The 140,087-nt window shown below is 40.9% G+C and overlaps 14 protein-coding genes and 1 long non-coding RNA gene across 21 annotated transcripts in view; 5 read left to right on the forward strand and 10 right to left on the reverse strand.

The window, feature by feature from the left end:
* Positions 1 to 3,730: 3,730 nt before the first annotated feature.
* vps25 (vacuolar protein sorting 25 homolog) lies at positions 3,731 to 8,262 on the reverse strand. The gene is made up of 6 exons (XM_066665347.1): positions 8,169 to 8,262; positions 6,579 to 6,724; positions 6,058 to 6,111; positions 5,884 to 5,972; positions 5,387 to 5,462; positions 3,731 to 5,050 (listed from the first exon to the last, which is right to left on the reverse strand). The coding sequence occupies exons 1-6, from the start codon at positions 8,213 to 8,215 to the stop codon at positions 4,938 to 4,940; spliced, it is 525 nt and encodes a 174-aa protein (XP_066521444.1). The 5' UTR covers positions 8,216 to 8,262; the 3' UTR covers positions 3,731 to 4,937.
* A 1,056-nt stretch (positions 8,263 to 9,318) lies between these two features.
* pagr1 (PAXIP1 associated glutamate-rich protein 1) lies at positions 9,319 to 13,332 on the forward strand. The gene is made up of 5 exons (XM_066665917.1): positions 9,319 to 9,524; positions 10,248 to 10,412; positions 11,084 to 11,411; positions 11,613 to 11,701; positions 11,967 to 13,332. Exons 2-5 carry the CDS (start codon positions 10,256 to 10,258, stop codon positions 12,215 to 12,217), a joined length of 825 nt encoding a protein of 274 aa, XP_066522014.1. The 5' UTR covers positions 9,319 to 9,524; positions 10,248 to 10,255; the 3' UTR covers positions 12,218 to 13,332.
* Positions 13,333 to 13,374: 42 nt separating this feature from the next.
* tlcd3bb (TLC domain containing 3Bb) lies at positions 13,375 to 25,656 on the reverse strand. Of its 2 annotated transcripts, none has more exons than XM_066665915.1 (7): positions 25,581 to 25,656; positions 22,952 to 23,162; positions 22,314 to 22,397; positions 20,429 to 20,651; positions 19,823 to 19,918; positions 16,902 to 17,011; positions 13,375 to 16,391 (listed from the first exon to the last, which is right to left on the reverse strand). In XM_066665915.1, exons 2-7 carry the CDS (start codon positions 23,074 to 23,076, stop codon positions 16,124 to 16,126), a joined length of 906 nt encoding a protein of 301 aa, XP_066522012.1. In that variant the 5' UTR covers positions 23,077 to 23,162; positions 25,581 to 25,656; the 3' UTR covers positions 13,375 to 16,123. The 2 variants fall into 2 exon arrangements, with proteins under 2 accessions (XP_066522012.1, XP_066522011.1); XM_066665914.1 differs by having other exon boundaries at positions 13,376 to 16,391; positions 25,338 to 25,649.
* Positions 25,657 to 28,180: 2,524 nt separating this feature from the next.
* On the reverse strand, positions 28,181 to 37,747 carry mazb (MYC-associated zinc finger protein b (purine-binding transcription factor)). Of its 2 annotated transcripts, none has more exons than XM_066666629.1 (7): positions 37,098 to 37,747; positions 36,298 to 36,427; positions 35,556 to 35,974; positions 35,194 to 35,435; positions 34,829 to 34,892; positions 34,137 to 34,308; positions 28,181 to 33,209 (listed from the first exon to the last, which is right to left on the reverse strand). In XM_066666629.1, the coding sequence occupies exons 1-7, from the start codon at positions 37,128 to 37,130 to the stop codon at positions 32,863 to 32,865; spliced, it is 1,407 nt and encodes a 468-aa protein (XP_066522726.1). In that variant the 5' UTR covers positions 37,131 to 37,747; the 3' UTR covers positions 28,181 to 32,862. The 2 variants fall into 2 exon arrangements, with proteins under 2 accessions (XP_066522726.1, XP_066522725.1); XM_066666628.1 differs by having other exon boundaries at positions 35,194 to 35,438.
* Positions 37,748 to 39,942: 2,195 nt separating this feature from the next.
* Positions 39,943 to 70,395, reverse strand: taok2b (TAO kinase 2b). Its single transcript, XM_066666627.1, has 19 exons — positions 70,002 to 70,395; positions 67,037 to 67,177; positions 65,574 to 65,645; positions 65,299 to 65,400; positions 64,604 to 64,649; positions 62,962 to 63,058; positions 61,509 to 61,622; positions 60,873 to 60,964; positions 60,227 to 60,320; positions 59,574 to 59,655; positions 58,177 to 58,344; positions 56,536 to 56,742; positions 54,651 to 55,019; positions 54,098 to 54,226; positions 53,697 to 53,900; positions 53,023 to 53,262; positions 46,245 to 46,457; positions 43,785 to 43,967; positions 39,943 to 43,661 (listed from the first exon to the last, which is right to left on the reverse strand). The coding sequence occupies exons 2-19, from the start codon at positions 67,166 to 67,168 to the stop codon at positions 42,834 to 42,836; spliced, it is 3,372 nt and encodes a 1,123-aa protein (XP_066522724.1). The 5' UTR covers positions 67,169 to 67,177; positions 70,002 to 70,395; the 3' UTR covers positions 39,943 to 42,833.
* On the reverse strand, positions 51,382 to 53,004 carry LOC136690783 (serine/threonine-protein kinase TAO2-like). The gene has a single exon (XM_066662764.1). It carries the CDS (start codon positions 53,002 to 53,004, stop codon positions 51,382 to 51,384), a length of 1,623 nt encoding a protein of 540 aa, XP_066518861.1.
* A 10,260-nt stretch (positions 70,396 to 80,655) lies between the features above and the next one.
* On the reverse strand, positions 80,656 to 90,097 carry LOC136692275 (uncharacterized). Its single transcript, XR_010801932.1, has 3 exons — positions 89,902 to 90,097; positions 81,556 to 81,687; positions 80,656 to 80,941 (listed from the first exon to the last, which is right to left on the reverse strand). It is a non-coding gene; the product is annotated as an uncharacterized lncRNA (long non-coding RNA).
* cabp5a (calcium binding protein 5a) lies at positions 81,716 to 85,358 on the forward strand. The gene is made up of 7 exons (XM_066662766.1): positions 81,716 to 81,721; positions 81,782 to 81,812; positions 82,257 to 82,400; positions 82,855 to 82,964; positions 83,395 to 83,542; positions 84,881 to 84,924; positions 85,051 to 85,358. Exons 1-6 carry the CDS (start codon positions 81,716 to 81,718, stop codon positions 84,907 to 84,909), a joined length of 468 nt encoding a protein of 155 aa, XP_066518863.1. The 3' UTR covers positions 84,910 to 84,924; positions 85,051 to 85,358.
* Positions 90,098 to 90,293: 196 nt separating the features above from the next.
* On the forward strand, positions 90,294 to 95,176 carry nif3l1 (NIF3 NGG1 interacting factor 3-like 1 (S. cerevisiae)). 3 transcript variants are annotated; one of them, XM_066666088.1, is made up of 7 exons: positions 90,294 to 90,344; positions 91,318 to 91,935; positions 92,470 to 92,626; positions 93,120 to 93,243; positions 93,365 to 93,503; positions 94,039 to 94,122; positions 94,771 to 95,176. In XM_066666088.1, exons 2-7 carry the CDS (start codon positions 91,332 to 91,334, stop codon positions 94,953 to 94,955), a joined length of 1,293 nt encoding a protein of 430 aa, XP_066522185.1. In that variant the 5' UTR covers positions 90,294 to 90,344; positions 91,318 to 91,331; the 3' UTR covers positions 94,956 to 95,176. The 3 variants fall into 3 exon arrangements, with proteins under 3 accessions (XP_066522185.1, XP_066522187.1, XP_066522186.1); XM_066666090.1 differs by having other exon boundaries at positions 90,316 to 90,344; positions 91,466 to 91,935; XM_066666089.1 differs by lacking the exon at positions 90,294 to 90,344 and having other exon boundaries at positions 91,327 to 91,465; positions 91,551 to 91,935.
* gdpd3b (glycerophosphodiester phosphodiesterase domain containing 3b) lies at positions 95,174 to 110,512 on the reverse strand. The gene is made up of 12 exons (XM_066666091.1): positions 110,398 to 110,512; positions 108,711 to 108,880; positions 100,128 to 100,195; positions 99,913 to 99,955; positions 98,875 to 99,010; positions 98,710 to 98,755; positions 97,839 to 97,957; positions 97,663 to 97,752; positions 96,644 to 96,777; positions 96,308 to 96,367; positions 96,103 to 96,154; positions 95,174 to 95,912 (listed from the first exon to the last, which is right to left on the reverse strand). The coding sequence occupies exons 1-12, from the start codon at positions 110,470 to 110,472 to the stop codon at positions 95,778 to 95,780; spliced, it is 1,128 nt and encodes a 375-aa protein (XP_066522188.1). The 5' UTR covers positions 110,473 to 110,512; the 3' UTR covers positions 95,174 to 95,777.
* On the forward strand, positions 110,487 to 112,500 carry tbx6 (T-box transcription factor 6). Its single transcript, XM_066663954.1, has 2 exons — positions 110,487 to 110,584; positions 110,708 to 112,500. Exons 1-2 carry the CDS (start codon positions 110,487 to 110,489, stop codon positions 112,278 to 112,280), a joined length of 1,671 nt encoding a protein of 556 aa, XP_066520051.1. The 3' UTR covers positions 112,281 to 112,500.
* Positions 112,501 to 113,898: 1,398 nt separating this feature from the next.
* prodh2 (proline dehydrogenase 2) lies at positions 113,899 to 119,771 on the reverse strand. 3 transcript variants are annotated; one of them, XM_066665625.1, is made up of 11 exons: positions 119,715 to 119,771; positions 119,155 to 119,539; positions 118,622 to 118,812; positions 118,301 to 118,427; positions 117,767 to 117,838; positions 117,588 to 117,668; positions 116,971 to 117,114; positions 116,535 to 116,701; positions 116,340 to 116,450; positions 115,368 to 115,456; positions 113,899 to 114,916 (listed from the first exon to the last, which is right to left on the reverse strand). In XM_066665625.1, the coding sequence occupies exons 2-11, from the start codon at positions 119,392 to 119,394 to the stop codon at positions 114,735 to 114,737; spliced, it is 1,404 nt and encodes a 467-aa protein (XP_066521722.1). In that variant the 5' UTR covers positions 119,395 to 119,539; positions 119,715 to 119,771; the 3' UTR covers positions 113,899 to 114,734. The 3 variants fall into 3 exon arrangements, with proteins under 3 accessions (XP_066521722.1, XP_066521723.1, XP_066521721.1); XM_066665626.1 differs by having other exon boundaries at positions 118,622 to 118,737; positions 119,640 to 119,738; XM_066665624.1 differs by having other exon boundaries at positions 119,640 to 119,738.
* A 2,333-nt stretch (positions 119,772 to 122,104) lies between these two features.
* LOC136690679 (uncharacterized) lies at positions 122,105 to 123,097 on the forward strand. The gene is made up of 2 exons (XM_066662620.1): positions 122,105 to 122,466; positions 122,672 to 123,097. Exons 1-2 carry the CDS (start codon positions 122,251 to 122,253, stop codon positions 123,068 to 123,070), a joined length of 615 nt encoding a protein of 204 aa, XP_066518717.1. The 5' UTR covers positions 122,105 to 122,250; the 3' UTR covers positions 123,071 to 123,097.
* Positions 123,098 to 123,714: 617 nt separating this feature from the next.
* eif3c (eukaryotic translation initiation factor 3, subunit C) lies at positions 123,715 to 133,090 on the reverse strand. The gene is made up of 23 exons (XM_066665546.1): positions 132,926 to 133,090; positions 131,685 to 131,802; positions 131,528 to 131,593; positions 131,256 to 131,445; positions 130,777 to 130,902; positions 130,642 to 130,693; positions 130,381 to 130,496; positions 130,132 to 130,262; positions 129,653 to 129,916; positions 129,287 to 129,428; positions 129,053 to 129,178; positions 128,849 to 128,942; positions 128,531 to 128,718; positions 128,176 to 128,400; positions 127,678 to 127,869; positions 127,215 to 127,386; positions 126,744 to 126,903; positions 126,533 to 126,598; positions 126,341 to 126,428; positions 126,077 to 126,242; positions 125,612 to 125,653; positions 124,850 to 124,897; positions 123,715 to 124,038 (listed from the first exon to the last, which is right to left on the reverse strand). Exons 2-23 carry the CDS (start codon positions 131,783 to 131,785, stop codon positions 123,962 to 123,964), a joined length of 2,832 nt encoding a protein of 943 aa, XP_066521643.1. The 5' UTR covers positions 131,786 to 131,802; positions 132,926 to 133,090; the 3' UTR covers positions 123,715 to 123,961.
* A 981-nt stretch (positions 133,091 to 134,071) lies between these two features.
* The window catches only part of ppp4cb (protein phosphatase 4, catalytic subunit b), a 7,557-nt gene continuing 1,541 nt past the window's right edge, over positions 134,072 to 140,087 (reverse strand). The window contains exons 2-9 of the mRNA XM_066664548.1: positions 139,855 to 140,073; positions 138,738 to 138,789; positions 138,238 to 138,288; positions 137,892 to 137,993; positions 137,353 to 137,526; positions 136,887 to 137,013; positions 135,567 to 135,756; positions 134,072 to 135,007 (exon numbers count right to left, since the gene is read on the reverse strand). Of these exons, the coding sequence (XP_066520645.1) occupies positions 134,878 to 135,007; positions 135,567 to 135,756; positions 136,887 to 137,013; positions 137,353 to 137,526; positions 137,892 to 137,993; positions 138,238 to 138,288; positions 138,738 to 138,789; positions 139,855 to 139,952 (924 nt within the window). The 5' untranslated portion in view covers positions 139,953 to 140,073 and the 3' untranslated portion in view covers positions 134,072 to 134,877. The remainder of the gene's footprint in view (positions 135,008 to 135,566; positions 135,757 to 136,886; positions 137,014 to 137,352; positions 137,527 to 137,891; positions 137,994 to 138,237; positions 138,289 to 138,737; positions 138,790 to 139,854; positions 140,074 to 140,087) is intronic.

The raw sequence follows: 140,087 nt of genomic DNA on the forward strand, positions 1-140,087 counted from the left end.
TAGGCAACTGAAGAAGATGCTAATGGTTTGGGGGTTTTATGAGTGCCACCGTATATTTATACTGGACTGCAACCTTACAATCTTCGCAGATGAATGCTACAACATTTGACAGAGTTTGGCTTTTACTTTTGGAAATGTTAAACAGTATTTGTTAAACAGTTAACAAATAGAAGTTGACCTCCATTATGTATTATTTACATTTTGGTTGACCTCTTCTGCACTGGAGAATAAAAAAATAATATTTTATATTCATCAGCTAGTTCAAATTTATCTGCCAGTTAGATTAGGAATGACAAGATTTGCCATCACCGTGAAGTGATTCAGGCATCTGTTAACTGGCCGTCTGGTTTCCAGTCATGAAGTAGCTGTGATGTGACGCAATGGTTGTGTTTCCACACGTAACCCAAACAATCACACCTCATATATTCAGCCTTTAACATGAGCTGGCAGCCTGTAAACCCTGTAAACTCATCTGGCAGAAAGAATCACTTTTCTACACCAGTATTAGGGTTTCTTTGTTTGTGTGCTAGTTTGCAAAAATACTAAATCTTAATTTTACCAGATCTCTGAAGCTGTTCGTCATTTTGTATTCGGCATGTCCAAACAAGGCCCTGTGTCAGAGCTGCTTTTCCTTAGAAATACATTAATATTACACAGAAATCACCACAAAATCTCATAGAAATATGTTTCAGAAAATATGTTTTTAATGTACACTTATCAAGACCAAGACAAAGCCAAGTACAAATATTATCAAGTCTGAGACATGTTAATTTAATGATTTCCATGTCAAAATCACAATTAAGTACAAACCAATTAATTTTACAGGAGATGTTTATGAGGAGAATTAACATAATATTAATTTAATTAATTAGGAAAGTGAAAATCAGAGGATCAAAAGCTACAGACAAATGCAACTCCTAACAACATTTGTGTTTGCACAAAGACATACGCATCAGATAAAGAGTTACTGGAGATAAAACCAAGCTCCGCTCTTGCTTTAGATCTTTATATTCATATATTGGATATTATTCATTATATTTATATTCATCATTCCACTGTGATAACTACTCAGCCATGTGGATCTGAAAGGATGTGGTGGGGCAAAGGAGCCCAAGCTCAGAAAAGGAATTAGACTCAAAAGTAAAAGAAAGCTGCTGGTTTTCTCAAAGCAATTGACAGACCTCAGCATCACTTAACGTGTTCGGGAAAATCTCAGTAGAAGCAGAAAATGTCAGTTCAATCCCAAGAGCCGGCAGGTCATGACTGAGGTGCAAGGCCTTGAGCAAGGCACCTAAGCCCCAATGGTTCCCTGGTCGCTATGGCTAAGGCTGCCCACCGAGCATGTGTGCTCACTGCCCCTGAGCGTTCACAAGGGTGTGAGTAAATGTGTGTTTCACTGCACGGATTGGGTTAAATGCAAAGAAGAAATGTCTCTGTGTGCAGCACAGTGGCCAATAAAGTGATTCTAAATGCAGCTTCCACAGTACAGTATTGTACTATATTTAGTTATTGATGTTTGTGTGTAGTTTTTCCTGCTTTTTCACCTGACACAGAATAACTTGTACTTTCAGTGGAAATTAGATTAATGAAGGGTGGTTTCTGACTCTTGCAGAGTACTGCACTTCTGTATGAAGGCAAGCTCTCATTCCATTTCACAGTAGATAATGTACAGGAACTCCAACGACAAACACAGTTAGGCCGTTTTCCACAGAGAGAATGCTTACGCTAATGACAGATAATGGAGAAACATGCACAGACATATCTTACATTCTTTTTTACCAGCTTTGACCTCCTTTAAAGGCTTTTTCCTCACATATGATCTTTTAACATGCTTAGGGCTGTCAATATAAGGGACTTATTGTAGCTGATGTGCAGCTGCTCCAGGGCATCCCATTTCATTTCATGCTTTTCTACAGAGTGTGTGCCGAAACAGCTCGCAACAACTCACTACTCAAAAAACAAACCCTGGAATGACTAACTGCACCCCCGCAGAGCCTGGGTACAACTATTTAGGCCGTTTCTCACGTTGGACTCAAGATAAAGTAAATTTAGGGAAGGGAAAATGCCACAAGTGCAGTGTCGTGCTCCCTGAGAAAAGGAGTCCAATGAAAATACAAATACGTTTAATATAAATGGGGTTATATAAGGGTGGGTGCTCTATTTGTCTTTCTACTGCTAGTTTTTCCCAGGCATCCCCGTGGCTCAAACATGGAAATATGCCTCATTACACCCAAGCGCATTCTGGTTAGACTCTAAACTCAGCAATGAGAGATGAATGACGAGTCATGAGGTGGTTAAAGAGAAAGGGAACAATGTAACTGAATGACAACATCATTCATACCCCTCACCCCCACTTTCGTTTTCTATAACCACTTCGTCCTCTTCAGTGGTCGCAAATCCGCAGCCAGTTTACATGGCACTGCACTTTACAGCCAGCAGAGGGCGCGATATTGTTCTGAAATCTGAGCTTATTAGCAAAAATGGTAATAGCATGTTTTATTTGGCTTTCTAAGTGATAGAATAAACTGACACATCCTTAAAAGAGAACAGCTGCTTCTCATTAGTTTTAAAGCAAAATAAGTGTCTATTTGTTCAACTGAAAAAAAATGGAAAATAACACATGGTATGTGTTTTATGTTTTATTTTAAATTCAGAAAAATAGAAAACGTTCACAAAAGTGCTGTATTAAAATGTGTTCCCTTTACAGGATGTGTTCATTTTATTTAGAAAATCCTCCACAAAAGTCCTTTGACAGGGAATGCCAAAGTTTTGCCATTTTAACACAGATGAAAAATATTGAAAGCGGGCATGTGACTTTCTCTTAACTTTTGCCAAACCAGTAAAGGCTGTGTATGAAACCTCCTGAGTGCTGTGGACTGAGGTGAAGACGAAGAGTCCAGTGTTTTTATGAAACGCTGTCTGCTGAGGTTCCTCCATTTGGCCGATTTATGCAGGCAGTGTAAATGTGTCCTCCTCAAATTCACGTTTCCCATAATCCTGTATGTCGGCAAGGAAAACAGCACTAGGAGCAATGTAGCTTTTTAGTTACTACATATAGCTCCATTTTGTGGAGAAACTCCTAAACAAGTGGTGCCACCTTGCGTAGAACTGTAAGCTAACTGTGAGAGAGTATGTGAGAGAGTGAGTGTTTAGCCAACTCCTTCATTTACTTCAACTTTAAGAACTTCCTCAAACACTACGTCATTTCAGTAACTCTGATGACAGATGAGCTACATTAACATCATCATGCTGTCGGCAATGTGGTGTCATGTTTTCATTTGTTAAATTGAAAAGACTGCCACTGTATCCATGCTGCCAAAACAAACCAAGATCATATCAGTCATCACTGCATGTTTCTCTTTCACCTACCAGGAAGTTATTTCAGCTTCATTCACGCAGGTGTTTCTATCCTTCAGACAGCAGCTAGACCCATATGTATCAGATCTGGGCTCTGGGGCAGTCAGTCCACAGCTCTGGAAAACAACAGCTTTGTCTTGTGTGTAGATCAACATTTACTGAATGTGAACTATTATTGTTTATAAATCTAACAACATATATCTGTATAAAGCCAGCAAAGCATCATTCTCACTTAAATGGTAATGTTGTATTTTTACTGTATATCAAAACACCCTTGTGATTAAATATCAATTCTATTAAATATTAATTTAATTATATTAAATATTAATAAAAGAAGAAAAAAACACCACATATATTTACATTTTTAATCGTGATACAGTTGTAATTAGCACACTAGCTTGGAGATGTACACTCTGTGGGTCCTAATTAATAAAATCCATAATCCTTTATATCTACTCTATTAAAATAACTCCGGAGCAGTTCCAAGATTTGAACAGATAGAAATAAAACCTCTCTCATTTATTTGTACAGTATTACACTGGTATAAAAGGTGGTGGGAGACAGACAGAGACAGAAGAGTAACTTAATGCTACAGAGAAGATTCAGCAAACTGTTGTCATGATCCACACTGTTTCCGCGAGGACACTAGGCTCGCCTTCAGGAGTCTTTCGCCAGGAAGTATTAGGAGATTCCTGAAAAGAAGTCTTTTGAGTTGTTTTACAGGGTAGCAGACGGAGGAGACGTTCAAGTAGAATCCGCTGGGATTACAGCACTAAAGGAATCAAAGTCCAACCTTATGGACAACAAAGAACGGCTCCAAGGTTGAGAAATTTTTCATAACATTTTTCTGATATGTGCCAGTGCTCCACAGACTTCTCAGTCATTTTCATGATGTCCTTAGACTCTAATTATGTTTCAGGTTTTGGTAAATTTACTGAAGAAACTGGAGTGTCAGGTGTGAAAGCACAGATTCGGAACGGAACAACAATTTGTACACACAATAACTGTAAATGCAAAGAATTCAAATAATATTCAGCCTAAAAAGGAAAGTACGATGATTAAATTATGAATAAAAGATTTTATTATTTACCTAAACTCCATTTTCTGCAGCTGATGTTTTGGGTTGACTACTGTGAGATGATATTCCCTCAACTTAGAACTATCTACTGACTCATATTAACACTGCTTTTCAGTCACTGACCATTTCTAAACAGCCTCTTTTAAAAAATCTTTTCTTTTTATTTCGAAGAACAAGGAAAAACCAAACTGATTCTCCCTGGTAATCGATCATAGTGTACAGATGCAAAAGATACAGATTCGTTTGAAAGTTTCTGGAGTATTCCTTTAAATAATGGAGTGGTATGACTAATGATTTTCAAGACACAGCTTAGGGCTGGAGATTCCTCATTGGAAATCCTCAATGTATCTCCAGTACTAAACTTAACCTGTATCATGAATATCACCCCCTAAAGCCCATCTGAGACTTAAACCCAGCAGATCATAAAGAAACAAGACACAGACTGGGCTTTAAAGGAGCCCGGCATCCCAACTCCCCAAAGTCTGAATCTGAAAACAACAATTCAGAAGAACTTGACTCCTTTTCCGTCCTCCATCGTGATGATTTCTGCTTTTCCGTCAGTCTGCAGAGCCTGCAGAGAGCGCAGCAGCATCCACTCCTCAAGCCCATGGAACTCTGGGAAAGGTCAAGATAAATTGTAATTTAGTAAAGTGGTGCTTAAAGGAGTAATCAGCAATTTTATGCAGGGATTCTTCTCCATGTTACAAAAATGCTGCTCTACTGACACCTAGTGGTACGCATTTATCAAAGATTCAGGCGAAACTTATTTTAAACATGGTCTCAATGTGGGGGTCCCGCTCTGTGAAACATAATCTGTATCATTCAGGGACTACAAAACAATCTGATTTTCCAGCACTAGCGCACACACACACCCACTACCTTAAGCTGGAAAGACTATATCTGTACATCTTAGAAAGTTAAGTATCTTGTTAGAGAAACAGGTGCAAGTACCTTCACTTTCTGTGTCATCGCCGTTACAAAGTTCATAGAGTGTAAAGACTGAATTGACCATGCCGTTTTTAGAGACCTGAGAAAGAAGAACAGATCAACACTGTGTAAAATACAACACACTGCGGTTAAAAAGTCCATTCAAACCTAAAAAGAGCTTCAGAGAGTCACAGCTTCCATAGAATACAATTTCATTAATTTAACCCTTGATTTAGCCTTTTTTTAATGTATTTCTACTGTGAATTACAATATTTTATTACATCATATTAATAATAATAAAAGTCATTAATTATACTTCCACTATTAGGCCTTAATAAATGATTCATTCATTATCTGTAACCCTTATCCAGTTCAGGGTCGCGGTGGGTCCAGAGACTACCTGGAATCATTGGGCGCAAGGCGGGAATACACCCTGGAGGGGGCGCCAGTCCTTCACAGAGCAACACACACACATTCACTCACACTCCAGTGAAAAATAACCATGGAGATGGAAGACTCACCCACTGATAAATAAGCTTGCCCCACTCTTCCGGTCTTCTCCACATGATTAAACAGCGTGTTTTGTTTTTGTCCATCCATTCCAGGTTCCCTGTGATCAAGACCAACATGTGTCACCATTCCAGTGTGACTGCATCCAACTAGTCAAACAAATGCATTAAATCAACTATACGTACCCTTTTTTCTCAGCTCCTCAAAGACAACTTGTATGGCCTCGACCGAGAGCTTTCCTGAGGAGCAAGAGGTCAGGGCAAACGACCAGAAACGATGCATTAAACATACAAGAACATCCAGCCTGAAAACTTGGAGTAAAAGGGTTTGGAACAACAAACTGTCCATTTTTAAAAACTGCATTTCAACATCGTCAGCCCTCTTCATCCCAGTTTCTGACCACAGAGATGTTATTGTTCAGATTGTATTGGTGTAATGGAGCACGCTCAGCACAGACATGATACAGAGAGTGAGTCAGTGTGTGTGTGTGTGTGTGTGTGAGTATATCAGACACAGTGGTGTTTTGTTTCTGGGGTTTGTACACAGAGAGTTGTCTACTACCTAAAACTACTAACACAAACTGATCATCAACAGTTAAACAACAGTCTGTAACTGTAAACCAACAGAACAGAGCTACAGCTGAGCTATGGAAGCTATAATCCATATGTTCACCTTTTGTCATCATGGCTGGGTTTTTAAAGGATACTCTCGACCTTCTTGTTGTTAAACACAGGGCTTTCTTGAGCCTCTAGCACATCCACTGTGTAAAGTTTGTGATGGCGGAAGTAGGACAAAACAAGCGAGCACCATGCTGTCAGCTGCTTCTGTCTCGTATCAACATTGGGCTGTAATCTAAAAAAGAAAATACACAAACAATTTGTTACAATTTTAAAAGGAATTCTGCACAGGAACTTAAGCCTTTCCCTCTGAGAACTCATAAACGGTTCTTAAATCTCAAGGAGAGGGTAATTACACACTGACCACAGTCCAATGTTGTGAAGAACCCCTGCTTTATACAAGTTGTTGGAAGGTTCCTGTGAGAACTTGATGGCATTCAGCCACATAAACATTAGTGACGACTGGTGCTACAGTTCGTGATACAATTAGTTCTGAATCACAAACATCACTCCAACTCATCCGAAAGGGATGTGCCATCTCTCCAGAGAAAACAGATGCATGGCTGCACAACCCAGTGCTGCGGGGCTTTATACTGCGCTAGCCAGGGTTTAGAACTGAGCATGTGATCATACATTTGTATTTGTCTGTTTGTGTTATAACACAATGTATCTAATACTCTGTTTCTTATTTCTGTGCAGTCTGCCCGCTAGATTTCAGTACAGTAAAATTAAAACTTACCTTATTAATAGAATAAAAAAATAATGAATAACTGAAATATTATAAACACCCACTCCAGTAAAAATCAAGTGTTTAATCTTGGTAGACTCTGTGTGATTGGTGTAGTTTATTCACTAGAAGTTGTATCATGAGTGAATAAGTTGTCCGAGCATTTCTGTTTTGAAAAGACTCGGAAACACAGATTTGGACAGAAAGGGTTTCTGACATCACACACCTAAGGAACCAATCACGTCAACTTTTGGGCCGGGGCTTTCCAGGTAAGCTCCTACTACGGGTCAGCGGCAGAGGGTGGGTGTAGACAGAGGCAGGAAATAACTGAATGAATGCAAAGGTGGAGAGTTGCATTTAAGCAACACTTATGGCAGTGGGTTTTTCTTTTTGAATAAAATCCAAAACCTCGCATTCTGGTAAACACTGAAAGGGTTTAGGGGCTTAGTCGACGAACAGAGTGGGACTTTATTTAACTTTTTCACGTTGTTTATCTGAACAGCTGTAACAGAAAAGCTGTTGAAGCTTAATACTTCCTTAGCGCTGAAGCTACATGAACAGACTAAGGATGAATCTCAAATGTCTCCTTACTACCTATGTAGTGCACATGTTGAGCGACAACATTTTAGCTCATACAAATAAATCTCTCACATTATGTCTTGTAGAGAATTGTGGCCAGGCTCCATCATCCCAAAATGGCTCTGGTAGAAATAAAATGCGCTGACCTGGACTATATGCATTGAGTTTAAGAGCCCTTAGTTGTGCCCTAGATAGGGGGTAAGAAGCCATTTTGGACACACACAGAGAGAAGCTGTCTAGTTGCTTCACTCGCTCTCAAACCTAATAAACCCTGCGCTACGAGAGCAACACGGCAACTTTAATACTACAGCTGGTACCTGTGTTGTTGAGCTCATCTGTGCGGAGATAATGAGGCTGAATTATCTTTACTTACGTGAAGAATGGAGGGAAATTGTACTGCCAGGGCCACTCAAAACTCATCTCCAACACCGCCGCTACAGCCTGGCATACAGCTATTGGCGAATGGGGGACACGACTGCCAAAGTAAAAGTCTCTTTAATAAATTAGTAAATATAAATTAAATAAATAATACATTTCCCACAGCTTGAAAAGCCCTTCTCGTGGTTTGTTATTTTGCATAATTTAATTTTATCCTGAAGGTATTTCACCAGCAGTACTCCATAACCAGACAATAACTATTTTTATCTAAATTCTTATCCGAAAAGCAGGGATACAAGTCTGTTCATGGGTTCTCAATATTTTTTTAATAACTAAAACTTTTATGAGAACCTATTGGTCAGCTAAGCTATCCAGGCATCACAGATTAGTAGAACATCTTTATGTAAATATGTTTAACCCATCCTTGTCCCATCATTAACCCATAGACAAAACTTGCTTGAAATATGGGCCACCCGTGTGATGCTGGGCTTCCAGTGTTTATCTAGTGTTAAAGTTATGCCAACTAAATGCTTGCCACTACTATTGCACAATAGCAATATTGATTTTTAACATTTTATTCCTGTAATAAATAGGTTATTACATGAAATGGTTGTTAAATTCAGAATGTTATAAAACACAACGAGTCCTTAAATTCACAGATTTCCTATTATTATGTCATCATCAACACTGCGATTAAAAACCTAAGTGAAATGTAAAGGTCATTGCTGATGGTGAGGAGGTAATAAAATACAGGATTTGTGTTGTATTATGACAATTCCATTCAGTGACTCTGTAAATAAAGTTTACAGTCCACACGTTTCACTACAACCGTCCATTTATCAGAAAAGCATTCAACCACCATTTATTTTGTTAATAATTATTTATGGTATTTGATAATGAATGAATGAATGAATGAATGAATGAAAATGTCAGTGGATACTCTCTTTAAAGTATTCAGAGGTCTGGTTAGATTCACCAACACTGGAAAAATCTCACTCTGTAATTTTCCGTTTAAAATGCAATCTTTCGCACTAAACATATCTCAGTCATTTTGTTTACAGCTTAAATATTTATTAATATACAACTATGTTGAAAAGGAATATAGTTCCTCTGTAAAAGTCCTCAAACTGAGAGTCCTCCAAACCCTCAGAGGCGCTGTGTTTTGGGGCCAGTCTCGATGACTGTAAGCGGCGGGAGTCCTGAGATAAACATTGAGCGCCGTGTTTCAGATTTAACCATGTTAAATCGGATTGCCTCTGATTTTGCTCTGTTATAAAGCCTTATATTATCTGGGTTTGCCCTTTAACAAGAAAGTGACCAAGTGTTTGAAGAGGTTCTTTATGTAAACTCGGTACTGTATGGACTTTTATTCTATCCTGCTCTAGTGTTTATATTCACTGGCCTGTAAAGTAACGATAAATGGTCATTAATGTTACTGTAACATTACAACGTTACAAACTGTTATTTAGTTACTTCGATTTATCTTAAGTTTTATGCATTGCATGAAGTAGTAGTCTTGATATTTTTTATATTCGTCAGCATATATTTATTGGATTTTTCCCTTCCACCTTAAATGTTGCATGATTTAAGGTGGACCGGACAATTTCAATAAGAAAGTCTATTTTTGCAGCCTATGTTCATCTAACTTTAAGCTGACGTTGTGGTTGTTTTACAGATGTTGGTCTCCTAAAGGACATACTTGGGTTAATGCAGTTTACTAAAACTATTTTAATGATAAATTAAACATTAGGGATAAAATACATTATTTTAAATGATTTAAAGAACCCAATATTTGTCTTGTATTTGTATAATCTTATATGCTATTAACAATTGTTATTACCTTTTTCATGCCCACCTCTCTCTATCCCTTAGATATGTAAATGAACTCTCTTCTAATTGGTTGTCTTCTGTTTGAAACAATCTATAACCTCAGTGTGAACAGGTTGGCAAGACTTATGTAGATAATTTGCTATGACAGGCCATCTCAGTCTCGCTGTGACAACAGTTTTCATTCCATTCTGCAGTAAAGTAGTGTGACATTAAGTGTGTTTAATTGTGTTTTGGTGTCTCGTAGCCGTCCTGATGCAGGTGGTGGAGGAAACAGAGTCCTCCCTCTCAGACAGAGTGGAGCTGATGGCCGTAAGAGAGGAGGACAAGACGAAGGGAGAAGAGAAGGAGAAAGAAGAAGCAGAAGGAGCAGATAAAAAGGCGCTGGAGACCTTAAACGATGAGGGAAAATGTATGGAATGTGTATATTTGATTTACCTCTGACTAATGATAAGAAAAAGGATAGTATACATTTTTTTAGTGATAGTATTGAAAATTATTTTGACTCTAAACATGGACTGGACTCAAATCTCAAAGAATGTTACCCAAACAGTGGAAAGATAACATACAAGTCACCATCATCTTAATGTGTAATTACATCCCAATTACAGACAGTAATCCCACCTTACTAGGCACGTTAGTCCAGTCAGATTTAGTTTGAAGGTGGATTTAAAAGCACTTGTTGAACTTGTGTACCTAATATTGTCCGGAGGGCTATTTCAGAGCTGTATACTACGTTGAATACACAAATATGAGAGGAGAAATTTGACCCCTTTCAATTAAACAAACAATAGGTAGTATGTTTACCTTAAAGTTACAGCTTTAAAATCATTGTGAAGATCCACTGATGTATAATATGGAGAATAGAGCCTCTGTCATTGCTACTTTGGGCTCAGCACTGCAGAAAGTGCACTATATAACTTTAGGAGGAGGGTAGGACACCATTGTATTACAAAGAGACTTAAACTCTGCAACTATAGGAGGCCCCAGGAGTAAAATAAATAACATTTTAAAAAGCCCAGAAAACAAAATCGTACCTAGTGTTGATTTAGGGAATACATTCTGGAGTCTCTTTCTCTTAAGGTGAGGAGAAAGGCACAGCGCTCACAGTAGAGGAGCAGAAAGAAGGAGAGAAAGCAGAAGAAGAAATTAACGGAGGAGTGCAGGCAGAACGGGAAGAGGAGGAGGATTGGGAAATTCCTTACAGTGATGAGGAGATGGAGAACTCTAATAACTGGATGCCTCCGCCAGAGGAAATCAAACGACTGTATGAGCTTCTGGCTAAAGGAGAGATCTTGGAGCTGAAGTGGGTTCCTCTGCCTCGAAGACCCCCAACACCTCCTCGTACTCCTTCTCCCGAGAGGGACGGAGAGGAGTCTCAGGAGGACAAACAGGAGGAGAACCAGCACAAGTGAGTGTCCCACATTTTGTTCTTTGGGAGCTGATGTTCCACTCAGAAGGAGTCGCGTGTTATAAAATTACCTGCAGGATTATTGGATTATATCTACAATGTTCCTCGTATTTTTTTTTAATATTTCAGTTGTTTCTTTTTTATTGTTGTTGTTTTTTTAAAGACATCAGTCACTTGGATGATTGGATTTTTGTTTTTTAGACCTCTCACACCGACCGAGTTTGATTTCGATGAGGAGCAAACCATGGCGACTCCCAAGAATGCCTTCCTGAGCAGACGAAGAACACCAGGTACAACCTTCACCCATTAGCTTGGTCTCCACTAGTCGTACAGGGTTACTGAGCTTGAAGAGGGTAAACAAGGGTCACAAGCGAGACTCTACCACATCATTTTAAACTGCTGTTCAACACACTTGGAGGAGAACACTAACTGCTTTATCTAATACACACCTGCATTTGTTACCATTGTGTTGAGTGGCGCAGAGAGAGATAGAGAGAGGGAGAGAAAGCTAACACTGAGTTGCACCACATTCATGTATTTCTCTCTCTCTCTCAGGCTCATCTGCTCGTTCCTCAGTGAAGCGTGAGGCCCGGCTGGATAAAGTTCTCTCCGACATGAAGCGGCACCGGAAGATCGAGGAGCACATCCTGAGGACGGGGCGCGACCTTTTCAAAAGCGACAAACCGGCCACGAGGCCGTTGCCGCAGGAACGTTTATCGCCCAACAGCCAGCGAGAGCGAGAGAAAGAGCGCGAGAGAGACAGTGATCCCAGCACAGTGTTCTCCCCCCGGCAGAGGAGATACTGAGAAACAGACTGTTCAGGGCAGGCCCTTGTCTTTTTTAGGAGGGTTTATTTTTGCCTGTGGTGTAATTTAATTTTTAACATTACCTTGATGTTCATTTGGTTTCCCTTTGTTGTTTTTATAAGCATGTACAAAAAGTGCGGTGTGTGTGTGGATGTGAAAATGAATGTGTTATTGTGAAACGTGTGAGAGAGAGAGATGTTTTTAACTTGAATAAATGTGTTGTCTAGATGAGTGCCTGTTGTACTTCAGTAGTCTGACGATACACCAGTGGCCGTAATTAGAGTTATATCAGGTCAGATAAAAATGACCAGCATGGGACGTTGTTTATATTTGGATATTAAAAATTGGTCAGTGTTTTAAACTAATATGTGATGCTGTAAATATTGCACTCCAGAAGAGCTGTGTTCGGGCGACACAGGGTCACTACCTTAAAATAATTTCTTGCATTTATAAACCTACAGTAATAAAGGCTACATTTCGCTGTAAAGCTAATGTACATCTACTCCCAATTTCTAAGACTTACTAGTCTCTGTGTTCCATCCCAGTGCATTCAAAATATTGTTTTCCTGCTAAGAGCAAGGTTCTGGTACCTGCTCATCATTTTGACTTCAAGCCCAACAGTTGTAAAGTTACTTTAACATTCACTCTTGGCTGACACATATGTTCGGCAGTGCCTGCACTGTGCTTTAAACTCTATAAAGCAATAAATGACATGGGACACGCTAGAGCAGCTACCCATGAGCCTAAACTCGCCATGCCCATTGTCTGCCATTGGCTAGGGGTTGCATAAAGCTTTTTTCCAGCGTTGACTTATGGGATATGCAATACCTTTGAGATGAAGTGGAGTGTAGTTTGGGATAAAAACAACAATCATCCAACATCTGTCCCCAACTTCATTATTTAATTTTATGTGTACAGTGCAGTGTACAGCTGCTGGCTATGAGCTTGTGTAGCCTCCATGCTCAAGACATTTTCATGTCTGTGATTTCCTTCCGAGTGGAATGTACTATCTAATGAAATAAAGGAACTGTAAACTTCATTCCATACTTACACTACACTCGTAGCTCAACTTTGTGCACACGGACCACACCAAAAACCGCTTGAGTTAGGACAGGTGAGCTCTGAGAAGGTTGGGGAGGAGTTCTGGGCGGCTTCGCTGAGAGCGCTGAAGCCGGGCTTTTCCCTATCATTCTGCAGGAGACGGAGGTCATGGAAGAGAGAGGTGGTGGGATGTGAAGGTCATTTCTGGAAACTGAAGGGAGAGGGGAGGGTTTATACGGCGTGGAAGGAGTAGTAAAGGAGATTCAGGTGTGAAAATAGTGAAAATACACCCCTCGGACACAGGACAAGAGGGTATATATTCTCTATATTTGCAACTTCACACTTGGGAAGAACAGATAGGACAGATACAGAAAACATTCAGAGACAAATAAAACTGAGAAAAAGAAATGTCACTATAAATACAAAGTTTTGAATGTTTTTCTTTCAGTCTGTGGCATCTGCACATTCATTTTTTAAACTGGGACATTAAATGATATTAATGTCAACGGACTTAATGGGGTTTTACTCTGCATTTGGCAACCGCATGCTATTAGCACATAGATCAGATCAAAAGTGGATTCAAATTTCAGAGTAAACTGAGCACTTCCACTAAAGTATGTAGTTTATTCCATTGACATTCCCAAAGTATAACTAAAAACACTGAAACATTGCAAGCAGGTCAGGTATATTATATAAATATCTATATTCATTTGGGGAATCATATCCATTCATATACAGGATTACAAACCTCAACATAAAAAAAGCAGTTTCATAACCAGTATGATAACTCTTCCACTCTTCCAGAGCGGTTTATGCCACAAACAAACAAAAGTCTTGGGACTGAACAGACACAATGCAATACGAAAATAAACAAGTATGTTAAAGGAATAAACAACAAATAACAACAATCAGAACAATAAATAATGGTTGGAATTTGTAAGTGACAAAAACAATAAATAAGAAAACAATGAAGTTGTTTTATGTACTCTCTCTCTCTCTCTCACACACACACACACAAAATATTCTTGTCTAGCAAAAAACTAAATAAAAATAAAAGAAATAACCTAAAGTTATCCACAATTCCAAAGAAGGTGATAAGGCAGCTTAATATTATTTATTTCTTTTAACCTATAAATCAGGGTTGCCTCTGGGTTTATGTCTCAGTTTACACAAGTATTACATTTATTATTTCTGTATACAGGAGATAATGCTGGCCAAGATAAACTCAAACGCGCTACTTTAATGTCACACATCTGATTTTAAAGCAGCACTTCAGAGCTAAATCTTTCCTTTAATATTTAGGTTATGCTTTGATTACTAAGCTTTAGCCAGGCCTTCTATTCACACTGCACTATCATCTACAGGATAAATACATTCCATCCCCTGCGCTGCCTCTTCTCTCAGACAGACAGGGTTCAGATACGCTGGCTTCTTCTTTTAATGAAGAGTTCTATCTTTGACCTGCCTCTTTTTATTATTTTTTGTCTTTAACTCTACTTGAATATGTTGCAAGGCTCAGTGTTCTTGTCCAGTTTTTACAATTTTGAAAACACTGAATCTTGCTATTTGTCAGAACAAAACTTTGCGTCTCACACTGTGTCTTTACAGGTTTTTTAAACATTTAATGTGTTTTGAAAATGACAGCTGATGAAAACAAAGCCAAAAATTCATGAAACAAAAACTAAAATTGAATTAATTCATTGCTGGGTCCAGATCCTATCCAGAATCATTGGGAATAAAGCAGAAACACACACTCTACATGGCGCCAGTCCATCACAGGACATCACCCACTCACCCAGTCATTCACAGACTCACACCTGTGGACTATTTCACACAGCCAATCCACCTACCAATTTGTCTGCAAGGAAACCTACACAGACATGTGGAGGACACACTTAACTCCTCACAGACACGATCAAACCCAGGACCCTGGAGCTGTGTGGCATTGACACCTTACATTTTAACAACATTAGAATGATATTATTGACAGTGAAATGTGTTCAGTTGTAGGTCAGGAATATCGTTTCCTTCTCTGACTGGAGATACAAAGTTTTGTTAGGACAGCAGCGTGATAAGAACGGCTTTGGTTTTATTGCCTTTAGTTTTTTTTTAACTGTGAAGGAGAGAGCATGGACCAAAATGCACATTTTGTACATAGGCTTGGGTTTCTCGGTGTAAATGGCATGTTTGTGTTGACTCTAAATGAGAATAAGGGACACGTCCTCTACAGAGAACAGTTTAAATGATTGATTTATGTTGAATTAACAACAGGAAAACAAATCTATTACTTCACATGTTTAGGATGTGTTCATTTGTTTTCACTTGGAAACTCAACCAGGCAGGCCATTTGACCAGAGAAATTCAGACCTTTAAGATTTTAATATTTTAATATTTAAGATTTTAATCAGGATTATAAAATTGTTAATTTCCATCAAGCTTTGTTTTTTTTTTTTGTTTTTTTTTGTTATTATTGTTTTTTGCAGGCAACACTGACATGCCTATATAGTCAACAAGGCGACCCCGTTAGTGCCTTATAATGCATAATAATGATGCATATTGCCTCTGTTTGCTCAAACATGTGCGGCTGACACAGGCTTGGCCGTTGTGCAAACACTACCATGAATTTTATTTTTTATATCAAGTCTTTTTTGCCGGAGCAGCAAAGGTCTTTTTTGCCCTCGTTGGTCTATTGAAGCAGTCCTTGATGCAGTACACAAGCCTCAGAGCTAAACATAGTACTGTTCTGTACTGTAATATAGTACAATAGTGCAACTACTCCCTTATAGTTTCTGTGCCCCGGTGTCACTTCACTTGACCCAATTCATCTAGTACACTCCCAGCCATCTCCCACTTCTCCTGCTTTTCTTAGTGGCTTGAAGGAGTGGACATGTCCAGAGAGGTCATCCGACTGCTGAAGCCATTGGCCGGCTGAGGGGAGGGGGCAGGATTAGGACAGGAAGAGGTGGGCTTTTCAGAGAGTCGGAAGTGTGAGGAGCGGCCGGTAAACAGGCGCAAAGCTCCTCTGCAAATCAGAGAGAACCAATAGAGCTGAGGAGCCATGAGGAGAAGAGCCCCCACGTTACACTGCCACGGAACCGCCAGCGGAACCACGTAGAACGGGATGGAGGCATATCTGAACAAGGGGGAAAGAAATAAAGTGGTTTTGAACGAGCCAACGGGTAGAAAACGAGAAGTGTGTACACTGCCAGCAGACAGTTTGGAAATTCATTTATTAGAATAAGTTAACATTAGTTATTCTCATAAAAGAAATATATTTATAACTTAATTCTTGTTCTTCTTCAGCTTTTATGGCATTTTGACATATCTCCAGCACTGTTCTGGATAATAGATTTATATTGATTTTTTAAAGTTGCCCAGGACAACAAATATATTACAACAAATTATACAAATAAATTATTATGTACACTTCTCTCTAGAAATTGGTTTAATTTTATTGAAAACACTGAATTCTGCTGTATGTGGAACTGCTGTATGTTATATATGACAGATTTCTCACTTTGGAAATAGCAAGAGAGAGAGAGAAAAAGAAAGAAAGAGCATGCGTGTGCAAGACAGAGAGAGAGAGAGAGAGAGAGAGAGAGAGAGAGAGAGATAGGTAGAGGAGGGATGTGAAGAGCCATACCTGCCATAAACATAGTAGAGGTAGGGGAAGAGAAGGACTCGACAGATGAAGAAAGTGATCAGCATGAGAGCCCCATTCACTTTGTGAAGAAGCGTGTGCTGCTGCTTGTACTGAGAGAGAGTGCAAGTGAAAGGGTAAACACAAAGAGGCAATCCAACTCTAAAGAAGATTCAAATGAAAATCATGGGGGGAGTGAGGCAGAGAGAAAGAAAAATGTAGGAGGGAGGCTAATGAAAGAAGAGGAAAAGAATAACTAGTGTGTCATCAGTTAAATATTTGGCTTATGTCAAAGGAGCAAATACAAAATAATAATAAAACAATTCCAAATACAGAACTTAATGTAAAGTAACTTTAAAATAACAGCAGGTGATTGACATCCAAGCAGTGAGGGGCACTGTCAGTAACAGAATGTGATAAATATAAAAAAAATGGGGGAAAATGGTTGGGAATTGAGTCACAGTTCGTAGTAAAACCTACTTTTCTCTTCCTAGAGCAACCACTGTGGCCAGGCCAGAGGTCATTAGGTACAGGGCCTTTGGCTACCTTTTGGGAATACCTCTGGTACTTGGAAGCGGCATCTTAAACACTGAACTCTTTTATTACTGCTATTAAAACACTCAGCATCAGCATATCATTCTACTGTATTCACATATTTCTATCCGCTTCTTTTTTTCTGAGGCCAGGTCTTCAGGTTTGACAGCTACCATAACAAGGCTTAGTAATCCACTGGATGACAGAAATCACTGCACATGTTACTCACAGACAAAGTACCACACTCTGACTGCCTTTTCTCCTCGGGAATCAGGCCGAGTGATCTTATGGTCAAATGGACTTTTGTAAGATGTAGCTATAATGTGCCATATTCAAAATCAATAGCAACAACAGTATAATAATATTGCATGCACTGGCATGCATTAACAGTGCCAGTGGGGCTAGGTATAGCCTTAGTCACCAGGGAGGCCAGTGTGGATTTATGGTTGGTGATGGTAAAGGGTAAGGTGAGACTGTAAAACTGAATTGGAGCAGGGAGGGTCTGGAACGCCAGACTTCACTGTAGAGCCTTCTGGATTTGTCGTGGGCGAAACACTGACGAGGGGAGGTGTCTACCTGATGACCCCTGTGAAGACCTAGTGATGCAGTGGGTGGTTTGGGTTCTTATGGGCTGGGCTCAATGAGTAACCTTAGATGTTAAGGGTAGCAAGTTGCTAATCGGATCAGAAATGGCCACTGCGACCTTAGTGTTGAGGTGTAGGATTCAACAGGAATTGTGTAGCTGCAGGTAGGAAGAGAGTGTGGTGGGCCCTATGTGAAGCTCTTATGGATTGGCATAGGATATTTTACATCTTGTGTATGATTATAATAAAAGAAATAGTGAAATAATTATTCAAAGAAAATAAACATACCTGGTAGGAGCGATGTTTTATATATTTCTTCTCTATTCTCTATATTCATCTCTATTTTATTCTACTCTATTTATTCCTACGTTATTATAATTTAGTTCATGTTTCTCTTGTAGAAGGGACAAGAAGATTTCACTACGAAAAACAATAAAGATCATATAATTAAGTACAAAATGAGTGGCTCAAATAACCACTTAACCACTGAATAACTTCTAGAAGTGCAGAGGATCTCCTGATGTATTTCTGAAGCACAGTAGCCAGTGTAGTTGTCAAACAGCTCAGTATAGTCCATATACCTGAATTAATCTATAAATAACTAAAGTATGTATTATTTGCCATACCGACGACACAGCACATCGATCTTACAGAAAGTCCTCTGCATGCTCTTGAGAATCAGGACACACACACACACACACACACACATTCAGCCATGCTACGTACAGGAAACGTTCTTGGCCATGTGCCCTGCTACTCAGAGCCCCGCAATGATGGAGAGGGGAGCTATAAAAGAGGATATTGTATCTAGTGTTAAAGCTCGTCTAAATTCAGGAGGCTATATTCAGCAGCGAGAGGCTCAGGGAGGGTGGCTGGGAAAATCGTAACGCCCCGAGGGACATGCATAAAGACTCTTGTGAGAAATGTCATTTACTCAATGGTCTGTTTACCTTAAATGTAGTCGATCAGCCGAGACATATTTAGCGCTCAAATTTGCTTCTTTACGCTGCACAGCATGGTTAATCTCCATAGAAAATAGGATGTCATGCGGCAACTACATATGAGCCTAAGGTTACAATGCCCAATGCCAAGCAACAGCCAGAGGGGAATAAAACCCTCAGTAATGGACTGTGGGCCAGTGCAACTGTGTTCTTTGGAGTGATGGAGCTCTGGGATGATCTGGAGAGAACTAATCTTCAACATCAGTATCTGACCTCAGAAATACTTGTGGCCAAACCGGCCTTGCTGCCATGCTCCTATATCAGGGTAAAGCCTTCCTGGGAAGAGTAGACGCTGTTACTGCAGCGAAAAGGGTAAAAATCCCCATAAATCCCCTTCAGTTCAGAAAAAACCCTGGAAGAGCTGATGACATACTGTCATATGTTCATTCTCTGGTTGGCAGGTAAGTTTTCTTAACTGCAAATACTGATGTGCTAATGTCTTTTGCAGCATTCTTACTCCACCATCAAACATCCTTCCGTTGTGACAATCCGTGCTCAGTAGCCCTACATCAGTGCTTCAGTCTGGGGAGTGTGCAGTGTATTTCAAGTCAGGACTTGCATATTGACATGCGTTCTATTTTCTCTTGGCCTTGGGCCTACAGAGACTGCCTAAGATTTCCATGCAGAGTCAGCAGCTGCTAACAGCAGCACGTCCCTCATGGCCAGCCATAAAAGGTCCAATGTAATCACTGCACGGTAAATACTGCATGCATCATTGTTTAAGATGAAGTGAGAGTGATGAATCAGTATGAACATACCACAGGGGTGGGGTGAAATACACTCATCTGATCAATAATGGATGTACCTGGATGAGGATTTTGCCCAGGCAGACGGAGGGAGTGCTGAGTTCAGCCAGGAACATGACGCCCTGGAAGTAATCGCCCTTCCCCTGCCTCCAGAACTGTGAGAGAAAGAACAGACATTGAAGGCATGCAGTATGATTTTATCCCATTTTACTGGGATGAATTTTATTGCCCTGGTACATTTTTGTTAAAACTCATTTGGCTTGACTTTTACACTCCAGAGTCAGCAGTGCATAATAACTTTATTATTCCTCTCTCTATTCCTCCGCTGAAAGGTCTCACAGCTGAAAAGCGGTACACCCCTCTGAGGCTACTTCCCCCCTCATGCTGCCCCTTCATACGTTTCGGAACAGGTTTATTTTCAGAAGCCACGCTTTTGATTCCGGGTATTTAAATGAGTGGCCGATGTGATGTCAGGTGTAACAGTGCCTCTGGCCACAACATACACACCAAACACACAGTAAACCTGTTTCTGTAATTAGAGCTACAAATTCAAATGCAAATGTTTCTCTTTGCCTAGTCATGAGAAAGGAGAACCTGAAGACCAAGCTGGATGAATTTCTTTCTTCCGAACTAAACCACAGAAACATGCCAGTGTGAGCAGTTACCACAGAGACGGGAAAGCACACGGTGACCATGACGACGTGGTGTAGGACCATGAGGAATTCGCGGTGGAGATAACTCCTCAGCACCACGCTTCTCGACTTGGGCCAATTGTCGATCTCGTGACCTTTGACTTGAAGCTTATGCCAGTAGCACAGAAACATGGCGTAGATATCGTACACGAAATAGGGCACAGCAAACAGGATGTACGAACTGGTCAACCAGTGCCTGAGAGAGAGAGAGAGAGAGAGAGAGAGAGAGAACATCCATCATCTGTAACTGCTTATCCTCACAGACGGTCACCCAGAGCGGGAATTGAACCCACAACCTCCAGGTCCCTGGAGCTGTGTGACTGCAACTCTATCTGCTGCGCCACTGTGCCGCCCCAGAGAGAGAACAGATAATTAATAAATTAAATACTACATTTTAAAATAGAATAAACACTAAGGAAACTGGGAAACATATTGATTCCATAGGAAGAAAAGAAAATAGATGATAAAAAACAAAAACTGATAAAGTAAAATTAATATTTAAAAATAAAATAAGTTTAATATGGTTTAATATCATTTATTTATTTTATTTTATAACAATATATGCTACCAGCATATGACACAAAAAAGTCGTCACAACATCAAACCAAAACCAAAATCACACTTAAAGGATTCATTTATTTTGCTGACCACATCATCGACAACTGGTGTCTTTTTCTGATCCACTGAAACATGTGATTCTCATGTGGACTTCCGTTTGTTTTTCTCAGTAGAAGTAAATTATCATATCATGCACAACTCTGGGAATGTCTATGGATGTTAACTCTATACCGCAGTGTTTGGGATCTGTAAAACTGTGTCAAATCTGTTAAAATACAGTTACATCAAGAGACATTGGCATTGACTTAACCTTCCCTACACTTACATCACTGTGGGGTGCATTAAAAATTCATGATGTCTTTAGGAAATCTTAATTATCCCACTGAGATCGTTAAATATGTCTTAAGGACTAGTAATGAGAGCTTGTAAGCAAATGTATGGGATCCACTGGTCAAATGTACATGTACAATTTAATAAACAATTACTGGTTATTTGCTAAATGTAACATATTGGAAAAAATAAAACAAAATCTGTGGTCTGTGCAGAATATTTTATATATTTTTTACCATAATGTTGAAGCCCAAATAATAGAATGTACGCAATGCTATTTGTAGCTGATGTGTCGACTTATTTTGACCTAAAAAAATCAACTTAAACATATAATTTAACAATGCGGGTCAAACTTTTGTACATGACTTTACAAAGTCTCCCCTACAAAGTGTGTCACACCCTGGCACTTTCTTGTTTATTTTCCCCTTCCATGTGGCTCTGTCTGTTTGTTGTTATTCCTATCTCCGCCCTCGTTTCACTCTAGCTCCACCTTTGTTCCGCCTCCTTGTCATTGTCTTCGTTATCTGTGTCAGGTGTCTCTTGTTAAGTTTGTGTATTTAAGTCCTCTTCCCTCACTTCCTGGTATCGGTCATTGTGTTTGTGTTTGTGTTATGTTTCATTGTGTTTTCGTCCTCGTTCTTGCCCATCTCTCTTGCTCCTTTCATGCCCCATTCGTGTTTACCTTCAAGTTCGTTTGTTGTTATATTAGTGTTTGTTTTTCGTTTCTCTTTTCTCGTTCCTCGGTCGGTCTCCTGCCTGTTTCCTATGTTTCTAAGTAATGTTATTTCGTGTTTATCGTCAAGTTCGTTTGTTGTGTTATATATATATTAAACTGTCTGTGTTGTAGCGAGTGTGTCCGCCTCCCGTAATTCCACTCATCACGCCCCCGTGACAAAGTGCTTAAAAGGCTGCACCAAATCTTAAGATTTCACAAAGACATACTTAACACAAGTTAAAAAGATGGGCTTACTGATCCTCGATGATGTCATCACAGGACGTCGAAATGATGTAACCTGCTGAAGAAGCCATGACAGCTTGGATGGATGACACCAGCCTGGTGGACATACGATACATAAGTCAATAACCACACTTCACTGAGCCAATATTCATATTGCTCTCTGTGATCGAATGCTACTAAATACCTTCATGAAATTAGTGCTTTAATCCTTATGAGATTAAAATAATACAGAATAAAATAAACAAAGAACCGTTCAGACAATTATGTCGGATGGTTAGTTCTGGATCACAAACAACAATCTGGCTCATCCCAAATGTAACTGATGTTGAGTTCTCCATCACACCAGAGGACACAGCTGCACTGCTCTACAGCCCAGGGCTTAGGAGGCTTTACTACCCCTCTAGCTGACTCTGTGCATTGCTGGCATTGAGTATGGTGATCTCAGGTTCATGTGAAGCTGCTCTAGAGTGCCTCTTTCATTCCACAATATTTTATGACAATCATACACGCTGTGTGTCCACAAACGATGGACCTTGAAGTAGATGAATTCATCACATCTAAGGGGTATCTATAAAACCTTTGGACGTATAGTGTACATCCAAATGCACACAAAAAAACACCCTGCCCTTTCCGCAAGATTTTTTTTTTACCTTGCAGACACAGTGACAGCGTCTCCCTCGCTCCATCTCCAGCCCGGTAGCTGTTTGAGACACTGCTTGGACAGGAGGAAAAGTCCAGGGAAAAACACAGATCCAGCAACCAGGATGAACAGCATGGTCCCAGGAGACTGAGCCTTGCTTGACACTGTGTTTCGCAAAGAGCTCAAACTCTTCGAGAGCTGCAGACTTTCCCCCTCAGTCTCTGTAAGAGGATTATTCATAATAAATTCATTAGCAGTGCATTGACACACGGGGTGGAGCTACACACTCACATTTTGACATCACATTTGATTTACAGTACTGCATTCACAATTGATATTTTCACAAAAGCATAATGGAGGCCGGAAGAATGAGTGAGATGTTCACTGCTGTTGAAATCTCACAAATTGTAGTTTTTCAGCACTGATTAAACTTTATTTTTTGTTCTAACAGGAATTTTAAAAATGTCCATTCTCCATAATGCACATTGTCACATGTTTGCTTTTAAATATTACAATGTTCTGATGAATTAAGCTAGTACTAATAACACCTAAATTGTATGTTCAGGTCCAATGAAATTTTTTATTGAGGTCAACTCGAATTTTTACAATTACTTTTTAAATAACACTACAAAATACTACAAAAACTAGATTGAAAAATATGTGTCTTTGCAAATCAGCCACGGTATCAAGTTAGAACTAACATAAATAAATGTCTTTGTTACATTTATTACCTTTAATATAACTGTAAAAACACTCCGGCTTAGGGTTCATTACTCTGCTCCTCAGCTAGAACTGATCTGATGAAGTGCAGTGTTTTGTGTGAAAACCTAGCCATTATGAATGCCTCATATGGTGCCATATGTGGCACTGTCACAAGCAAAATAAGACATGCCCCAGTTAGACCCCATTTTCTCTGTAGTAGTATGATGAAGATAATAGTGACAATAAATGTTTTTTTTATACAAAGCAATTAGTTATTTCAGAGCATCAGCAACCTTCTTTAAAAGTTCATTTATTAAAACTGATTTCTGATTCAGCAGTCTTGCCTGCAAAACAACACTGAGAATACACAATAATACCAAATCAGCAAAAAATAAAACCTGCATTAAAATGATTAGAAAATGCCATATTTAAGATGATTCCATGTAGAGGACGTATTAACTTACTTTTCAATGAGCAAATCACTAAAATAAAATGTCATTTGGCCAGGGATATCCAAACTTTTGCATATGACCGCATGAATCAGTCTTAAAGGCACAGTAACATAAACAATTTGTTTCATTATAATGATATTCGCAGGTTGAGTGAACGTAGAGTAAAAGTTCATGTGGAAAACAGATATAAAATGCCACATCTGAAACTTAGGAGAGAAAATATAAAGAAATCACAAACCAAATGTAAGCTATGAGCCCTTTAAATCTCCTGAGTGCGCTGCTGAATGGGCACAGAGGATGAATGGAGTTTGATGGGACACAGGCCCCACATCTGGCCAAAAATAACGACATTTAGAGCGGTCCAAAGCCTTCTGGCGGCTAAAACACAGCCGTGAGATATCAGTGAGACTTTAATGAGAAAATATGTGAGCTCTGAAATACAAAACTGAGAGAAAAGCAGGTGGTAGTGGAGCAGTGCAATACCAGAAATGCGCAATGCGCTATTCGGCTCTGAGAGAGGAGAAGCCGAGCAAAATATCACACAAAAATGTCGACATAATAGTAAATAATACAGATATGAACTCGAAACGAACATTCGTCCATTCATGTTTCTCCTTGATGCATTAATGAATATATTGAAAGGCGCCGGGTAAAGAGGCTGAAATCGGCTTTCTATTCAAATTGTCCATTCCACCTTAAACCGTGCAGCAGAAACCATTGACTCTTGGTCTAAATACAATTTGACGTTACATATACATTCTGACCTTCTTAAGGAAACAGGCTTGTGCAGATTTTCAGGCAGTTACTTTTTATTTGCTGACTTACGCTATTTAAAACATTAAAAATATCTTCACAAAAGTTGAGGGCAGTATTAGCTATATTTCCGGTTAGATACATACCTATATATTATTTTTTTCTCCAGTATGTTAAATTAAGCACATAATGGACCGACTAAGTCCTTAAATGTATTTAAGGGAGTGAAAATGAAATAAGCTTGTAGTTAAAGTTACTTCTTGTGAAACGCCAATATATATATATATATATATATATATATATATATATATATATATATATATATATATATATATTTGAAATTAACAACTGAACCATTTAAGGTGGAACGGAAAACGGCAGATCAGCAGACTTCAGCTTTACATACTAGTGCCTTTAAGAGGGTATGAATATGCTCGCTGCAAGGCTGTCTAAGATAACTCTGTGACAAAACCAATAAAGCTGACATACGCGATGCGGAGAGGTCAGTTAGCGGCCTGAAGAAGCTCGCGTCCGGGCAAAGGAGAGCAGCAGAGCCCGGTGAACCCGGTTAACAGACATGGTGAGGACCGTCTCGTTTAAAATGCTGCTGATGCTCTTCTCTCCCTCTCCGGTGTTTTTTATCCAAATGTCGCCACTACAAGCTCTGTTTTCACTCCTTCTCTATGTTATTTTTCATTCTTTAAATTAATTTCTGGGGAACTCCGCTAAAACCTTTTCCGTCTCTGCGGCCAGCAGTTCAAACTCGGTTTTTGTTGCCCCTTTAGCGTTGTTTTTCTTCTCCTCCCGTTTTCCGACAAGACCCGCCCTCTTGCATTATGATTGGCTCATTATCACATTTGAGTTCAGCAAGTAGCCAATAACAGGGCAGATGCGCCGGAAAACGGGTGAGAAAAAATATAACGGTCGCGCTACACTGGTTTTTGAAACCGTTATTTTATCCCAAACATATTTGAGCAAGTCCCGCCTTTCTGCTCTGGGATTGGTTTGCTTTTCACCCTCGCAGACAGCAATTAGCCAATCATATTCCATAATGGACCGAAAACTAGTGGAACGCTCCACTGTCGCTATTTTAATTTATACATTAATTCCATAAGAATAATCAAAATATTTTGTGAAAGTTTAATCTAAAAAGCTAGACATAGGGAATGACATGTGGTATAAAATTAGAACATTAACTACATACAAAACAGACCCTTACAATTTATGTAATGAATGATTAGGGATATTGACGTATTAAAGCTGTCACCGTTTTGATGTGAAATGGTTAATGTATAGAAACCTGTCAAAATTCTTTACAATGATGGTGATAGGTGCCAGAAGTGAAAAATACAGTCATTTTATTTACTATGCACAATGACATTTAATTCAATGTTAGAAAAATATTCTGATTATGCCAACTATGCTAACATGTTTGATTGTTTGAATTGCAAGTTGCAAGACCTTGTATATCACAGATCTAAAACTTAAACATAAATGGACCTCAAATGGGAAAAATTAATAAAAAAAAATATGGCTTTTAAATTGTTTCTTTTATTCTTCATGTTATTATTTATTTAAACAATGTGCTGTGATGTGACAAACTTCGCAATAAAATGGAAATACAACTGGGATTAGAGATTATCATCTGATGGAGGATAGGATTTAATGGCACTTAATCTGACTATGTTTATTCAGAAATACATGAAAAGGGCAGCGTAGATGATGGGAGAGTAAAGCTCTGTTAGGGCAGTGGATCTGTGTGATTTTCCAATTAATTTATTCACCAGTTGATCTGCTGAAATAATCTTTCTCTTTTGTACAGAAACACATACAAATATATTGTATATTGTAATGTAAATATGTAAATATTGTATTGTAAATTTCATGCATTGATCAATATTTAAAAAAAATTAATAAATAATAATAATAATAAAAAGAAAAAAAAAAAAGGAAGAAGAAATTGGGATGCACGGTGGCATCGCAGTCGCATAGTTCCAGAGTCCTGGAAGTTGTGGGTTTGAGTCCCGCTCCAGGTGACTGTGTGAGGAGTGTGGTGTGTTCTCCCTGTGTCTGCGTGGGTTTCCTCCAGGTAACTGTCTGTGCGGAGTGTGGTGTGTTCTCCCTGTGTCTGCGTGGGTTTCCTCCGGGTGACTGTCTGTGAGGAGTGTCATGTGTTCTCCCTGTGTCTGCATGGGTTTCCTCCAAGTGACTGTCTGTGAGGAGTGTGGTGTGTGGTGTGTTCTCCTTGTGTCTGCGTGGGTTTCCTCCGGGTGACTGTCTGTGAAGAGTGTGTTATGTTCTCTCTGTGTCTGTGTGGGTTTCCTCCAGGTGCTCCGGTTTCCTCCAACTCTCCAAACACCAGGTGGTAGGTGGAGTGGCGACTCAAAAGTGTGAGCGTTTGTCGCCCTGTGAAGGACAAGGGTCCCCTTCCTGTTCCTGTGTTCCTGCCTTGTGCCCAGTGATTCTGTGTAGGCTCTGGACCCACTGCCACCCTGAACTTACAATTAATGAATGAATGAACGATGACATTAAGGACTGGAATCTGGGTGGTCAGTCTATTGTTCTGAGAAACACCAGCAGAATACAAGTGGCAGAATCCTGTCACTGAGGCCAGCTGAAGATATCAGACTCTGAGTCTAACTTTTGGGGTGGAGCATCAGGTCTGGAGCAAGTCATCTTGCACTTAGGCAAATTGCATTTTTTCACTGGAATCTCTGAACACTTGGATATTATCCTGTAGCCATTTCTAGTATCTTCATATTCATTGTCTGATCAATGTGACTTCACTGGATATCAAATCAATGCAGGGTAGTTTCTATGGACGCTTTTGAGTCTCCAATCCACCTAACAACATGTGTTTTTGGAGCGTGGGAGGAAACCGAAGCACCCGGAGGAAACCTACTCAGACACGGGGAAAACACACCACAGTCCTCACAGTCTCCCGGAGGAAACCCACGCTGACACAGGGAGAACACACCACACTCCTCACAGACAATCATCCGGAGGAAACCCACGCAGACACAGGGAGAACACACCACACTCCTCACAGACATTCACCCGGAGGAAACCCACGCAGACACAGGGAGAACACACCACACTCCTCACAGAGAGTCACCCGGAGGAAACCCACGCAGACACAGGGAGAACACACCACACTCCTCACAGACAGTCACCCGGAGCGGGACTCAAACCCACAACCTCCAGGACCTGGAGCTGTGTTGTATCCAAATATTTCAAACACAATTACAAAGAAAAAAATAATAGTTCACACAAGTCACTATAATTACTTTGTTTTTAATACTCAAAATTACAAAATAATAACATGATCTACACAATCTACAAAATAATAACATAATATTCATGATCATGGAAAGCATCAACTTTTTTTACTCTACAATTGCTAATAGACATGCATACTGCTGAGAAATATAAAAATATAAATATAAATACATCCCATTAATATTTTTTCTTTTACTGGATCCAAGACTAAGATTTAAAATACCATGTTTTAGCGTTTTACGAATTACAATGTGGTAAAGTGGTACAATAAGGCATTGAGATGCAGTGCCAGAACTGTACTGATTCCTATCGAAGAGGTATTATTTCAGCTTAGTGTGAAATAAACAAAAAATAAAATAAAATAAAATAAAAATAAAAAAACCCCAAAGATGATTTAAAACTTAAAAACCAAAATTCTTCTAAATACAAACCAAAAAAATATCTCCAATTAGAAAAATTAAGTTAGTGTATAACCAGATAACATACAGTACCAACATTAAACTGATCAAACAAATCACTCCAGTACAAATCCAGTTTTTTCCTCTTCCCCCTGAATTTCCTTCTTTCTTTTTTATTTTTTTTTATCTCAGCAGAAGGGGTTAAACATTAATTTGTGGACATTAAGGTCAATATCCTTTGACTAAGCCCTTCTTTAAAACACTTGATTCACACATTCACAACAGAAACAAAAAACGATTAAAAAACAGTCATGGGCAAACGTTTTTTTAGTCCTCTTGGAAGCAGTAACAACAGTTGCATTCATCTGTTTTTTTTTCAGGAGAAAGAAGAAGAAAAATATTATAGATAGTTCAGTTCATCTAGTTGCATTCCCTATTTACCGTATTAATGCAGAGTCCGACTGGACCAGTGTATTTATTGTGTATTTATTTTTTCTAAGTCTCCATTTGTCAAGACTTGAAGACCGATAGAAAGAGGAAACAAAACTAAAAATAAAGAAAGGATTAAAACCAGGTGAACGTATTTTAAGGTGCCTGATGATCCTGAATATGACTACTGTTTTTAGACGTTTTACCCAGCTTCCAAGGCCAGAAAGTTATGCTATTCTTATGTGCTGCAACAAGGGGGTGCTATTTCAGGAATAATGCACACATAAAACATCTTTACACAGAGCGATTTCCCCCACCAAAAATTAGGGTTATTATAATTCTGAATTTTCCCATTAGCTTCTGTTTTTAGATGTGAAGTAACTTATGGAACTGGTCCGTAATTCACTCACTCACATACATCCTCTCATGCCCGTTTAGGAACTGCACCACAAGGGGTGCTATTCAGTGCATCGCATCAACAACCCGTTGTATTTTTTTGTCTCGTTTTTAGATGCAAACCACCTCATGGAACTGGCTTGTAATTAACTGACTCACTTTCAGTTAGTGAAACTGTCCACACTCGTTCATGTTTACGACCTGCACCATAGGAGAGAGCTCTTCAGTGATATATAAAGACCTGTGTGTCCTTGTTTTATTTTGGATTTTGTTATTTTAATTTAGTTTCACTTTTAAGAGTGCAAACCTAAGCCTGAAATGTAAGCAGACCTTTTTTACACCAGATTCATCAAAATCCTACTTAATCAAATCAAATGAATACCTTCTCACTACTTGGTAATCCTTTTAAATAAAAATGTAAAGACTAAGTGTCTTATTTTACTAACCGTTTTGAAAAATGATAATAGAACGTCCTTCACCATCAGTGTTTGTTTTTGTTGCAATGAATGAGTTTGTAGCAAAAGAACACTCATAAGGTATTAATTTTTATTTACTTTTCTATGGCTTGTTATGTCTTTGCGTTTGTGTACTTGCATGAGACTTGTTCCTGGCCTAACTTTCTAGACAGTTTTCAAAATAATCAGTCCATAGTACATTATAAACACACACACAATATTCTCTCACTTTCCCAGTGCAGCACTCAGACTCTTCCTCAGCAGTGTGTGTGTGTGTGTGTGTGTTCCATTTCAGGAGGAAATGATTTATCGAAGAAATCATTACACCCAATCTCCACACCTTCACAGTCACCTCCCCTTATCCCTGCTTCAATAAGTCCACCTTTCTCTACCATTCAGCATTCATCTTGTCTTCTTTACTCTTTATTGGGGATGCTCCAATAAAGTGCTTCTGAGCCAATAATGACAGCCAAAGATTAACACCTTACTGTTTTCAGTAATAAAGTTTAAACAGACAAAAACTCTCAAAATTATTTTCTCATGGCCATGACACAGCCATGTCAGACATGACAAATATTTTAAATAGTGGTGTCAAAGTTAACATGCCGCTTCTCTGTTGTAATGGAAGCCAAATAAACACTGGGTAATCAATCTGGTGCATATATACCAGAACCAGATGAGGTGCAGTTTGCCAATCACATGTTGGTCTGGGAAGATGTTCCCAGGAGGAAAGTTTGATGTATGTGCTGTTTTCTTGGGGCCTGTTAGAAAAGTAAATCCAAAAGTCTGTGTTCTACAAGGAAACTGCTCCATGTGGAGATGTTCTGCCCGAACAATCACAAGTTCCTGAATTTCTGTAATAAATAAATCCATTTAGATGAAGCTTATTTTGTCCACTCATTTCTATAACTGAAGTAATTATTTTATTAATTATCGGTTGTTTTTCTCAGCTTTAATTCCAAAATCAACATATGAATAATAATAATAATAATCACATTCCTGTTTTAGGGAAAATAATACATTGGATGTTAAATCTTTGTGCACCTCTATTATATGCTTCTTTATGATGGAAGTATTTTGAGGAGGGTGGTGAGTGTCTGGAAGGTCAAACGAATGGGGAAAGTGAAATTATAAACTACAGTAGAGTCACAATCACAGTATCATTAAGAGTCCTGCAGCAAGAAAAGCCAGTGAGATTTTGATAGAGAGAGAGAGAGAGAGAGAGAGAGAGAGAGAGAGAGAGAATGACAGAGAAAAGGAACCAGCCAGTGCGAACTTGGCATTTTATTTCCTTTAGGGATCTAAAATTATTAAATTATTAAGTCTCCAACTGCCGTAATGTCAATCTCGTGGCCTTTTATTTCACCTGTGTCTCAGTTCAGGTACCACATCTGTACTTCACACACTGTGGCCTTCGTTGTCTAGAGCCTAGATTGTGGCATGGTGGTTTTTGCCGTGAATGGAAGTGAAAAATTAAAGCCCAGTGTCTTAACTTTAAACAGTGTCTGTGTTAAAAGACACCTTACAGTATTTAAAACTGAATGAACTCAATCACAATTCTTCATATCACATATACACTGGAAAATGAAAACTGGAACTTCTGTACAATACTACACCTCTTTTGCACTGGTTCCAAAAGCTTGTCTGCAATGGGTCCTCAGTAACACTGGAAAAACAGAGCAGTCCACACAGGCTGCTTGTACATATTAACATAAGCATTACTGGTTTGAACACAGCTTACACTTTATCACTGTCCGAACAAAACTCTGCATCTCCAAAAGAGTAACTCTACTGGAGAACGAAAAATCTTCCATATTTATGATCAAATTTAGTGACATTTAGTTCCAAGTCATCTGGACTATGTCTATTGATCCTTTCAGCATTAAAATCTGACACAGTGTAAAGGCCAAGTGGAGTTTTTCAACTCGTGTAAACACTTTAAAAACTGATTTTTAACGATGATGATGTGCAGTCCGTATTTCTCAGCTGTTTGACTGAAACAGGCTTGGATTAAAATACGCAGCTCCACTTAGAACGTAACTTCATTATTTGGCGCTATTCTACACATTCCTGGCAATTCCAGGTTGTTATCCGGGTTTTAACAGACACTAAAGTTTTCCGGTGTGAATGCACCAAAGTCACTAGAGTCCACTGCTGAAGTACCTGGTTTGAGACACAGGGATTTTCCACTCTCCTCCTTCTGGACTTTCTGCCCTGCCTTGCCTTGGCATTGTTTAAGAAAAACATCCTCAAGATGCATCTCTGCCGACGTGTGTAATATTTAGGCGCCTAATGTGTTTTACTGAGGTGAGACTTATTTTGCTACAGTAGCTGTGTACTTGGTGTATGATGGCTCTGTTCACAGTATTTGCTCTAGTAGTGTGATTTCATATGTGGGAGCGAGGGTTACAGCACATAGCATTTTTATAAACACGCCCTATGTATTAATAAGTGTATACACGTAATGCATACATCTCTAGCTTAGTGCATGTGTGGCTGTGTGGATGTGTTTGATTGTACACTGCCCGCCACAAGTTTGAGAACTCCAAGGTTTATGGTACCAGTGGGTTGTTTTTTGTGGGACTGCGTTAACCTTAACAAGGCCTGGATAATGGCATTTCGTTTTCCAAACACCTGCAAATCTAAAGGGTCATTTGAAACAAGCCTTGTCGTACTCTAGAATCATTCCTGAAGCTTATGCGTTTTACCTCCAAGGAAACTTTAAAATACTAATTTGCTACCCCACTCTTCAATCAGAGGAAGACTTTGATAAACGTTTAGCTAAATACAGCCCAACATTACCACACAGCTGTGTGATGACCTGTGATGGACTGGCGCCCTGTCCAGGGTGTGTTCCTGCCTTGTGCCCAATCATCCCACCGGGACCTTGATCTGTATGAAGCGCTTACCGAAAATGAAAGAATGAACTACCGCATAGCTGCTGTGCTCCACATGAAAATAACAGTGAAAAGGAAAAGCTTTAAATGACAGTGAGGTGTCCTTAAACTTCTGACGGACAGTGAATGTGTGTGTTTGTGTTTTAGGAATCTGCGGTTACTAGCTCTGAGGCTGCTGTGCGATGCAGGAGCAGTCGGTGACCAGCAGGTCCACCACAGCGTTCCCGCTGACGAACACGGTGGGAGCAGTGGTCATGCTGCTCAGGGTCACGGTTCCCACCGCTGCTGCATCGCCGCTGCTGCTGACTGGTGCCGGCTCGCTCAGAGGTGGATTGTGGGTACCCATGTGGCCCTGCAGCTGTGTGGGTGTTTTACAGTGGACGCCACAGAGCTGACAGACCAGAACTCCTCCGGGTCCGGTAGAGCCGAACCCACCTCCGCTCTCTTTCCACTCCTGACCATGATGCTTCTGAGCATGGATCCGCAGATATGTCAGTGTGGTGAAGCCTGAAAATGAGCAGAAGCAAAATGAATGCTCTTAAAGAATGCAAATTGTCGCTGATGTGAAGCATCGTGTTTATGACACACTTAATGGCGCCCCCTAATGGGATGTACAGAGCCTGCTAAAAATGACTGAACATGTGAATTACACAATGGACAGTGTGGATTCTAAGCGATTTATCCAGACTACATATACATTTGTAAGCAAATATTTAAACAAATGGTAAACACTTTAGGATCAACTGTTTGTGATTAAGTCTTTATATGTGACTCTACTTTACAGTCAGTTGTTTTAGATTCCTCATCTGGAAAATGGCACTAAATCTAGGTTCAGAACAATCAGTACCAAAAAACAACAACAAACTGCAAACAAGCGATAAAACCATGCAGCACTTGATGAGAGAAAGATGAGAGATGAGGTAGTTGGTAAAATCCTGTTAATATTCTGAATAATTAAAGAGGGCATATGCAAAAACCTAATGAAGTTCCAACATATACTTAATAAGCTATAGCAAATAATTATAATAAAATAATAATATAAAGATTGATGTAACATTCAATAAATGAATATGAATAATTAAATAAATATTTGATAGATGAATTGATAGATACAGACACATGGACAAGACAGCTTTCAATAATGCTTTATTTGAAAAAAAATATATGCAAAAACAGCCTACTGCCAAAATATATATTCTAATCAAAAGGAAAATGATGAGTATGTATTTGAGAGTGAGTTACAAGAAAGTTCTGAGGTGCTTTGCAACAAAAAACTAAAAAGTACTATAAAAACCATAAGTTAAATCACCAACTAAGCTTTATTTTTTACCCCAAATGTGCTGAAAGGCCAGAGAAGTCAAACAGCCTGCCAAAGAGAAGAGGTTCTGAAAATACAAGTCGAGTAAGAAAAAGAAAGGAATTCGCGAGACTCACTTCTGTTACACAGGTGGCAGACGTGATGCTGTGATTGGTTGTGCACCCTCATGTGATCAGTGATGTAAGCAGCAGACAGCAGTTTGCCACAGATGTGACATGGCACTTTCTCCTCGTGTCGGATCATGTGAGCACGCAGACGGTCTTTCGTGGCAAAGCTCGACTCGCACGTCTGAGAGGAACAACAAAATCAACCCTAACAAACCCAGTGAAGTAACACAGATTTACACATCAACCAGCAAGTCTTACATGGCAGTGATAATGTCCTGAAGCAGAGCAGAGATATTGAGAACTGGGCCTTGAATGTAATGTCTGGGGGGGTTGAAAATTGCATGAATCCTCAGTTTAGCCAAGTAAGCTTCAACTATAATGTGTTCAAAAATAATAGATCTGAGTGCCTTTCCTAATGACTCAGAACTGTTCTCAGAACTGGGCTTATTTTAATTATCTAACTCATAAATCTCACAACTGTCAGGTGTACTCTGTAAAGATTTAATGAGTCAAATGTCCGTTTTGTATTTGAATATATATATAGGCAGTCATACTCAGTAAGAGAGTCCATTCAAGACCCCAGTTTGAATACCTCTTTGCTAGGCAGACCACATTAAATTGTAATTCAATACACCCGTAATAGCATAGTAACATTTCTAAATGCAGAGTAAAATCATATCACAGTATTGAAAACACAGTACCGGGCATTTAAAAGGCCGTTCCGAAGAATGTACTTGTCTGACATGGCTGTTGAGGTGGTCAGGGCTAGAAAAGAAAAAAGAAAAAAACAGCAATGTTAGTAAAAGATTCAGGACCACGCTGAATATCACAGGGGTGCTAAACTCTTTTGGTTATTACCATCACAGGTCATTACTATAGAACATTTGTACAATATTTCATTTTTCTGAGAAAAGAAAAAAATAAAGAGCAAAAATTTGAACAGAAATTTTACAGAAAACAAAGTAAAGATTTTATTCTAAAATAAACCTACACTGTTGACAAATAAACAATAAATATGTGCATTTATATTTGCATATAATTGTGTGTGTGTGTGTGCGTTTCTGACCGAGAGAAGGCCTTGGCGCAGTGCGGGCAGATGTACGGTTTCTCCACTCCTCCCTGGTGGGAGCGAACATGGTGGCTCATGCGGTCTTTCCTCTTGAAGCGCTGCTGGCAAATGGGGCAGGAGAAGGGCTTCTCATCCGAGTGAGAGAGCCGGTGGCGGTTCAAGTGATAAACATCTCTGAAAGCCTTTCCACACGTTTCACACGCATGGTTCTTACGCACAGGGTTCGGGTTCACTGGCCTCTGCTGAAGTGATTGTGAGAATTATTATTTCAACCTGTATTCATAATTTGTAAGAGCTTAATAAAAATAAAATACAACCCATCACCAACTGAACCAATACTGGGATTTAAAAACACCAACCTGGACCGGCTCCGGTGCTGCCATGACGACGACAGCGGTGGCGGGAGGCAGGGCCGTGACGGTGGAGGGCACGCTGACGGCGGTCGGCTCGTTGTTGTCGTGAGTAAGCAGAGGCTGTGTAAGCGTCTGTGTGAGCTGCTGTGTGAGCTGCTGCGTGAGCTGCTGTTGGAGCTGCTCTGGAGCCGGCTGCAGGTTTGAGGCCTGGGGTTCAGGCATGCTCAGCTGGAGGAGAGATAGAGGAACAGTGGGACGCTCCACCACCTCTTTAGCACCGCCCTCCTGGTGCTGCGAGGAGCCACTCTTCATGCGAATGCCAGTGTGGACGGACTGGTGGCGTCGCAGGTTGTAGCTATTCTTAAACTGTTTGCTGCAGATTGAGCAAATGTGAGCTGCACGTGCCGGACGAGGGGCTGGCTTCACTGGAGAGAGAGAGAGAGCGAGAGAGAGAGAGAGAGAGAGAGAGAGCGATAAAGGAAAGTTGTTATATGAAATGGTTAAGAATATGCAGCCTCAGACATAATTTAACAATTTTTCCAAATAAAACTTTGGCCTAAAGTCAGCAAGCTTCTCTACAACAAACAATCTCATATAAAACCAATCTGAATGACTTTTTACATCAAGAAGAGTTTCTAAGTGTCCCCTTACAATCCTACCCTAATAACAATGTCTTTACATTAGGGCGATACAGTATTTTGTCAGTATTGTGAAGCCGTAATCTCTACTCATTCCTCCTCTCCCTTACCAGGTACAGGGTCCTCGTTGAGAGCTGCCGTGTCCACGGTGGATGGTGGAGGCAGGGGGTCGGTGGTTGGACTCTGGGGAAGCAGCTCGGACTGCAGACCGCCGTCCACTTGGGTCTGAGAAGCCGTGGTCTAAGGAGAATAAATAAATCAGAAACCTTTTACATTTTTAAACTTTTGACACCAGGTAACAAGCACAGACCTCCGTATTTCAACCGTTTAGAAATGTAAAAAAGTAGTTACAATGTCATAAGGAATTAGTACACAGGTGTCACAGAGAGTTGGAATAATCTGATCTTTTACGGAAGATTTACTACGGTCTGTTTAAGCCAGGAAGCAAAAAATCATGCACCTCATTTTTTTCCGTAAACAGAACATATGAAATAGATTTCCTGCAGATGAAGGTGAAACACTTTACATGGATATAATATATTTTACCACATACAGTATGTGGTTATAAAGAAGTGGGATAGATAGGTAAACACACATACACACACATAAATACACAAAAACTAGTTTTATGCATCGCGGGGCCATTACATAGACTTTCATTCATTTTAGGGAGAACTTCCCTAAACGTATCTGTACGTATTACTAAATAATAAAACATAACCCTGGCAGTCACCTTAAATGTAACCTTAAAATATGCCTTACATCTTACAATTTAATATTTTACTCTTCATAGGCCCTAGATTTAGGTCCCACATATATATATATATCCTGGTATCCTGGTACAGACAGACAGACAGACAGACAGACACACACACACACACACAAACCATTTGTGGAAGTGGGACCTCACCTGGAAGAGAAAGTTGCTCCAAGTAGCATCCATTTTGTCCTGAGGAGTGCAGAGGGATAACAACTAGAAACTAAACCTGAACCTAGAATCTACTTGGTGTCATCTATATAAGCACCTACAGCCTGCATTGGCTTTAAAAACGAATATTACCGCGGATTACAGCACTTTCCTGCGACCTACAAGCATTAAAATCAGTGTCACTAAATGAGAGGGCTTATTCCCAGTTTAAAATCAGTGTTATAGTCAAATTCAAGCGGAGAAAAACAAATAAGGATAAAACAATAACATTACTGTATGTTTTAATAAGACTCACGCAGTCAATAATGTCATTTCTACTCGTCTGACTCATGCATTATTTAAAATAAAAACCACGGCATTATGGTTATTTTTGTTTACATTAGAGTAACCGGGAGTGTGGAAGAGCTGAAAGATGAGTCTCCATAAACCTCTGTTGGTTTGTAATATTGTTTCCCACCAACAGGCCGCGCGGGTGTTTGGTCGAAGCCTCGGTGTCGAGTTCACGCCGTGGCCGAGGCACACTCAGCCTGAGCCCGCCTCCACTCGCACGATGTCATCTTTCTTTTTTTTTATCGCCCTCGCTCACTCTCTCTCTCTCTTCTCTTTTACTCCCTTACTCTCTCTCCCTCTCCCTCCCTCCCCGGCTCTCGCTTTCTTCCTTTTCTTTTTTAATTCCTCTTTCTTCTCCCCCTCCTCTCCGTTTTCTCTCTCACAGCTATCTGTCCCAGTTGCTCTTAAAGGGATTGGCGGCTCTGGAGAGGAAACACAAACACACACACACTATTAAACACACGCGTGTTTGTTTTCATGCATTGAAGGGACTTTACATAGGTTTCTATTTCGTGGCGTCTAATACATTATTTATGTAATTTACCATCTGTTATTTACCTTTCATGTGTGTGTGTGTGTGTGAGAGAGAGAGATTGCGATCTCAGATGTTGGTGTTGCTTTCTTCGTAAGGACTTGCTTTGACTGTATTTACTGTAATGCAGTAGCATACTAGAGACATTCCAAGTTGGACAAGCTGTTTTATTGTTTGGTGATATAAAATCACACTTAACCGTACTGGCCAAGTAAGCAATTTCATCATTAGTTCCATTTTACTTGCTCTGTGATTAAAAAAATTAGTCTTTTGAACACTGCTGCTATTGCTGAGGTTACTCAAGACGTTTATGGACATTTTCCGATGAAAGTTTCCACTGCCTCTGAAGGTCATTTAGCAGTAAAAACAATATGATTGGCCTACCACTATTTAACAGCTGAGAGCTAAAACTATCAACACGGCAACACACAGAACTGACGTCACACATGTGCATATTGATTACTGTGTTTTTTCTGGTTAGCAAAATATTTATTTCCATACGTTGGGATCCTGTTATGAGAATAACCGAACCAAAAGTAATCTTAAAAGTACTTAAAATCCAGCTTTCAGAATATTTAATACTTGTCACCCCTACATCACAATGTCATAAATACAAGTGCAAACAAACACGCGCTGTCTGTTCATTGTGTGCGCCGACAGAAACTGAACATGGAAAAGCAGCATCTCTCTACTTCTTACTACTTCCTGTGGAATTTTGGAAAACAACTCGCTGTCCTGCAACTTAAACGACCAAAAGAAAGTGTGATCGAGAGATAAGAAAGAAAGTAGAGAATAATGACCTGTAAAGAAAAAGTAACGCGTTGGCATCGTCCAACGGTCGTGCCTTAAAGGGATCGTCACTAATGACGCAAAGGATTGTGTTTACAGATGTGAGGGAAAACAGCACAGGACAGAGTTGAGGGAACAAACAAAGCGCTATTACTTTAGGAACAAGGAGTTAGATACAGACTCAGGCCACAATATTAGCTTTAACTAGGGATGTGTGTTGTAATTTTACCCACTCTTACCCCTACAGTGCTGTTCCAGTATCTAGACTAAGATTTACTTGTTTAAAAACTGGTCCTTTCTGATTATATATGTTGAAGGTGTACTATGTAAGTTAAGTTTAATACAACAGGAACCACAAATCTTCATTGCTGCTTGGAATCGGAAAGTTTTAACAGCTGTATAATTGTTGCAATTGAATTCCAAGATATCATTTCTGTCAACAAATAATAGAGGAGCAAGAAGCTAAAATTTAAATTAAGAGCTAATTTCAAGTAAGAATGTACAGATGTGGAAAAATTAAATTATAATAAAAATATAACTTGTAGCTACCCTCAAGGCAACTCCAAACTGATTTGAAATGCTTGCTTTTCAGCTTCCAATTTAATTCCTAGGTATATAATCCTTCCCAGCCCAAATGTCCTGTCTTCATGTTAAGGAAGTGTTACCCCTTCTATTTTTCCATTTAATGCTGATTTTAAGAATTATACCACACTGGCTATGTTCGGTTTATTAGATATAGCTCCGTGGCTAAGCTATAGCATCAGTAATGGTTGGCAACACAGGGATTCCCAGTAATTTTATGATGTTTTTGATACTATAATGAAACATTCATTAACGTGATTATTTTCTCTCCACTTAATTTAAATGTCTCTGAAAACAGATGTATTTTAAGTTTGGATGTATTAATCTGTGTCATAAATATTTTAATGTTTTATCCTGTGAATCAATAGCAACAACAAACGTTTCCAGAAATTGATTATAAAGCTTTATTATTATATACTGCTCTCTCAGTACAAATAAGTACATAAATAATAATACACAAATAAGTAGGCTAACTGTAAATTCTAGATTGAATGCCTTTTTGATAAAGGTAATTTAAGAACCAGTTGAAGTGAAATAACCACACACAGTAAGTTAAATGTTAATATCAATTTATTACATTTTAATTAACTTCTCATTTTTGTTCAACACATGTTCAGATGTCTCTCTTCTGGAACAAGCTGGAAGCAGCTTGTATGTTTAAAGTACTAAAAACGTCCTCTCTGGAAAACTTCAGCTTCTACCAAACAGCCACATTCACAATCGGCCTGCGAGCTCTCAGGACGGATTTTGCTTTCATCTGTTGAGATGCTTCGGCCTGAAACAAACAAGGAGAGCCTCCTTTACCACCATGACATGAATCCGGCCGTTAAACATTTAGCCCTTGCCTTGACTATTCCTGAGCATAGACTGTTGAAATTGCTCAGGGACCGGTCTCTCAGGATGTAAAAAAAAAAAAATCCATTTCTGTGGCACAACTTCATCGGCTCTCTCCACAATTAGACCCAACACTCAAGATACATAATGAGTTCCGCATGCACTGTTTTTTTTACTTTAAACCAAGCATAAAGAAGCAGGTTATACAGAGTCATCAGAGCTGGTGTTCCTCACTGTTTGTTTTTCTGTTTGTCTGAGTTCATCGTGGGTAAATTGACCCACTGTTGGATCTCTGAATCTCAGACCAAATGCAGTCTTCTTGGTGACGACCCTTAGATTTAGAAATCCGCATGTATCCCCATATGCCTTTTGGTCAAACAAATGCTCCTGCCACCTTTCTTCCATTCTTTCCTTATCATTTCCATCTTGCCAAAGCAGAGAATGTAACAGGGAAGTCCAGCAGACTTATTGACAACCCATCCTTAAAGAAATTTTTAGCACTTTCAGTCTTTTGTCTCATCTTAAACCATACACCAAGCTGATTACTGTTTAACCTGTTTGATTCCTCTCTTCACTCAAGATTTCCCTAATCATTGTGATTGCAATCCAATGCAACTACAACACTTGTGTTATTTATTGTAATTTTTACGTGAAATCATCTTGAGAACTAGACATTCTCTTCACTTATGACTGTTTAAAAAAAAGTGGCAATATTCTCAGATTGTGTACCATTCGGGCGGGCAACACACACTCGCACGCACACAACCTATTAACAATTATTAATAATCAAATATTAATAACCATTAATTTCCATAACACACACCTGAACCTGACAAAAGTAACACTTTTTTTGCAGTTAAAATTATTCCATTTACAACAAAAATTGTCTCATTTTTGTATATGGAATAAAAAAAGCACAATGTAACAACAAATCAGGAACTAAGAGTCGCACTCTAGTGGTGCAACCACTGTTTAACTCACCTACCTCTAAATGTTAGGCATATTCCATTCACATTTTGTTATATCAAAGTTATGATATTAATTACTATAGAAAACTGTGGACACAATGCTTTAACACTTCAGATACTATATACAATAAAATCTTCCAATTGGTGGGATGCTAGATGTCTATGATTTTTGGACAGGTACAGTAGCTTTACGTTTCCAATGTGACTGGGTAACATATGAATACAAATGTATTTTGTACATTAATCTCATGCACTGGAGCAACTCCCACAGACACCAACGTTATTGTAAAGTCTGACGACAGCTGTTTTGTGGTGTGTTTATTTTTTAGTCCTTTTTTTGTTCTTTTGTTTGAAGCACACACACACACACACACACACACACACACACACACACACACACACACAAACACACACACGTAATGTGCAAGTGTTTAAGGACAGTCAATAGATTAACCTTAGAAACATTCTGTGTTCGAGTACGTGTTTGTAAGTCTTCCCATAGAGATCTACGCAGCACAGCATCCCTTTAAGACGCCTTAAAGGCAGTGGTGATGTTCCAAGCCAGTCAAGTTTTCTGTTGGTTTTTTTTTGTGTGTGTTTTTAAACACCTTTACAAAAAAGGTTAAAAAAGAAACATCTACAACGACAAAAGACAAAATAAAAACCATCAACGATCAAGATGTGCTCTCTTTTTTTCTGCCCTCTCTTACTAATAGTTTTCTTGAAACACCTCAAGAGTTTAAAAAGGCGAGTCGACCCCAAGCCTAGCTCCTGATCTCCTGAGGGTCTCAAGGCCTTTGCACACCGAACGCACTGCGAAAGGTGTCCATGTTTCTCACACTAAAACTCTGATTGTTTAGGAGCATCACATTCAAAAGGTTTTGAGAACACGCCCTGAAAGGAACCTCAAGCGTAACAGATGTCTTTAAGTGATCAAGAGTCTTTTTCTGATATCTTGTACATCCCTTTGAAGAGCCGAGAACTTTCACACACATTCGAATGTATCCTAGTTGCAGTATGTTTTTCATTGTATTTACGTGTATTTCAAGCTGTTGTCAGCACAGCACAAGCCGTCTCGCAAAAACGCAAACAATGAAAACGATACATTATTTACTCAAAAAAACACCTAGGCCGTCCCATGCTAAAAGCACTGTGATAAGTCACGTGAAATCTCGTCATCTGTGAAATTTCCCTTAATACAAGGCCAACAAATTTAAAAAATGAGCATAGCAATCATCAGATGTGTGTGCAGGAAGTTTTAAATAAATCGCATCAAGGGAATTGACGTCACCAGTGATAGCTAGCGAAAAATGCAACAAATTAATATGCATTTTTTGGCGCACAGAAAAATCCTTAGTTATGTGAGCTGGGTGAATTTAAGTCTTCTGTGTAAGTTCACAAATACATGGAAGAAAGTGAGAAGTCGCATCGTTTTGGTATGCAAGACATCTTCAGTAATTAATCCCCCGTGATGTTCCCAGGCTTATTACATTGTACGAAATAATATTCAGCAAACTGACCCTTGGGTTAAAGGCGCGAGAAAGAGAACCCCGACTCGGTGTTGGCTCCTAGCTCTTTAAGGATCTTTGCCGTAAATATTTGTAAAAATTTATTGAGGTTCTGAACCAATCGCAGGGCTAGAGATGCAGAGATAGAGACATAGCGTCCGGTGTGTGAAAGGCCTTAGGAGTAGGAGAGCTGAGATCCATTGGAGATATGAGAGGTCACGGAGGTGCTTCGGCTCAGGACCCCATCTCCGCTGCCCGAGGCCCCGGGGCCACCCCCGGAGGCCGTCCTGCGGAGGGGCTGGGGGCTGTTCCGCAGGGCCATGAGGCTGGGGCCTCGTACCACCAGCCCTCCTCCTCCTCCTACTCCTCCTCCTCCTCCGTACATCCCCTGAGAGGAAGTAGAGGAGGAGGAGGAGGCCTGGCCAGAGGAGGAAGAGGAGGAGAGGGAGATAGAGGGAGGTGCCGGAGGAGGAGGAGGGAGGAGAGCAAGGGACTGGGATGAGGAGCGAGAGGGAAGGTGGTGGGGGAAAGCGTGAGGGTGGGCTACACCCCCCCAGTCCCTCTCTTTCTCCGGTTCCCTCTCTCGATCCCTCTCTCGCTCGCGGTACAGCTGGGGCGTACTCTGGTGGTGGTAGTGCTGAGGGAGGTGGTGACGGTGATGGTGGTGATGCGAGGACGAGGAAGAGGAGGACGACGAGGAGCGGGACGAATGGTGGACTGACGAGGACGCAGAGGATGATTCGGCTCGGCTGGGACCCCGGCGTGAGTGTGGGTGTGGAGCCCCGCCCCCATGGCTCCAGTGGCTGGAGGAGCGAGGCGTCTGGCTGGACGGGTAACCCTGCTTCGGGTAAGCCTCGGATGGGATCCCGGTTAAAGCCAGGCTGCTGAAGCCCAGTCGCAGGCTCTCAGAGTCGAAGGCCTCGATTTCGCTTGCCTGGCGCTCCAGCAGAGATCGGATCCTCTCGGAACGCTCATTCTGCAGGGACAGCATCTCCTCCTCGATCTGCAGAGACACAGGAGTAAGGAATTGTATTAAAATCAACTTTTTAATAGTTATAGATTGCTGTATAAATAAATGTCATATCTGATCACAGTTTGAAATCCACAGCAAGCAACCAATGCTTACCCTCTGCTCCAGAAGTGCCCTGCGGATGGAGACTCTCTGCTCCAGGTCCTTGACCTCCCTCTCGTGCTGTGTGTCAGTGTGGATCTTGATCTTACTCTGATAAGCATTCAACAGCTCTAACTCCTGCTGTAGCTGCATCCTCAGAGCCTGATACTCTGCCTCCTGAGTCTCATCCAATCGCAGCTGGAGAAACAGAGCACAGAAGGTCAGTGTGGCTCAGGTTCTGGGGTCAAGGTTGGCACCGTTACCCGACCTATACTGTTTTTAACATGCCACTCATGGACACGATCTCTTGTTGCATCCAAAGGTTGCAGCCCAGTTAGTTTTTGAGGACAGGAGATTGTCAAAAACAGAATCAAAACCGAGGACGGGACATGCCAGGGATGATCAGGGCAGCATCAGGGGCTCAACAGATCTCTGAAGTTGTCATTCTGCACCGGGTGTCATGACCATAGCAGGAATTCTGGATCTGAGCTGGATTTCTCTAGCTGTGTCACAAACAGCCCTTTTCACTAGATGGGGATTCCACCATTTTGCAGTGATGCCCATAAACATTACACAATTTTAAGTGCACTTATATAATCCCAGAGTGCACTGCAATGAGTAGTGAACAAGCGATGTACCCTAGTGTAGAGGGGATACCCTTAAACATTGTATTGTCTACAGAGGGCAAAAGAGAGCAGCAACAGCAACCGCTCCACATATTTGTTACAAATTAATGTAGTGGATTTATTTAATAAATAATAATAAAGATTTTCAAAGGCTTTGATAGCAGGTAGTGCAGCACAGTGTCACAGCTCTAGGGTCCTGGAGGTTGTGGGTTCTACTCCTGCTTCGGGTGACAGTTTGTTAGGAGTGTGATGAGTTCTCCCTGTGTCTGGGAGGGTTTCCTCCGGGTGACTGTCTGTGAGGAGTGTGGTGTGTTCTCCCTGTGTCTGCGTGGGTTTCCTCCGAGTGACTGTCTGTGAGGAGTGTGGTGTGTTCTCCCTGTGTCTGCGTGGGTTTCCTCCGAGTGACTGTCTGTGAGGAGTGTGGTGTGTTCTCCGTGTCTGCGTCGGTTTCCTCCGGGTGCTCCGGTTTCCTCCCACGCTCCAAAAACACACGATGGTAGGTGGATTGGAGAGTCAAAATTGTCCGTAGGTGTGAGTGAATGTGTGAGTGTGTGTCGCTCTGTGAAGGACTGGCACCCCCTCCAGGGTGTGTTCCTGCCACTGGTTCTGGGTAGTTTCCAGACCCAATGCGACCCTGAAGCGGATAAGCGCTTACAGATAATGAATGAATGAATGAATGAAAGCCTTTAATATAAGTATATACACTGAGTTTAGAAATTTTTTTTTCACTTTACTGTCCACAGAGATTTATAGTGTTGAATCTCCTATGGCACAGTAATGTACAAACCCACATCATTCACTACCCACCGAATCCAGTTCTCTGAAACTACATGACACGTTTAATAAGTTCACTGTAAAGTGTGAAGTAAAGCATATATGTAATGTATTACATTTTTATTGTTCTATATGTTCACCCTTAACTTCTATACTTTTGTTAGATCTAGCAGTTAGCTTTTCACTTCCTTGGAAAAAGACATTTCATCTGGACTGGAAAATTGATCATTTATCTCTATCATTAGAAGAGTCCTTTCCACAGATGTTTCTTCAGATTTGGGAACAGGTAAAACTCCCTCGGGCTGAATGTGGACTGTAGGGTGGAGACTAATGTCCTGTAGTCCACAGTCTCACACACGGCGCCAGGCTCGAGTTTCCTCAACACACTTGGGTTACTCAAAACTGTTTAGTTTTCGTAGCAACTGCCACAAAACGAATGACTGAACGCGTAACATCTTATAACCATTATAAAATTACCTTAAGGACTAGTAGATTATTATATCCATATCCAGAATATGATTGCATGCCTGTTATAGAGAGCAATATGGAGAACAGTGAGTATGGGGCCATTCCAAACAGCTTCTGTGACAGAAGTGAATGTAATAATTATTAATAATTTCCATCGAATCACAGACATCACAATTGGAAGCTAACACTGCTGTGCACTGAACTGACATAAAGCGACTTGAAACCTTCCCCAAAATCCCCCCACACGTGGTGTGAAGTTATTTCAGTGCGCACATTAGATTTATTGATGAAATTCATATTGGAACCCCTTAATGACCTTGTAATTCAGAGCGGTTACATTCAGTGAATGTCGGACCAAGTAAAAGGTTTAAACCACTATGTTGACCATTCACGTCCGTTATATAGATTTCCAGCACAGATCCAGAGCTCCTTATATGGGCACGACACTCACTGCGACATGACAAGTGTGGGACTGAAAAGCCGCTCGTTCTCTTGGCTTTTGATGGCATGCCACTGAAAACGGTGCAGAGTGAGGGGGGCGTGGCTCAGGTCAGAGGGGTGAGGATGAGGGTGGAAATTGTGATGGACATGTCCTTGCCTTACTCACAGCCTGTGTGGACAGCATGTCATTGATGGAGTGGTCATACTGCTCGGCCAGAATGGCCAGCTTCCGAGTCTGCTCGTCCTTCAGCCGCTTCAGCACAGCCTTGTGGTCGGACTTGGGCGTGTTCTCCAGCAGGTGGTTCCTCAGGGCCTTGTACTGACGCGTCTGGATCTTACACGTGTCCTGGAACTGACGCTTGATCTGCAGCTCTTTGGACTGGGAATATACAAGTAAAACTTCAGGAAAAGTTTGGGAAAGGAGGGGGAGTGGGAACGGAATAACAGAGGTTACCCATCTTGGTCGTGGGGGTGTAGTTGGTTATGAACCTTCTCCGTCTAGAGTGCAAAAGTTTGGGCACTCTTGGTTCATGCCTATCGAAAAATAAATGAACATCTGCTGTATAAAGAAAATAATTCTGCACATTTTAACACACAACTACTATTTACTTACTGAATTTAACATGCTAGAAAAAATAAGAAATCTGAGCTGAACAAAATTTAAGGCTATATGCATCTTTAAATAAAACAAAAATGAGATGGTTCTGGTAAAATAAACATGTCTTTACTGAGCCTGGCACATCATTTTAGACTGTAAAATACTTCCATTTTTTTTCTAAGCTTATTCTTAAGAGGAGGGGTTTTCTTTTTCAATCAAGATGACCATTTGATATTGCGCTTTATAAATGTGCAGGAAAATGCACTGAGAAATGTAGTTGTGTGACCACACAGTCCACAGCTCAAGTACATTTTCACTTACCTTTCAGACACTCTCTGGAGATTAAAACCTTCTGAAACAATGCAAATCTGAATAAAATCCACATCAGGTTTTATAAACTTATTTTCCTTTGTGTGTGTTTTTATCAATTTACATTTTATCTAAACCTTTTGTTGATATTTATGTTAAAATGAGGACTTGAAGGGTATTGAGCTTAAATTGAAGGGTATTGAGCTTAAACATTCAGAGCTGTGAATACAAAGTTCAGATTCATATGTTGAAAATGAAGATTTGTAATTAATGAAGTCAAAGATGAAACGCCTGGGCAACTCAGGACAACCTGGGACACGCTGCCAGAGTGGTCAGGCTTAACCATTTTAACATGAAATTCACGTTCTCCTACGAATAGTGGCCTGAGTACATACTCCCAAGTAGGGCTGTTGCATATCGAATCGTTTGCAAAAATATCGTCATCATTTTAAAAATGATATAAAACCTATTCTGACTTATGTAATGACATCTTGAAGTTACTCATAATATGGTGTATGTTCTTTACGAGTCGTTTAGGCACAGTGAAGTATGGGGGAAAGTGGTTTTGAGGCAGAGGAATTTGATTTTTTTTTTTTAAAAAAAAGGGAGTGACTTCAGTCATAAGGTGGTGGTGTGATTACAAAACAACAGATGTAAAATAAACCATGGTGTTGTGTACAAATACTTTATTTAATATAATTAATAGTAATATAAGGTTTATTTAATTGCAGTAGTGTGTTTTTGAAAATAAATTTTTTTTTCAGTTGTTTTTTTTCATATTACCAAGAATATCGTTATCGCCAAAAAACCCTGAAATATTGTTATATGATTTTATGGCAATATCGCCCACCCCTACACCCAAGGTTCATCAATGTACAAGGGGTCGGCTCGGGCCCCAGCCCCGTACACAGTAAGCTCTGATGCACCGTACTCTTAAAGTAGCATTAACTGATTCAGCAGCTCTGGGCGATCAGACCAGACAGACTCGCCTTCGCTCCCCTCACACACACTACCGGGCTGTACATGATTCAACACTAATCCCCACTGTCTCATCATTTCTCAATTTACAGTAGCAGGGTTTTGGAATAGCAAAATATTAAATTAAATATCAATAATTTTTTTAAATAAATACAGCCATAACCTTATGCCATGTTTCTATGTTCAATGTCCATTACATCAGCACCGCTGACCAGGTGCAATCTGTAGTTGTACCTTTACAGACTGTAGTCTACATGTTGCTCTGCATACTTTGCTTGCCCTTTTTCTCCCTGCTCTTCAATGGTCAGGACCCCCACTCCGGGGGCAAATAAAGTATAGATAAAATCAGATGGACTACAGTCTGCAACTGTGTGGTCAGTGGAGCTGAGAAAATGGACAGTGAATGTGGTGTTAATGTTATGGCTGATAGAATGAATAAATAAATATAAAAACAGGCCAAGACGGAACAATGGGTAAAAGTAAAAAAGTGAAGATGGCAAAAACACAAAAGACAAACGCAAATCAAAACAAACTGAAAGACATTGAGGTCAACAAAAAAAATTTATTTCCGATATGTATGACAAAAAGAAATTAACTCTTTATATGTGCATACAGTAACCATCCACTCATTCACACTCAGTGAAGATGAAATGCACACAAAATAACATTGAAATACAGGAGTGCAGGACTGAACAAATATATTTCTCTGATAGTTTCACAGAACTCTCTCTCTCTCTCTCACACACACACACGTGTAAACATGCACAAATAATACACAAAAGGTGACACCATTCAAACAGACTACATTCAGCAGTAAAGAACTCGTGTTGCGTTCAAAATTAATGCCTCTCGAATAGCTTAGTTAGAATTAGTTTTTCTAGGTGAAGCCAACTGTATTTCCGATGAGTTTTGATGTTTAAAATTAAGACGCTGCGAGAGTTCATTCAAAAAGGCCACTTTGCAATGACAAACCAATTCCCTTAAAAAGAGAAAAAAAAATCTAAAACATAAATAAAACATAATAAAACAAACACTTTGGTTCTGCTGTGACACTAAGTTGGGGGCCAGTCCCAAGCAGCTTTTATCTGCAAATAAACGCCATTTTAAAAACAGTGCAAGCTATACTTAAAAAAAAAACAAAAAAAAAACAAAAAAAACAACAATAAGAAATCCAGTAATAAAGCTCTTCATTTTTCTGCAATAATCACATTCTATGGCTATAGAAATCTTTGGTTCTGGATTCTCACCACCGTGATTCCTCCAGAGGATTGTCGATAGACAACAGCCCTGACTGCCTTGATTCCGGCCTCAAAGGCCAGGCAATGCTGCTTAAAACATAACTAAAGAACTAAAATACTTTCAATTTGATAAACGCAGTTTCTTATTTCTGTTGTTCCACAGTGAAAACGCTAAGCTAACACCTCTTAATATAAATCTTCATATAAAAGGTATGTTTACATGGTAAATCGTTAAATAACGTCATTGCCAAAGAAGCACAATAACACGAAATTTCTGAGATCATCCTCTGCTTCAGTATATCACCCATTACTCAAGTCAATGTATTTTCCTCATGCCTCCGATTCTTACTTTCTCCGTGGTCCACAGTCATTAAAAAGAGCCTAAATCGCTCATTCTGTATTCCATAAGTTGTTTGCCCATGCACGAGAAAGCTCTGTCAGAAGCCACCTTTCTGGTTTCTTAGAGTAGTACTCAAAAATAACAAAGCGTGACTCACAACTTAAGACGGAAAAGGGTTAAAAGCCACAAAGATGGGCAAGCAGTGTGGCTCACAAGGCTTCCTCAGTAATCCCTGTAACCTCAGTAATCAAAAGGCACTATCACTACCACAAAGCAGTGCTAATTACATCCGCAACATAACTCCACATCAACAAATTCACACTCTGCAAAACTCATTGGTTGAGACGTAAACAATGGTCAGACACAAGTCACGTTTTATATTTACTATAAACACACCCGTGGTCCTTTATATGTCATGGTAATAATGGTAAGACAGAGCCAAACCTGAGACTACACTGAGACATTAAACAACATCTCGGGAATTCAGAGGATGACGTCTGGTTCCATCCACCACCACTTAAATCGATTTGGACTCAAGTTTCTGCAGAACTGAGCATTCCACACTAAACCAAACCCACACTGCGTGAATTTGTTTACATCTTAACCATTAATTTAAGAATTTTTGTTTGAAAAAACTCCCCGATCATACCCTGCCATTAAACACCAGCCTATTGCTTCCTAATATCAAGTGTTTTTGTTCAGAATGGAACCGATTGCCTTTGGTTTTGCCTCGTTTTAAATTATAACAGAGCCCAAGGCCAAATTCGCTTTGAAATGACTGCAGCTTATTTCCTTCTTCCAAAAAGAGCCACACAGATGTCTTTAGGCCAAAAACATCTCTTTTTCTAGGTGGAAATTATTGCACTTCAGTACAAACTACATCTGTAGTGTTTCCGGGGGCTGCATAGTGTAAATAGCTGGACAATACAGTACATTTTTTTTCCACAGTGGGCGCTGCAAACAAACTCAACGGTTGAACTGCATTTTAACCAACGAATGCAGTCACAGCTGTATATTCAGATTTAAGGCAACCTTCTCCGAGGGCCCTTCTGAAAGGAACCCTGCTATACTAGCATTCTCTGAAATCATAAGACTTCAGCAAGCACACACACACAAAATGATTGCACAAACATGGTCATGAAATAATAACAGTAAAGACATAAGTCTTAGAAATTAAGGGGGGAAAAAAATAAAAAATAAACTCAATGGTGAAAAATAAGACTTTTACAAAAAGCACAATCTTCATGAATACTTCATATTCACTGGATGAGAGACAGTGAATATTTAAAAATGGAGAGAGAGGGAATAAAGCTGGGGTGTGAGTGGAACGTGGAGTTAAAGGAACTCTAGGTAAGACTGCAGCTGTATAAGCCACTTTTAAAACACTGTCCTACCCTCCTTTAAAATATACTTAGTGCAGATTCTGCAGTGCTGAGCCCAGAGTAGCAACAGAGACTCTTTTCATTCATCACAATGATTTTGAAGCTGTCATTTTACAGTAAAAATACCACCTAGTGTTGCTTTAACTCAGAATGTGACGTCTTTGTCTTTTGGTACTGGGATGGGTAAAAAGAATTTTCCCAGGGAGTGTAGAGAGGAAAAAAAATAAATAAATAAATAAAATAAAAATAAAAAGAACAAAAGATGTATGGACAATACATAAATGAACAATCACACTCACAGACAAGAAATACTCTGGCAATTTGTTTTTCATTCTTTTCACCACAGAAGTGGGAAAGAGTAAAAATATAGTTGTTAATGTCATATCACTCACCCCTATTTATTTACCCCCCCCCCCAATATCTCCAGCTCCCCATAACCCCACCCCCCTTATTCCCATCTATCTCCAAGGCACCATCTTCCCCCTTAAGCTCCTTCCTGATGCTGTCCGCCTTAGCCCACTCTCCCACCTTCCTTCCTCCCTGTACATTCTCTCTCTTGCCTCCCTCTTCCTTCGCTCCCTCTCTCTCCTCTCCCTCATCCTCCGTTTCTGCTCCCTCACTCTTCGGGGCAGGAGTCGAGGCAGTTTGCTCCGTTTCTCCTCACGAAGGAGCCCGAAGGCCCTGAGCTTGCTCAGATAGTGCGGAGGAAGCTCTTTTAACACTCGACTAGCCAGGCTAAGCACCACCGAGTTGGCGAGATCAGCCAGGACTCCAATGGGACGCCGGACAAACCGTCTTGCCCAGAGCAGGCATCGAGCCAGGATGGCTGATCCAGAGCTCCGGGGTTGATATTCAGCCCGGAGGCTTTTAATAGGAACCGGGATCTTGGAGCTGCGTCCACCCCAGTTGCGTCCAGCTTTGGGGAACATATCGTACAGACTGCGCTCTGTAAGACCACCCAGCAGCGACTGGCAAAGTGCAAAAAGGGGCTTGGGCAGCCTAAAGAGTAGTCGCACCCACAAACGGCGGAGCTTTCGCGGAGAATCCTGGAGGAAGACGCGTGCCGGACGCACCACCAGCACCACCACCAAGTAGAGGGAGAGGAACAGTGAAGGCGAACTAAGAAAGAAAGCAGAAATAAGGGCCACTGGAACATAATACAGGCCTAAGCTCAGCGCCAAACCCAGGCTAAACAGACCTGAAGCATAGAGTGTGAGCGATAAGTACGTGGCCAAAGAAAGCGAGCAGAGGGAACGCAAGAAGAGGTAAGAGAAGAACAGAGCCAAGAAGGCCAGCTCTGCCGAGAGGAGTATTGAAGCAAGGGAAGGAAGCGGTGGAGAGCGTCGGAGGGAGAGGAGGAAGACAGTGAGGGAGAGAAGCGTGGGCAAGGACGGCTGAGCTGCAGCAGAGAGCGATAGAACGAAGCAGATGGTGTGGGAGAAGAGAGAAGGGAGAGAAGGCTGAGAAGATGGAGAAGGTGGCGTGCGAATGGGAGGAGGCTCGAGTTCTTCCAAAGTGTCGGGGAAGTAAAATTCAGACAGCTCGTCGACGTCACGCTCCTGAGGGCGTCGATCAAGTAGAGGGGAGGAGATCTGCTCTGATGGACAGCCGTCGGCCACGCCCCTTCCTTCCTCATTCTCGTCCTCAGTTTCTATCTCTGTCTGGCTGCCTGAATCATCCTCCTCGTCCCATTGTACTCCATCTACTCCATCCACCTCTCTACGATCCTCTACACCATCATCACTCGCTTTACCTCCCTCTTCCTGCCATTCCTTACTCTCTACCTTCTCAATAAACTCATCCACATCTTCCTCTTTACTGCTTTCTAGTGCTGTCACTTCTGCCACTATATTCCTGCTCTGCTCAGGTAAAGGCAGTATATGGCTTTCTTCATTTGCTACAGTTTCAAGACCTTCAGCCAAGACCAAGTTGCTTTTCTCACTTCCGTCAGCTTCGTCACTCCTCTCCTCCTCCACAGACTCTTCATACATCGTTCTTTCATCCCCGTCCCTCCCTGTCCCATCTGCCACATCCTCTGCCCCTTCCGGTTCAGGACCCGCCCCCACCCCCGTGGGCTCCATGTCAACACTCTCACTCACTCTCAGGCTCTTGGGCTGCTGGCGGACCTCCATGGCGTGCTTCTGGCGGAGCTCCTGCTCGCGCCGCTTGTTGTACTCCATCTGATTTGTGAGCTCGCTCTGGTGCTGAGTGCGGATCAGGTCTGCCCGAGTGCGCTGCACAAGCCCCAGCTGCCGGAACTCCAGCTCCTGCGTGGACTCATGGTGTCGCAGCAGCATCGCGCACTCCAGGTCCTTCAGCGTCTGCTTCTTGTTCAGTTCCTGCGAAAAGTGAGAGAGAAAATTAAGTGGCGCTGCCATTGCAAATCTGCACAGTACAAACTTTTCTGTTGTAAACTCACAGATGTAACTGAAGTTATCCTGAGTGTAAAGTCTCCCAAACAACCCATGTGACATGTGTTGACGGCGTAGAGAACAAATTTCACACAGCAAAAATAAATAATGCTTCCTTGCCAGGGAAAATTAATCAGCCCCATTGTGCCGATTTGTTATGAATATGGGGGTGGGTTTTTAAAGATGGCATAGGCTAGTTTGCAGAAGGTTTGAACTGTTCAGCACCAACAAATGTTTTTACTAACAAATGTGTTGACTAACACTGCTGTTGCAAGGTGACCAGCTGACGTGCAGGAAGATAGATCTTCAGGAGGTGAATGTGGGCGTGTGTGTGTGTGTGCACTTGTGTGTCGAGGCTCTACCTCTCTGAGCAGGTCTTGCTCCAGGTTGTGTCGAGACAATAGCATCTTCCTCTTGTACTGACGGCACTGCAGCTCGTAATACTGCCTCTGGCGCCTCAGCAGACCTGCCTCTTCCTCAGCCTGGTGCTGCTGCAGACACTCCTTTTGCTGCACCAGCCACTCCTGCTTCTCACGCTTTGGCGTCGATTGGTTCTCATTCAGCTCCTGTAAGCAGGTGAGCAGAGATTTGATTTCATGCGGTGGCTTCTTTTAAACATGACTGGAACAAAACCTCTGACACATCCAGCTTACTGGGTGTCTCCACAGTCAGCGAGAGTGAGGAGAAGCATGTCAAAAAATAATAAAATGTATGATGGACGTGCACTGAGAATCCTGTATGTACGCAAGTGTATGAGGAGTACCTCCTTCAGCTGCTCTTTGCGCTGCCTGTACTGGCGCTTTTGAGAATCCAAAAGAGTGGTCAGCTCCTTCTTCTGCTGGCCTAGGATGTGCTGCTGGAACTTCTTCTCCTCGGTTACAGCAGATTTGACCTGCAGTTGGAGAGTGAGGAGTGAGGAGGTTTGCCTGTACAGGTTTATCCACAAGACTAGCGTGTGTGTTCATGTACTAGTCTCAGGTGATAGGAAAACTCATTCATTTTTAGTTCATGTCCTTGTCTGCACTTTGTGTACCCTTGTTTGTTTATTGTGTGCAATGATTTTGGAGCCATAATGCAAATAATTATTTGCAATCTTGGACATAAAAGTGAATCAAAATTTTACTCTTATTCTGTATTTATTTTTAATAACATCTTGATCTCCTTTGATTATTAATGTTCTCTAATGTTTATGTTCCATCATTACTTAATGTTTCTATTATGTCCATCCTAACTTATTCTTACAACTTAATAACAAATGCTGTCCAAAGTCTACTCCAAACAAACCAACAAATAAATGCGTTCTCCGGTGAGTTCACCTCTTTATCCTGTACGGCCTGGTGCTTCTTGCTGAGCTTGTCAATCTCGCTGCCGAAGTTGTTTCTCTGAGTCTCGAGTTCCTTGTCCAGTCGAAGCTGGTGTTCATCCATCTCAGCCTTCAGCTTGTTCTCCAGAGCCATCAGCTGTTTCTGGTGTTGTCTCCTCATCCGTTTGTATCCCGACATCTGCTCCCGCAGTGCCGAGCCCTGCTCATGCTCCTGGATTTGACGAGTAACCAGCGAAGCTGTTCGTATAGTTGCGAAGTGGTCCCTGCCTCGACGCCGGCGTCCTCCGCCTCCTCCGGACGGGCCCTGCTGCTGCGAGTCCACCTCCGGCTGGTACGGGTCATCGTAGATGTTGTCATGGCTCTGGGGTGTGGACAAAGGAACAGAAGAAGTGTGATGGGAAATTAGGATATATCTGGATTTGATGTGGGAATCTCAAAGCGCCATGCAATTTATGTGCCACACCCTCAACTTTAAATTAGTTTCTAACACATTTAAGTTGTTATTGTTTAATCGATCTATATAAAGTCTCACCATGGAAAATGAACAAGTACCGCAGCTTGAGTCAAAAGTCCAAAAAATTTTAAAGTAAATTTAAAAAAAAAAAAAAAAAAAGATAAAAGGTGGTGGTAACCTCTAGGGAGGCTACATTCAAACACAGGGGACCAGGGCAGCCTTGCCCTTGAGAAGAAATGCTGAAAGCACAATCATGAACGCACAAAAAACTTTTTTTTTTTTAAGTTTTTAAGTTTGCTATACATTGAGATGCAATGCTCTATCGACTGAACAAACCCAGTTCATATCCTGCCTCTGGCAAGTTGATGCTTGTTGTTCAGATGAGTGGTACCCACCGGTGACACCTAGCACTGAATGTCTCTGCCGCTTTTGTAAGTATTACAGTGTTTGTTATGGTAAATAAGCAAAATCCGAGAACAATATCTGATCATCATTTTCCTCCTCCAAGCTACACCTAAACTTTGTTATAACATTTCTGACAGAGGGTGAGTTTATTTAAGACAAAGGGATAAATGGAGGCTGAATACATATTCAAACATTAATGACATTGAGGCAGGAGCCTTCAATAGAGGAACACAACGCACATAAATTATCATCTCTCTCTCTGCTAACGGATGTACTTCTTTTAGACAAAACGTGCACAATTGTGTGCTCTCTGTTCTAACACACCTGATTCAACTCGTCTGGCAATTACGCAACATCTGAAGAGCTGAGTTGGGCGAGTTGGAGCACTGCATACTGCACACAGTATTTCATACGAAGCTGTGAAATCTCACACAAAGGCCTTTTCTCCCATATGGAATTCACAGCATGAACTGTTAAAGGACTTATGCTCTTTCTGTAATTGTCTGAAAACCATTCAAAGTCCACTTCAACGTATGTGCTTTTTCCCTAAAGATTTAGCTATAGATAAAAGATGTCACATACCGGTCCAGTGCCTTGAAACAAGTGAGGGATGAGGTGTTTAAATATTTCTAAATTCAGTCTTATTTTTTTGGTATCTATTTAAACAGGGAAATTAACCACAGAAATCGTTTAATATAGAAGATAAATTTGAAGCCAATTTGACACCACCAGGTTAAAAGCTAATAAGTTACAACGAGAGGAAATCAGAGCAGATCAGTTTAACTCAACAGGCTGTTACTGTGGTGGGGTTCAAACAATCATTAAGACAAAAGGAGACACCAATAAATTACATGAAATTCTCAGAAATAAGAATAAGTATTTATGAGAATTTCATATAAATTTTTATAGCTCTATATAATTTTAGCTCTAAATATGACACTCTTATGGATGCCTTCTGAATTACAAACTTGGTTCCTTCAGATATATTTTCCCCTCCTCTCCACCTCGGAATACTGACCAAGGGTTTGTGCAGTACAGAGCTGTTGGAGGTGACCGTGTGCTCCCCCTCCTGCATCATGGCCATCTCCCCGCTGTCGTCCGAACCGTCGGCCAGGCTGTTGACAGAGGAGCTCTGAGAGCTGGCGCTGATGGACATGGAGGGCAGAGAATGGGAACTTTCCATGCTGTTCACGGTCCCTGTCCTCAGCATGTACTGCTCCACATCCTGCAGATGACAATATAACCAAACAGGAACATGATGAAAGTTCAACATAAACCACTGCAGCAAATCTGAGACATTTCCCCATTGGAAAAAGAGAAAAAAAAATAAAATTACATACACAACACAGTGCACTAGTTCTATACCACTACAGAGATTTAAGCTAGAGGGGGGGGGGTGCATTCAGACGCGTTCAGTTCTTTACTCCAAGGTATAGCTTAACAACTTAGCTTGAAACTGGAAAAATGAATGCAATGTGACTTCCAGTCATGGTTTTAATGTCACAGCACATACGAACTTGTTTGCTTTTGATTGGACCAACTCATTCACAGGCAGTTTGTCTATGTTCAGCTACAATTCTCCTCTAACAACCTCAGAGAACATTGTCATATATTATAATGCTATAATTAAACCTGCAGCTAAATTAAAAAATAAAATGCACATTCAATTTGTGATATCAATTGATTCCCCTTCAGTCCTACCCCATGAGAAATGACATATAGGGCTGGACAATACGGCCAAAATTTATTTCACAATATATTTTTTAATTTCGGTCGATACCATATAATTCCAATATCAATATAAACAGCATAAAATCAACTGAAAAACTTCCAAGAACAAACAAGTAACGACATCACCATCAAACATAAACCTCTTGTCTTTGTCAATGTTAATATTTTTAAACATAAAATTGAGGGCAGTGAACTGGGCAGTGCCCTCTAATGACTCTCAGACAGTGACAGATGCTGTAAACAATGTGTATTGCAATATTGAAAACGTGTTTAAAAACCATATTGTTATTGAAATATTTTATATTGCGATATATATTAATATTAAATTATTGCCTAGCCCTACTTACATCTGGGGATAAGCGACCCATTTCAACCAACGCACTGTTGCAAAGCATTAGTTCTGGTGACGAGTTTGGCAAGGAAGCAGTGAAGTGCAAATATATATGAGAGAATCAAGCACTAAATGTTGTAAACATCAGCTCAACAATACCTGAGATGTATGCTTCAGCATATGCAACACACACAGAGCCATTTTAAATAAATTCAATTGTTTAGGTGAGTGTTCAGAGAAGTACATTACTGGCAAAATATTCTACTTTTTGTGATACCGTGATGTAAATGTGGGAAAATGTGCCTCATGAACAGCTGAGAAAACCCAAACACATCACGCAGTAATGGACCTCAGTATCTTTAACTAAATCAAACTACATCAACTCCTATCATCTATGGTGAAGGCAGCAACATCTTAAACCACACCAGCTCATCCCATCCTTTGCCCAATTATGTTTTCTCTGCTCTAACAAATAACTGGCTAAGCAACTAGTTCATCTGGGTCTGTTAAGCATGTGTGACCCAGACCAGCAAGACTAATTGTAAATTATGAACAAAACTCTGGTACTTATAGGCTGCAGACCACAGAAGTACCTACCTCCTCCTCCTCCGCTCCCTCAGCAGCGGGGCCATTGTGCGTTTCCTGGAAGAGGATCTTCTTCATTTTTCGGTACTGCAGGTTGTCTAGCTCTCGCACAGCATCTTTAGTCCGAGCGATCAGATCCATCACCACAGTCTGCGGGCGCTCCCGACACAGGAAATGATGCTGAAATGACGGGGGAATAAGAGTGAGAGGAGGGGGTTAAAGAGAGAAACAGAATAAGCACATTCCAAATAGACTAGAGAAGTCATGCTTTCATTCTGCATTCAACGTTATGCTTACATTACTAATAACACATCTAAGCTGAAAACTTCTACGGGAATAATTAAAGAGATACTTAAAACAGTAAACAACAAAGACATTGAAACAAACGATATATTTTATTGTAAAAATGCTTTCGTTTGAATGTCCCTGGTAACCTTTGAATTTTAGTACATTCGAGGTGTCAGAGGGTGCAATCGGCAATAAATATATTATTGCTTTATGTTTAATATTTGACTTCTGCACAGCATCAACTATGCAATAGTTAACTCATTATTAAGAACTAATAACTCTTTCTAAATAATGAATTCTACCTGTAAGTCTAGAAGCCCTCAGAGTGTGTGTCCACAGTAATTTACAATTGACAGTAGTTTTCCTGAACGTACAAAAGTCAACATCATGTGCCGAAGGGCTTTCGGCATAAGTGTGTTTTAAAAGGACAGGTTCGTTCTTCCACCAATGGCCCATTGTCATCAATAATGTTTTAAAAGACACAGTAGACAGGGGTTAAGAAAAAAACACGTCATATTAAAATTAATAGAATATCCAAATCATTTTACTTAAACAGCATCTCGTATTTTCCTATACATGCTCTATAGAGGCTGTGGAGAAGTGCCAATAGTCTCATTATTATTCACACTGCCCACTGCGGCCCCTGCCACTTCACACACAACCAAAGGAGTGTATTTTCCCTGAATGTGCTGTACTTGAAGTGGTACTGATACCATGTCTAACAGGGAAAATGATCATAAAAAGAGCAGCGGAGATGGAGAGGTTTGAGCTGTAAAATGAATCATATACTTCGCAAAAGTCATATTATTTTATTTTTTTAAAAAACCATAAGTTCCTCTTAAAAATTAAACATTTAGAAACATTCTTTAAAACCTAAACAAAATCTCCTAAAAAGAATAATAATAATAAAATAAAAATGTGGACATGGTAATATCTGACACCATTTATTTTATATACAGCTCTTAAGGTGTTTCTGTAATTTTCCTTTGAATTTAAGGTTTTTCCTCTATCTATTCTAGGAGAGAAAATTACACAAATGAAACTGTGGACTGGTTCTACCACAAAAGACATTAATGTGGAGCTGAAAACAACAACAACTTTGATGTAGAAAAGAAGTTCACCTTCAGCAGCACATCAGAGGTAGGTCTGTCCTGGGCAATCTTCTGCAGACAGGAGTCCACGAAGTTACGGAAATAATCCGACCTGAGAAACAGCACAGACTTGTGAGCATTACAGGAAGAGGAAAGGGCACTAAAATGTGAAGGTAATCAAAGCTATCAGTTATAGAGTCATTGAGGATTCAGTAGGACCAAGAGGAAGAAAGCAGTAAAACAGGAAAGAGAGACACAGTATGTGTCCAAATGTTTATACAGAGTGAGTTCAGCTGCAATTCAGAAAAAAGTGCACCAACTGTGGACACAGAGTTCTCTCACAGAGAGAGAGAGAATTATGCACAGACACCTCATATAATCTCCACAGAAAGGCCTGAAATCAAATGGGATGCCGCTTAAAGTTCCCATTTTACATGCCAAGTGCTGGCTAGTGGGCAATCAAGACTTCATTTCAGAAGAACTGCTGGAGGAGCAAGTGTCCACACACTTTTGCTCAGGGATGGTTTAATATCTCCCACTCTTGTTCCTATAACCTAGGGATTCTTATTAGTGACCCGATACTCTTTTTTTTTTGTTTTGTTTTGACAATACTGTGCATGAACAACATTTATAACTACGCGAGAACATATGTAAATATGTGGTTGTTAGAAGACATGTCTCACCAGTGATTAGACTGCAGGATAGGGCTTTCGTTCTGTGCGATGTGGTATAAGGCACTCATAGCATTCATGTTAAACAAGGGAGGCTTTCTCTCAGCTGTGTGCAAGAGGTATATAGAAGAGAGAGAGAGAGAGAAATTTGTTAAGCCACATCAAACTTAACCTCTTTTTTTTCCCAACTCAAAAGAGAGCCCTGCTGAAAAGACCCATCTCCACCCTCATTTGCCTTATTCCTGCACACCATTTGAACTATTGTTTGTCAGCTGCTTGTTCTCATGTTCAAGGAAAATGTCCTCATTTTGGAATACACTGTACTCATACTGAAAACGTGCACAAACAAAGGTGAAAAGGGTGCCCTGTCATTTCAGCAAAATCACTCATAACGCAGTCTCTACTGGTGCAGCACAACATGGAAAACACAGTCATTAATCATGATCAATAGATAACTAAATAGAAACATGTTACATGAGAGCTGGAGGACATTTACAAACACAAATACTTCTTTGGCCATTTCTATAAGGCTTCCACTTTGTGTGTGCAACAAAAAAATAATATACATTTTTAAAAACACAATAACAGAAAAGTAGATAAATTCCTAATAAATTTGAACAACTATTTTTTAACAACCCGTTCCTAGGCAAGTGCTCACCCAGCTCTATACAGGTGATGCCGAGTGACCAGACGTCCACCTTCCCATCATACTGGCCCTCGTCCATGGCCAAAATCACCTCTGGAGCCATCCTACAACAAAATTAATTCATAACATTATCAGGCTGATTGGAACTGGGTGACATGATCACATGAACTATGTTGTAAGAATGCTCAGTCAGTTATAAAATCTGCTATTTACCAAAAACATATCATTTCAGTTATCCTGACATTATCTCAGAAGACATTTCCTCAATTTATGCCACTGTCAGCCATGTTTAATAAGCTGGATTAAACAGGACTATAGCTAAGGACATCGTGTGAGCTCTTAGGGCAGGTACTGTGGACACTCAGAGCTTGAAAAATAAATCTATTATTTATTCAAGTATTTGTCACAAATACTTAAAATGCCATGGTTGCACATGATCAATATCCAATAAAACTTTCCACTCCATTTGAAATAGTCTTTTCCCCCTTTTACATGTTTACAATGAAGACTGCCAAGTGTTCCCTTTAAATATTCACTTGCATCCGGTACAAAGGTTTCTGCAGCATTTGTTAAAATTCTTATTTGCAACTCACTACAACTGCAATCTTAAAGTGGTTTATATCAGACAAACAAGCTTGAGTGACTTACCAGTAAGGTGTGCCTACAAACGAGTTGGCAGGGGAAACAATGGAGGCAGAGCCAAAGTCTCCAAGTTTGACCTGGCCTGGCTCCGTCAGCAAGATATTGCCAGCCTTCACGTCCCTGTGAGAACACACAACTGTGAAAACTCTCAAAGACAATCCCACGCTCTTTAGGTAGCATTAGTCTCAGTTAAGATGCATCTACATTTAATTATTGCTAAATATGAATCTAAAACAAAGAAATGATTTACATTTTAGGGCCTAAGTGTTTGATGTATTGGTTAATTAATAACTAATAATTAATTAATAATTAATTAATTAAGCTCAGTATCATTAAGCTGATACTGAGCTCTCTCTTTGTACCACATGGGTGAAAATTACTCCAATAATTATTGGCTTGTTGTATAGAGTAGCAGACAAACATCTTTTCCTAAAGACTGCCCATCAGACAGCCACAATTTGTTCTTAATTCAGAAGAAAAAAATATTTTGAAGATGGACATCATATCACAGTTTGTGTAGTTAATAAGAATCTACAGAGCTGGTAAGAACAACCCCCATCCTGTTATACCAGCATTTCTACTATAATGCCTCTTTCACAACTCCTGAGAATTTCTAGAGAAACTCTGGAGTATCGGGTCTGGAGATGTGCCAGAGTGGTCGTTTACAAATACATTTCACAGCAGGAGATTTTCTGTGTCAGGTGCGCTCTCGCAACAGGAAACAAAAGCTTTAGGCGTGGAGCAGCACTCGAGAATTTCCCATGTCATTTTACCCCATTTTATTAGTCTGCCCAGAGTCTTTACCAGGACACAAGGAGGATAAAGTTCAGGTAATGTCAGGGACGAATGGTCACGTTCACATATACAGTGCCTCATCAAGGTTTCTGGGTTACCGTGTATGTGTGAGAGGGGCATAAGACCTGCCACAACTAAGACCTGAAAGTGGACTGAAATGAATAAAGCACATCTTGGCTAAAATGTTAGATGTAAATTTTGGCCATATAAAGTATTACCCCTTGATCTTACTGGTTCTCCTACACTCAGGAACAAAAGATCCTAAGTAAATGAAAAGAGATCATTTTTAATCCAAGCTCGAAGAACATTTCCATCACTGCTCTGGGTGTATTTTGTGTTTATTTATTAAATTAATTATTTATTAATAAAATTTATTTAAAAAATGTTTTCCCCTACACAGTGCAAAAACCCAAATGATTTGGCTCCATAAAGTGGGTTCCTCATATGGGGCAGTCATATTGAAATAGGGTTTTTTTTTTGCCCCCCCCCCCCCTTAATACACCCAGTCCATTTGATGCAAATATAACCTAGTGGTCAGAGAATCATTTGAAATCATTTGAACCAAGAAAGATTTGGCTCCTATAAAATCCATTTCCATAAGATTACATTCAGTAATACATAGGCTCTATTATTAGTACATGAGCTGGAGAGACTGAGTCTGTACCGGTGAATCATGTTGTGAGAGTGGAGGTACACCAGGCCCTGCAGTGCCCCATGGATGATCGCAGCAATTTCCACTTCCTGCAGCGGCTTCTTGTGCACTGAGGGAAAAGAGGAAGAACACACAAAAGGACAAGTTCCCATTTTTAGCAGGTTGGCTGTAACAGCACTGTAACAACAACGTAAGATACGAATCTTGTATAACCTGGCTGCTGGACATGGAGAAATGTAGAATGTATAGGTTTATAAAACACCATTACATAAAGCAGCTAGAGACCAAGCCGTTTATTTCCTTATTAAGAAAGTTCAAATGATCACTACACTCTCTACACACTAGGCAATACACTTCCCCCTCTATATAGAAATGTTCAGAAGTGTTCACAGGGTTGCTCATAGGAACAAGGGTCTGAAAACTTTAATATCTCTAAAAGCTACTAAGAGTTTTATTTACTTATTTATTTATTACATGAAACTTATGAAAACCCTTGATGATACACAGATTTCCAGTAGATGCGAGTGTGTATTTTACACATTAATGGTAGAAACAGACAGACGAAGTCCACTGGACTTTGTGCAGGGTACACAAAATGCTATAATTGTGTTTAAAATAATAAACAAGCAAACAAACAAACTTTTGCGTCAAACCTACACTGCAGGCAAAGCATCGACCCGAACTCTACACTGTAGCCTAGGGCACAGCCTCATGCACACCTCTCCAGAAATCTAACTAAGCGTTACTTTGACGCAGACCACAACGACTGTGATTAGTTAGTAGTGAGATGGACATTGTTTATGTTGAACCAAAGAACTTCTCTCACTATGTAAGTGCTGCTGTGTTCAGTCTCTGTGTGGAGCAGAGATTGCCTCAGACATGGTGACATGATGTGTATAACGTGGAGAATAACGTGCCGGATTGTGGGGATGTGCTCTGTCCCAAACAGCACCGTACTCTCTAAATAGTGCATTTTAAAGATAAAAAAAAAATGTACTTCTACAACACCACACTGTTGTGTACCTCATAGTGTCGAGGAAGATATTTTAGATTCAGCCCTTGTGGTGTTGGGGGTGTAATTGAAGAGCGACACAGACACCAATGCAGAAGTATAAATTCTCACAACGGTGTATACAGCATAGGCTCTGTATCGAATCAAGGCGGAAGTAAAAATGGGGCTTTAAGAGTAACAGACCTTAACAGTACCAGCGTTAAGTAAAGCATTTGATGAATTACTGTGCTTTGCAGCACAGGTCCAACAGCACATCAGCTTCATTTACCCAAATTATTTGCAATAACCAATTGGATTTCAAAAACATTTGGTGCCCATCTGGGGCCATGTCCGTTACAATGGTAATAGTGAGCAGGTAAATTATGAGGCAAATGTTCAGTATCTATCTTGGTAGTGCAAAAGAAAACGTTTCATCCATTTAATCTTTCATATATAAACATTTGCATTGATATTTTAAATGAAAGTTAAGTGTTGACAATTAACTTAGGAGACAGTCTCCGACTCCTACATTCAGATCCGAGTTCTCTGTAGAAGGAAACCACACTCAAAGCAGTCCAAAAATGTTCAGAGGTACAGGTTTTTTCCAGCACCAGAATACATTAATGTTTTCTACAAGAAAAAGCTTTTTGGTCACACACTCACCTTCTAGCAGATCTGAGGCTGAACCCAAACAATACTCCATAACCAGCTGAGGAATAGAGAGACAAGCCCATTAGAATTAGGGATGCCTAAGAACTAAGATGCAACTTGAGTACAGTCATACAGTTTTGTTTAACCTTCATAATAGAGCTAAATTATATTAAAGACCACAAAATAAAGATATTATATATATGGTACTGCAAAAGGTACACTAATATTTACATTGAATTTTAATAAACTATTCCTAAGTTATGCTATATATGACTTTGGCAACACAAAACATGAGCTACAAGATGTATGTTTTTTTCCTTTCCTTTAAAAGTTAACATTATGGAAAGACATGGTTTTGATTTCCTCAGCGACAACGCACTGTATTTGTGGGCAGCATCATGGGGCTTCGAATTAAGAGTTGCAGAACATGTGGTCATTTCCTTCGCAAAGACTTTGATGCTCTTAAATTTCCATAATGATTCATACTGAGACTCAAATGTAAGATACCAAACACTAGTATCAGTCACAGTGGACTTAAGCCTGTAGAATTTTCCTATCAGCACATGCTAGGAACAATGGGGAGAAACGTGTTGTGAAAAGAGCACACGGTAGAAGAGCCTCAGTAATAAAAAGGAAAACAGTGCTACTGGGTCAGTACATTCTTTGCTTAAAACAGCACAATTTAAGCCTCTCCCACACACACTCACCCATGCTGTGTGCTCTCTCAAGTAGCAGCCTCTGTACTCCACAGTGTTGGGGTGCCGCAGCTTCTGTAGGAACTTCACCTCTTTGATAATATCCTGCCACTTCTGCAGCAGGAACAAGAGAACAATGCAAACGGGTCACATGTCTATCCAGCATCAAGCTTTTGGCATGCTCAAGGGCCTGAAGGCCCCAGCATTCACTTTAGCACTTCACTCTTTCTGCAAGCACGCCTAGCTGCACTGCCACAATGCCTTTAAATGCCTCTCAAATTTTTCACCTCATTAGACTGCTTGCCACTGTAGGACATCTTCTTAATGGCCACCACCTCATTGGTGCGGATATCATGGGCCTGCAAAAAGAAAAGGAAAACGTACTGTTAGGGTAGATGATTGGGGGGGTTCGATTCTACATTAAATTTAAACTAAGCTAACAGGGACATTGTTGGTGTTCTTTAAGCACAGGTCGTACCAAAAATAAAGGTTATGGTAGGGCTGGGCAATCAATTGAAAAGTTTTAATCAACATAATCTTGTCTATATAGATTATATAAATTATTATTATTTTTTTTTTACTACGTCTGCACTGTGTTTTCATGTACTGTCCTTTTAAAACCACAATACCACGCTGTAGTCAAGTGATTCTGCCAAATGGATTCATGCCACATGGAGGAGAACCTAAACGCAGAGGCCGACCGAGCAGCTCATACCAAAGAAAACACAGTGCCTGTGGTTTGGACGTGTTTTACTTTGACTACAATTAAGACGACACTGAACAAAAATAAGTCAAATGTAAACACAGAGGAAAATCTGTTTCAGCCAAAGCACAATCACACCCCAAATATAAACAGTGCTCAGAAAAAAAAAAAAAAGAGGAACAAGCTCCCAGCGACATTAGAGAAATATCCCAGATTTACAGCACAAGCCTCATCACTGAACTGTGAGGGTCATAAATACAAACACAAAATAATCGTCCAATAATTGTAATCATGATAAAACGTACGATTTATTTAATTTTCCTGACCTATACCTAAACATGCCAGTCATCCCCCATGAGTCATCCCCCATATCCAAACAAACAAAATAAGAAAGTTTCACTGTACAAACACCTGTCACAATCAAAGTTTAGCTGACAATGAATAATTATATAGTAATTATTATGGGTTGAAAGAATTTTTTTTTTATTTCAACCAGAAAATAAGGTACATAACAAAAACCCCTGAAGACAGTCAAATTAGCTGAATATATATCTTCATCATGCAGACAATAGTGAGAACCTATTCTAATAAATTCGGGGATTGCTAAAATGCTCAAATAAACAAACATTAATTAATCATCGCCGTCTAAAGGTTTCATTACACCAGACATGTCAGTACGTATCTATGGGTATTTGCCCCACACAACGAAAAAAACAGCAGCTCCATCCTGCATATGCACCTAAAGATATCAATACTCAAACAGTGAGTTTATTTAATCCCCCTGGCAGGGATCAATTCACAGCTCCAGCAAGAAAACCAAGCCACATCAACACAAATCACTGGGCAAGACTCTAAACATTGCATTCCCCTATTTCTGCAACATGATTAAAATTGTTGTGGATAAAAGTGTCTGCCAATACATTCCTGCCCTGCAGAGCATTTCCAAAAGCACCATTTCCAGTAGAAAAGCGCTTTTTATTCAGATGCGAGGATAGAAAATGTTTTAATGTTATCTATAAACACCACTTTATTGCTGGCCAAACTTACAAAGTAGACGGCTCCGAAGCTGCCATGGCCGATCTCGCGCAGGTCAGTGAAGAGTTTCTCCGGATCCTCCCTGAAGAAGAGCTCAGCCACCTCTGGATCCTTCAAACTCCCTGCCCGCACACTCGACGGCATGGCCAGCGCCTTCACACACACACACACAAAAATGCACAATAAAAATACTCAAAAGGGAAGGACTATTGTTAGACAGCCATGCATAACTGTATAGTACAGAGCTCAGAACGACAGTCAAACAAAACCTCTCTCCTACCTGATTCAGACACTTGTTTCAGAGAACAAGCTGTTCCCTTAAAGGGGAGTTCCACCATTTTTTCTACATTTCTCCATGATTCAATAGGGTGAGATGTAAACAAATCATTCTGAGCTTTCTGATGTACTTGCTGATATGGATTTCTTTAATGTGGTGGTGAGAATAACCAGATGTCTATTTTATTTACCATTCAAAACCACTGAACATATATAAGGCTTTGAGTTGTTAAATGGAATAGTTATAATGCTGAAAGTGTTGTTTAAAAAAATCATCCTGCATCTGCTTTTCTGACATGCATCATCATTTCCAGCATTTTATGAAATATATTTTAGGCTAAAACCTCTCAAAACTCTTCAAGCTGTAATAAAACAGTGTCCTACGCTTCAGGCAATGCATTTATTTTAATAGCTTTATCTGAAGAGCTTTTAGAGGCATTAAACTCTTCAGACGTCTGGTTCCTTTCACCACCACTGTGAACACTTCTGACATTTCACATCAAACCACTCTGAATGACCCTGTTTACATCATAACCTTTTCTCTCTGCAGAATTTTGAAAACTTGGTGTGATTCCCCTTTAATGAAGAAATGACAGAAAAAGCACTAAAGACCATCCATGCCCATTTTAAATATACCATATAACTACAGAACGAGCTGCAGAATCTAGATGTAGCACCGATTTCTGCTTTGCTAATAAAATAAAAAGGCACCAGGCCTATATTCCTACTACAAATTATGAATAATTGATTCCTACAACCAATAATAGAAACTCCAGTCATCCACATCAAACAAGACACTGCCTAATACACATGAGGATGTCAGCATGTGCACAACATCGAACTCAGCATCAGGCTTGAGAAATTTCACAATCAAAGTGATGCTGGGGCGATTCGGTAACAGAACACTTCTGCTGTCCATTAGATCTGGCAAAAAGGGACCTAGTAATTCTGCTGGCAGCTCTTACTGAGCCAGAACTGCATAATTTCAAATTTCTTTTTCACTGCAGGTAGAGACCTCATCAATGGTCCAACTAATTGTACAGGGACCCAGAATAGCACAGGTGCATTGTACAATACTGAAATTGTGGCTTATGCATGCTTGCATTGTACTAAAAATGTAGGAATGCATGATGACATCAGAATCATATGGGTATCAGTGGCGTAAAGTTATTGGTTTTGATGTGTCTAGATTTGGTCAACATTATAAATCTGATGTATGAGAAAGGCAACACAGAAATGCTCTATATACTATTTTCATTCACCAATCCTTTTTTCCATCCAAGTTATTCTAATCAGGGTCGTGGTGGATCTGGAGCCTAGCCATAATCATTATTAGCAAAACAGGACCACCCACTGGACTGGGCATGAGTCCATTGCAGACACACCCACTCGCACAGACCTGTGGGCAATTTTGCTAAATTCCAACATGTGTTTTTGGACTGTGGGAGTAAATTGGAGCACCTGGAGGAAATCAACGCAGACACAGAAAAAACACATCAAAACTCCTCCTTGACAGTAAGACCTGAAGATAAACCCCAGCACCCTAGAGCTGTGCAGCAGCCACACTACCATCAGCACAGCCGTGATATCTCAGTGTATATATTTCACTCCAGAAAAGCAGTAGTTTAATGCAATACACAACTTAAACACCAAAATGTCAACATTTATTTCATTACATTTTTATCCAGCAACAAATAATAACTGGGTTTCTCTGTAATCCATGAGCTATGTGCACCAAAAAACATCTGCACCTAGCCAGCAATTCCCCTTTCACTTTATGCCCACAGACATTTAACCAAATTACAAGTAACTAACTTGGGTACATGTGCAGCAAAGAAACATCTGCAAAAAGCAAACTAAAGCATGTTTAATCAAATGACGTGTATTTTTTTAACCAAGGATGATACTTGATGAAAATTACAGAACCAAAAGCTCTCTGAAAAGAAATGAAAGATGACAGATGTCAGTGCTTGATGAATCAATAAATCTGCAAGCTGAAGAAAAATGTTATCCATGATTTACCAAGCGATCCCTTGTCTTATACAGAACATATAAACATAATTTCAGAGTAATGCACAGAAGATTATAAAGCACATAACATTCAGAAAGAAAAGGGAAGCAATACCAGTATATGGAAGCGACTTAAATAACAAATGTGTCAATATCTTAACTTTTTAGCCAAGAAAAAAGCTAGTTAAGTAGTTTTAATTAAAATGTTTCTTTAAGCTCGTTTTATAAAAATGAGGCCAGCTGCTCATTTTCACACATAACTAACACAAATCGTGCACTTAAAGCATAAATTATCTTTAAGCATAAATTTCAAAAAGATAGTCCCTCCAAGTAAAGTCGTTAAAAATTCAGAATACTAGTTTTTTCTATAAATATTGGCCTAGGTCTCGGAAAAAAAAAATCTTAGTTGAGCTGAATTATTTTTTAATTATACATTCCACCTTAAATTGTGCGGAAGACACGTTCTGGTGCCTCGGGCGCTAAATTATAGCTGCAGCACCATTTAAGGTGGAACTGATGTTTCGAAAAAAGAGGCAATTTCAACATCGTCGCCTTGCAAAAAAAGAAACATAGGGCACCCAACCTTTCAACGCCATAAGCACTTAAGCCCCAGGAAAAGGAACGGATGGCTTTTAAAATGGTTCTTAGTGCTTTTAACGTTTGAAAGGCGATGTATATATTTATTTTATACCGTGGTTTATATGCTCCACCGTAGCTAGCTAATGCTAGCTAACGCTCCGGCCTGGAGAGCACAACTGGGTCCGTTCTTCCTTTTCTCCGTTTTCACGCAGCAAAAACGACACTCATGTCAACATGAATCCATGGACTGTCGTCTCGTTACGCCGTTCGTGGCCAAGATAAATGTTGACAGCTGATTGCTCTGGTGTTCTTTCGCACTTAAAACAGCGCTGGTCACCGTCAGCTGTTCATCAATGGAAAAAACGTCTGAACCGATTCAGAGAGCCGCTACAGCTCCCATTCTTAACATTTATGCTCATTACGTCGGTGTCACTGGTTTAATTCGCTTCGATCTGACACCAACATCTCCATTTCTGCTTTCTCTCTCTCTCAGTCCGCTTTTTTGTGTGTGATGGCGGAGCGGGGCGGGAGGGACAGAAAGCGGAGATCCGAATGTATCAGCGGCTCTGAGTCGGTTCTTTTGAATAGGCGCATTTTAATGAGTCATGTAGAACCGATTCATCTGTGATAGGTTTAAATCCTAGGGCACACAGTATATGAAGGAAAGAGTATTTTCTGAAAAAAAAAATGCAGTGTTTGCCCAGATAAACTTTAATCTTTAAGGATTCTTTAATGTGGATATGTTGTTGCAAAATGTTTCCTATGTTATTCCTAATGAACTAGGGTCAGCAAGTTTAACACCGCCCCCACCCCAACCAGTGGGAAACCACCTTGGCATCTGCGAGGCAGTTGGGGGTTTAGTGCCCTGCACAATGTCTCTTCAGCCATGGATGTTAAAGTGCACTGTCATGAATGCTGGCTGTTGCTTCGCACCTCTCACTCACATTTAGGGTGTCTGCAGAGATACCCTTCACACCAGTTGAGGGGATTAACCCGGCAACCTCCTAGTCCCAAGTCTGCTTCACCAAACATTAGACCAGTTTTCCAAGTGATCGCTAGAATATTGACATAGTTCTTGTAAGCAAGTTTGCCCATTCACTGGCCATTTTAGCAACCCCTCTAGGCAGTTATTTCAAATCATACTGTAATACAAGATAAAATGACTTTAAAAAATAGCAATATTTTGCTCTAATAGCATTTTTCTTCAAGTTATTTAGCTCTCAAGCATGCACATCTCTGCAAAAAGGGAACAGTGTAGGGGGCATTTCCCATGGATGATTACCAGCAAACTGGCTGGCTGTGTAATTAAAACTTCCTGTGACACAGTGGTCATGTTTTCAGATTTATATAGCCAATGGATGGTCTCTTGTATTATAACATCTCAGATATTTTAAGGACCACATATGGTATCCCAGGTCATTGGTAGGGTGTTAATAAAAGGCTGTCAGAGTGCCCTAGTTAGAGTGTTACTAGGTGGTTGCTATTGTTTGTAGCGTTTGCCAGAGAGTGGCTTTAGAGGTAGTTGCTTTTAGTGTTCCAGGTGGTTCCTAGGATATCAATCTTAAAGGCTATGTAAACAAAAATATTTTCTAGAATATGTTTGTAGAAATGGTCATATACAACTAATTATAGCTGTTTTTGCCACATATAATTTATGTAGTTGATGGTATGGAGTCTATAATTGAATGCCTTTGTATATTCAGGCGGTAAAATAAAGATGACTGATTTTTAGTAATTGTGGCCCAAAGATTAAATGATTCATTGAATCTAGCGTTTGATTAATTGAACTATAGACTCGAAGGAATCGGTTCGTAATGTAAATCAATCTCCTCTTCTCTTTGGTTCTCAGCGGGAGAACAGCGCTGTAACAGCGGCATCGCCCCCTGCAGGCTGCGGGAGGGCACACCTTTCCTGAGCTTTCACTGTTTTCCATGTAATAAATCCTCTGAGATGGAAATTACATTAATGTGTGAAATCTTAATATCCATATGTGCTGTTAACATGTCACACCAATCTGCAATAACTATTTACACCATTACATTGATTTTTACTGAACCACTGGATAGAAGAGACAATTAAGTTGTCTTAGTTCTTGTTTTAAACTTGTAGAAAGAACAAGGATACGAATTTGCAATTTTGAAAGTTTTGCAGCTGTGTGTGCAGCTGTGTAATATTTAAAAACTCATTTTATCAACTTAAGAACTTTAAATCTTAAATGCCTATTACTTTTATGGCTTTAAATCATAATTCATTAATGGAACTGTCTTGTCCCTCACTCACTCACTCATTTACACACTCACTCTCTCACTCTTCAAGATTCATACTCACCAGTCTCTCAGTCACTCTGCAACTTAATCATATACTCAATCACTCACATACACACATTAAATCACTGCTCCACAAGGGAGTGCAAATGAGTCCCTTGAATTAATTACATTTTGTGTCCTTTCTTGTTCAAATTGTGTTCAAAATGCTCAATTGTATATGTACATATTAAAATAATACATTTAAGCCAATATTTGACTGTTAGCATACAATCACATATTCATAAACAATGACTCACGTGTCTGTCTTTAATCCCAGTCTGTTCCTATATTGACGATAAAATTCTATTGGTTTTGGCTCAATCACTATTTTCTGGCCAAAAGAACAGCAGCATAACACCAGCTCACCCATTATATCCTCCTCTGTAATCAGAGGGTATATGTCTAAAAGAGAAAGAACTTTAAAAAATGATTCAGTCATCAGAGTATCCAAGTCGTCCTTCAAGGGTTTTATGTTTACTCTCACCTTTCAGAAAACGTTTGAGACCATACCATATAAAAAAAGTGTGGAACGAAATCTAAAAATAAATAGAGTAATGGGAGGTTAGGAGTGGGAGCCCTCCTTATTGCAGATGTATCAGTTCACTGCTTTTTATTATGTTCTAATAAAAGAAATATCCAGAAACCTGTGTCGTATTCAATAGTGGAAATATCAGGACATGAAACCTCAGTGTGAAATAATTATTACGATTTATTATTGATCAATGATATGGTCATGGTTTCATCTGTTTAGAAGCTTTACAGTGATCTCTGATCTAGACTGTGGGGGTGGGCTAGGGATTTGTTTGGGGGGGGGGCGCTAGGGTTTACAGTCCGAGCAGGGATCATCCCAGCTGTCATTCACCTGCTAACCTCTTTCATTACTTTCCCCAAAACACGGTTTACTTCCATAGATCCATGGATGTCTCCTGCCCTGCCCCTCCTCCAGTCTGTTATGTTTGCCCACTTAACCCCCTCCACACCTGCCCTCCCCCTACTACCCCCAGCCCAGTCCTCCGTCCTTTACATAACCTTTTTGGCATCATCACCAGAACAGCAACAACAAAAAAATAATATCAAAATCTGTATTAAGTTCTTCTTGGCCAAAGCTGAGGATTATGTCTCTTACGCAAACAGATTTGTGGCTTTAACATAAGGGCGGAGTCATGCGTTTACGTAAGGCAGCGATGGGTATCGGGTTAAAGGGTGCCGACACTGGCACGGAAGGTCAGGATAGAGGACGATGGAGGATGGAGGGATTTGGCAGTGAGTGGTGATGATAATGTTATCAGCACACCAGTGGCATCATGATATTTAGCCCCCGAGCACTAATCCGTTTAGCACAGACGCCCAGTAACAGGGTTTATAGTGGAGTGATCAGCATAGCAGCATCTAACAAATGACTGCCCTCACTTTCTCACAAATTTCTCACAAATGTTTCAAGCAGCATTAAATTATTGCTTAAATAAATAAGAATTTATGAGGCTCTCAGTGTGGACTCATCATCATCACGAGTGCTCCAGGGATGCCACAGCCATCTGTAACTGTCCAACCTAGCATAAGTGTCTTCAATCTGTGTCCTGGTGGGTAGGGAACTGGGCGTGTAACCGGAAGGTTGTCGGTTTATGACTGAAGTGCCCTTGAGCAAGGCACCTAACCCACAGCTGCTCCCCGGGCGCCGTGGCTAGGGCTGCCCACCACTCTGGGCATGTATGCTTACTGCCCCCTAGTGTTCACTAGTGCGTGTGTGTAAATGTGTTTCACTGCACGGAATGGGTTAAATGGGGAGAACAATTTCCTCTGTGTGCAGCACAGTGGCCAATAAAGCGATTCTGATTCTAATTAAAGAATTGTGTGTTTTAATGTGTGTTTATTGGCTGTGGCAGGTTTACAGCATACACAAATGCGTGTGTAATGTTTACATAAGGAGAGGTTGAATAATGAGCCAGCGTCTGTCTTGTTTGTGTTAATCCCAGACGCTTGGGGATATATAGAAACAATGGAATTACGGTATAATCCCATTGTGCCTACTCCACTGACCCACGCTAAAGTAAATCGCTCTGTCTGTGGATCACGTGGAGGGTTCATTATTTTTTTTGAATTATTACATCCCAAAGTAGCTGGAAAAATCTGCCCATCAGTGGAAGGTTTACCTAACAGCGTGTGATTTAACAGGAAAGCACAGGCAGCAGCGGCAACAGTGGACTGAGCCGAAACTGTTCTTCATGATTGAAGAGGGCATATAAAACAAACAAATCCAACTAGAGGTCTGCATTTCCAGGAGGAAACGCGAGATGTTGCGCCGCCTAAACCCCCGCCCCTCGATCCGCGTCTTTACCGCTTAAAGCGAGGTCCTCGATACGGTAAACCCGCGTGGGTCACTAGGCGACGCTTATGGTGAAGGAGTTTACTGCTAAGCTGTTGGTAGTGGGATGTTAAGAGAGCACTGTCCCACAGCAGTTTACATTGGACTCTATGGAGCTGTGTAGGCCGTGAATGGAAAACGGGGTCAAAGGTCATGAAGCGGGCGGGGTATTGGCCTATAATTTCACGTGGCGGGACCGTGGACTCTCGGGTCTGCCCGTTTGAATTCTGGTGTCTGTAGCTCGAAAACTGAGCGTGTGACAGCAGTTTGAAAGTTTGACAAAAGTTTATGGACATTTTTCCATTCATTCCTACGAGAGTAAAGATGAAACTTCAAATGCTTACTGTGCAAAAACTATGTAACTTTTCCAAAAGCTGTATACAAGCCCACATCCCACAGGGAAGCTCTACGAATGAAACTTTGAACGGAGTCGATATCTCGAAAACTGTGGGCGGAGTTAACCGGACAAGAATGAACGATCCTCAGAATGAAGGGCAGCAAACGTAACACTAGAGGTCTGCATTTCCAGGAGGAAACGCGAGATGTTGCGCCGCCTAAACCCCTGCCCCCCGATCCGCGTCTTTTCCGCTTAAAGCGAGGTCCTCGATACGGTAAACCCGCGTGGGTCACTAGGCGACGCTTATGGTGAAGGAGTTTACTGCTAAGCTGTCGGTAGTGGGATGTTAAGAGAGCACTCTCCCACAGCAGTTTACATTGGACTCTATGGAGCTCTGTAGGCCGTGAATGGAAAACGGGGTCAAAGGTCATGAAGCGGGCGGGGTATCGGCCTATAATTTCACGTGGTGGGACCGTGGACTCTCGGGTCTGCCCGTTTGAGTTCTGGTGTCTCTAGCTCGAAAACTGACCGTGTGACAGCAGTTTGAAAGTTTGACAAAAGTTTATGGACATTTTTCCATTCATTCCTATGAGAGTTAAGATGAAACTTCAAATGCTTACTGTGCGAAAACTATGTAACTTTTCCAAAAGCTGTATACAAGCCCGCATCCCACAGGGAAGCTCTACGAAACAAACTTTGAACGGAGTCGATATCTCGAAAACTGTGGGCGGAGTTAACCGGACAAGAATGAACGATCCTCAGAATGAAGGGCAGCAAACGTAACACCAGGAGGAAACGCGAGATGTTGCGCCGCCTAAACCCCCGCCCCCCGATCCGCGTGTTTCCCGCTTAAAGCGAGGTCCTCGGTACGGTAAACCCGCATGGGTCACTAGGCGACGCTTATGGTGAAGGAGTTTACTGCTAAGCTGTCGGTAGTGGGATGTTAAGAGAGCACTCTCCCACAGCAGTTTACATTGGACTCTATGGAGCTGTGTAGGAAAACGGGGTCAAAGGTCATGAAGCGGGTGGGCTATCGGCCTATAGTTTCACGTGGTGGGACCGTGGACCCTCGGGTCTGCCCGTTTGAGTTCTGGTGTCTCTAGCTCCAAAACTGACCGTGTGACAGCAGTTTGAAAGTTTGACAAAAGTTTATGGACATTTTTCCATTCATTCCTATGGGAGTAAAGATGAAACTTCAAATGCTTACTGTGCAAAAACTATGCAACTTTTCCAAAAGCTGTATACAAGCCCGCATCCCACAGGGCAGCTCTACGAAACAAACTTTGAACGGAGTCGATATCTCGAAAACTGTGGGCGGAGTTAACCGGACAAGAATGAACGATCCTCAGAATGAAGGGCAGCAAACGTAACACTAGAGGTCTGCATTTCCAGGAGGAAACGCAAGATGTTGCGCCGCCGAAACCCCTGCCCCCCGATCCGCGTCTTTCCCGCTTAAAGCGAGGTCCTCGGTACTGTAAACCCACGTGGGTCACTAGGCGACGCTTATGGTGAAGGAGTTTACTGCTAAGCTGTCGGTAGTGGGATGTTAAGAGAGCACTGTCCCACAGCAGTTTACATTGGACTCTATGGAGCTGTGTAGGCCGTGAATGGAAAACGGGGTCAAAGGTCATGAAGCGGGTGGGCTATCGGCCTATAGTTTCACGTGTTGGGACCGTGGACCCTCGGGTCTGCCCGTTTGAGTTCTGGTGTCTCTAGCTCGAAAACTGAGCGTGTGACAGCAGTTTTAAAGTTTGACAAAAGTTTATGGACATTTTTCCATTCATTCCTATGGGAGTAAAGATGAAACTTCAAATGCTTACTGTGCAAAAACTATGCAACTTTTCCAAAAGCTGTATACAAGCCCGCATCCCACAGGGCAGCTCTACGAAACAAACTTTGAACGGAGTCGATATCTCGAAAACTGTGGGCGGAGTTAACCGGACAAGAATGAACGATCCTCAGAATGAAGGGCAGCAAACGTAACACTAGAGGTCTGCATTTCCAGGAGGAAACGCGAGATGTTGCACCGCCTAAACCCCCGCCCCCCGATCCGCGTCTTTCCCGCTTAAAGCGAGGTCCTCGATACGGTAAACCCGCGTGGGTCACTAGGCGACGCTTATGGTGAAGGAGTTTACTGCTAAGCTGTCGGTAGTGGGATGTTAAGAGAGCACTCTCCCACAGCAGTTTACATTGGACTCTATGGAGCTGTGTAGGCCGTGAATGGAAAACGGGGTCAAAGGTCATGAAGCGGGTGGGCTATCGGCCTATAGTTTCACGTGGTGGGACCTTGGACTCTCGGGTCTGCCCGTTTGAATTCTGGTGTCTCTAGCTCGAAAACTGAGCGTGTGACAGCAGTTTGAATGTTTGACAAAAGTTTAGGGACATTTTCCCATTCATTCCTATGGGAGTAAAGATGAAACTTCAAATGCTTACTGTGCAAAAACTATGCAACTTTTCCAAAAGCTGTATACAAGCCCGCATCCCACAGGTAAGCTCTACGAAACAAACTTTGAACGGAGTCGATATCTCGAAAACTGTGGGCGGAGTTAACCGGACAAGGAATGAAGATCCTCAGAATGAAGGGCAGCAAACGTAACACTAGAGGTCTGCATTTCCAGGAGGAAACGCGAGATGTTGCGCCGCCGAAACCCCCGTCCCCCGATCCGCGTCTTAAAATGTTGAAATGACAGGCAGTATATTGTGAATGAGGTATTCTTAAAAAATTCCACCTTAAGAAACCCTGGATAATTAAGATGTCCCCCTTAAAAATGACCTTTAAAGTGTTACAGACTGCCTGTGTATTTCTGTGGCCCTCACACCTCTTCCCCGTCAGTCTCTGCCTCTGCCCCTCCCCCTCCCCCCTCTCTCTCTCTCACACGCACGCTCACAGAATACAACTGACAGACTCAGGATTCAATGAATTTCGACCGGTTGCGCACCTTCCAAAAAACCTCAAATATCTCAAAAACTTTTCCAGGTCCAAAAATGAACGAAGCATACCGTAGCGACAAGGAGAGTCTGGTGCTCGAGATGGTGTAAAAATTTTTGCACTTTGAGCGAGATTTGATGGTGTAATTACGAGTTAAAAACAGGCAAAGTTTTGAAAATCTGCGTGCCGAGCCGCTCTTAAAATACATTGAGCTCTATGGGAGGAAAACCCTCCCAAGTGTCAAACAAAAATTCATAACTCAAGAACGGTATTCTCAAACGGTCTGAAACTTACAAGTGTGAGAAAGGGGAAATTTCTCTACCATTTAAAGTTTAAATGAAGTCTGTAGGTGAAAGTATAAGGAAGTTATGGTGAAATGTTCGGCAGAAAATTGAAAAAGAAAAAAAATAATTTCAATGGGTTCCTATGGGAGCGTACCCACCCTCCGAACAAATGCTTATAGCTCGGAAAGTTTTCCCCACATCACTTAACCGTATATACCGTTGCGACAAGGAGAGTCTGGGGATCGATATGGTATAAAAAATTTGCAGATTAAGTGAGAATTGAGCATGTTATGACGAGTTAAAAACAGGAGAAAATTTTAGAAACCGCACTCTGAGCTGCTCCAAAAATACATTGAACCCTATGGGAGCCGAAACCCTCCCTAGTGCCGAACAAAAATTCATAACTCAAAAACCGTATTTTCAATAATGTTCAAATTTAGAGGTCTTAGAAAGGACAAGTTTCTCTACCATTTAAAATTTAAATGAAGTTTCTAGGTGAAAGTATGAGGAAGTTATGGTGATTTGTTTGGCTGAAAAGTGAAAAACCCGTTTTCTGAGAAGGAATCTACAGTGTATGACGTCACCCACTGTAAGAGCCTCCCATTGAAATGAATGGAGGGATTTTGAAGGAGGAATAGAAAGGGAAGGATGAGTGCAAAAAATCTGAAAACGGAAGTGATGGGAGCCGGTACGCCCGGGTCCGACCGTCTGAAATCCCGTGTCCGTAGCTTGAAAAATGACCGAGTTAGAGCACTTTGAAAATTAATTCCATAGAAATGACTGGGGAAAAACGGAGCGATAAACGAGTGTAGCGGACGAACGAGTGCGGGTATCGGAAAGCTGTATACAAGCCCACATCGTCGCTATAGGACGCACGATTTCCAGGTGGAACGGAGTCGATAGCTCGAAAGCTGCGGGACTAGTTAGGCGGACAAGGAAACGTGGAATAATAAGAATAAAAATAATAATAATATGACTTAAGAAGAACAATATATTGCGCCGCTGCTTAAAGCAGCAGGCGCAACATAATTTCAGTGCATTTGCACATAAATGTGAGAATATTGAGCCCTCCAACCCACACACTGTGAAACAAGAATCCCCCCTCCTCCCAGTCAGTTTTCTGTGTGCTGTCTAAGCCAGAAAACACAGGTTAAAATAAGCTGTTCTGATTCTTTTCCGCTTCTGACGTCAAGTGCAGAGATTTTAAAATGGCCCCGCCCCCTCATCTGAGCCTGTGCAATCACAGCGCTGGACCCGCGTTTATGCGAGAGCACAAAGACGAGGTTAAAGGCAGCAAAACAGACACGAGTGTGAAAAAATAAAAGAGCACTGACTAAAAACGGCTAAAACCCAGAGCTTCGGCTCCTCACTCCTCACTGCTGTGCGCTCAGGGTCGGCATTCTGAACAGGGCTGTTTAGACAGGGGGAGAACACTGCTGTGGGGCTCTTGGGAAAGTCACAGACATTTCATTAAGAAACAGAACTGTGTTCCACTGTGGAGAAAAGGGAGGATGTGTCTCTAACAACAGTGTAATTATTGTTGATGTATTGACTGTTACATATAAATGAATGTAGCATTTATAAATACAACTTGAATGTTTATTCATGTAATTATAAACATTTTATTTATTTTATGTGCATGTGTGTGTGTGGCATTTCTGTACTCAGAGGTCATGCTATTTTTTGACCCATTCAGACGGATCCCGTTTGAGATGCTGAACGGACTGATGACATCAACATCGCCACGCCCCCCGCTGTTCTCCCTTTTTTTGCCACTAATGCTTTACAACCAGCTCACAAACACAGACTGACTGACACACACACACACACACACACACTTTCAATCAGTCTGAGGGATTGAGAAAAACTGAGTGCCCACTCGAAGAGAGTGAGAAAGAGCGAGTGACAGAAAAACAGAGAGGGAAAGAGATTCCACAGTGAAGAGAGACGGTGGAAAGACCAGGGATCACCTAAAAAAGAGGTGAGAAGAACATTCAAATGGTAATAGGTTAAAGCTAAAGGAGGGGTCCAGCTACTTTAGCAACATTTCTGCAGAAATACATGGGTTAGGATTTAAACAAAGATGGTGGGTTGGGTTTGGTGTGAAATGTTCCATTCTACAGAAGTGTACAGGGGCAGAGTTGTTAACAATCACAGTCATTGGGACCAGACGTCTGAAATCTGGTTACCGTCACATTCCAAAGGTCTCTGTGCCATCAAACATTTCACACTATAACTCTCTTCATCACCGTTTTTCACATTGTATCTCACACAGTGGGTTATTGGGGGGAATTCTGAAGAATAACAGACTTCTCCTTTAAATGATTAGGGATGCACTGATACAGGAACCGCAGGCTGATGCTGATTTCCAATATTTTACTCTGTCACATAACAATCCAAAATGTTTTATATCCTTCTTTTATTCTTTATTAAGAGCTTCTACAGCAGCTACACAGCAAATTGATCAATAACTCATAATAAACAATAGAGAAAAGTTCCCTGATGAAGGGAATCTAGCAAGATCAACATTAAATAAAAACCTGGAACAATGTGTATATATTTATGTTTGTGTGTGTGTGGGTTACAGAACGTGTATGTTCCTGGAAATATTCAGAGGATTTCATAATCAAACTGGATACAGAGGGATTCACGGCACTATTTTAGGCTGTACCCGTCCTTTGGGTTCTTCGGTTCTTGCGGTGACGGGGACAGAGACAGGCACAGGGCTGCTGCACTCTCCTTCAGCTCAGGCTCATCTTCCTCACGGAAATGACTGCCTGCATCTTCGTTCGGGGCGGGAAGATAGTGAGTAACCTCAGAATATATGTCTGCACCTAGAAATATGTATACATGTTGTATCAGAAATATCAGAATGAAAAAGATTAATAGAATATTAAAATTATTTCAGTATTTTATTTCCATTAAAATTAAGAAATAAATTTTAAGAAATCCATTTAAGAAATATTCAGAATATCTACTCAAAACTATTAATATTACTGTAGAAAATATTAAATGTAATTCCATATCCATTATCTAGGGCTATGTATAAGGCACTGTGCAGAAGTCTTAGGCACCTAAGACAATGATATATATTTAAAATAATGCCTTTTCAGTGAGCGTGTGGCTTGTATAATATATAAGTTATATATAATCACAGTAAATACAAACAAATAATAATATAAAACAAATATGAAATATAAGATTCTCCTTGATTTGCATGAATTTGTTGAATCCAGAGCACACATTATTTAAAATCATTATTTTTTATTAACCGCTAAAACTAGGTACTGGATTATAATCTCAAATAATAGAGACTCCACGAGGAGAGATTTGGAGAAAGTTAAACCAATACATTCACACACAGAGTATCACACTGGAATAATGTGATTGGTTTAATTCTAATGTTGGCCATTATTTGTTTGTTTGTTTTTAGCAAATAAACACTTACTGCTCAGATAAATTGCTTTTTAAATTTCATAATCTCTGGTGGCCCTGTGAAATACTGGCGCCGCCTCCAGGGTGTGATCCCGCCTTGCGTCCAGTGATTCCGGGTGGGCTCTAGACCCACCGCGACCCTGAACTGGAAAAGGGTTACAGACAATGTATGAATGAATGTAAATGGAAAACAGTAAAACAATACAAAATCAAACATCTCTTTATGCCTCTGTTTTCAGGACAGAAAGCTGGCAGAAGATGAGATTGAAGGTAAATACCTGAAATGTCATGTTGCAGCACCAAAATGCAGCACTGGGCACAGTGAGAGTTTCTTAAAAGGCTTGTGTTGTTCTACTTGTAAAGAATAAGGAATGTAAAGGCTAAGACTAGAGGAACATAAGCCATAGTGTGCCACCCATTGCACTGCCTTTCTGGTGCTGAAATGTCATTGGTTTGGTTCTTGTTCATTGTAACAACCTCCAAATTCACTTTTTCAACTTGTTTGATGTTTACATTAGACATTTATCACGATGCTCTAAGGATATTTGGGGGTTTCCTCTTTCACACACACACACACACACACACACATATATACACACACACACATACACACTCATTCCTTCCCTCACTCACATTTAACAAAATGCTCCACAAGTGGGCGCTATCCAGTGCTTTGAGTCCGTGACAAAACCCTTGTTCTTTCTCCCTCTGCAGAGCTGCGCGAGGCCTTTGATGAGTTTGATAAGGACAAGGACGGACTGATCAGCTGCAAGGACCTGGGGAACCTGATGAGGACGATGGGCTACATGCCCACAGAGATGGAGCTGATTGAACTGGGCCAGAACATCAACATGAACTGTACGCTCACCTACAAATATGGCAGTCATCACTGTCTTAACAAAACCTCATGTCTCAGAAATGAAGCCTTTACTGGAGAAGGAAAAAACCTGGTATACTTTAAAGGAAGTGCATGGAGAGGTCATGTATCCCATGTAAAATACAAATGGAAATGTGGGGATTTGTCCCCAGAATGATGGAAAAATTGTAAATGAGACTGAATGAAAAATAATACATTTTACACATCTATCCACCTGTCTATTGTACGTAGTATATAACTGTCTTGTAGATTTGGACAGAGATCCTTCATCATCCGCTCAAAAGCACTTTTTTTGTGAAGCTAATAAAGAAACCTCTGTCCAAAATGTCCCGTATCTTTGAAAACTGTGGCCTACTCTCCAATTTCACTACCCCATACCTGGCCTCTGACTTTCCTATGAGCATTATATAATGACATCCGTTCTGTGTCTTCTAGTGGGAGGCCGTGTAGACTTTGAGGACTTTGTGGAGCTGATGGCTCCAAAGCTCCTGGCGGAAACAGCCGGAATGATCGGCATGAAAGAGCTGAGAGATGCTTTCAGAGAGGTGAGACCTTAGAGTCATTTTGGAATGTTGTCAGCAAATGAGTTGTACCTTGGCAAAGCCATCAGCGCTGATCAGTGATCAGGTCACACCACTCCCTTTGGAGCTTTAGCTGTTTATTTTAGTCCCTGACCCTGGTCCAGGAAAAACAGAGTGCTCCATACTTCAGTTCCTTTCTCAGAAGTTTCACGGATTTCACTCAGCACACTCCCTCAGGAGCTGAAAGAGCTCGGCAAAAGTTTAGAACTGAAATTCAAGCTGATCAAGCTGATGGAAATGTTAACGTTAACGGCAGTCATTGTTGTGCTCAAGTAATGACGCGTTTATCAAACGGCGAATTTAGGGAACTTTAAACACCTCTGGTGGTGCTCTTATGTCCTCAATCTTTGTACATAGTTCTTATAAAACAACCTTCTTTACTGCTCTTCTCCAGTTCGACATGGACGGAGATGGAGAGATCACCACAGAAGAGCTACGGCTAGCTATGGCGAAGTTAATGGGGGAAAACATGACCCGCAGGGAAATCGACGCAGTGGTCAGAGAGGCTGACAACAACGGAGACGGCACTGTAGATTTTGAAGGTACAAAAGATTAATTCCCAAGTTTTTGTATCAGCTGTGACAAATGAATAGCTTACAGCCACCAGTGATTACAGTAAAGTAAGTTAACAACACATTAAACCTTCTAAAACTACAGACTGTAGTCCATCTGTAGCTTTGAATACTTCGTTAGCCCACAGTGATCTATAAGACCGCCCCAGAGCAGGTATGACAGTAGATACTTTAAGGTTCACCGACTGCGAACACAGATGTTCAAATGCACACTCAGTGTGTATAGTCTCCATTGCATTAACTGGAATAAGGTGTGTTCTGAAGGAGCTGCACATGAGCTTAGGGTTAGAAACCTCCAGATGTGGGCTATGGAGCAGTGGCACTGCCCCTGGATATTGGAAAGTGATTATATCCATATCACTGCTAGAGGGCAGCATTTTAAAAAACACCTAGCCTTACTTTCTGCCACATGTCAAAAGAGACGCTGAAATAATAAATGCTCTTTGGCCTCTTTTCCACTGCAAGGCCAAACAGTTCTGAGCATGGACGGTCAGTTATATTATATATAATTACAATGTTCCAGTGGCTTTTCCACACGTCCACAGCTCGGGACAGGAAGTTACTAACCGAGATGAGCCTGGTTTTCTCAGCACAGCTAACGGTACTCAGGGCCACAGATCCATTTGGCTCTTTAAGTCTTTTGCTGCTCCAACATAGTTATTCTGAAACCCAGCATATTTACAATTGAGTAAAAAGTACAACCTCGTCCTATATTTTTAAAAACATGTATTATATAAGGGCGGCATGGTGGCACATAGATGGTGTCTCTGTCATAGCTCCAGGGTCCTGGAGGTTGTGGGTTCGAGTACTGCTCCGGGTGACTGTCTGTGAGGAGTGTGGTGTGTTCTCCCCGTGTCGTTGTGGGTTTCCTCCGGGTGACTGTCTGTGAGGAGTGTGGTGTGTTCTCCCTGTGTCTGTGTGGGTTTCCTCCGGGTGCTCCGGTTTCCTCCCACACTCCAAAAACACACGTTGGTAGGTGGATTGGCGACTTAAAAGACCTTGAGAGTCTTGAAAGGCGCCAAAAATAAAATGTATTATTAAAAGTGTCCGTAGGTGTGAGTGTATGTGTGAGTGTGTGTCGCCCTGTAAAGAACTGGTGGCCCCTCCAGGGTGTGTTCCTGCATTGCCCCTTTAAATCTCTAGAAATGCAGGAGGGGGCCATCATACAACATATCACAATGTTCTGAAACCTTTGCTGAGGTGGAATGACAGCCTTGACAAAAAGCAGCCTTGTCAATTGTCACATGGTGATATTGTTGATGGTACTGTGTGAAAATCAGTGTGGTCTTTCCATTTCTATCTTTGCAGAATTTGTGAAGATGATGTCAAGCTGCTGAGAGTAGCATGGGCATGTTCGTGAGGACACCACACACACACACACTTTCACAATGAGACATAAAAAAATAAATAACACATAGCCTATACACCAATTAGCCAAAAGATTAAAGCCCCATCTTTGTTTCTATCCATTCTCTCAGCTCCAGTCACCACACAGAAGCACTTTGTAGTTCTACAATTACAGAGAGGAGTACATCTGCAGCTCTGCTTTCTTTCTTTTAGCCCCCTTCACCATATTATTCAGTGGCCAGGTCCCCAACAGAACCGCCACAGAGCAGGTATTATGTGGTGAATGTGGTGGTGACTTTTTACAGAAACAAGGGGGTGGCTTTAATGTTATGACTGTTCAGTGTATGCTCAGCGATTTTACCAAACTATGCAATAGGCTTCAAATATGTTTTTTTTTTCACTTGATACTTTGTGGCATATTATCTGTGTATATATGAAGCCAAAATGTTCTGTGTTATAAATTATAGGAAAATATTTTTGGAAAATTTGACTGAGCAATAAAATCCTGCTGTTTCCAAATAGCCAATGTCTTTTCTTAAGTGTTTATGACTAACTGAGCTTCAAGAGACACTGTGCCGACCATAAATGACAGGGACAGGGTTACTAGCCTCAGTCTTTAGGCCAGACAGGTATTAAATGACCTCAGCTCTGAGCCTTGATTAGTTTTCAGTCAATCAGCATGTGACATAATGTTATGAATTAAATGAAACACATCTCTGCTAATCTGGCATTTCCACGTAGAGGAAAGGAAAGGAAAATCACATAGTTTGTTTAATCTGTGTAATGGGAGGCTTGGAAGGAACAGATGGTGAGGAGTCAAATCTCCTGCGAGACGAAGCCACATTTAAGGATTAAGAGACGGGGAAAGCTTGGGGAAAGAGAGGAAATCAGAATAATCCAGACTGGATATGAACACACTTTTCTACAGAAAACCACAAAAGATGAATATAGAAGTAGCTTTGGTTTTTGTTGGTGCAGGATGTTATAGTGAATAAATATTGCAGTCTAATGGAAATGACAGTGCTTAGTTTCTAGTTTTGAAGTGTAACACTTGAAGTGGTGATGTTCAACATGTTTCCCCCTAGTGGCCATCCCAGCGGAGGAATGGTAATCAACTAGCTAGATTAGCTGTTTTACTACTGGCGTGTGCATGTTCATGTTCATGCTGCACAGAGTGAAATAAATCACTCTCTCTGTGTGTGCCAGGTTTCCTGTCACTGTAGAATGCACAAGGCTTTCTCTCCTGTTGAAGGTGGTGTATTTGTTTCAGAGTGAGTGCAGAGCTGACCCCTGTTGTGCTTAATCAGAGGAAGGACAAACACAAATGAAATGTTCATTATATTTTTGTTCATGTGTCCTGTTGTTCACACCTAGAAATGTCCATGATTGTTTTACTGCTATAATACACCTTAGCGACACATCACAAACATAAAAAATCAAAGTAAAAATAAAAAGCACTTAAGAATGGGGTGCTTGTATCGGTGTTGCTTTTTGCTTGGGTTATATTTTATGGGTTAACTTGTGCATGAGGCATGTGGTTTTGTGCTTTGGTGTGTTGCCACCAGCATTTGCGCTGAGTCACCTTAACAAAAGTCAAGTGGGATAAAAGACTTAGATGTAAATGGTACAAAATCTGAGGCTGAATTAGGGAACAGAGAATTATGTGATTACAGTGTGATCTAAAATCCCAAATTGCCTCGCATCTGTGCATGTAGCCGCTCTGTGGAAAAGCTAAAATGAGGGAGAGCTGGGACACTGGAAGGTTATGGCATGTGTTTTAAGGAAAGGTCTATGTTAATGTGCATTAATCCTGTGCCAAAAGCTGAACAGAATAACAGAATAAATTAAAGAGTGATTTATTTGATGGACCGTGACCCTGAATCGAGAAAAAGAACATGAAGATTATATGATGGTCTTTCACGGGACTCTGAATTCCATATGACTTTAGTTGTCAAAATAAATTCCCTTATTGATTTTTTAAATGTACATTACACGTATTGATCACTCTCACAGTGGGCTGATTCCCTCATTGCATATTCATTCATTCAAATTACCCAAATTAACTCAAAGGTGTCAGTGCAATGCATAAGTTTTTGATGCTTTCAATTGTGCAATAACCAGCGTAATTCCTTCAATAGTGCACAGTGTTTTTATTTTTAGAAATGGTGAAACAGCACGATAAAATCCTGCCAACCTTGTTGTGTAAACTGTACTAGTACATACCAGAACTCAGTGATTATGTGAGAAGGGTTATAAACATATTTAGAGTCAATTTTCATTAATCTTCTATGGTTTTATTTTATTTTATTATTTTTTTACAGTAGCAATAAAATGCAACTTCTGCCAACTTTCATTTTTTATCTTCAATAATATGGATGGAATCTATAAAGATGCAGAATGGAATAAATAAAATTGTGCTGAAATGATGTACTAAATGTGACATGACGTGATGTTTATAATTCTTTTGTATATAGTTATATTTCTATAAGTATATTGGCTGAATAAGTTGATATGGAAATGTACATATTCAGCCTAAAATACATTTCATCTATGACAATTTACTCATTACATTTGTACATTCAATATTTTTGTGACACTTTGCAAACTGTGTCAGGACATAAAAGTGTCCAGAAACCCTTAAAATCGCCAACAGATTAAGACCAAATAACTCATCTCGGTTCATCAAAATGAGAGGTACATCCCGCAAGTTCATGAGATTGGTTTGCTAGGTTTGTGATGTAACAAACCATGGATTTTCCAGTGGAAGTTGATTTTAACTGGAGGGGTTTTTGAATATCACAATATTACCCTGAGACAGCCTATCAAATCTAACTGACCAGGGATAAAAATAAAGCTATAGCAGCAGAATTATCTTTTAATTTAGACTACAATTTATAATCAGGAATGAGATAAGCAGAAAAGTCTGTTTATCAGTTAATCACTGATAATATTCATCAAAACAGAATGTATTTAAGGTGTATTTGACATGTGAGAGGGGATGAATTTGGACGTACGAACAGATACACCTCAATAAGTTAAATAACTTGTGCACTGTGCCAGTGAAACAGGTCGACAGCTGGTCACAGGCTTACACCACCAATTACCCAAAGTGGACTGGCAACCGTCTCTCTCTCTCTCTACCACTCCTTGTCTGCCTCCCTCACTCACACCCAGTGTTTGTGTACACATCTGTCCAACACATCTGCAAAAAACTCTTGTGCTCCAGCCAGAGCCAAGACATGTCCTCTAAAACGGACTTGATTAAAAGGTTATGCAACATTTTCAGCTGTTCCGCTTTGCTATTCCTTGCCGTTTACTTTAAATCCTCGCTTTTTTACCCATTTCAGCTTGGTATTTTAACAAAATGAGTGAATGAATGATTGAATGAATGAATGAATGTTGTTGCTGTCTGAATAAAACTTTGTGCTTTTTTGATACTGTCAATCTCTTAATACACAAATAGATCAAAATTACTTGGAATAAAATATCTTTAAATTATCTACTATGTAACTTTGTTAACATGTGTGTGGGGTGGTGTATGGGGCCTATATATATATATATATAGGGGTCAGACAATGAAACTGAAACACCTGTCATATTAGTGTGGGAGGTTTCATGGCTAAATTGGACTAGCCTGGTGGTCAATCTTCATTAATTGCACATTGCACCAGTACGAGCAGGGTGTGAAGGTTCAATTAGCAGAGGGTAATGCACACAACATTATGGGTGACATACCAGAGTTCAAAAGAGGACAAATTGTTGGTGCACGTCTTGCTGGTGCATCTGTGACCAAGACAGCCACAAGACAATCCAACAGGATTAACTGTGGACGCAAGAGGAAGCTGTCTGAAAGGGATGTTCGGGTGCTAACCCGGATTGTATCCAAAAAACATAAAACCACGGCTGCCCAAATCACGGCAGAATTAAATGGGCACCTCAACTCTCCTGTTTCTTCCAGAACTGTCCGTCGGGAGCTCCACAGGGTCAATATACACGGCCGAGCTGCTATAGCCAAACCTTTGGTCACTCGTGCCATTGCCAAACGTCAGTTTCAATGGTGCAAGGAGCGCAAATCTTGGGCTGTGGATAATGTGAAACATGTATCTTTCTCTGATGAGTCCACCTTTACTGTTTTCCTCACATCCGGGAGAGTTACGGTGTGGAGAAGCCCCAAAGAAGCGTACCACCCAAACTGTTGCATGCCCATAGTGAAGCATGGGGGTGGATCAGTGATGGTTTGTGCTGCCATATCATGGCATTCCCTTGGTCCAATACTTGTGCTAGATGGGTGCGTCACTGCCAAGGACTACCGAACCTTTCTGGAGGACCATGTGCATCCAATGGTTCAAACATTGTATCCTGAAGGCGGTGCCATGTATCAGGAGGACAATGCACCAATACACACAGTAAGACTGGTGAACGATTGGTTTGATGAACATGAAAGTGAAGTTGAACATCTCCCATGGCCTGCACAGTCACCAGATCTAAATATTATTAAGCCACTTTGGGATGTTTTGGAGAAGCGAGTCAGGAAACGTTTTCTTCCACCAGCATCACGTAGTGACCTGGCCACTATCCTGCAAGAAGAATGGCTTAAAATCCCTCTGACCACTGTGCAGGACCTGTATATGTAATTCCCAAAACGAATTGACGCTGTATTGGCCGCAAAAGGAGGCCCTACACCATACTAATAAATTATTGTGGTCTAAAACCAGGTGTTTGAGTTTCATTGTCCAATATATATATATATATAGAGAGAGAGAGAGAGAGAGAGAGAGAATGAATGATGGCCTCTGTCATTGATTTGCTTCTCATCTCACTAACATCCAGGATATTTGTGGCCTCTCTCCATCTCATTAATCCAAATTAATCCCCCTTCTCTCTCCCTCTCTCACTTTCTCTCATGACCCAGCGTTTTTGAACAGAGTGAGTGGTGTGTGTCACTGTAACCCTTTCCTGTAAATCAGATTTCCCCCTCTTACCTCTGCTCTCTATTCCCCGAGTCAGGATTTGATTGAATACCCGGAATCATGTATCCACAGCCGGCACAGATCTCCTGCTCAGTCACTAATTCCTATAAAAATAATCAGATAACATATAGCAACGAGTATATTTTCAACCCAGTGGATATCCAGTTTGAGATGGGGTCACTGATGTCACTGTATTAGTCTTTAGCCACAAAACTCCAGCAGCCCTGCTGTGTCTGAGCCATTCGCACCAGCGCAACTATCAGTATCACTGCAGCCAGCGCTGAGAAAGAATACAGAGCAACACATGAACTACAGTCTGTAATTGTAGAACTGCAGGATGACAGTATTATTTGGGACGTGACGTCGTGACGTCCCATATTATTCGTCCAATCGGATCTCTCGTTATTCGAAGCCCCCGCCCCTCGCGTCGGCAGGTCAGAGTGTTGTGGCTGTCAGTAAGTGTGTTTTATCCGTTTTTAAATCGATTTTTCTTATTTTTTAATATACACAAACGAATTTAAACATGTGTGATTGTGGTGTATCTATTGTCGCTCAGTATACGTTATTGCTGGGTTCTTATTCATTACCTTGTTCGAGTTCTTCGTTCCACCTTAAAAGGCACAGTTGTTTGAATGTAACTCCTATACCATTTAAGGTAGAACGGAAAGTTCAAATAAGAAACTGGTGAATTATAAGCCAGCTGCAACCAGTAAAACCTAACTAATCAGTAACTTGGGTATTTTCTTAGGTCTTTTTGAGCATTTTTTTTACACAAATAAGAGAAAATATGAATACTATAAATATAACCATAATTTTATTTTTTACATTTCACAGACTCTCTGATGCATTCTTTCTGGCTTTAAAGGGAAATTCCACCATTTTTTTAGAATGTTTTTCTGAAACCCATATTTAATATTTAAATGTGTGAAATGGTTGATTGTAGAGAAATTAATGGACTCCGATTTCTTTTAAATGGAATGGAATTTTTATTTTATTTCCTCTGCCACCAGTGTTTTCTTACAGCTCTATATGTTTGTACCACTTTGGGCAAATACCTTTTCACAGTGGTTCTAAAACTGTATTGATAATCATTTTAGTAAACGGAGTCCTGGGTTGGATCCACAAATTGTGTCACAGTTAGGAGTTTGGGGTACTCTCCCTGTGTCTGCATGGGTTTGCTCTGAGTAGGTTTGTGACGCCCTACGTCTGGAGCCCGGTCCAGGGTGTGTTCCTGTTTTGCACCCAGTAATTCTGGGTAGGCCCTGGACACACTCGCCACCACTGTGAACAATTCTGACTATGAATGTTTTATCTTAACCATTTAGTTTTGTAGGGAATTTGGAAACGTCAGTGGGATTGCACTTTAATGGACATCATACACTTAACATTGTCATTAAATCTAATGCTTAGGTTATTGGTCTTTTCCAGGTGGGGCTTTATCAATGTTTCCTGGAAGCAGAAGCGTTTCCAGAAGACTCTTCAAACTGACCTGTCAAACTGCCCATATTAATAAAAACTGTCATTACTCCTTAAGAACAAGCTTTTCAATCTTCTCCTTTCCTTTTTCCTCATTAAGGTATTTATATACACCCCTCCAGCCACATTCACTTCTGCAGTCTTGCTTCTCCTCACTGCTTTCCTCTCCCCATCCGTATCTGAAGGCGCCTCGCTGGTTCTCTCAATCTGTTTCCATGGAGTTGAAGGCAGTTCTTGAAGTTCTCGAGAATCTCGCTCCACTCTCATTGGCCGAAACCTGGGATAATGTCGGTCTGTTGGTGGAACCCAGTAAACCACGTCCAGTCAAAACGATCCTGCTCACCAATGATCTCACTTCTGCTGTTATGGATGAGGCAGAGGAAATGGGGTGTGACCTCATCATCTCTTACCACCCGCCACTGTTTCGGCCAATCAAACGCCTCCTTCAGAAAGACTGGAAGCAGCGATTAGCTGTGAGAGCAGTAGAAGCTGGTATTGCAGTCTTTTCACCACATACGTCGTGGGACAGTGCCAAAGATGGCCTGAACGACTGGCTGGTAGGAGGACTAGGTTGGTTATTGTTAATTAAATTAGTTTCCTTGCATACAGCTTTATGCATGTGTTTGAAACCCTAGGGTTTTTTATTATTATTCTTACCCAATATTTCTCCTCTTTTAATAATTACAAGCTTCCTCCAAAACACTGAAGCTTTATCCGTCTTTACTAACTGCTGCAAACACAGTGTAAAGGTTTGGAGGAGAATGCTTAAGGCCCAGTTCTGTTGCGTTAGCAAAGAAATGCCCGCATTTTTACCATAAAAATAAGTCAACACATCAAGCTTTAAATATAGAGTTATTAAATTCATATACATCCTTATATATATATATATATATATATATATATATATATATATATATATATATATATATAATTATAATATAATAGTAGTAATTATATATTAAAAATGCTTTCACTTAGAAAATTAGCAAAAATCTGCAGTTTGACCTGGGGTGCGCATTTTATTTGTAAATTAAACTGCTCACAGTATTTGTCATGTTCCTGAGATTAACCTGTTTGATTTCCATTTCTTAAACATTTTCTCAGGTAATGGACAGGTGTCTGTATTAAGCCAAGCTCTCTGTAGCGCCCCCCAAAGACATCGACTGGAGTTCACTGCAGGGAGTACAGAGGAGGTCAACCATATCCTGAAGCTACTGAAGGAGACAGAAAACAGTGATGCATTTCAGTACACCATGCTTAGGTATGTGAAATAGGCATCAGTGAGGTCAGGTGCTGATGGTGGATGATTAGTTGTGGATCAGAGACACTGCTTTTACTCGTCTCAAAGGAAAATGTTACTGCTCCACAGAAGAGCGCTGTGGGCTTTATACCCCTCTATTCCACTCTTGGCATTGTGCGTGGTGACCTTGGGTGATTTAGGCTGTCAGACTACAGAATGAAGTCTGTGCTTTAAGTTCTAGAGTGGCGCTCTTATATAACAGCGCCATGAGATGTCCACCAAGTTCATGGGAAAAAGATTGCGGTCAGAGATTCCATTAAAAGATCATTTGTAATCCCGTGCACATTTAAGTTGGTGCAGATTGTGTCCATTTGGCCCGAGTGTGATACGAAGCGTCAGACAGACTTCAAAGGCTGCTCTTTTTTTTTTTGGGGGGGGGGGGGGGGGGGGGATTTTTCCAGATTGTGGCAGGGTTCATTAATCTTCTCATCCACACGTTGCGGCTTGTTTTCAGAAATGAGGACGGTGGCCAACAAGTGATCCTAACCTGTCCCAGCTCAGCACTGACCCCTGTGGTTCAGATTGTGTTAGGAAATGCCTCTGTCAGCCAGTCCCTCTGCATCACACAGATTCAGCAGGTAACCACAGTTCAGTTGTGTTTTTTTTAAAACCTAGTATAAACTGGTTAATATATTGACTACCGAATACATGCTCCTGCTCTGGTGGGCTGTAATATCTTTTATGATATTTATATCTTAGCCCCCAGTCCTAGGCTGTGGTCAAGGAAGGCATACTGTTCTGGACGAGCCTCTGTCCTTGGCTGTGGCTGTCCAGAAAATGAAGACACACCTTGGCCTGCCTCACCTCAGACTTGCCATCGGAGAGCAGAGGACGTTAGGTAGGGGGTGGAGAAAACACACTACCTTGGAGTGCGAACTGGATAGACATGGGTTAGACGTTTGGGCATCCCTAATAAAATAGCATGTTTCTTCTCAGTCATTAGCTGACATTAGCCATTTCTACTCCGATAGCTAGCTAGTGCTCCCCAGATCACACACAATGCCACCAACCTGAGAGGGTGAGGAGCTCATGCTTCCTGAGAGACGTGATTGCATCCACTGCAATTTTTTGAACTGCTGCTAACACAACGCCACCTGCTCAACACACTTGCAGGAGAACACTAACTGTCCTGTCGGCCCATAGATTCCCTGGTTTGCATGCTCTGTACTCGTGTGAAGGTGGGAGAGGGGGGGAATCTGGGGGGGTTGAATGTTTAAAATAGACTCTTCATTGAAAACCATGTGTTCCAGAGCAGTTTTCAATTCTGTTTTAAAAATAGTTTACCTGAAAATATAGAGAATGTGATCTGTTATTTTCATGTATTGACATGTATTGATAGCTGTGTAATGTTTTCCTGGGGGTGGGTTCTGAAGACTCTGTGGTGACTACTGTAGCTGTGTGTGCTGGTTCTGGAGCTTCAGTCCTACAGGGAGTTAAAGCAGATCTCTACATCACAGGTATCTTTTGCCGTTTTATTAAATTTTGCCATTAAAGTGCAACTAAATATCCTTGTGTATTTGGGAAAACGTTTTCATTTGAGGAGGGCACTATGTTAATAAATGACTCTATAAAATGTATTTCCTCCATAATAATGATATTAAATATAATAAAAATAAATAAATAAATAAATAAAAATAAATCAGGAGAGAAAAATACAGGTAAATAGACATTTAATATATGTAAGGTTTTATTTATTATTTTCTCTGGGTTTTTTAAATTTATGTTTATATTAATTATCATTTTTATGGAGGAAATACATTTTATTGAGTCATTTATTTATATTTAGTTTTGGCAGGTTTGGTCCTCCATAGCTAAAACTAATACAAAGTGAGCAGAATTAGCCCAATTTTAAATTTTTTTATATTTCAAATATTCATATTTTGTTTGTGTGGCTGAATAAATTAATAAATAAATTATTAATGGGAAAAAAATAAGACAAAATTAAGTTTGGGTTCTTTTTTTACTTTATTTTTAATTTATTTAAGTCATCAATAAAAAACTACAGAATAAATAGAAATGCAAAATAATTTCCAATACATTAACAACTGCTAACTTGTTCTATGAGGTTGTTTTTTTTAAAGGCTGGTCTGGTTGTTCACTCCCAGGTGAGATGTCCCATCATGAAGTCCTGGATGCTGTTGCCAAGGGGACAAGTGTGATCCTGAGTGACCATAGCAACAGCGAGAGGGGCTTTCTGACTGTGTTTAAGGAGCGTCTGACCGCCTGTCTCCCAGAGAATGTTACCATAGTGATATCACAAAAAGACAGAGACCCTCTGGAGGTGGTGTGACCACAGGATCCTCAGGAGTCACTTTCCTTTGATGATGTCTGATACATGATTTGAAGATTCGCTTTTTTTTACAATGATAAAAATATAGTGTTGATGTGGAGAAAATAACATTCATAAATGAAATGGAAATGAAAACCATGTAAAAATCAAAAAACGACAACAAATAAAAAGTAGTAGTAAGGCCTGGATGTGCCACAAAATTGATCTAAGATGGTTCTTCTTGATGTTCTACAGCAGTGGGCTCTTAGAGGTCCACTCACTAATTACCACAGAGTCTGAGAGGTCAAATTTCAGTTCATACATCTTTAAAAACTGCTTCTCCTGTCTGCCTTTGTTGATTTGCTAAACAGCTTTGACAAGCACAAGTCACAACCCATCTGCTGTTTACTGATGTCCTTCTTATGGAAACTGCTTTACAAGCTCCATGATTGGACAAGATGAAAAGGAATGAAAGAAGATCATATCAATTTTAGAAGAGTTTATTCCTTTTGGTTGTTTTGTTATTAATCTGTAATAAATTGTATTTAGATCCAGACCTAGACCGGAGTTCACCTGTTGAACACCGCTGCTCAAAGTCTTTTCTCTATTGGCGTGCAATCACATTGATTTTGTAATGTTAACAACAAATTATTCCAAACTTTAAACAGCTGTGTATGAGCCTGTCAGACGACACCTTTTTCAGACCCAAAAAACCCCATAGATACTTAAAACTATTAAAAGCTTCTAGGCATTTGACCACATTTGACAGTCACTACTTTGTTGTCATTTGTGAAAATGTGTGAGAACACAGCTGAGCACAGGAAAGAAGAATAAGGAGAGGTGTTATAAAGTGGGAGGGATGGGGTGTTTCTGAAGGTAATCTGACAGCACAGTGGGGTAGTCAGACATCACTCCTGTAGCGCCGACTGAAAACGCAGCGTCCATATCACGCTCCTCGTTACACACAAACAACTGCACCTGAGAGAGAGACGGAGCAAGAGGGATGAGCATCCCCCACAACACAGGGATAAAAGAAAAAGACTGAAGCAGTGATTGGATTTTCTTTGAGGCTGAGTCTCACAGCTTTAATGTGTCACTTTCCACATGTTTTTTGTTTTACACTTAAATAATCAAGATTACAGAAGGGAAAACACTCCAGAAAACTCACCTGCAGCCCACGCTTCACCAAGTGGTCAAACAGAGACTTCCTCATGGTCAGTCTAGAACAGATTAGAATATTTATTCACCAAGTCCTCACAAGAACCATAAATACATTAAGGAGACTAGGTAAACAACTGGGTATGTCCAGTGTGTGTGAAGGACATTATGGCACAGCGAGTGTGTATGCGGTTGTTCGTTATATATGACTTTACCTTTCAATGAGCCAGACCACAAATCGGTTCTTCAGGTAAGACTCTTCCGGAATATAGGTTCTAAAAGAGCAGACATTTGACATTGTTGTAAAACCAACAAGGACAGAAGCACAGAATAGCACCACCTTGTGGAGCACTTTATAAACAAGTGAGTATGTGTGTGAGTGAGTTACAAGTTTGTTCTTTTAACTGCTTTGTGTCTAAAAAGTGGGTTTCCTGATCTTGTATAACTATGTCATCTATAAAAATTGCACATAAACAATTGAACAATACAAAACATCACACATGAATTTACACAAAAGCCGAATGAAGCACAGAGAGTTGAAGGTCCCTGACCTGTTGATGACACTCGGAAGGTAGAACTGCAGTAGGGACTCTCCCAGAGACACGAAGGGAAGAAGGCCAGTGTAGAACAGCACCAGGAGGAGGATTCCTCGTGTCATAGTGAAGCTGTAGGGCATGGAGGGGCACTGAAAATGATTTAGAATTATGCATTAATGTATTTTCAATTGGCAATGCTTTACAGTGGTAAGTGTTACAATGTTAAAGGGCTATTTGTAAACATTGTGAAAGCTTAGGCAGAATCAGACCTATGTTTTTGGGTCCTATATTAACAGGGCTCTATGTTCCCAGGGTTCTTTCATCACTGACATGTAGGACTTTTTAATGGTATTTTCTAGAACACTTCAAAACTCTGATCTTTAATTTGTCTTTCCAGCGGGACTTAACGGAGTTATTTCTGATGCTCTCTCCTTTTTACTAAAAGTCTACCTAACCTAGGTAACAGAGTAAGCATTCACAAGCTTTTTAAAAAAGCTGACAATGTGACGCCTTATCATCATGACCCTGTTTTACCAAGCCACTGTTTGTTGATAATGTTAAATGTTAGACTGTGAAGGTGGCTGTGGCTGTAGGAAAGATTGCAAAACTGTAAAAAGAAGTTAGATAAGATAGATGGAGGTTCTTTGGAACTCCTGGAGAACAAGGAGGATTGGAAACAAGTTACAGAACTGTGAGAGTAATTTATGTTTTTTAGATGAATTTACCAAAAATCACTGTCCAATATTGGGCTGTGGAGCAGTGGAACGTGGTTCTCTGTGGTGACTGAGCTCCATCCCATATCTCTGGGATGAGTTGGAGTGGTGTTTGTGATCCAGAAATGATTACCCAACACCAGCGCCACACCTCACTATAGTTTATGTGGCTGAGTGTTATCAAATTCTAATAATAATAATAATCTAATAATTCCAATATCCAGTGTAAAGCCTTCCCAGAGGAGCAGAGGCTGTTACTGCAGTGAAGAGGAACACACTCCTGATTAATGCCCACAAATGTGATTTTAGAAAGTCATGTACCTGTTTCCTGCACTTTGTCATGATGTCCGAGTCTTCAGTGGCCCAGACCGTGATGCTCTCTCTCTTATACTTCTTCACTAAAGAGGAGACCTATGGAATATAGAGAACCTATTCTGATAACCGTTCCACTGTTTACAGTCAGTCCGTCAGCTTCAATAAGGAATGACTGCTGATACCTTTTCTATGAGATCATCGTTGTATTCCTTGACCTCAATGTTGACGGGCATTTGTGGGAATTTCTTGAAGACATCCTCCAGCAGAGCAAACTTCCGGTCCTGCCCTGTACTGTAGTGTCCTGATGGAGATTTAAGAGAGTGTTGAATAGTGGCAACATTTTCAAACCTTTTCCCACAGGTGACCACACTTCTGGGGTCTTAATGAAACATCCATGACATGCTTTGTTCAAAATACCACAAGGATGAAACACCACAGCAGCGTTCGTAAGTCAGTGGAGTGACCAAGTCATAAAGTAACAAAGTCACAGCACACCATCAGATTAAACAGAAAAAACCAGCTAGAGACTGAATATGAACTGAGGGAATGGTTAGGTTCCTTTACTGAGTAATTTACTTGAGTAATGCGCTCTTGTTGTTTAGACAGATTAGTAGGTTATTTCCTCTTATGTGTTTTATGAAACATGTCCCTGTGTTGAATTCATTTATTCATTCATTATCAGTAACCCTTATCCAGTTCAGGGCGGCGGTGGGTCCGGAGCCTACCCGGGATCACTGGGCACAAGGTGAGAACACACCCTGGAGGGGGCGCCAGTCCTTCACAGGGTGACATTCACTCACACACTCACACCTACGGACACTTGTGAGTCTCCAATCCACCTACCAATGTGTGTTTTTGGAGCATGGGACGAAACCAGAGCACCCAGAGGAAACCCACGCAGACACAGGGAGAACACACTACACTCCTCACAGACAGTCACCCAGAGGAAACCCACGCAGACAAAGGGAGAACACACCACACCCCTCACAGACAGTCACCCGGAGTGGGACTCGAATCCACAACCCCAGGAACCCAGGAAAGGTCTAAACTTACCTGTGTAGAATGTGACCTCTAGCTTTTCTTTGTACAGTGGCAAATCCTGAAAGATATACATTTGAACATTAGCACTTCTGTAGTCACTGAGGAGAGTCAGATGTATTGTGCTTGATTAGTACACTGCATACATAACTGAAAAAGTAAAACCGTTATCACCCAGACCTGGAATCTCAGGGAGGAGATGGGAATGTTGAATCCTGTCTGTCTTCCAAGGTTTTTATCATGGGACACAACCACGTAACCATCCTGTGATAAATGACAGTCCATTTCCAGCATCTCAGTTCCTGTCTCCACGGCACTGAGAGAGGAAGGGGGAAAGGACATAAAGGTGTTTATTTAGAGAAATATTGTGTTACATGGTGTGTGAGTGAATGAGTGTGTATGTGAATGAATGTCCGATGTGTGAGTGAATGTATATGTGCCCAGATATGGACTGGAGCTCTCTCCTGGGTAAAGCCCTAGTGCCCGATGCAATCCTCCAGGTGGACGGTTGTTCCTGGTTGAGAGTACACTGTGTGCGTTTGGCTGCTGCTTCTCGCCAGTGTGTGTGAGTGGATTGAGTGTTGTTTGTTGACTGTAAAGCGTGATTGGGTTTCTAGAAAGGAGCTATATATGTGTAGGGCTTAATATTATTATAAGTACCTGTTCATAGTTACACAATATTATTTAGTCAATTATTGCCATATGACTCCAAAGTCTAAATATTTGTAAAATGAAATCCTTCAAGACTGTACCCTGTGGCTTTTGTAGGTGTGGAACAATACCCACATTCCATCACAATCTCTTTTGTTTAATCAAATCATTTCAAATTATAAAAATGTTTTAAAAATTGCCAAAACAACATAGCAGTAAAACTTTATAAACATGTACTGTGCAATAATGTTAGAATTTAAAACGTGTAAAGAGTGTGTGCCGTAAATATTAGCCGCAGCTCAACATTTAACAACATTTTTCATATAAACAAATGTATAAATAAATGAATATATAAGTAAGTAGACAGATAGTAGAAAAATTGCCGGCCACGAATGGCTACGCCATCACCAGGAATCGAGCTCGTAATCTCCTGCATCACTTGGAAAATTGCATATTTTTAAACCCGAAAAATTAATATATTCGAGTCTACACTGAAATGTATGTATCTAAACTGAACTGAAGCTAATGTAACTGACTCAAACAGAGAGAGGTTAGGATCTGCCTTACTGTGTGAAAGCCTCTATGGTGTTTTCTATCTTCTCTCCAGCACCTGAAGAAAAAGCACAGCACCAGTGCATCTTAGTAACAGGCCAAATGCTCAACCACAGCAAATACATAAACATGAATAGAACAATTCACACAGGGTACAATAAATAAAAGCCAAAAACATCTGCATATTGCACCATAAATAATGAAGTATATCATGATTAGACCTCGCTCACCTCCTCTGTGGGAAATGTGTCGGCTGTAAAATGCTAGATGTTTCTTCTTGTGGAGAATCTGAGGGTTTCTGAGCAGATAAAGGGAACACAGTCCATAAAATCCGAGGACAAAGAAGAACAGTGCAATCCCCAGGACAACATCCATGGTTTAGAAGAGTGTATCTTTTTCTGAAGATGAATCAGAGCTGGGCATATTGTATCTTCTCTTCTGTTCTCTTTTATACACTAGAGCTAACTAAAGCATGTGAAGGAACATGTGAAGTGTGGGTGTGTGAAGAGGTGTGTGTGGGAGTGTGTGGTCAGGTGTGACACAGCATAGATGTAGTACGGGACGATAAGAGGATATATCATATTGACATGTCCAAACATTCCTTGCTTCTATTGCTTAACACAGAAAACCGAAACAGTTTCTGGGCTTTAGTTGTGTCACCAGTGGAAACTACTCTCTAAAACAGCAGCCTTGGGGTTATTTCCTCTTTCCAGGTACTATTCTGTAATTTAATTTCCATCGGGATCAGCCTTGTATTCCTGTGAGAAAAATTATATTTTTTGTTCCATACAAACCTCTGTCACTCCTCGTCATATTTAGTCCCCTACTTGAACTCTCCTCTAGATATTAAAAAATTACAGATTTACAAAATAGACTTCTGAGTAGAATATCATCAGTCATGTTTATAGAAAGAAGGGCATCTCTATGAACGTTATGCCTACTGTGAAATATGGGGTGGTAGCATCATGTTATGGAGCTGTTTCTCTGAAAACACCACTTGAGCATTACACACCATCCGTGGAAGCACGATTCAAGTGATGTATCAGGAAATATCAAGACTGGATTTGATATTATTGGCTGAGATATGGGAGAAGATGAATGGTTTTAAAACACATTGAACCCAAACATACATCCAAAATAATATCAGACTTTTCTCTGACATAAGTAATCATTCATTCATTCATTCATTCATTGTCTGTAACCCTTACCCAGTTCAGGGCGGCGGTGGGTCCAGAGCCTACTCGGAATCACTGGGCACAAGGTGGGAACACACCCTGAATGGAGTGACAATCCTTCACAGGGTGACACACATTCACACATTCACTCACACACTCACACCTACAGACACTTTTGAGTCTCCAATCCACCTACCAACGTGTGTTTTTGGAGCATGGGAGAAAACCGGAGCACCCAGAATAAACCCACGCAGACACAGGGAGAACACACCATACTCCTCACAGACAGTCACCCGGAGGAAACCCATGCAGACACAGGGAGAACACACCACACTCCTCACAGACAGTCACCCGGAGGAAACCCACGCGGACATAGTTCTTAATCCTATTGAAAATGTGTTTGGATTTTAAAATTTCATCAGAGAGACCCTCATATCCAGGGTTAAGGTTGTGCATGTGAGAAAATGAATTATGTAACTGCTCACACAGTATTAATGTTATTCAATTGCAATCAAAAACATACATGCTAATATTTATGAATTTAGAGTTTACATTTTTGGTCATATTAATATTCACAAAGGTCAAGTCAAAACACATCATGAGTTTTAATTTAAAGTGGATATCTGCATAAATATATTACATAACAAAACCAAAAATGATCTAAATAGTCATTTACACTCGCTGTATGTCTTATGACATTTCTCAGAATTTCTCAGTATTTCTCAGCTCTTTCCCATGAGAAATCACATGGACAGAGGAACCCCTCAACCACAAACAAACCTAGACACAGAGGCAGAAGATGACGAAACGTAATCCTGTTTCTAAGAGGGACCTGGTGCCCGGGTGAAGAACTGTGTCTTGTAACACACCACCACACAGCCACTTCTCCATCCTGATCCCAGAGACATTTCACAATGAAAAACTGCTGACTGGGAATGCAATTTTTTTTAAGAAACTGCATGTAAACCTTTGACCACACAGCTTTCAGGGGATTCACATTAACAGATGAGCTGAGGTAGACGTATTATTGAAAGATCATTCATTCATTCATCTTCTGTAAGCGCTTCATCCCGATCAGAGCGACAAAGAACCTAAGGCAGGAACACAACCTGGAGGTTACTCAAACACTCACCCTTGTAGACTGATCCACACCCTCAGTCACTCATACACTGACCCCTGTAGACTGATCCACATCCTCACTCAGTCACTCATTCACTGACCCCTGTAGACTGATCCACACCCTCACTCAGTCACTCATACACTGACCCCCTGTAGACTGATCCACAACCTCACTCAGTCACTCATACACTGACCCCTGTAGACTGATTCACACACTCACTTAGTCACTCATACACTGACCCCCGTACACTGATTCACACACTCACTTAGTCACTCAGTCACTCATCCATGTAGACTAATTCACACACTCACTTAGTCACTCATACACTGACCCCTGTAGACTGATTCATGCACTCACTCAGTCACACATACACTGACCCCTGTAGACTGATCCACATCCTCACTAAGTCACTCATACACTGACCCCTGTAGACTGATTCACACACTCACTTGGTCACTCATACACTCACCCCTGTAGACTGATACACACACTCACTTAGTCACTCATACACTGACCCCTGTAGACTGATTTACACACTCAGTCACTCACCCCTGTAGACTGATTCACACACTCACTTAATCACTCATTCACTGACCCCTGTAGACTGATTCACACACTCACATGGTCACTCATACACTGACCCCTGTAGACTGCTTCACACACTCACTCAGTCACTCATCCCTGTAGACTGATTCACACACTCACTTAGTCACTCATACACTGACCGCTGGAGACTGATCCACACCCTCACTCAGACACTGATACCCTGTAGACTGAAACACACTCACTTAGTTACTCATACACTGACCCCTGTAGACTGATTTACACACTCAGTCACTCACCCCTGTAGACTGATTCACACACTCACTTAATTACTCATACACTCACTCCTGTAGATTGATTCATACACTCACTTAGTGACTCATACACTGATCCCTGTAGACTGATTCACACACTCACATGGTCACTCATACACTGACCCCTGTAGACTGATTCATGCACTCACTCAGCCACTCACCCTTGTAGACTGATTCACACACTACCTTCGTCACCCATACACTCACCCTTGTAGACTGATGCACACACTCACTTAGTCACTCACCCCTGTAGACTAATGCACACACTCACTTAGTCACTCACCCCTGTAGACTGATTCATGCACTCACTTAGTCACTCATACACTCACCCCTGTAGACTGATTCACACAATCACTTAGTCACTCATACACTGACCCCTGTAGACTGATTGAAAAACTCACTCAGTCACTCACCCCTGTAGACTGATTCACACACTCACTTAGCCACTCATACACTCACCCCTGTAGACTGATTCATATGCTCACTCAGTCACTCACTCCTGTAGACTGATTCCCACACTCACTTAGTCACTTATACACTCATCCCGTAGACTGATTCACAAACTCACTCAGTCACTCACCCCTGTAGACTGATTCACACACTCAATTAGTCACCCATACACTCACCACTGTAGACTGATGCACACACTCACTTAGTCACTCATACACTCACTCCTGTAGACTGTTTCACACACTCACATAGTCACTCATACACTCACCCTTGTAGACTGATTCACACACTCACTTAGTCACTCATACACTCACCCCTGTAGACTGATTCACACACTCACTTAGTCACTCATACCCTCACCCCTGTAGACCGATCCACATTGTTCACAGTGCCTCTATTCCGCCCTTACACATTGCTACTGTCCAAAATCCATGTACCTTCATTTTTTTTCAGTATTATTAACTTCTATATCATTTTAGGAAGTGAACAGTAGATCACAGTTGCCATGTGTAGCTTTATGGTCAAACATCATTCCTAAAAAGCAGAATTAATATTTTTAAACGGCATAACAGTATTTCAGAATTTCTTTGAGGCTGTTAGTCTTAGTCTAATGTGAACGCATGGAGTGCTTTATATGGACATGGCTCAGCCAATCAGATTTCAGAGTCAGTTTTATAATTGGATTGTATTTGACTGAACATTTCTGAGCCCTGGTTTCTGGGCTTTTTAGTAAACACTAGATCTGATTTGTTTTCCAATACAAGCAATGAGCTGAATTTAAGTTGTGGTGTGAACTAGCTTCCACTTTTTAATCTTCAAGGGTTATTGTTGTTTTATTATTTATTTGTATTTATATGTTTGCTGTACAGTACATTAAACTAAAGCAGAGTTACAGAAACTGTGCATTAAAGATTGTGGAAATTTCTTAACTTACAAATGTGAAACCAGTTGTCATTTGTGTCCGAAGGACTGTATTCAAAGAGTCAAAGAGAACTGTAAACATCATCAGCTCATTCATGAACAAAAACACACTCATTAGGGCTATTTCAGAGCTGTGGATTTGTGTGTGTGTGTGCTTCAGATACACACCTGTCTGCTCATAAACACATTAAAGGTCATTACGCCTAACAATCCCTGACCCCTCCCATTTACTCTCACATTAGCAAAGTAATAACTCTCCCACACCCCAGACAGACTCGAGAAGGTGTTCACACCTCTACTTCCTGCTCTCTTCCAGTCTGCCTTTCATCCCCCATTTCGGCCACCAAAGGCAAACAGCAACTACAACAACATCAGGCCCTTAACCCACAGAGAGGGGCTTCAGCTTCTGCAGGACATTTCCACGGAGGGTCTAGGATCTCCACATGGACTGAAAAAATAAAGTGTGTGAGTGCCACACTTTCCATTCAGTTTAGTAGAGTATCGTATCATCATTGCCAGATCTCAAAAGAGTATCACCAAATGAGTAACTTGTCTTAAAGCAGAAACAATGATAGATCCCTGCAATCATTTTAAGAGCTAACCTACAACAAACAATTATGATATTTCAAGAACCATGCCCTCAAATGTTCATTGAAGAACAGCAGTTCTTCTGAGACATGGCTCCAGAGAGAGAACAGACTCCAAAGAACCAACGGAAATTGGAAAATGATTAGTTGCTCCCCCACGTTTCGACGCTTAGAGAATATTTTAAAGATGAATAGATGAATCTGACCATGCAAATTGGTAGCTGTAATGATCAGCTGGTCATTGCTCAGGAATACAAATCAAAAGTTATTGATTAAAATAAGAAACAAATGCAGATGTACTACACACTGCAGTTCTACTTTTTATATCCGATCTCAGGCCTGTTTTCTGGAGGCTCTCTTGTCGTTCTGTGGTTGTTTTTCTAAGGCCTGATGTTATTGTTGAGCTGTTTCTGAGCCATGTGGCTGCATTTTGTCTGAGTTTTGGTGTTTATCTAAAAGACCAAACTGCAGCAGTGAGACCAAACTGTGCTTCACAAGCTTCCACCTGCAAAAGCTTGCCCGCCACACCCTCCACACCCCTACTGAGAGAGAGAGAGAGAGAGAGAGAGAGAGAGAGAGAGAGAGATACATACACGCTCTACCTTTCCTTACTTGTAAGATAAAAGCTAACACTCCTGTTCACTGAAATGTCATCTCACCGAAAGTAAGTCTGTTATTACACTTTTTTAAACCAACAGCAGCTCCTCAAACTGAAGCCTGAACACTGACAAAACCTCTTATCTCCCACACTGGACACATTTTGATCATGTATGTTGGGGATTTAACAGTAAGGTGTAATAAAGTCATCCCCTGGTATATCTGTGCGGGACTGGTTTCAGCACCTGCCCCCGGTACTAACATCTGGGAATGTTCTAATCTCTTGCATAACCTCCACACACTGTCTGGTGCAGTCTAAATCACTGAGAACAATGCTGAAAAACTGCTGGAGAGAGATAGGATTTGTGAAATGGAGGGAGGCTACACAAGCATGGGAAAGTATTGCTCAATATGCTACAAATTCAAGTTTATCTGTGAGCCTACCTGGGCTCACTGGGCACAGTGCAGGAACACACACTGGGCAGGGCGACAGTCCATCCCTGGGCAGCTTTAATCATATTTTGGCTCCTGTATGAACTTTTGAAGCACTGATAACATTAGGTGGCTAAGTGTAGCAGCATTACCTAAACCTAGCATAGAGCCATTGTTCTTAAAGTGAGCATTCAAGGCTAAGGATCTGGATTTGATTATGGTTTTGAGTGTAAATAGTAGGATTGTGCATTAGAGTTAGGCTAGGAGTTTAAGATTAAGGTTAGGGTTAGGCTCTACAAAAATGAATGGAAGTCTATTAATAGTCCTGACAATGTATGAAAACTTACGTGTGTGTGTGTGTGTGTGTGTGTGTGTGTGTGTGTGTGTGTGTGTGTGTGTGTGTTTGTTTGTTTAGGCCCTATGAAAGGGCCAGAAATGTGGGGTCTACAGGCCTGATGGAGGCAGAAGGGGAGACAGACAGGGAGTGTGAAGATTTCACCATTTGGTAGCACACACACACACCTATATAATGGAGAATACGATGTGAAGGGTGTTAAAAGAAAAAATGCAGTCACCAGTAGAACACTGAAGAAATAAGAGAACTGTTCCCAGTAAGAAGATCTAACACTGACCACAGAAAAGGACTGAAGTAGTGCTTAAAGGTACTAACCGTCTCAGAAAAAAAGGATGTTGGGAGTGGACATGTACTCCAGCCTGGCCCTCGGCCCCAGACTTGGAGACTGCTACTACAGAGGTAGGAGAGAGTTTTTCTTTCAAAGAGAGCAAGAAAAATAGACCCTGTGGTTAAAGTAAAGTGTCAGCCTCATCTAAATAAACCAGCTTGTAGAACATCTTGGATGGGACTATGTTTTAGTTCAAACAGCTGAATTAGCAGTGGTCAAATTATTCTGCAGTGATTTTTCTGAGTGATTTGATTGCAATTACAATTCTATTTTCTGTTAGACACTAAATGAAATTAAAAATGCTAAACAGTACATCCATAAATTTGAACAGAGGAACTAATTACACAAGAGTAGCCCTCTTTCATTCATCTTCTGTTGAACTTCATTCTGATCAGCTTCATAAATACAGATTCAGACAGACAATTTTTCAGACATCATAAACCCATCCTATCAGTCTGTGAGGCAGGGATTTCAAGCTGAAGGTTAGTGGTGGGTGGAGTGTAACTGTATTTATGCGCAGACCTGTGTGCACTAAATGAAGGTGAAAGTGTAGAGCTTCATCCAAGCAACTTTTAAGGCAGGAGTTTGGACGGGAGGCAGACCTAACCCATGGTCTGGTCAATGATTATGTAAACAATGTCTGTGCCACTTGATTCAGCTCATACAATGTTTTATACAATTAGTGGATAAGTTAAAGCACAATCTGATTCACTTTGTTTGATTCCGTGCTGTTATATTTTGGCGTATGCAAACTGCTAATACTGTGTTGGTTGCTGACAAATTGTTATTTCTCTGTCCTCCAGATCGAGAGCCCCCAGCTCATGTGCCCCTGTACCCCACATCGTGTGACATGGTCGCCCGAAGCTTGCCCCCCCGCATGCTACCCCCACCCCCTCCAAACAGAGAGACCACTGGGAAGACTCAGGACACAGTGAAGATGGACTTGGAGAACGCATCACTATGGAAACAGTTTAGCACTGTGGGCACCGAAATGATCATCACCAAGAAGGGCAGGTAGTGCACTGTTTAAAATTACTCTTTACTTATTTACTTTTTCACATGGAATTAAATCATGTCTAATTAAATCAATATCATTTCAGTTCTTTGGAAACCTATATTTTGCTAATATATAAATATAGTTTGTTAAGTGTCTGTAGTGGGTTCGATTCCCGCTCCGGGTGACTGTCTGTGAGGAGTTGGTGTGTTCTCCCCGTGTCCGCTTGGGTTTCCTCCGGGTGCTCCGGTTTCCAAAAAACACACGTTGCAAGTGGATTGGCGACTCAAAAGTGTCCGTAGGTGTAAATGTGTGTGTGTGTGTGTGTGTGTGTGTGTGTGAGTCTGTGTTGCCCTGTGAAGGACTGGCGCCCCCTCCAGGGTGTATTCCCGCCTTGCGCCCAATGATTCCAGCTAGGCTCTGGACCCACCGCGACCCTGAATTGGATAAGCGGTTACAGATAATGAATGAAAAATGAATGAATAAGTGTCTGTATTCTGAGAATACCACATTTCTCTGTGTCAATTTTCCCAATTCGGGGAGAGCACAATGAGATGAGGCAATGACAGGGATAGTCCCCGCTGTTAGGGCTTAAACGGTGAGACACAACTGGAAACACCTGTGAAATTGATCACATGACCATGTCCAGCTAACAGGTGTGGGGCGTGGCTAAGAGAAACGTGAGGAAAACAGAGCAAAAACAACCAAACATAAGGTGAACAAAAACCCAAAACCTAACAAGGATGTAGGAATATTATGACATTTCAAACAAGGTAGGGACTTTATTCCAAGTCATTGCACATCATTTCTATTGGTCTGTAGGTTGTGAAAGTCCACACGGTCTGAAGCATCTGATGTGTTCAAACGATAAAGAAAAATGAAAATGTCATTCATCTGTCTCCATTCTTTTCCATCAGACGGATATTTCCACAGCTGAAGCTGAAAGTCTCCGGCTTGAATCCATCCCTGCACTACATTCTCCTATTGGATATCATACCTGTGGACTCCTCCCGCTACCGTTTCCAAGACGACAGCTGGCAGGTGGTGGGTGGAGCCGAGGCCCGTCTTCCAGACCGCGTTTTCATCCACCCTGACTCTCCTGCGAGTGGAGAACACTGGCAGAACCGCAGCATCTCCTTCCACCGAGCCAAACTCACCAACAACACCCTGGACACACAAGGATATGTGAGTATGCACATTTTGTGTCTTTGCTTTGTTGATCTATCTTTAGCTCTGAAATTGCGACAGCACTTTTGTCTCTTTAAATCATGTATGAAAAGAAACCGTTTTACTGTATTTATTGTTATGTATACAGTATGTTGTTATAAATATATTCTTGATGTTAAACAGCTTTCTGTCTTTAATCATCATTCTGGGACATTACAAAACATCAAAACAATGCTTAATTTAGAAACTCTATATCTGTAGATCATTAGCATAATTTTATGCTACAAAGTATGTTAAATATGATTGAAAAGTGGGGCTTTTCTCCAAAGACACTAACTGTAAAACTTGCTTTCCCCATTAGATCATCCTCCACTCCTTGCACAAGTACCAGCCACGGGTTCATGTGATTGAGGCCAGAGACGTGCTGATGTGGGGAGGAGCACAACACTCCTTCACCTTCCCTGAGACTCAGTTCATCACAGTTACAGCCTACCAGAATAGCAAGGTGAGCAACAGATGAAAACTCACGGACCTTAAACTCTTCTTATTCAGTGTGTGGATTAACTGAAGTGTGTGGGCCACAATGTGAACAAGTCTACAGCATTAAAGCAGCACTTTGTAAGGCTTGGTATTTTTGCTCCTGGGCTCCCCCTACAGTTGCAGAGTGAAATTCACTTTTACAGCGCTGTCCTGAAGTCAAGAGGGAGGGTGGGTGTGGTTTTCTACCCAAGTTCAAAAATTACATAGTGCAGATTCTGCAGTGTGAGCCCAGAGTGGCAATGACAGAGGCTCTATTCCATCCTATTACAACTCAGTGGAGCATCACAATGGGTCTGTCCCAAATCCTAGTTAGCTGTCTACATAGAGAGCATTTTACGTCACAGTGAGCATGCTCCCGACTCCTTGGGACTCCCGGCTGTCCCAATTCTAAGACAGCTCATTATGCTGCCTACTAAGATGTCTTAATCTGGCCGATTCTTAAGGCAACATCGAACTCTTCCTCGGCTTGCAAAGGCAATCCCATGATGTCTGTGCAGTCTGTGCCTACCCAGGCAACTCACTAGGTTTTGGGACAGTGATTTTGAAACTGTAGTTTTCTACCGTTGCTTTAACACAACTTCACACTTCTGTATGTTCTTAGATAACAGAGCTGAAGATCAACTCCAATCCATTTGCCAAAGGTTTCAGGGAGAATGGCATGAACTGCAAAAAGTAAGTTCCAGTCCATGGAAGCTGCATGATTAGCACTATTTTTTAGGAAAAGTGGATATCATGCCTCTTTTTTTGCTTTCAGACAAAGGGAGGCCAGGCAGAAGAGGAAGTTGTCACACCATCAAGAGGAACCTCTGGACATAGGTAAATATACTTAGGAATTACCAAAAGAAATTCTAAACTCGGCCCTATCAGCTGTTTGACTCGATGTTTCTCTGGCTTACTTTCAGAGTCATGTGACCCATGTGATTCCACGGAGGTCCTACCGCAACCGATGGCACTACAGAACACCACTCTGCCGTTACCTGAATCAGGTTTCTGCTCAGATGTGTCATCTTTCCCGGAGCAGACAGGACAGCAGCATAATGCCAGGCAAGCATTTCTGGGTTCCCAAATGACCCAGATCCCGGAGATCTCGAAGATTCCTGATGGAGATGAGAATCCACCTCAGTCCACATCAGATAATGCTGAGAACAATGGATTGCTTCATGGGTAAGTTGTTTTCCACTAGCTCAATCTATGGTCACAAGCAAGGTTTTCTTTTCTACTGACATAAAAATCTAGGACTGTCAGTTGTTCATCAATTCTTTAAATCTGTCTCTTTCTTTTCTCCAGGTCTAACCAAATAATGACACTTTCTTCATACGCCACATTTACATCCCCTCAAATGACATCCTCGTCACACCCACCCATGTCTCTTCCTCAGCCCCCACCCCTCTATTCCTCAGTGTCTTCCACTCGGGCACCTGACCTGCCTCTACCAACTGCCCATTCTAACCCATCCTCTCTGCAAGATTACTCTTCCATAGCTCCCTCTCACTATTCCTCTTCACCAATCCCCTCTTCCACTACATCTCCCACAGGCGCTACCTATGCTTCCATCTCTCATTGTTCCTCTACTCCTCAGTTGCCCCCTTCTTCCACTTATCACTCTGTCCTTCCTCCTCAAAACAACCTAAGTCCTACGAATCCACACTTCCAGTCACTTCCACCTTCTTCTTGCCAGTCCATCAACAGCTGTTCTAACAGTCTTTCCATAAACACAGCTCAGAACCAAGCTGCTGATGGGGGATTAGTGAATACACCTTCTTCGGTCCAAGAAGGAACGCCAACTGCCTTCCCCTTTCCCCCAGTGCAGTCCTCTAACAGCAATGATCCTGCTACACCACCATCTCAAATCATGCCTCAAACGGCTTTCCCCTTTTCTCCGGTCGGGCAGCAAAATCCCGTAAGTGGCACAGAGGATCAAACTGCTTTCTCTTTTCATTCTGTGTCCCAATCCACATCCAACCCTGTTACTACTCCCTCAGATCCGAACACTAACTCAAGTGCCTTTCCTTTCCCAGCACAGCCCACCAATCCCAACCCTCAAAGTTCTTTGCCTGTGCACACCCCAGCAGCTTGCTCTTTTACAACCACCCAACCATTATCAACTTCTCATCTGAACCCTTCTCCATCTTTCCAAAACCCAACAAATACAGCAAATGAAGCCTTCAATCTCTCTGCCTCAAGTTCTGTGAATGCAATCCCTTTGCAGACCATCTCCATCCCCGCACATGCCGTTTCTGGGCCTATCTCTACCTCAGTTCAACCTCCTCACTCATTATATGCCTACCCTACTTCTGTCCCATCCGCTCCCCATCCCCTCCAGAACCTGGCTATGCCAACAATTGGCTCGTCTCATGGTGTAGCCGCCATTCCAAATATGGTCCAAATCCAGCCTGCTATCCCTCAGACATTACCAGCTCCCTCCTTTGCTCATGTCCCTCCACAATATGCGAACCCTTCTCAAATCCCATCACAGCCCTTTGCACCAGTACAAGCTTCTACAGCTTCTCATCTTCCTCATTCAGCCCTACAAACCTATGGCGTCCCCTCAGGCCCGACCCACGCTCAGTATCCTGCCTCTACCAATTCTTACCCTCCTGTGGCTCCAACAGAGATTGGGTCATTTTCTCAGATTAATCCTTCTGCCCCCTACCTTCCTGATGTGGTTCTGCATCCTTCCTTTCCCTCTTCAGCTCCTCCCTCCCGCTTCAACCCTTTCCCTTCTTATCCTCTTAGACTGTGCCAGGACCCCAGAGCCTCCTTTCATTTACCAGTCAGGCACATCTACAGACAGCCTCAGCATGTGCACTCAAACAGCCAAGGGTCCTACCTGGATTTGGGAGGAAGGCCTGCATTCTGAAGAGGGCCTCTGGCAATAATAAAGTCTCTGGGATGAGATCTCTGGGAGGACAACAGGAATAATAGGAGTAACGGGACACTTTTGTGGCTGTGATATATCCTCAAGCTTTTAAATTGGCAGAGTTCTAAAGCAGTGAAGGGTTCATTTGATCAGCCTTCTATTTAAGATCCCAACTGATGTCAATTTTTAGCCTTAAAATTTTTGGCAAAAAACTGTTGTAGTGTTTTCATGGATTAATTAAAGATTTGCAATGGTGTTTATATTTTTTTCATTTATATATCTATAAAATAAAGTGTGTTTATTTTAGCTAGTCTATTTGTTCATGGATTCTGTTATAAATTGAGGCAATAAAGTTAAAACTAAACTATAAAATGCATTGCCATGCTGTTTACTCACACTATTCCATTTAAATTAACACAAAAATATACTGCATTAACCACTGTACATCAGTTACCAGTAGCGGCTGGTGAAAACTAGGAGGGGTAGATAGTGTTGCATTGTCACTTTCATAAAATTTAACTCAAACTGTAGGACACCAAATCTCTTGAAAGTCTTTTTTCATTGATATTAAGAACCCATCAGCAGACTAATAGTTATTAAAATTATCATAAACGGCAGCTTTGATGTGCTCAGATACAAAAAAGTCTGGGTTTTGAGTGTGTATCTTGACCAAGCTCTTTGACTTGTAGCTTCTTCAGTAAAGTTGGATGGATTTTGTAGAAGAGAGAGATCTTGTTGCATGCTAATCACCAATAAGCTTCAGGTCTGTAACTGCTTGGGGCAACAGACGAAGTGCCCAGAGGGGTCAGATTCAAGGACGCTGATTGGCTAAATTTATGTTGTAATGGGCATATTTTCTCTCAGCAACGGTTTTTGATTGGCTGTGCATAAGTTATCTATGCTCTATATATTTCATATGTAACACGTAAATTTACTTTAGTAACACTCATACCTCAAATAAGTAGTTAATGATATATATAAAATAGTTATTTATAAATTAAAATATTAAATTCCCACAAGAGCACTCTCTGTTTTCCAGCTGCACCCGTCAGTTAAATACGTTTTATATACCTTCCTTATGGTGCCAATGTCTAATGCCGATGAACAAAAAAGGTGAGCAATGCTGGGTTTGCTGATAGCTGTAATTCCAATTCTAATTCTCTTCATAAACTGGTGCCATAAATACTGCACCAACTGAAATAATTACAATTTAAAAATCTAAAATAGAAAACAATAGTGAATTAAGAAGCTAATAATTTTGTATCACAGGGACTTAATTTATGCTTTTTTTCCACAGTTAGTGTTGCTGGGTCCTGGGTTTGATGCATTTGTGTGTGTGTGTGTGTGTGTGGTGTGTGTGGTGTGTGTGTGTGTGTGTGTGTGTGTGTGTGTGTGTGTGTGTTGGGATGGGATGTGGTGGGGTGGGGGCACTGTTTGCCTTGGTGGGACATCATTAAAGAGCAGGTGATAATGACCCCAGAGCCCTCCTACCAGGTCTCCATCCATTTGGTGTTAGAGCGGAAGGAAGAAGAAAAGGTTAAATAAACACAACGGCTCTGAGTGAACAATCTGTGAGGAGAAAAATAAGAATCAAAACACTTTTATTAAACAATCGAAAGTACTGTAAGGTGGCAGTACTGTTTTATTTGACTGTACTGAATAATACACAAAGAGAAACAAACAAACAGCACGACATGTGAAGCCTTCCATCACATGATAGTTTGCAACATTTAAGTGGTCTCACATATGATGCATGTGTGATGACATCATCACAAATATTAGTTTCACATTCGTTCTTCCTCTTACAGCCAATTTAGCCAATAAGACAGGCATGAACTGCAAGAGTATAATCCAGTTCATTATTATTGAATATATTACTCTAAGCTTGGTAGCAGTAGAACACATCTGTCTGATACCTACCTTAAGTTTAACTTTAATAGATTTCAACAAAGATGCATTCTTCACCATAGACCTTTATAAAGTGATAGTTTGGTTATAGAATGCACCATTTAATTAATTCTTTCCTCAACATTATTAGGTTTACAAGCCATTGTGCCAACTCTGGTGCCATTCTTGGCTGATTGTTCACATAGGAAAATCCCCTTAAGCCAAATCAATATATCTAATATTTCTCATTTCATAAATAGATACTTTATTGATCTCTGAGATAGTTTAGCTTTATTATGCGATTTATGTAAGTATTATGAGATTCTTTTGTGCATTTCTAGATCTTTTGGCTAGTTTTTTGTGAATGTCTTATTCTGTTCATTTCCCAAAATAGCAAGGTGGTTTTGTGTTATCTGAGACTCGATAAAATCACAAGTAAAATAAACCAAGAAACTGGTTGAATGATATCATAATATTTTAAAATCAATCTCATCATTAGAAATATTAGATATATGCACTAGATTTAAGGTGTTTTTCTTAATATGAGATTTTCTTTTAAACATCCCTCTATTTGGCCCAAGTGACCTTGTCTCTGACTCTGCGCCGCAGCTCTTGCCGAAGCAGGTCTCTCTCTTTGCGGATGCCTTGCAGAACCGTGCGGTTCTCCTGGGCTCTCCGCACTAGGTAAGGCAAAGTATCATCCACAGAACCATAGGGCACAGATTTGTACACAGAAAACCCCTGCTGAGCTGGAGGGGAAGAGAAAAGACGGATGGAAAAAGAAAGAGAAAGAAAGCAAGAAAATCTATGAGCTGAGCCAGGTCAGAGGGCTTGTTTATCTATGGCTTAGAATAGTAGGCCCTTCATACAGACACTAATCTGTTCTAGTTTGAAATGAATAAAGCACTGATGCAGAGTTAGTCATTATTAAAATTTTACACACAACATTTTGGGAACCTTTCTTTTTTATTATTAAGACAATGAACAGAGGAATTGTTACACGGCTAAACATCTTGTTCTATCTCACGTTACTGAGATAAAATATGTTCTAGTAAAATAAATTGACCATTAATTGTGCACCAACTGCAATAAAAGATGACTAGTGTCCAGCAAATCCAACAATCCAACTGATCCGTGTTTATGTTTTACTACACATCCATATTTAAAAGGAAGCAGGAAAAAAGTAAATAATCTATTTACCTAAAGTGAGAGACACATGGTCACACATCCCCAGCAGCTGACCGAAGCAAACAGAGCCGCCATCTCTATCAATCCCTAACTCCACCATCCTGGAACAGAGATATCATTTTGGCCGTTCATCATCAGCATTATTAACCTGCTCCTAAATTTTTACATTTTAATTTGCAGCAAATAAGAGGCTTCAGCAAATATTCCCTTTGCATTTTTTACTTTCTTCTTTTGTTAGCACTTGAGCTTGAGGCCATTGTTCATCACAGATAGCAAGCAGCAGGTAGTGTCTCTGTCACAGCTCCAGGGTCCTGGAGGTTGAGGGTTCGAGTCCCGCTCCGGGTGACTGTCTGTGAGAAGTATGGTGTGTTCTCCCTGTGTCTACGTGGGTTTCCACCGGGTGACTGTCTGTGAGGAGTGTGGTGTGTTCTCCCTGTGTCTGCGTGGGTTTCCTCCGGGTGACTGTCTGTGAGGAGTGTTTTGTGTTCTCTCTGTGTCTGTGTGGGTTTCCTCTGGGTGACTTGTCTGTGAGGAGTGTGGCTTGTTCTCCCTGTGTCTGCGTGGGTTTCCTCCGGTTGACTGTCTGTGAGGAGTGTGATGGGTTCTCCCTGTGTCTGCGTGGGTTTCCTCCGGGTGCTCCGGTTTCGCTCAAAAAACACACGTTGGTAGGTGATTGGAGACTCAAAAGTGTCCGTAAGGTATGAGTGTGTGAGTAAATGTGTGAAGGACTGGCGCACCCTCCAAGGTGTGTTCCCACCTTGTGCCCAGTGATTCCAGGTAGGCTCCGGACCCACCGCGACCCTGAATTGGATAAGCAGTTTCAGACAATTAAATAAATAAATAAATAAGCAAATATTAACATTGCTAAATATGTTGGATTTTAAGTGAAGCACCATCACTTTGGCCTGTCAACTTTTTAGGTTTTCAGCTGCATCACTTTAATATGTGTATTTTTAAGTGTTTAAAATGTACAAAGTACGTTACCTTGTCACTGCCTTTCTAACAGATTCTTCATTGTGTGTAGCTACAATGATCTTGTAGCGTTCGGGATACTGTGAAATAAGATTTAACAAGATCTCCAAAGAGCCGTTGTAGCTGCAGGGAAAAGTTGCCAAGATATGAGAACAAAGACACCATGCACATTTTTTGGAGAATATTCCAGCTCTGCAATGTAATCACCAATCATTTGTGCACTTCCAGGATTGGTGAATAGGGTCAGTTCGTCCTTCCTTGTGCGCTAGTTTCCTCTCCTTGTCCATGTACGCGCCTCTCACAAGCTTAACCCCGAGACAGAAAGACTGATCCATAGAAAGACGGATAGCTTCAAGCAAAAGATCCCTTGACTCCTGGAAAGCGGAGTAGAAGTGTCAAGTTTGTTGGGAAACAACTCAGTTTAACAACTTGATATTTACGTCTTATGTTGCTGATTCTCTAATATTAAAACACTTAAGTTGTGTCATCTTTTGTGGAAGGTTAGGTATTCATGTCTAATTCCTTGATTCAAGTCTATGACTTCATGGTTTTCTCAGGGACTTTCAAAAACTCACTATATCATGTATTGGTAAATGTATTTTGAATTGCATACAAAGAGAACTTCACCTCAGTGAAAACTAACCTTCAGGTAGCACTGATATGTGTTCCAGATCCAGGCTCCATTTTGATTGAACTTCTTCATCATGGCCATGGTGATCAGTGAGAGCGCAGGGTTCATGTACGTGTACTCAGCATCCACTAGGACCCTAACTTTGTTTACACTGGCCTGTGATAAGTATAAGTACATTTTAGCTGTGTCTTTCATTTCATTTTTTAATGAAATATGACTTTAAAGACACCCACTATTTCTCTTACACAAAATGTAGTCCAGGCAGTGTTAGAACCCAGAATAAAATCTTCTGTTAATGTTCTGACTAATGTAGCTAACAGGTAACAGTAGCATAACGTGCTAATTAACATAAATTAGCATGGACTTCATGCCTAAATCATCACACATTTGCTAATCACATTTGCTAGTCCAAGTTCCAAGATGCATGGACCCAACAGATGTATTAGCTACACTACATTGTTGTTTATGTCTACAGGTAATAGAGTGTCATAAATGATTTCAAAATTTTATGTCAGTCTGAAACAGGCAGTGTTATTTACTTTATTAGCTATGTTAGCCGCTAGGTCCAGTGCATTATTACCTCAGAAACCTCACATTAAGAGTTAAGCTTAAATCCTTAAGTTCAATACCTCACCAATTTTGTTAAATCTGTGGAGACCATACAGAAAATGTGTGTTTTCACTCTCACTGAGTCCAGGAAACTTTAATTCCTGTTGGAGAAAATGACCCAGCGTGAAGCAGTGTCTTGTATTTAATTACTTCTTATAAATGTGCATAAAGTAAGAGGATTAAATTACAGCATACTTACCTCTTTGTTCATTGCTCTAACCAAGAGGTCCAGATCATATTCTTGTTCCTTCATCAAACAGGTCAGTTTGACCTAAACATCAGCACAACACACTGTGTTAATATTTATAATGTTTAAAATGTAAAAACCACTTTATTTGCAAAATCATCCTGAAAACAGCAGACTTAGGTGTTCAATTAACACATGGATAAACATAAAAGCTGATAGCAAGTGACTCACTTACTCACTCATGTGTAGCAGACTTTACACAGGGGGGTGCCATTAACCATCAAGTTGCTTTCAATATTAATTCAAATGATAGTTATGTCATACACATTTATCCCTGCCTAGTGCCAAGGGACACTCTTAACACTGATTGGTGTATTTGTGTAGTGCTCAAGCAACTTTGTTTTAGTTCTTAGCCTGCCTTGTTTGGATTACCTAATGTAGGAATGATCCGGAGAGCTACCTGTGAACTCACAGGAAGGACATTTTATTGGCATTTTGACTTAGTTTGCTACCAACAATGTTAGTTTTTGTCCATCAGCCACTTACACAAAGTTCAGGGCTGACTAGTGCCGTGATCTTCAGTTGCATCATGGGATCTTTGCTCCACGTATTGCAGTGAGAGATCCTCACACATTCCAGCACAGATGCCAAGTTATCATCATACCTCTTCTCTCTGTAATAACAGATGGAGTTAATGGAACCTAGGAGATTCGGTTTAGTATTAATATTATTATAATATATTCATGTAAAATATATTGATTTGTTCACCCACACTAAAGTTTTGCACTGCTTATCTAAAGTATGTGTTTAAATGGAACACAATATGAAACATTTCTATGGTGTAAGTAAATCAGTAATGGGGCCTACCCAGTGCTCTCTCCTAGGTCCTCCTCAATGGGGACAGCCAGCATGGGACGCAATCCTAGCAAGCTCATCTTCTCCATGGACTCTGCGATCTCCTCCTCTGTTTCACCAGCAACAAACTGGGCGTAAACAAAAGGGCGGAGGACCATTGCAAAAGCTCTTTTGCCAAGGATCCTCCGGGTAAGTGACATAAGCTGAGAGAGAGAGAGAGAGAGAGAGAGAGAGAGAGAGAGAGAGAGAGAGTAGGTAATGTGCATTGTAGAAGATGCAATGTAGTGTTCTCTAGTTTGAGAAATATCATTGCACTGATGGGGGCTTCTGGGGTTCGGGAGTTTTATTCAGTTTACATTAGTTGCTTAGTTGATAGTTCATGTTTGTATTCAGTACTGGGTACTGCACTTTAGATTAAAAGAGGCCCCTATAAAGATACAAGATTTTATCCCAGCTGTGACAATATACACGTTCAGCTCCAAACTTTAAAGCACGACCTAAACATTTCAATGCAATATACATAAGCAAATCTTATTAAAGCTCACCTTTCCACAGTGGTTGACAAGCGTAGGGAATGAACAGAGTCTAAAAACCCCAAGAGCTCGCATCAGTTCCCACCAGGTCTTTGCCTTGAATGCTCTTGGGTCCTCAAAGGTCAACAGGTTTGGTGGAATGGGGTTCCTGAGGTCACCAACACGCTGTGATACCAACATCCTTGAGGCCACGACCACAGCTCTCAGGGACAGGAAATGATGCAGTATGGGCGGACGAAAAACTGAAGACATCCTTGACTTTTGAAGAGGACTTTTAAAAAGTTCCTAATAGAGTGCTGACACTTAAATGACAGTGTTCCCTTCTGGTAAAGCGTCAGAGGAGATGTATATCTGTCATATATTATGACTTTCTGCTCTGTGGTATAGACACAAATTCCTGAAACACAACACAGGGAACTATAAATGACTTTTAAAGCTGTTTAGGTTTTTTGATAAGGAAATGACCAACAAAACAAATTGATCTAAAATAATCTTACCTTTTCAAGTTTCAGCAGATAACTTCAAGAACACAAACAAAAAGGCTTTGAAAGCTTTACCGTTCCTGAACTTACCGTGTAGGTCAGTATACGATGAAGGATGACCAGAATGGGAGGGTTTTTCTCTCCTCCACTCTGCGACTGGGGTCTGTGTTGGGTTTTGTGGTTAATTACTGACCAACAACCTGAACTTTGGGACATTTAGGGGCAAACACCTCTAGTGTCTTCTCTGAAATGTCTGTGCCCAAAAAAATCCATCGCTCTTGGAGCATGGAAATTAGAACATGCATTCAAGCTTGGGAATATTAGACCACTCCATAGATCAAAAACCATAATTTTTGTATAAGTAAATATACTGGGGACATGTCCCTACACTTTGTTAAATGCAGTACTATTTTAAGATACACTGAAAATATTTGTTATGAGAACATGCTCCAGATACATGTCAAACATTTTATATGCTAATATGTCTCTAATATTTATTAATAAGAGCAGTATATCCTCATGGATGGTGCCCTGCTGTGTGCTGTGCTTGGAAGGAGAAAAAGACCTTAGTGGAAGTATAAAATTCAACAGTTTTTTTAGAACAATTTCAACAATTCAACTATTACTTAATTAGAATATATATATATATATATATATATATATATATATATATATATATATATATATATATATATATATATACTGAAATTGTAAAAAGATATAGGGATTAGACTTGAGATTAAACATGTGATTTTTACAAGCAATCATGTTTTATTTGAGATTTTCAACATGCAGTTCGAAAAATTGTAACTTTTTTAAAACAAATAAAATACACAAAAGTCTCAAAAAAATACTCAAAAGCTATTCTCAAACTTAACATTGGTACTGCTTAAATCAGACAATGACAAAGTCACAGGAAATGCACAGAAGAGACACTGACCTAGTGGCTCAGTGACGTCTAAGATAGACTTTAGTCCTGTGCTGACCCTGCTAACAAACCCAGGGCCAAAAATTAACTTAATACCAACTGCATGTTGCATCACTGCCTAAAAGTGAACTCTATAAAACACAGACTAAAACGACTAAAGCTGACTAAGCTAATGCTGCAATGAAGCAGTGCCTAGAAAGCTACTCGCTAAACGTATCCTCACTGTGGCTATGAAGATGAGACCCATTAAAATGACCCATTTTCCAAGTAGGAGGCAAAATTTAAATCAAACGAGTCATAGGAGAGACTGAGCAAGCACATTTTCCAGTTTGTGGATGAATATAATAAAAGCTAATATCTATATTCTTAGATCTAACATAGACAAACATAACAGGAACAGAAACTGATGTTGGCTGATGCTGACTACACCACTAGTTAGAACTATAAAAAACATGCTGATCATCAAATTAGAAACAGAAATATTTCAGCATTTTCAGCAAGGGCCAAGGGGTGTTGGGTGTACGCCCCTCCCACTTGCTGGCCTCCGGCCTGCAGAGATATGTAGTTGGTGTGTGGGATAACTCTGGCTGCGGTTTGGCTAAATAGAAGTGATGACCAATGAGAAGCGTATATTCTGTTTAGGAACCGTGGGGTACACGCCCTCCGTCTGAGGGTGTCTGTCTGAAACAAATCACCGGTTTTAACAGTCCAATCGCAAAAATACAAAACACATCGCGTCACGTATCTGTCCAAAACGCAACACCGCTTTTAGTGTCCAAAATAAAGTATTTTATTTGACAACCCTATTTTGTAGCGAAATTAGGGAAGTTAATTTAATATCGTTAAATTTAGGGCACCTTCAAGTGTTCCCCAGTGAACCCCCGCTCCTAACTGTCTGTGATATGAAGCTGAATTCAGCGGCTTGAGCGGTATTTTGTTCGAACTTCCACTTTAAATATTGCGTAAATGCGTCTCCATTTAAGTTGGCCCCACAAGTCCTAAAACAACAGTGTCACCTAGCGGAAGGTTGTTCACCTGCTGGCCACATTTGTGGACCAGGCTGAATTTGTATGTGGATCGGGTGAAATGCGAGAGGAAAGTCTCAAAATCCAAAAACCCGCGAGAGGAAATGAACAAACGCACGTCACGGAAAACTCTTGAGTGACTCGATTCACAAACGCAGATTCAACAATTTTCAAATAAATTTTAAATTCGAGACTTCGACTTTACAAATATTTGCAATGTAAATTTAAACAAATGTATTTATTTTCGCATAAAAGTATGATATATCTATGAAAACCAAAACATGTATTTATGAATGTAACTTTATTTGTACAAATTGCAGACTGTGAGACACAGATTGTGATGCGTTCATTTGTGAACAGTGAAACATATTTGTGACTTGTGTTTAATTTGTGGATTAACATTTACGCATTTGTAAAGTATTTTGAGACTAATCTCTCTTCATACTTCCTCACCCCGCGCCTGTGGTGTCATAAAAGATGACGGTTCGTTTCTATGGAGTGAAACATCAGATTTAATAAACAACAGTTTGAGCTCAGACTCTTGGCCGAAGCAGATAGAGGTTCAGTTACACGGCTCCACCGCCTGTAGAGGGCGCAAAAGAGGCAAAACAAAGCGCTAAGCGAAGCAAGCATCTCCACAGTGTACCACCGCTTCACAAAGTAGGTTACAAGGATGGAATCACCGGTGTCCGAGCCCCAAACCCTGCGGGATGGAAGTGTCCGTATTTGTGTGGGGCTACGCCGAGGAGACGCTGATAGATTGGAGCTGGATACTCGGGCGGGAGTCAGACTCCGTATCTGTGTGGGGCAGAAGGAGATAGTGGAGAAGACAAACTCCATTATCAACGAATTCCAGTCTTTACAGGAGAACTATGCATCTCACGTCCAGGTAACAACATGGGCAGGTTCTCCTTGTAGTGAATCAGACATAAACTAGGTATGTTGGCTAAGGTACGAGCCCAGTCTTAGTTTTTTTTAGTGTGTATTGAAAATGCCTTCCACCCTGCTGCTCATTCCTGTAATACAGGCGTTTGGGCCCTGACTCAGTGGACTGTGTCTAAAATGTCTTTTAAACCCCTCTCTCTGTCTTCCAGATAAATAAAGTAACGATGAAGTATCTGAAGAATCCCATTGCATTAGGCTCTTGTAGCATTGCCGAGGAGATTGCACAAGTGGAGCTGGAGTTGAAGAAAAAGATGCAGGAGAAGCAAGTGGAGAAACAGAAGGGGATAGAGAAGGTGGAGGAACAGAAGACAAAGAAAACCCATAAGAAAGAGAAAGACAGAGACAGTTTCAAGGGTAAAGTGGGGGGGTTTGTAGTCCAGATGTTGAGCTTTGCTGTGACACTGCTGCTGCTGAGCTGTGTGGCGTTCACAGCACTCTCCAGCTCGCTCACTCCAGGGGCTCCATCCACACTCATCCTTCAGGACACTGTCCAGAGCCCCCTCAGTCCTTACTGCACTATCTCCTACACTCAACCGCCTCCAGTCTGAACATTTCACCTTCAGATTAAACTACAAACCAAGGCTCTTAACTCTTTCTTTATTTTTTAATTATTTATAAAAAATTCTTTATTTTGTACGTACTTAAAAAAACCAATATTCTTGTGTATTCAGCCAAAAAGTCGTTTCTTAGATGTTCGCATTGCAGACGACCTCACCTGGACCCTCAATACCAGCTCCACAGCCACCAGGAAAGCTCATCTCATGTATTCTATACAGACTGTAGAGCTTCCTGGGCCAGTGCAACATTATATATTTTGGGAATTGTAACACAAAGAGTGAGGACAGCTGAGATGTCTCTCTTCCCTCTATCACAAACATATACACACATCCTTCACACAAGCTCTCTTCCCTGCAGCAGCACCCAGGCCATCACTGCAACAGCTTTTTCCCCTGGTGCTCAGACCTTTAACCGCTCACATTAGAACTGACTTGTGAACACCCAAGTACCTCAGTGGACACCTTCTGTTCTTGCATATACCTTGATCATTTTACACACTCGAGACTTTCACAGAAACAAGGATGTATTACATACATTCCTGGGATGGCCTTGCACCCACATTTGGTCTACATTTATTCAGTATATTAAAAAAAATGACAACTTCTCATAAAAAAAGCCACACAAGCAAATGTTTCATAAACTGAATAATGTTTATTGTTTCAAGTTGGACATCACACAAAGTACCAGACCTGCTTTCTAAGCCTCAACTTCAAAACCTGCTTCTTCCCTTAATTCACAACTCATACCAAGTAGATCTTAGCAACACTGCTGTCAGGTCTGGATTATGAAAGTAGCTACAAAACAGAATATGATATTAGAGGCTGTGAACGCCAAGTCTGGTCTTGGAATGAACATGGGTCCTGCTCTGGACGAGCTGAGCTTTAGTAAGAGCTCTGGTTCTGGGACCTGTAACCTCCTCGCTGGTATCCCTGCTTCTGTTGGTAGCCACCTTTCTGATCTGAAATAAGTAAGAGAAAAGAGCAAAGGAGGAGAAATTGGACATGGTTAGAGGGGGCAAAAAACAAACAAACATGGATTTACAAACAAGGACAAGGCTGGTGAATGACTCTAGAGGAATAAAGGAGCATGAGGGAGGAGAGATGAAAAAGTGTGTGGAAAACAGAAAATCAGAGACCTCATTTATAAACGATCCCTGAAAGAAAGTTTCTCAGCGTAGAAAGATCATACGATTAAAAACCGTGCAACACTGACGCTAGATTACACTTTGTGCATTTCCATGGACTTATATGAGCTTGTGGCTTGTTTAGAAAACAATGTTTAAATCTGAATATTCTGCAGTGCTATAAGCAACAGGTACACGAGAGAAATGGTGAACATACTTTAAATCTGGGATTACACATTCATTTAACATTAAAAAGTATATCTCCTAAAATTTTATTTAAAAATATTCAAGACTCTCTATAACAACACAAGATGATGAGCTGCTTTAAAATGCATTTTGGTGTGTTGTGGAAATTCCTGCTCCTAAAATATTACATCTTTAAATAACTGCCTACATACATTTACCATTAGTTCACTATGAATGCACATGACATAAAAGCCATGCAAAGTGAAGCTTTTATAAATGAGGCTCCAGGTCACTACAGTCATGTGAAAGAAAGATGAAATAGACAACTACACTGTTTGTCCCAGAGATTCAAGAAAGGAGAGGAAACGGAACAAACGTGACTGTCATTCAACAGACAGAATGAAGGAGGTGGATGAATGCATGAATAAATGGATGAATGAATGAATTTGTTTATAAGCACCTCTGTTGTAACCTTGCCTCTGTTGGTAACCGCCCCTCTGGTCTGAATCTGCACAGTGAGAACAGTTTAGAGGCATGCAGCTGAGGATGTGTAGACATGAATGGACTATGCTAAATTTCACTGCGGCTCGTGACAAGGTACGGAAGCAGCTTTGAAATATAGAGGTTCATGTCGGACAATTATTTTCATGCAGTCAGGATCAGAGCTAGTGATGATAGCTTCTGATGCTTAACATGATTCAGCTACTCATGGAACAGTCTATTTACAATGGCAAACACCATCTCACATACTGCACACACAAGGAAAACCCCAGGCCCAAACTGAAATGCAGTCACATTTGGTAAAAAAGCCATATGAAAAATATTCTTTAAATAAATATTCGTTGATGTACTCTGAGCATAACACTAACAGCAACCAGTTGAGCTGACATATATACAACTACTTTCAAATACAGCAAACTACACCAAAGTATATTCAAGTTGTTTTAAATGCAGTTCAGGAGTTGTCAAATGTCCCAATTCTCTAAGTGAAAATACATTCTTTACAGATTCATTAAATTAATAAAAAAAAATAAATAAAAAAAAAAATAGTATTTTACAATGAATACATTCTAGAAATAAAATAAATAAAAGCACTGCAGTGATATATAGCTTTTATAAATCATTAAGCATATTAGTGTATTCACATTCAGGATATTAATTTCAAATAATGAATACCTTTTGAAATATTTTGTATAATAGCTAAGAATATGAATGCACATACCTCTCTGGTAGCCTTGCTTCTGTTGGTAGCCTCCTTTCTGATCTGTTCAAAAGAGCCAAAGAAAAATGATCAGTGTCCTCTCAATTACAATATCTGTGGAACTGTGGATGTGATCGTTACTGTAAGAGCAGTGGTCGGCCTTCGTGTCTATAATCATCAACAAAAACACACCCTCAGGGAAAATGTTATGGACATTGAAAGAATGCAAATTCATTTATCAGCTACTACATTCTTGCAAAGGAACGCACATTTGAAGCCATGAAATAAACAAAATGATCAACCGATCGATCTGTATAATCCGCTTAGAGAACACTGAATGGAGATTTTCCAGGAGTGACTTTACACAAACAGTACGGCAGTATCCAGACAGCTGGGGAGTGCAGGAATCCTTAGTGAATCAATCTCTCAGGCAGAAATGCTAATTTCAGCAACTTTTCCCAGTTTTCTTGACACTGATCTCCTTACCTCTGTTGAAGTATCCTCCGTAAACACCCTGCTTGAGGTCAAAGACACGCTCATTGTTCTCTACCAGACCTCCGAGCTTCTCAGCCAACTGTAGAGCCATGTTCTGGAGGGAAGTGGGCTCAGTCCTGTGCATCACTACTGTCTGTGTGGGCTGGTCCAGAGATGCCTGGAGAGAGAGGGGGAATTTTATTTATTTATTTATTTTCTTTTGACTTCTCTCCAAACTCCAAATCAAACCTGAATAACCATTAATCGCGTGCTTACCATCAGTTCCTCGTTGATAATCATTTTGCTGATAATGCTGTGCACTGTGGGTAACTCCAGCTCAAACATCTCTGCTAAAGTCTCCATACTGTGGAAAACAAATACACACAGCGGCCCAGAAGGCAATAAAACAAGACTGTCCGACAAAACAGGGAATCTGACACAGAGCCAGATTAATGTGCTGAGGGTTACCTGATGGAGTCATAAACGCTGCTGTAGGTGAACAGATAGGTGCGCAAAGACTCCTCCTGTATCTTCCTGCAACAAAAAACAATAATCAGAAAAATGAAATCAGATGTATTTATTTTTTTACAGCACTTGTAAAAGCCAGCTGTCCTTTACACGGTATGGATATAATTAGTGAGAAAGGGAAACCGCTACGTTAACATTCACAGGTCTGTACCTGACAAGCATTTCTCGGACCCGCTGAGCTTCAGGGAACAGGTCCCACACTTTGCTGTTCATTTTCTCATTGATGATGAATGAGTGACAGGTGCGCCAGTCGCCCATCTTCATGGCTTTGCTGGCGGCTACCACGTGTTCCCTCATGCTTTCAGGGGGACCTGGAAGGACACCGGAAAGAAGAGGATTAAGGGTCTGGACCTCTGATGAGGGTCAGCGACATGCTCCACTTGCTCCAAGGACTATGAACTGCGTCACATCTCACTAGGTTCCTCTTCTTATGAACTAGAGACTGAAGGTATAGTTTTATTTAGCTAATAAGACTTCAGTAACAATACAAAGCTACTGTATTTACTTACGTTCATATCACCAGTCAAAACAAAAGCATGCTAGAACATTTGGTGATGAACAGCTCTTTAAAATTCAGTAGGGATTGAGGAAAAAGGGCGGAATCCTGTTTTTTTCCACCCACCCAGCAGCGGCTGTCTTTCTCCCACTCGAAGCTGATGATGGAACTGTTTGCTGATCATTCTACGACGAGCGTCAAACTCGTGGGCAGCCATGTAGGGGATCTCCAGCAGCATGGCCGACACCAGGTACACACACTCCAGCAGCTCCAGGTTAATGTGCATGTGGAAGGGAACCTGGGAGAGACATCGGATGATCACAGAACTCAATCTATATATTCAAATAGCCACTTATACAAAGATCTGAGAGGTGAATTTGGTCCCTGAAGTAACACTTGGGTACGCTTTAGACCCAAACACAAATGGCAGTAACATCAATCATTACTAACATTTATTCAGAACCTATACATCTTGTTCCAGCTCGAGGTTACAGACTGTAGCTTGTCTGTTCTAATAAAGTGAAGGAGAATGTGTTTTAAAACATTAATGGAAGTAGAAAATGGTGGGTTTCTGATAAAGTGCTCATACCTGCCGCCTCTTCTCAATCTTCTCTTGCTCTGCGTTTCTCTCCTGCATGTTCCTCATCAGCAGACCCTGACCGAGCAGCTCTTTGGCCCTGCCGCTCGACTGGATGTCCAACAGCGCGTTGTGGGCGTCTTTGATCATGCCTTGGCGGAAAGCACAGATGCCCAGCTGCACCATGGTCCTGTTATACAGGATCTGAGGAAGAGAGATGAAGGCATCAATCAATCATAGGCCCCAGGAGCTCTCTGAACAGGCATCATGTTAGTACTTCAGATCTCTACATTTCAGCTTAAATAACATCAAAATCTCTGTTATTATAAACAAGTTGGGGTTCTTCTGCTTGCACAAACTAAGAGGGAGACCCTGGTGCTTTCAGAGAAAACAGAAACGGATATCGTCCACATCCCACAACAGAGGCCCGTTTAAAAAGGTTGAAATCCAGATACTGCCTTACTACCAAGCACTTGACCACTGCCTGTGTGATTGTGTTTGTGTGTGTACCTGAACAGGAGGGTCGGCATGCTGAATGTTATCCTGTAAGTGACTCATGAGCATGAGGTCGCGAGCCTGGTACCAGCGGCTGTGCAGAGCGTGGTGGTAAATGTGGCAGAGGATGGCACAGGTACGGATACGGTCAGTTCGGTCCTTGGCATAGATGAACTTACACAAACGGTCCATAATCACGGCACTGTCCTCTCCCTCACTCTCCTCTTGGTCTTGCTCAGACTGCAGGGGAAATGGAAGTTACTTGTGTTATGGCTTAAAAACGAGCTCTAGTATAAATTTCTGTAAACTTGTTTTTATAGTTTTGAAAAATGTTAACAGACATCAACAGCGAGTGACCGTCTCGCCTCACCTTGCTCTCGCCCTGGATGCCCAGGCAGCGCCGGTGTGTCTTGTAATCGAACTTATAATATGTGTGCATGATCCTGCGCAGGTAAACACGACACACCTCCTCCGTGCTGCCTTTAGTCTCAAGATACTGCAGCAGCCGGTCAATAATGTTACACACACGACCCTCGTCCTTCAGGTTATCCACGTACTCTGGAAAAGCAAGACCCTGCGTCATGGCCATGGCTGGCATGGATATTTATACACACACACACACTCTTGAAAGGTTGTGTGAAGGAAAGGAAAAGGAAAAGTGCAAGACGCCTGAATGTGTGAGGGATACCCTGAGAATGGGGGTCTGTGTTCTGCATGATTTTGGTGAACTCTTCGTCCATCCTCTCCACCAGGGTCAGGATGCAGCCGCGAACACGGAAAGGCTGGAAGACACAATATAGAAACATCACTGTGGCTGTGCTTTTACAAGTACAGAAATCTGATAGGGAGCTCCTTTAAGCAGGAAGTGTGTGATGTGGCCAGAGGTGCCGACCTGGTCAGAGACGGCCAGGTTCTCGCTGTCCTCAGCGATGTTCTCGCCAATGAAGATGTTGCTGTTCCCAAACAAGATGTCCAGTAGCTCGTCGATGCAGTCCAGACACTTCTTCCACATATCCGACTGAGCGTGGGTAAAGGAAGGACGGAAACATGAGACGAATTAAAAAAAGCGATGTTACAGCTGTAACACTGAGCAGGTCAAATCTCAAAACAGGGCAGACCAACCAACCTTCATGAAAGTTGCCAGATTGGGGTTGTAGTCATACAGAGAGGCAATGATGTTGAACTTGATTTTCACCATGATGCCCTGGCCCAGGTTGTTCTCCTCTGAAATTGCTGCTAGAGCCTGGAGGAGCTCAATCTGAGCAGCTCTGAGAAACAGGAGAAAAAAAAAATAAATAAAAAATAAAAATAAAAAAACCTGTAGCCTCACATTTTTGCAGAGTATAATACCACACTTCTCTCTTAATGATAAAGTATGATGGCTTCAGGTGGCTTGCATCCTTATCTCAGAGTTCATTCTACACCAAATCCACAAGTCTGACCCTTCAGAGAGGGCCCTAGGCTTCAGGAGAGAACATTAGACAGAGCCTACCTGTCTGTTCCCTTCTTTCCTCGGGCCTGCAGGATCTCGTTGAGTTTCTTCACCACCACGCCCGTGTTGATCTCTGTGCCTTTGGCGAACATCTTAGGCTTCTCTTTCACCAGCGGCACTCCTCCCTTCACCTTCTCCCACTCTCCACCCTCCGCTTCCAGGCCTTCCTCCTCTCCCTCGTCCTCCAGGCGCTCCTTCTTCTTGCTCCTCTTCTTCCTCTCCTCCTTCTTACGATCGCCCCCTTGCCTGTCTATATCCTGAGCTCTGAGAGAGGGAGGAGAAAACTTAAAAACCTTGAATTCTGCTTCGATATCTCTCACGTGACACACACACACATCCACATTTCTCCATCTGTATCAACTCAGACAGCTACCCGTAGGGCAGATGACACACAAGAGTCAACTTTAAAGGAACAGTTAAGTTCCCTCAAACAGAATTGTTCCGTAATCTTCAGAAAAACCACATCTATCTTTACTGACTTCTTGAGGAAGGCCACAGCCAGGGAAGCAGCATTTCCTTCGTTGTCCTCGCTCTCGCTGCCGCTGTCCGTGGAGTCAGAGCCCCATATTTCATCGTCATCATCATCACTATCGCTTTCTGATTCATCGTCCTACACCACAAAGAAAATGAATGGCAGCAGTTCAGAGCTGAAAATGTTTGGAGGAGAACACTAAGCTGTATCTAACATTTTCATATATTAATATTACATTTTTATTTCAACTACTCACAGCTGCACCCTTGAGGAATTTGCTGGCTTCCGGCGCCGGCTCAGCTGCAGGCTTCTTCTTCATGAAGCTTTTAGCCGTGACACCTTCCCCATCATCATCACTTTCTGACGAGGAACCTGGACAACACACACCAAATCAGGGGTCGCAAACAGGAATTCATACTCTCTATCCATTGTTGATATTTAAGACATTGTGACATTTAAAAGAGCACTACTAAACGTTTTATAAATATATATACACTGCCTCTTTCACCCAACATACCAGACTCTGCTTCTTCCTTCTCTTCCTCTTCTTCTGCAGATTGCTCTGGGTTCTGAATGCAACAAGAATTGCACTTTAATAATGAAAATATAGAAAAAAGGCTTTTAATCATTTTAAAGTATAGAGCACACTGACCTCCTTGTAGCTGGCGATTTCTGTCTCGAAGTCGCGGTTGTATTTGCGGATCTTTTGCCGCAGGGTGCTCAGGGCTTTGGCGTTGTTTTTGTTCATCTTCTTCTTTCCTTCTTTGTCCTCCCATAGCTGCCAAAACAAATCATATACAGAACTAGCTCTTATTCATTATCAATAACTAGCCCTTATTCATTATTCAGCCTTGAGTCTCTGAAGAGTTTGCAAACAAAAATCAAATGTTTGATGTGCTGTGATTGTCTGAAACGCAATTTGGATGCAATCGGGGTCTGAGCCCCTCACACACTGCACGACTAGACCCAACTAGCACAGGCTCGGCCTGACTGGAAATCCGTGTTAAAATTGGGCTAAATTCGGTGTAGTGTAACCCCAGCCTAAAGGACTGTTAGCAAGATGCTAATGTTCTACCCTCTCTTTCCTCCAGTGTGAACCACTGTATAATATTTAGCCCATGCTCTGTGTACCTGGTTGAGGTAATCTTCCAAGTCGGCGAGAAGTCGGACGTAAAACTGTGGCACTCCTTCTTTGTCCACTATAGCTTTGCTCTTTAAAAACGCTCGACACAGCTGCTCGAACTCCTCCAGACATTTTGCCATGTCTCTGATCTTCATGGCATTGCGGATGGTCTTGATCAGGTTCGTCAGCTCCTCGAACCTGAGGCAGAGAAGCCAGGTCAGTTCTATTTCTGTGCATTTTTATTTAATCACTGCTTTAATCTAATCCATATGTTCCTCACCTCTTGTCCTTGGCGCTACGCACCACTCTCTTAGTGTCCTCCTCATCGTCACTCAGTAGGAGACTCCTGGAAGACCGTGAAAAGAGGAGGGTATTGTAAAAATAGTCCAAGTATTTCTGCCACTTCACTGAAACCTAATAAAGGTCCTGGTACTCACTGCTTGTTGAAGGCAGTTCCGGTTGTTTTAGGGGTGATCTCCTCGGCGGAGGATGATTCTTCCGACTCGCTGTCGGATCCGGTGGCAAAAAAACGGGACATCCCAGCTGTTCACAGGTCTGTGGGTTAGGAGGGAGACTATTCAATAAGTGAACAAATACGAAAAGTTTCAACCATTAAACATAACTCAGCAGGGATTTAGCTGCATAAAGGAGGGGAATGATATTCATAACTCCTAAACTAAGCAGTGCACTACTTTATTTTTGTTAAAAAATCAGTTCGGTAGGAATGAGTGTCACCCACCCAGACTCAATTTATTAGGAGTGTTTCAGACTGGACTGTTTTCAGAATAAGAGGCAAACCACAACAGCCAATAAGAACAGAGCTCATTTACATAACGTATCTCAAAAGTATGCTTAAAGACCTTCAGTGTACAGTGCTGAGTAAGGTTCAAATTTGAGCCTCTCAAGCTCATCCACCTGTTACAGTGATCCACTGTTTCTAATACAGTGGGCTGTGAATGGAAATAGTGTTTAAAAACTCCAGCAGTACTGCTGTGTCTGATCCACTCTCACCAGCACAACACACACTAACACACCACCACCACGTCTGTGTCACTGCAGCGCTGAGAATGATACAATGGCCAAATCACGTTATTTTAGGATATACTTAAAGACTTGGTATATTAATATGTGAGAGTTTCAATGATCCATCCCGCTGTTTGCCACATCCGTCACGTTTATTAACAGAGAAAGAGGACAACCGCGGTGACGCAGTAACACAGCAGCTAGGGTCTTTCATACTGCAACCCGTCTATAATTTGGAATACGCCGAATGTATCAGCCACGTGTTGTATGGAGTATAAATGTAAAAACACCCCAATATTACAATACAAACTGTACTTATTTTTCAAGATAAGCGAATGTGTTGCGTTTCTCCACCGGTAGATGGCGTATCTTAGACTATTAATAAGATAAAATCAGAGAGCAGAAACTCTTTAACATAACGGTCGTTTTTAAATTCAAACTCAAATTGATCCAAGTGCACAGGGCACGCCGCACTGCTGAACTGGAACGCAGGCCTATAATTCCGCGGGACTGAGCGTGAGGGGAGGCCGAATGTGGCGAGGGTGCCAATTCGGCCCAAAACCGGCGCGCGGTAGACAGAGGAATATCCTGAGTGTACCGCCCGTTCTTATACTTCTCTTTATATTAACGGCGTGTGCTGCCGCTCCTCCGTTACCTGAATCACTGAAGCTCGTGTTTAACGGAGAGACTATCCGGCTGTGCGTTTAAATCCAGGTTGAAGGTGTAATCCGCGCGGACTCGCAGCGTGCGCCGCACTGTGACCAGTCACTCCCGGAGAGAGGGAAGAGTAACGGAGCCGAAGGGTAAAGACACTGAGCCTCCTGCTGCAGTGGAGCGGTACTGCATACAGTGATATTAAACACCTGCGCAGTACACAGATCTCACCGCAAGGAGGCAGCGTTTTACGCAGTACTTTTGCACTCGCTTTATACCAGCAGTGTGTCTACTACAGAAACAGAAATGATAATGTAGTTCAAGACAAGAGAGAAGGCAGCTCATAACAGTTCATTTAAGTCTTACTTCTAATTACGAAACACATTATATTTAAAGGTAGAGTTAACTCTTTTTCTATATTTGAGCTTTCCTAACAGGTAAAGGGTGATGTATAAACACATTTTATATTAATCTGCACAAGTAAATGACTTTTTGCAAATTAAAACCAGATGAATTTACAACTCTACTCACACTACATGGATCAGTTTCCTAAACAAAAATACATATATGTTAAAGACATAAAATATTAAAATGGGAAAAAGGCCTTTTCTTTGCTGTGGTCAGTTTTCCCGCCATGCTTTTTGCGTGTTATCACAAGCAGGAACACAACAGGGAAGCGCTTCTGAAATAGCAGACCATTATAATTTAAGCATGACAAAGCAGCTAAAATAACTACTTACTTTAGCCTCCACAAATGCCTTTTCATGAACAATACGGAGTGTGACATAGAATATGTAATTAGGAAAACATGTCTGCATCAACTGAGGGGAGCATAAAATGTGAATTATGGGTCATGAATTGGAAATAACTCGAGTTTGTGCGTGTGTGCAGGGCAAGTGTTGATTTTAAATATTTCAACAAGCATCAAAAGCTAAAATGAGAAAAATTGAATTTAGATACTAAATCATTCATACATTAATATCAGATAAGTGACATATGTTACATGTGTAAGATTTGTTTTACCACTTATGCATCTACACAGTAAAATATGACACGCAAACCCTACACCTGTGTGCACCAAAATCAGATATAAATAATAAATTAAATTAAGAACAATGCCTGGGTTTATATTCATACAAAAGTACAGTTTATTGTCACAAATAATAATAAAAATCAACATTTAGACCTATTGAGAGAACAGTCAAAGGGGGGGGGGGGGGGGGGGGGGGAAGCATGTGTAAGAACAGGTGGGTTCTGCTCGCTGTGTTCCGGCTTCGCTCCAGTGTAAGTTTTTAAATCTCTGCTGACACGGGATCCGCAGAAATTCCTTCACAAGAGTCAAAATCTGTCATGACTGTGACTCGAGGGGAAATAAGAGATGCATGAGCTAAGACAAAGAGAGGAAATGTCACATGTGTTTTCCTACAAGTTTAAAACACAAGGGAAATGTATGAAAAAAAAATATTTATTTAAAGAAAAAAGAAAAGAAAAAGGTAATGCAGGTTTCCAACAGCCTTTTCTCATCTCCCGAATCGGTCTTTGCCTCAACTGTCTGTAGTGCTATTCACATTAGTTTGAAAAATGCCTAAAGCCAACAGCGTGTTTATGAGAGGAGACTTCACAGCAGTATAAGAGACTATAACGCCAAAGTCTGTGTTTGAGAAAAGCCTGGCAAGTAACGAGAGAGCGAGAGAGAGATTCTGAAATAGTATGAGACAGTGAGTGAGAGAGAGATTTTGTAAGAGTCTGTGGGTGTGAGAGAGATTGAGAAAATGATGAATGTTTATAAAAGGAAAACAAAAAAGTAGAAAAGACTAATGATATAGAAGAGTAAAAAAGAAAAGTAAAGCACAGTTAAGACAGTTGGGCAAGGAAAGGGCGGATAGATAATAGAAACACAAGAAGATACAGGATTCCACTTCCTGCAGAAAATTTCCTAAAGTCACAGCAGCCTCACAGGAAGTAGTCGGCCACTGGCTTTTTGGAGGGAATGCCTCGCGTTTCCTGTGGAGCGGCTTCGAAAATGATAAACTCTTTCTGCAGGTGCTCGTCCAACTCCAAGATGGCTGCCACGTTGCCGCACCTGAGAGACAAACACACACGCGTCTCATTAACACACGTCAGATTAGGACGAGCGGATTTGACATTCAGCGAAACTTATTTACATTGGAACCAGATGTCATCCTTTACATCCATGTGTTGCTCCTGACTCCATCAGGTCAATGGAACAATGGATAAAAGTAAATATTAATAAAAAATTATAATCATAATTACACTTAGATCCACCTAAGATTCCTAAGATCCACCATCCTTAGATTCGCCCTGATCCACAAAACTACACCAGAGTATAACGAGAATAAACATATATTTTGTGTAACTTTGCAGTAACTAGGAAATGTTAGGTTTATGGAGAACGAAGAACAGAACTGTAGATGATTAAAAAAAAAAACAAGAAAATTGTAAAACAGAGAAACACACACACACACACACATATATATGTGTATATAAAGCCTCACTGTCTTGTTTATGATGTTGTTGATCATGTAATTTATTACTAAACATGAAATGGACCTGAACAGTGATTCCAAACTTGTGGAAAACAGTATGTGTAAGGTTTTTAAATTGCACACACACGCACACACCTGTAGCAGTAGTTGGGAGCAGACCACACAGTGAGCACCGTTTCATTAAAGTGCCACTTGTAGCCCTCCATGACCAGCTGGTGAGCTCTGCAGATCATGTCGATGTCGTTGGCAGCGTTAAACTGTGCCACAACGTCGCTGCCGAACAGATAACCAGCTCCTCGCGGACTGACTCCCCAGCCTGTAGTGTCTACCAACAAAAAACAAACACACACAGTTTATACACAGTAAATGCACAGCCCAAAAATAAAAAAAGACTCTTGGTTTTAAGTATTTGAATCCTTTGTTTAACATTGTCACGGTTTAAATAAAACTGTGTATCACAATTTTTTCTCTGTAATTTGAATAAAACACTTGCTCTTTACATTGTTTGGGAGAAAAAAATAATACTAAATAAATAAATCGCTCGCCCAATCAAATCACTTTTTAATACAAAGAAAAGTTAATATACTGACAATTCATAAAGAATAAGTTGCCTGATCGATGACGCTGTTTGAAATCTCTGTTTGATGAAGAGGTGTTATGTTTTAATTTTTGTACGTTTTCATCCCAACACTTTTATACTCTTTCAGCTTCTGGTTCAAAACAGAAAAGAAGCAGCTGTGAATTTCAGGGCAAAAGGAGCGCAACGCTGAGACCGAAGTCAACACCAAAATCTCAAACACTTCTTCAGGTTTACAACAGCCTCGATCAGGCCTCAATCAACACCAAATTACAGTGTTATGGCACTCTTACGCTAAAAAAAAAAGAAGGGAGCTGTGTTATTATAGGAAAGAGGGAGGGAGGAAAGACAGTAATTTTGAGCTGCGAGTTGAACCCTGTTCTGCCACAGTCTCATCATTTAACAGCCGAGATCTAAATTATTATATTTTTGCAGATGTTTAGTTGAATGATGAGTAGCGAAAATAAAATATCAGAATACACCCCACATAAAGCAAATCAAAGATATTTGGTTCTAACTTTAGCTTCTCTTGTTAAACAGTGGAGTCAAGTGACTAATATCAGAAGCTCAATCAACACGGTGTTAACTACACACCAGGATCATCTCACACTCGACTCAAACCTGTGTGGAGCTGTTTAGTAATCTCTAATAAACACATTGGTGTTGTTTCACATGCTTCTCTATTAACATTGACTGAAATACACTAACCGAACATAACAGCTCTAAGAGGCAATTTGGCGCCTATTTTTGTCCCTTTTAATAGATAATAAGCGAGTACACAAAACACGTAACAGACACTATCTGTATTAGCCTCATAGCTGGACCAGATCAGCTCTTTTGCAGTGAATAAAATGTGTGAATTACAGACAAAGTGTTACCTTCAGGGTCAGACCACAAGAGGTCACACATTGGCCCATCATGCGGCACCTCCTGCTTCCTGTCAATGGTCCTGATCTGGTCCAGAGTCTGGATGGAGGGCGAGAGGCCACCGTGCACACAGAAGATCTATGGAGAAATCGTAGGCGAATTTAAATGCGTGTAGATGGTAGTCAGGTCGACTTAACTATGTAGAGTATGCACAGATCACACAGCCCATGGACTTGTGCCAAGGCCACAGCAGAACAACATCAGATAAGTCTAGCTTTGCCACATCACCATCTAATTCTTGATAACATCTTCCCCTGTAAGAGCCCTAATGTTGTCATTTTGGGTTTGACCCCATTTCTTTTGTGCGAGAGTGTACTTTTGTAGGTGAATGAACCAAAGGACAAAACATCTAAACAAGCAGCCTCTGCATTAATCAATATAAAGGTCTTGTTTGTCTTTTTCGCAGTGGAGACTCACCTTGCCGTCAATGATGGCTGAGAGGGACAGATAGTCGAAGATTTCTGTGCAGTATCTCCAAACTGTGACAGAGCCGTATTTCCTCAAACACTCGTCGTAGAAGCCGTATACCTGCGTGATCTGCCTGGACTCATGGTTCCCCCGGATGAGTGTGATTCTGTCTGGGTAGCGTACCTGAGGCAGAGGATGGCAAGTTTTTAGAAAGGGGGCAGTTTGCTCAATTCAAAAGGAATTAACTTCCGTAAATGATTTGAGACATTTCCAATAACCTAAAAAAAATAAATACATACATAAATAAAACTAAAAAATGTCTACAGATGCTGTTGGGACAGGGACAATGATCATTTTCTATACTGTTTCTGTCCAAATGAAAATTTCACGATGAATGGACCAATAGCAACTATATTAAGAAGCCTATTTATTATAACTACTCTCGAGTTCTCAAATCTTGATCTCAAACATAGATTCCTTTTTAAGGCCTATTTAAGCTATTTGAGCAAGAGAAACAGTAAAGAATGGAGAAGTGAGGAAGTATAAACCTTAAGGGCCAGAAGCAAAAGGAAAGTCTCCACACTGTAGAAGCCTCTGTCCACAAAGTCTCCCATGAAGAGGTAGTTTGTTTCTGGAACGTCACCACCCACCTGGAGAAAAAAAAACAAGGTCCAAATGAGCTCCTTTGGGCTGTTTGTTAAGACAAGCAAAAAAAAAAAAAAAACCTCACCCATAACACACTTAGTTTCTTTATATTCCTGCTTAATCAAATCAAAAAGCAAACCGTATTACACAGATTTTTTTTTATTTTACCAAATGCTATTAAATATGTGATTACATGTAGCCAATTAGCCATTCAACTGTCAGCAGCATGTGGGTGTGAACCAGACTCACTCTGAAAAGTTCCTTCAGGTCGTAAAACTGTCCGTGGATGTCACCACACACCTGTTTTAAAAAATAAATAAAGCGTGTTACATGCCATACAAACACTTCATGAGACAGGAGCTATTTTATATTCTTATAGTCTGCATTCTTTGGAGTGAGGGGTGTAACTCCAGAGTAAAGCCTGAAAATTTGACAGTCAAAGTCTTAATAAAATGTGGAAGATTTCCAGCAGACATTCTGGAACATACTGTTTACAACCGGTTACTAGTTTGCCTTCAGCCAAACCTAGGATAGTGTAGGTGTTCTTCTTTCTTCATATATTTGATTCTTTGCTGTAGTAAAAATGGTTCTGTATTCTCACACCTTAAACATGTAACATTACGTCTATCTAAAGGAAGGTGGTAGTTTATGTCCCAAACATTTCTATGAAATGTACTCAGCAAAATGCAGGAGATTTAGTACATATTTTGAATCCCAGAGCACAGGTAAACCCAATACATCCTACTTACTGTAACTGGAGAATCCACTCTCTGTACGTTGCTCTCCTCCACGAGAATCTCTCTACAAAACAGATAACCAAAATCAATAAAGTAATAGGTGATATATAAATGTACAATTTCTTTTTGTTTGCTTTAATGTAACAGCGCACATTTTAACACGGGGACCCAGGGATGGATATTCAAGAAAACAGGATAGTGATTCTTCTTTAAATAATGATAACCACTAGTGATCAAAAATGTGTAGAGAGAACTGATCAATATCATTAGTTTAAAATGAATAAAACATCCATTTGTTAAAATCCTAACGCAAACAAACTAATAAAATCCTTCTAAAGCTGCCCTAGGCTGTGCTGCATCTCCTAAACCCAGAGCACAAATCCACAGGAGCTGACTTTAAATCTATAAGAGTGAACTGTACTGTGCAGCAGCCTTTATACCTCAGCAACAGTAGTGTTATTTGTTTTCTTCTTAGGAAGAACACACAAGATATTCTGACCTAAACATAAGAGACAGATTCTCCTCTACCCAACACACACAACAATCATTACTGATGATCCCTAGAGAGTACTGGATTCCTTTTAGCCCTGACTTCTTTCTCTATTCTTATAACCGCCGCCTGTTGCTGCAACATAATCTTGGGCAGAACTGATAAAGACACATCCAGTGAGTGAAACTGAAAATGTGGCAGTTAAATACATCCAATGACTGCAAGACAAACAAGGGTCTTGCATTTTAGGTGTGCCACAAGTACCCGCTGACCTCACTGCACGCGCCTTAAACTTAACACTTTCATGAGACATTTTTCAGAGATTACTCTCATCAACAGACCAAAACCATCAAACAAACACAGGACTAAACACCAGATGTGGTTACATTTTAAAAACATGATTCTGCTTGTCAAAAATCACAATTGAATATCAATCTCATTACAATGTGAACTCTCAAAAATACACACCATCCCTGCTGTATATTCATTTCTATCAGGAAAGGATTTTTTCTCTGATTTTTTTTTCGTGAACAGTGTTTGTAAAACACAGGTAAGTCAGAGAGATGTGGAAATGTGGAAAATGTGTTAATGCTCCGTAATGCATGAACTCTGGCTTGACTGCCTTCTACTGTATAATACCTGGCTTTCGCACACAAGGCTTTGACCTCATTCTCCTTGATGAGCTCGCACCTCCTCAGCTGGTCAATCTGTCTGTCCAGATCACTGATGTCACCCATGGTGAATCGCCAAAACAGAGTCTCTGTTTATCCCCCCCACACACACACGCACGCACCCCCTCCCTCAAGCACCCACTCACACACACACACAGAAAGGAGCTGAGACAGCAGGTAAATCCACCTGTGGAAGAGAAA

Source organism: Hoplias malabaricus, chromosome 3 (assembly GCF_029633855.1).
Source record: "Hoplias malabaricus isolate fHopMal1 chromosome 3, fHopMal1.hap1, whole genome shotgun sequence".
Lineage (NCBI taxonomy): Eukaryota > Metazoa > Chordata > Actinopteri > Characiformes > Erythrinidae > Hoplias > Hoplias malabaricus.

Bases quoted from the DNA above. Each gene is read 5' to 3' on its own strand.
- taok2b (XM_066666627.1), bottom strand. From the start codon at position 67,168: ATGCCGTCGAGTGTGCGGGCAGGGAGTTTGAAGGATCCAGAGGTGGCT. The intron at 64,650-65,298 runs GTGAGTGTGTGT...TCTATTCCTCAG, and splicing joins TGAGAGAGCACACAGCATGG to CTGGTTATGGAGTATTGTTT. The intron at 43,662-43,784 runs GTAAGCATTGGT...GTGTCTCTGCAG, and splicing joins GGGCACTTCTGGAGCAGAGG to ATCGAGGAGGAGATGCTGTC.
- tlcd3bb (XM_066665915.1), bottom strand. From the start codon at position 23,076: ATGCTGTTCATCCTGGTTGCTGGATCTGTGTTTTTCCCTGGACTTTTC. The intron at 20,652-22,313 runs GTAAGCCCATCT...TCTCTCTCTCAG, and splicing joins GATGACATCATCGAGGATCA to GCACTGGTTGACCAGTTCGT. The intron at 16,392-16,901 runs GTATGGCTCTTC...CCCCTTGTTCAG, and splicing joins CTCTACTATGTTTATGGCAG to ATATGCCTCCATCCCGTTCT.
- eif3c (XM_066665546.1), bottom strand. From the start codon at position 131,785: ATGTCCCGTTTTTTTGCCACCGGATCCGACAGCGAGTCGGAAGAATCA. The intron at 130,263-130,380 runs GTGAGTAGTTGA...TTTGTGGTGTAG, and splicing joins AATTCCTCAAGGGTGCAGCT to GACGATGAATCAGAAAGCGA. The intron at 129,917-130,131 runs GTCAGTAAAGAT...TCCCTCTCTCAG, and splicing joins GCTGTGGCCTTCCTCAAGAA to AGCTCAGGATATAGACAGGC.
- LOC136690783 (XM_066662764.1), bottom strand. From the start codon at position 53,004: ATGGAGCCCACGGGGGTGGGGGCGGGTCCTGAACCGGAAGGGGCAGAG.
- pagr1 (XM_066665917.1), top strand. From the start codon at position 10,256: ATGCAGGTGGTGGAGGAAACAGAGTCCTCCCTCTCAGACAGAGTGGAG. The intron at 10,413-11,083 runs GTATGGAATGTG...CTTTCTCTTAAG, and splicing joins CTTAAACGATGAGGGAAAAT to GTGAGGAGAAAGGCACAGCG. The intron at 11,702-11,966 runs GTACAACCTTCA...TCTCTCTCTCAG, and splicing joins GAGCAGACGAAGAACACCAG to GCTCATCTGCTCGTTCCTCA.
- mazb (XM_066666628.1), bottom strand. From the start codon at position 37,130: ATGGATGCTACTTGGAGCAACTTTCTCTTCCAG. The intron at 34,309-34,828 runs GTACTGTGTTTT...TGTTCCTCTCAG, and splicing joins AACGGCCTTTTAAATGCCCG to ACGTGCGAGTCGAGCTTTGC. The intron at 33,210-34,136 runs GTGAGTCTCGCG...GCTCATTTTCAG, and splicing joins CTGCCACCTGTGTAACAGAA to GCTTCACCACACTGACATAT.
- tbx6 (XM_066663954.1), top strand. From the start codon at position 110,487: ATGACCCAGATCCCGGAGATCTCGAAGATTCCTGATGGAGATGAGAAT. The intron at 110,585-110,707 runs GTAAGTTGTTTT...TCTTTTCTCCAG, and splicing joins AACAATGGATTGCTTCATGG to GTCTAACCAAATAATGACAC.
- prodh2 (XM_066665625.1), bottom strand. From the start codon at position 119,394: ATGTCTTCAGTTTTTCGTCCGCCCATACTGCATCATTTCCTGTCCCTG. The intron at 117,839-118,300 runs GTAAGTGGCTGA...GCTGATGTTTAG, and splicing joins TAGTCAGCCCTGAACTTTGT to GTCAAACTGACCTGTTTGAT. The intron at 115,457-116,339 runs GTAACGTACTTT...TCTCTGTTCCAG, and splicing joins GTTAGAAAGGCAGTGACAAG to GATGGTGGAGTTAGGGATTG.
- vps25 (XM_066665347.1), bottom strand. From the start codon at position 8,215: ATGAGTTTTGAGTGGCCCTGGCAGTACAATTTCCCTCCATTCTTCAC. The intron at 6,112-6,578 runs GTATCCTTTAAA...CTTGCTCCTCAG, and splicing joins TAACAACAAGAAGGTCGAGA to GAAAGCTCTCGGTCGAGGCC. The intron at 5,051-5,386 runs GTACTTGCACCT...GACCTTTCCCAG, and splicing joins CGATGACACAGAAAGTGAAG to AGTTCCATGGGCTTGAGGAG.
- LOC136690679 (XM_066662620.1), top strand. From the start codon at position 122,251: ATGGAATCACCGGTGTCCGAGCCCCAAACCCTGCGGGATGGAAGTGTC. The intron at 122,467-122,671 runs GTAACAACATGG...TCTGTCTTCCAG, and splicing joins ACTATGCATCTCACGTCCAG to ATAAATAAAGTAACGATGAA.
- nif3l1 (XM_066666088.1), top strand. From the start codon at position 91,332: ATGTTTCCTGGAAGCAGAAGCGTTTCCAGAAGACTCTTCAAACTGACC. The intron at 93,244-93,364 runs GTAACCACAGTT...TTTATATCTTAG, and splicing joins GCATCACACAGATTCAGCAG to CCCCCAGTCCTAGGCTGTGG. The intron at 94,123-94,770 runs GTATCTTTTGCC...GTTCACTCCCAG, and splicing joins AGCAGATCTCTACATCACAG to GTGAGATGTCCCATCATGAA.
- gdpd3b (XM_066666091.1), bottom strand. From the start codon at position 110,472: ATGCTTGCCTGGCATTATGCTGCTGTCCTGTCTGCTCCGGGAAAGATG. The intron at 100,196-108,710 runs GTATGATATCCA...TTATCTGCTCAG, and splicing joins GTAGCGGGAGGAGTCCACAG to AAACCCTCAGATTCTCCACA. The intron at 95,913-96,102 runs GTGAGTTTTCTG...TCTCTCTCTCAG, and splicing joins TGGTGAAGCGTGGGCTGCAG to GTGCAGTTGTTTGTGTGTAA.
- cabp5a (XM_066662766.1), top strand. The intron at 82,401-82,854 runs GTACGCTCACCT...TGTGTCTTCTAG, and splicing joins CCAGAACATCAACATGAACT to TGGGAGGCCGTGTAGACTTT. The intron at 82,965-83,394 runs GTGAGACCTTAG...GCTCTTCTCCAG, and splicing joins TGAGAGATGCTTTCAGAGAG to TTCGACATGGACGGAGATGG.